The following is a 144,179-nucleotide window of genomic DNA, read 5'->3' on the forward strand; positions in this document are numbered from 1 at the left end:
TATAGAAGTAAAAAGTCATAAAGCTCTCTGCAGTATGATTAATACAAAATACAGTCATTGGTATTTGTGAGTTAAATACTTATGATCATCTGCGGTGGGCTGGCGCCCTGCCCGGGGTTTGTTTCCTGCCTTGCGACCTGTGTTGGCTGGGATTGGCTCCAGCAGACCCCCGTGACCCTGTAGTTAGGATATAGAGGGTTGGATAATGGATGGATGGATACTTAGAATCATTACAGTTAATAATGTTTTCTCTTCCTCACAGGTTTTCATTCTAACCCTTTTCTTAATTAGTGATCAGTTTTTGCTGCTAATTAACTCCTTTTACATTCATTTTAATTGACTTGCTCTTGAAGACTCAGACCCAATAACTGTTTCTTTTTCCTTAATTAGCAGCCAAACAATAACGAGATATAAAATGAGCCAAAAATGTAAAGAATTAGGAGCAGAACTGACAAGGTAATCTTCACTGAAGTTCTGCCTGTGCCACGTGCCAGTCCAGGTAAGGTTGAAGAGATCAGAAGACTTAATGCATGGCTCAGATCTTGGTGCAGAGTAGAAGGGTATACATTTATGGGACATATGAACTGCCACTTTTTAGTTTGATGCCCAACCTCTCATGTGGCACCTTATCAAATGCTTACTGAAAGTCCAGATAAATAATCTCATCTGCTCCACTTTGATCGTATCCTTTCGTTGCCTCCTCATAGAATTCCAGCCTGTTAGTAAAACACAACCTCCCTCTTCTGACCCCATGCTGACTGTTCAGTAAAACTCCTGCACTTACCATGTGCTGGTGGTGTAATTTTCCCATGAATGACAAACTCACTTTTCTGCTGTCAGGTTAACTGGGCCTTGATTGAAGTCCACAAGAATCTGAAGGCATTGGTTGACTGTTTCATGCTGCCCAAAAATTAAGGGAGCTGCCATCACTGCTTTATGCTGGCCAAACAAGTGGTGGAAGCTCCATGCAGTTTCACCCTCCTGGATAAGTTGGGGGCTGCCTATCTGCTTCTAACTGTTTGAGACCTTCTCCTTTGTAGTGGTACTGTATCTACCTAAAGGGGCTGTCTATGTGTCAAGACTGTAGTGGACTAAAAAACCCAGCCAAGATTCCCAGAGTCGATAAGACGGTGATTTATTTATTTTTAAGTGGAGATCCAAGGGACGCACTCATCTGTGGCCCGAATCAGACGCACTACCTCACAGAGACAAAAAAGCAACCGGTAATATAAATTAAAGAATGTATTAAATAATAATGAACGAAATATATGACCACTACAATGATCCTACCCCAGTTTACCTTGCGGTGATATACAATAAACATGAATTCAACAATAACAAACCACTAACACAAACCACACACGGTGACGTTCATGAAAACTGCAACCGATGAAATGAAATGATGGCGGTAGGTAGTCCAAAGGTCAGCACGCTGTATGTGAATGTAAAGTTTGGTCCTACTGGTATTTCCTGATGAGATGATGACATGTCAATGGGATCAGGAGCACTCCTTTCTTCACGGGACGACAACAAATCTGCAGACAGTCCTCATGTAGCAGGAAGACACCAGACAGTCCATACACCCAAAACAGAAGACGATCTCCCAGGACAAAACGAGAAAACACAAGTAGCAAAACGGGAAGGCAGACAGACTGGCAACTCCAAACACAAAAGACTTTTTCACTTTCTGTAGAACTGTCCTCCTTTTAAATCTCACTTTGCCTCCTTGTCCCCAGCAGCCCCTGCACCCTCCGCAGAAGACCACTCAGAGCCAATGCAGGGACTGCTGGGAGTTGAAGTTTCTTTAGCTAGTAGCATCGCTACAACTGCACACGTGTCTCATGCTGACGAGAGCTTTGTCATGTGACCTTTTGTATCACCAGATTCACTGTGTGAGCGACACAAGGCACATGGCACACTTGTAAAAGTTGTACCCAGGTAGACTTTTTGGTGACACAGTCAGTATTCATTGCAAAAACTCTCTTAAATAACGACAGCCAGGGTCACACGAGAGTCAGCAATCAGACGTCTTTTACTTGTAGCCTGCACATTACTTTGAGTGGCAAAAACAGGGCAACGCTTGGTTTATAAAGTCAATTAAGAAGTACATTAGTTTGCACCGGTCAGCATACAGCTAAACAGTACGATCCATAAGACACCCCATATCTTTGCATTACCTCAAAGTCCCAAAATAGTTAGACAAAAAATCTAACATCTTATCATTAAATAGGAACTTCTTATATCTAATACTATAATTAAAAAGTTAAAATGTCACATGATCTTGTCACCTCCATTTTGAATATGCTGGAAACAAATGGTACAGAAATCACAGGAAACGAAAACTCAGAAACACTCAGAACTTCACACAGAAGGTTTTCCCATGTTACCTTGTTCACTTACTCCCTGTGTGGCTAGAAGATTATTCTTCACCTCCTTAACATGGCCAGCTGTGTGTGACTCGAGGAATTTGATACCCTGGCAGACAGGTGGAGAGCTGCTTCTGGTCATCAGTAAAATGACACGTCACTGCTAGGTTGGCCTTCATGTCGCCTGAGGTCCACAAAGCTGATGTCACACTAATGGCTATTGTCTTCATCACTTCTGTGATTGCCTTCTACTTTCTTTCCTCATATTTGGAACTTGCTGTCTTCTTATGGCATTTCTGGATGGACTGTACACTGTAATTAATTTCAAATCTCTGAAGAAAATATTTGGAACCCTCATCGTCCACAATGGAAAACGGTGGCAAGGTCATCGAGCGGCTCACCCAGCTCATTTTACCTTTGTGTCTGAAAAATGAAAAATTAGGACGAACACAAAGTAATTGTGAGTGAAGCGTGTAAACATTTTACCATGCTTGTCATTTTTCAAAATTTTGGATAAATATGTCTAACAATAATAAAAAATGAGCCTTCACGGTTATACCATACATACAGTACATATCATCTATCAAAACATCTTTTAAAATTCAAGTTGCCACAATGGCAGTCAGCAGGGGTACCTGGTGTGCTGTCCGGAGTTTACTCACTAAATAACTTCACTAGAGGGAAAAAATGTTGGCCCAAAAAGAAAACCGACTTTGCCGACTAAACCCACCATGAGGATCAACTTTACATAGCCGTGCCAAGCTCGAAAAATGTCTCCTGAGGGGTGGTCACTAACCTCTGTAATGGGGACAATTTCAGAACAAAACCTGGCCTATGCTATTCTCCAGGACAAATGGGGAATTTGTTTAGTAGATCAAGAGAAAGGCTCAAGGGTGTGGATTTGCACACCACATAAACAGACATTCTGCTTTATGTAATCTAATAAATATGTCTGTATAAAATGTAGTCTCTCTCTCTCTCTCTATGGCGATTCTAAATTGGCCCTAGTGTGTGCTTGGTGTGTGGGTGTGTTTGTGTGTGTCCTGCGGTGGGTTGGCACCCTGCCTGGGATTGGTTCCTGCCTTGTGCCTTGCGTTGGCTGGGATTGGCTCCAGCAGACCCCCGTGACCCTGTGTTCGGATTCAGCGGGTTGGAAAATGGATGGATGGATATATTATATATATATATATTCACGGGATTCATAGTCTGAATCACAATCTGATTGTATGGGTGGTTACCTACCAGGTAACGCTTGTGTTTTGCAGGTCGGCTAACATCTGCCACGGTGCCCTCGGTTTGTGAGAAGCAGATCATAGAATGGTTGAAATAGTTTACTGCCAAATAATGCAAAGAGTACGCGACACGTGTTTCGCCGTAATTGTGGGCTCATCAGGCGTACACACTCCACTGCACTCCCTTACAGGAATCGAACCTCAGACGTCAGCGCTAGAGGCGAAGCCCCTAACGTTGCGCCACGGCGTGTGGTTCGTTTATTTGACAGCATGTAGATCGGGGTAATTACATTCACGGCCGACCTGCTGACCAACCACAAGCGTTACCTGGTAGGTAACCACCCATACAATCAGATTGTGACACAGACTACGAATGCCATGAATGTAATTACCCCGATCTACATGCTGTCAAATAAATGAACCACACGCCGTGGCGCAACGTTAGGGGCATCGCCTCTAGCGCTGACATGCGAGGTTCGATTCCCGAGAGGGAGTGCAGTAGAGTGTGTACGCCTGATGAGCCCAGAATGAGGGCGAAACACGTGTCGTGTACTCTTTGCATTTATGTGACAGTAAAACTATTTTCAACCATTCTAAATGCTCCTCACAAACTGAGGGCACCGTGGCGGATGTTAGCAGATTGCTGGCCAACCACAAGCGTTACCTGGTAGGTAACCACCCATACAATCAGATTGTGACACAGACTTCGAATGCCGTGAATATATTTATATATATATATATATATATATATATATATATATATATATATAAAATCCAATGTCTGTCTGTCCACTTTTCACAAAAGAACTACTTAACGTATTTAGATCGGGCTTTTTTCTAGAATATGCTTGAACATTCTGGTTGATTTTGTGACTTCTCTCATCGCGCTAAGTATCATAATTTACTTGCGGTACCAATTTATTTGCACAAATCCGAGAGACACACGGGGGCCAAGGGTAGGGGGGGTGAGGCCTTCCTCATTCGCACGTCAGCCTTGGAGCATAATCTTAACTTAGGTAGCCAACGAGAGAACTACTTAACAGATTTAAATCTTTTTTTTTTTCTATAATTTGCTTGAACATTCTGGTTGATTTTGTGACTTCTCTCATTGCGCTAAGTATCATAGTTCACTTACAGGAGCGATATATTCGCGTTTATCCGAGACAGAGGCTGTGTGCCAATGGGAGGCTGAAGCGTGATGTCAGGAGTAGGGAGTTGGGCAGGGTCCTCCTCATTGTCCTGTCTCACTACTACGTGTGGGTGGAGCCACGTGGTGGGGGTAGCTAGCATATACAGTGCATCCAGAACATATTCACAGCGCATCACTTTTTCCACCTTTTGTTATGTTACAGCCTTATTCCAAAATGGATTAAATTCATTTTATTCCTAAGAATTCTGCACACAACACTACATAATGGCAACGTGAAAAAAGTTTACTTGAGGTTTTTGCAAATTTATTAAAAATAAAAAAACTGAGAAATCACATGTATATCAAAGGAGTGGCTTCAGGACAACTCTGTGAATGTCCTTGAGTGGCCCAGCCAGAGCCCAGACTTGAATCCGATTGAACTGATGATTTGTTCCACAACCCAAAAACTATTCATATAAAAATGATTAAAACAAAATATAAAGTAAAAATACATCAAACAAATTAACCTGCACTTTACCTTTGAAAAGAATCATGGCTGGTGTGAGTGAGTTTCTAAACTCTTGTGGGATTCCACCCAACGGGACGACACGCTGAAGAGCGTCCCAAAGCAATCGCAGTCTCCCAGCGCTGTAGCAGTTCTCCGTAAAAGCGAATCCAAAAAGATCGCGGACATGCTATAAGCGCCTGCCGTCAATGGGTGATACAAGGAACATTATAAATGTGCAGGGCCCTGCCTGACTGCTGTGTCTGCGTATAGGAGAGCGGCAGATCCCACTACAATAAATAACCGCGCTGTTGTAGTTTCAAGCTGAATAAAACTGGTGTTGCTAAAGTACTGAGACTCAGCTTTGTGTTTTAGGGTGCAAGACGGGGACTCGCATGTTACAGCGCGTGCACGCACACACACACACAGTCACAATGCTAATGCTGCAGTAAATACTATACGCTCGTATACTGATGTTTACTATGAGTGAGGCACGCCGAATCAGACGGAGAATAGGAGATGATTGCCCACAATCCCGCAGTTAGAGAGAGAAGAACCATCAGCTCAGTTGTGATCACAAGACGCTCAGCAGACAAAGCGTATACATACTACTCATACTGCAAGACCTCGCTCGTTTATCAAGTCAAAATTTATTAAAAATTTTTGCTCGTCTCGCAAAACACTCGTAAACCAAGTTACTCGCAAACAGAGGTTCCACTGTACACACATACAAACACGCACACATACAGGTTCAAGTGTGTCCTGCATTTTCTAAAAAATGACACATTCCTAGGGAAGCAGCGGCCCCTGCTGGACACCAATCAGAAATTGAACGTGTAATTTTGCAACTTTCATTTATGACCCTTTGGTTCAAAATGTTCTGATCAACAGAACGTACTTAATTTTACCCATACCGAATCCCGGCAAAATGTTTGCAATACAAATCCATATTTTAGACATTACACCACATATGAAGTGTTCCTTTCAAACGATCAGGGCCTCTTCACTCACCATTATTCCTTATGGCAGGTGGTTCTAATGTCTCTCTAGCAGCGAGTAGGTTGTAATTTCTGGAAGGTTTCCATAGGAGTTTGGAGACTTTGTGGTGCCTTCCAGTGCATAAACCCTCAGATACAGTATCTTGTACCCTGATGATACCCTGCATGAGTGGTTCATAGATTCTACACATGACTATTAAATCATTTGTCTGCAGCATAAGTTCATCCATTATTTCCAGTTTACCTCTTCTCATCTATCAATATGAAAGCAAATTGTCCATATGAAGCTGAAGGACAAAATCAGTCAATTGTTTTCAAAAATTTTGTTGTCCATTAAATAAACTAAAAATACTATAAGAATAAACCTTTTTACTATTCGTGTGAAATTTGTCCAAACTTTAGCAGGGGGGGTGACTAGACACACTGGAGTACTCGTGTGAATTTAGGAGGATGGTCTGCAATGCAACAATTGTTGATCAGGACCAGTTTCTATCAAACCCGTGCCACCTTCTGAGTCAGATGTCTATTCAAGTCCCAACAGCTTTGTACACCAATTCACACACACACACTGTCTATGAAAATAACTGAACTAATTGATTATTCTCAAGCAGTTGGATCAGACGAGGATTGCCAGTTGCTTGATGGTATTCATTTTGGTATACAGTATATTTTTTACAGCTTCTTTGTGTTCACCATAATTTGTAGGCTGTCAGCATGGGCCTGGAAGTTTCTTTTAATTAGTTTCATGGATCAGGACTTCTCTCCAGTGTGTATTTGTGTGTGTTTACGAAGATGGTCAGTTCGTGAGAATTCTTTTCCGCATTCAGAACAGGAATATGGCTTTTCTCCAGTGTGTATTTTTGAGTGTGTTTGAAGATGGGAAATCTGTAAAAATTGTTTTCCACATTCCGAACAGCAATATGGCTTGTGTCCAGTGTGAATTCTTGTATGCCGCTTAAGAGTACCACTGGCGGCAAACTCTTTGCCACATTCAGGACAGCAATACGGCTTCTCTCCAGTATGAGTTCTTGTGTGCCGCTTAAGAGTACCACTGCTGGTGAATTGTTTTCCACATTCAGAACAGCAATATGGTTTCTCCCCAGTGTGAATCCGTGTGTGGTACTTAAGAGAACCACTGGTGGCGAATTCTTTTCCACATTCGGAACAGCAATATGGCTTCTCTCCCGTGTGAATTCTTTTGTGTAACTGAAAATTGCTACGGCTAACAAAGTGTTTACCACACTCAGAACAGCAGAATGGTTTTTCTCCAGTGTGAATTCTTATATGCTGCTTAAGAGAACCTCTGGCGGTGAATTCTTTTCCACATTCAGAACAGCAATATGGCTTCTCTCCAGTGTGAATACTGGTGTGGTACTTAAGAGCAGCACTGGTGGCAAACTCTTTTCCACATTCTGAACAGCGGTATGCTTTCTGACCAGTGTGAATTCTTTTATGTAGCTGAAAATTACTTCGGTTCACAAATTGTTTACCACACTCAGAACAGCAGAATGGTTTTTCTCCAGTGTGAAGTCTCATATGCTTCTTAAGGGAACCATTGGCGGTGAATTCTTTTCCACATTCTAAACAGTGATATGGTTTCTCTCCAGTGTGAATTCTTTTGTGGTACTTAAGCGAATCATTAGTGCTAAATTTCTTTCCACATTCAGAACAGGAATATGGCTTCTCTCCAGTGTGAATCCTTGTGTGTGTGTGGAGGTGGCTAATTTGTAAGAATTCTTTTCCACATTCAGAACAGCAATATGGCTTCTCTCCAGTGTGAATTCTTGTGTGGTACTTAAGAGTTTCTCTAGTGGCAAATTCCTTTCCACATTCAGAACAGCAATATGGCTTCTCTCCAGTGTGAGTTCTTGTGTGCCGGTTAAGTGCACAGTTGGTGGCGAATTTCTTTCCACATTCAGAACAGCAATATGGCTTCTCTCCAGTGTGAAATCTTGTGTGAGTCTTAAGCTGGCTACTATACAAGAATTCTTTGCCACACGCAGAACAGCAATATGTCTTCTTTCTTACATGACTGTCCTGTTTATCATTGTTTTTACATTTATGTTTGCATTTCTGATTTTGAAAAACAGACAAAGTAGAAGAGTTTGAATTGTTCTTCTGTTGTTGACTGCTTGCTTTATCTGTCCTTATTAGTTCCAAAACCGGTGGTGAACTGCACTGGAGAGTGGACGGGGTCAACATCTTTGATTTGTGGATCATTTTCTTCATACTTTCATTGTGCTGTGTTTCTTTTGTTGTACACTGCAGAGATGTCCAAGAAAATGAAGAGGAGATGACGCCAATATCTTTTAAATCTGCAGAAACATACAATTGCATAATATTATGTAAACCAAAATGTTTCAAGATTTGACAAGAGGATACATCATTTAGCATAGAATAGCTTATTCCTGTTCGTAAAAGCTGAACTCACAATAACAAGCCACCATTGGTACTTTAATTTTGAGTTCTATATTAGAAATGGCCACCACCTAAGAACTAAACTAACTTCACATCCACTTAAATACTCAGTGCACTCTACACTAGCCAGCTTCTGTAGCCGAGGATCGGACCGCCAAGGTCCCCTCCTTCGGCCACCACCCAACTCACACTGCACCCGACCTCCTTGGCCCCTCCCATAGGTGGTGAGCCCATGGGAAGGGGGACCCACGTTGCCTCTTCGGGCTATGCCCGGCCGAGCCCCATGGGTGCAGGCCCGGCCACCAGGCGCTCGCCATCGAGCCCCATCTCCAGGCCTGGCTCCAGAGTGGGGCCCCGGTGACCCACGTCCGGGCGAGGGAAAACGCCGTCCAAAATTGTTTTCCATCATAGGAGGTTTGTTTAACCGCTCTTTGTCTCATCCCTCATCTAGGACCAGTTTGCCTTGGGTGGCCCCACCAGGGGCATAAAGCCCCAGACAACAGAGCTCCTAGGATCATTGGGACACGCAAACCCCTCTACCACGAAGGTGTTTTGTGGACTTGGAAAAGACATTCGACCGTGTCCCTCGGGGAATCCTGTGGGGGGTACTCCGAGAGTATGGGGTACCGGCCCCCCTGATAAGGGCTGTTCGGTCCCTGTACGATCGGTGCCAGAGCTTGGTCCGCATTGCCGGCAGTAAGTCGAACCCGTTTCCAGTGAGAGTTGGACTCCGCCAGGGCTGCCCTTTGTCACTGATTCTGTTCATAACTTTTATGGACAGAATTTCTAGGCGCAGCCAGGGTGTTGAGGGGGTCCGGTTTGGTGGGCTCAGGATTGGGTCACTGCTTTTTGCAGATGATGTTGTCCCGTTTGTTTCAGGCCATGATCTTCAGCTCTCTCTGGATCGGTTCGCAGCCAAGTGTGAAGCGGCTGGGATGAGAATCAGCACCTCCAAATCCGAGACCATAGTCCTCAGCCGGAAAAGGGTGGAGTGCCCTCTCAGGGTTGGTAGCGAGATCCTGCCCCAAGTGGAGGAGTTCAAGTATCTCGGGGTCTTGTTCACAAGTGAGGGAAGAATGGAGCGCGAGATCGACAGGCGGATCGGTGCGGCATCCGCAGTAATGCGGGCGCTGCATCGGTCTGTCGTGGTGAAAAAGCCACAAGGCGAAGCTCTCAATTTACCAGTTGATCTATGTTCCTACCCTCACCTATGGTCATGAGCTATGGGTAGTGACCGAAAGAACGAGATCGCGAATACAAGCGGCTGAAATGAGTTTCCTCCGCAGGGTGTCTGGGCTTTCCCTTAAAGATAGGGTGAGAAACTCAGTCATCCGGGAGGGGCTCAGAGTAGAGCCGCTGCTCCTCCGCATCGAGAGGAGTCAGATGAGGTGGCTCGGGCATCTGATCAGGATGCCTCCTGGACGTCTCCCTGGTGAGGTGTTCCGGGCACGTCTAACCGGGAGGAGGCCCCAGGGAAGACCCAGGACACGTTGGAGGGACTGCGTCTCTCGACTGACCTGGGAACGCCTTGGGATTCTCCCGGAAGAGCTAGAAGAAGTGGCCGGGGAGAGGGAAGTCTGGGCATCTCTGCTCAAGCTGCTGCCCCCGCAACCTGACCTCGGATAAGCGGGAGACAATGGATGGATGGATGGACTCTACACTAGCATCAAATAAAGCATAGAAAAATGCATGCCATAAAAACACAAAATATAAATGTTGAAACATTAGGTATAATAAACACAATATTCTATAAACCATTACATTTTCTCATACAATGGTCAACACAGCTGTCATGATATTATATATACTGAAGGAACAGCAAACTAAAGGTGTTCTTATGAACTGGGGTGATGATTTCAAACTTCCAGCTAAATAATCATGTAGGTAGAATTTTATTGTCTGTGCCTTCTATAAATGTTGCTAATAATAGTGGAGCTAATTTAGTGGATTTATTTTATATAAAATTCCACTGGGTAGCCATCAGGGCCTGCTGCTTTCCCAATTGAGTTTATGATATCTAGTAGTTCTGAGAGTGTCAGAGGTTTGTCCAGTTCCTCTGCACTAAGAGTAGCTAGCTGGTTCAAAAAACTCCTTAGGTTGTGTCTTGTCTTCTTTAAACAGAGTAGAATATAAGAACTTATAGTACTCCCTAAATGAACATTATATTTTTATGATCAATGATTTAATCTCTATCTGTGTTGGTAATTTCTGTTATTGTAATACAAACTTCCTGCTTGTAGATTTGTTGAGCTAAGATCTTATTCAGCTTCTCTCTGTTTTCATAGTAACAACAAAATTCTACCTCAGACTTTTCAACAAGCATTAACTATTGTCTTTCCAAAGAAAAATAGGAATAATTACAATATGTATCATACAGACCAAACTCACTTCTGAATAATGATGTTAAGATACTCTCTAAAGCCCTAGCCTAGACTGAGGATGTGCTTCATTCTGTAATATCACAAGACCAAACTGGATTTATTAAAGGCAGACACATACCTTCAAATCTTCGACATCTGTTTAATATAATATACTCACCCATAAAATCGAACACACTGGGGATCTTACTATCTTTGGATGCAGAAAAGGCCTTTGACAGAGTTGAATGGGCCAAACCCAAATGTTTGCAAATATATGTGCATGGATCAAACTACCCTATACCAATCTGGATTGTCACCTCTTTTCATCTTCAGCCTGTCTGGCTTCAACTGTGAAGGCCTGTGTCTCCTGTTCACCCTCACTGTGCCACAAGCTCCAATTCCCCTGCTCTGTAGCGCCATGAACAATTCTGGGCAGGTATAAAAATTGTCCATGTACACAACATGACCCAAATGTTCATAGCCCTGAAGCAGCTCCAGCACAACCTGACTTGTCAAGGGACCGTTCACTCTTTGAAAGAAATACTTTCCTGTATATGTAATTACTTTCAGGCAGAAACCAGTGTTTGCTTCTGCCAGTACAAAATTCTTTATGCCATACTTTGTGGGCTTGTGTGGCATATATTGTCAGAAAAAAAGGTAATGCCACAAAACCCTTCATCTCGTCTTTTGTTGTGGGTTTCCATTTTGACAAACGAGAATGCGGTGCAAGAGCAGCCCGCGATCTCGTCTGACAGTAGCTGAAAAGCAGCATCAGGAGATAGCAGCCTGAAGTAGTCCAGCGGCTGGTAATCTGTCGTGTCCAACAACAAGCCATCCTGTCTTGTGAAATCTGGTAGCCAGTTTGGCTCCCACAGATCAATGTCTGGGTATTCCTCCCACACGAACCTTGCCGTAGGTGCGTGGTTGCGCAAATGCGCTAAGGTGGCAGCTGATCAGCTGATGCCAGTTCCTCACGCTCTTGCTCGATCTCCTGATCACTCTCAACAAAATCAGATTCTGAAAAATCAGAGTCTGACTCAGCGATAATGCGCAAAACATTGTCTGCTGAGTATTTTCTTTTCTGCACTTGCTTCGCTCCCTTGTGAGATGTCGATGCCATCTTGCCTTTGTTTATATTTGTTCACATTTCGTAACTCACGCATGCAAAAGGATTAGATGCCGAGTCAATGTGTCTAACATTCCTCCAAGCACAGAGGGAATGCCTGTGACGTAACAGTGAGTTTTGTCGCTATTACCAGCTGATTGTTGCCTTCTACCCCTGGATGTCGACTTTGTCAACATGCGCCCTCAACCCCTCCTGACAACATCTGCCCTAAAAGAGTTAAAGTCCCTTCCTTTTAAAGATTCAATCATTCAACTTAAAATCTTTCATCGATTGCATTTTATCATGTTTAAAACTGTCCAAAATGTATCCAGGCCAAGATCCAATCTGCTAACATTGCAATCGAGCTCCAGCCTCATTGGGCCACATGTTTTGGGTCTGCACCAAATTAACATCATTCTGAACAAAAATGCTTATGAGACAACCTTGGTGTCACAATCCCTACTAACCCATTAACAGCAGAGTGTAGTGTACTCCCAGATGGGCTTAAGGTGGAGAAGAGCAAATTGACTGTAATCGCCAACATCACACTACTAGCACGTAGACTTATGTTTCTCAACTGGAAGAACCCCAACCCACCTTTTATAAGTTAGTTGGTAACTGACTTGGACAGACTGGAAAAGCCGGTTTTATTAAAACAGTTAGAAAGCAAAATGCCCGCCTTCTTGCTCTTTTGTGAATTAAGCTGGTATATTTAAAACGTCACTGCACAGACATCTCAGCCACATTCACTTTCACCTGAGAAGCTAAAACAGTAAAGGCAGCAGATTGATTCTCCCTGTGAGAAGTTGGATTCTTAAATTAAAATTGGTTAGCATTGGTGGGGTGGGAAATGACAAATTTAACGGGTGGGTGCTCTGCATTCAGACAGACAGACAGACAGACAGATACTTTATTAATCCCCAAGGGGTAATTTACAGTCTGACCAGTCCAAGTGATGGAGATTAAGCTAACTACTTGGCAGCGCTCCCTTGACACAAGTTCTTTCTTGCCTTCTTTACAGCTTCTTTCATCCTGATCCACTAAGTAAACTTAGGCTCCTATCTTGGCTTTGGGAGTGACAGGTGTATTCGACTTATGATGCAAGGGGGTGGATGAGGCCTTTATGAAAGAAACAAAGCTTTTTCAAAATGGCAGAGTTCAGCCTCGACCACTCAAATCTTGCACTGCCATGCTCATGTAATGCAGAAGCATTGCCCTTGAACACAACAGAGCACCACTAATAAAGGAAGACCCCACACCCCATCATTTAGGCCAGAATCCACACAAAGTTTCCAAAACAGTCATTATGTTGCTTGCTAAATAAGCAATTTACCAAAAAAAAAACACTCACGTTCAATACTAAAACATTAAACCTCTCAGCATTGTCATATTAAAACCACAAAACCTCCATGTCAAGCCCATACCCTCAACCCTAAAACCAACATGCATTTTAATTTTACACTTACTTTCTTCAGACTGATGTGTAGGTGATGCTTGATCTTCCTCAGTCCTAGCAGATGAAATTTCCTTGGTCCTCTTTGTGTCAGACTCTAATGATTCAAACTTCAACTTGACATCGACAGGCTTCACGCTTTCATGTTTGTGTGCTTTAAGGCTGACAGACATCTCCTCTGCCTCTTCTTTAATGCCCACTGACCCCACTTCACAATCTTCGTCCTTAATGCAGAGACTGTCCTTGTTAGGGTGGACAGGCTCCCCTTCACAGTCCTCTTCCTTAACACTCACAGTTGTTAGGCCTGTGATACTTATGTCAACTTCACACGTCTCCTCTTTGACATCCATCTTGGCAATACAATAAATAGCAACTGCTTCTTCCTTGATGCTGAAAAAACAGAATTTAATGACATCAGAACGGCACCATTTAGAATTCAAAAATACTTCAATTTCTTTGCATGCCACCTACTCAGTTGTGGTTCACTATTCAATCTTGGCTGTCTGAAAACATGAGCTCCTGATAGGGTCTACAGGGAGTGGCCAAACAAAGAACAATACAGTAATCCCTCCTCCATCGCGGGGGCTGCGTTCCAGAGCCACCCGCGAAATAAGAAAATCCGCGAAGTAGAAACCATATGTTTATATGGTTATTTTTATATTGTCATGCTTGGGTCACAGATTTGCGCAGAAACACAGGAGGTTGTAGAGAGACAGGAACGTTATTCAAACACTGCAAACAAACATTTGTCTCTTTTTCAAAAGTTTAAACTGTGCTCCATGACAAGACAGAGATGACAGTTCCGTCTCACAATTAAAAGAATGCAAACATATCTTCCTCTTCAAAGGAGTGCGTGTCAGGAGCAGAGAATGTCAGAGAGATAGAGAGAAAAGCAAACAAATCAAAAGGGCTGTTTGGCTTTTAAGTACGTGAAGCACCGCGGCACAAAGCTGTTGAAGGCGGCAGCTCACACCCCCTCGTCAGGAGCAGATAGAGAGAGAGAGAGAGAGAGAGAGAGAGAGAGAGAGAGAGAGACAGAGTTTGTTTTTCAATCAAAAATCAATACGTGCCCTTCGAGCTTTTAAGTATGCGAAGCACCATGTAGCATATCGTTTCAGGAAGCAGCTGCACAAAAGATAGCAACGTGAAGATAATCTTTCAGCATTTTTAGACGAGCGTCCGTATTGTCTAGGTGTGCGAACAGCCCCCCTGCTCAATCTCCCTACGGTCAGGATCAGAGAAAGTCCGCGCAAGAGAAAGAGAAAAGTAAGCTGGGTAGCTTCTCAGCCATCTGCCAATAGCGTCCCTTGTATGAAATCAACTGGGCAAACCAACTGAGGAAGCATGCACCAGAAATTAAAAGACCCATTGTCCGCAGAAACCCACGAAGCAGCGAAAAATCCGCGATATATATTTAAATATGCTTACATATAAAATCCGCAATGGAGTGAGGCCGCGAAAGGCAAAGCGCGATATAGCGAGGGATTACTGTACATCATCACTCTCATGAATATTCTAATTAAATCAAAGGGAACCTCATTTGGAATAGAGTTACCAGAATAAATTATAGATGTTAGTGCAGCATTTCACACTGTCCAGAATGGAGAACATTCTGGGTACCTGTGGCACTGCCCTCCAGTGGTTATGTCCTACCTGACTGACAGGCAAGAGTTTGTTAGTCTTGGCAACAGCAGATCCAGTCACACAAGGAGTCCCTCAGAGCTTTCTCAGCTCACAACTTGCCTCAGTAAAATTAAAACCTGGTTGGAATAGAACTCTTTAAAATTAAATTGCAAGAAAATTGAACTCTTGCACAAACGCACAACGTAAGACAATGAGCTCCTTCTCAGTCACTCTGGATGGTGATCTCATCAGGCCTCCTTCTAATGGAATCTTGGTGTTATATTTGATTCCCCCCTTTCTTATTCTAACCACATTAAGACACTTTCTTACTTCCACCTCCGACACATACCCCGTGTTCACTCATTCCTCACCTTTTCTAATGCTGAGAAACTTGTCCATGCTTTTATCATATCCTGTACTGATTATTGTACCTCACTGCTGGCAGGTGCCCCTTCATATTTTCTATCACAGCTCCAGTTGCTTTGAGAGTCCTAACACAAACCAGACACAGCGAGCACATCACAGACATCCTGCTTCACCATTACTGGCTCCCTGTGTCTTACAGGATCAAATATAAAATTCTGTTATTAACCTACAAAGCTTTAAACGTCCTCACAGCAGACTACATCAGTGACCTTCTCCATCACTCTGCTCCTGTTTTGCTCAGTAAGGTCCTCTGATTCTGGCCATCTTGTTGTGCCCTACACTAACCTGCACTCTATGAGTGACAGAAGGGCCTTCAGCTGTATAGCGCCCAGACTTTGGAATGACCTTTCAAAATTAATGACATCAGCTGACTCCATTCATTCTTTTAAAAAACAACTTCAAACTCATCTGTTCAGGACGGCGTCTAACTGAACCTGCCATATGGCCCCTTCCGTCAGTTTACCTCTCTGTCCAGATGCTCGGGATCATTTGTGTGTGTGTGTGTGAGAGATATCATAAATTATATTAGTTGCTAGGCTTTCTTTTAGTACTGAATCTAGTATTTTACTCTGGTTTATTGTCTTTTATTCTATTAATGATTATCTATACATATAAAGGAGAGTTGAGATCCGTGTGGCTGTGTTTGTGTGTTTGTGGAGGGATGGAGAGTTAAGGCGGGTGTTGGAGTCACGTGATCATCTCCCCTCCCATTCACCTCATGTCATTCACTTCATTTCGCTCCGAGCTGAGCTCCACAGCTGACGCGGTCTTGCCGTCCTTTCTCCTTTACTGATTTACTGTTTAGTAGACATGGTGCTTACCGAATAGTATTTTTTCCTTTAGTGTTTCTTAGTGTTCAGTAGACGCAGTGTGCCGGTGTTCCCGTGCAGTGTTGCGGTTTAGTGTTACTTTCTACTTCGTTTTTGTACTTTAGTGTTTAATAATAAATAATAATAATAATTAATTTCATTTATATAGCGCTTTTCTCAGTACTCAAAGTGCTAAAATAGCGAGTGATACTTAGCTGACAGCAGTGTAGAAGCAGCACAGCACAACGGAGCCGGTAGGACAGACGGGTGTGGTAGCGTAGGTGAGCGGCGATAGCAAGCAGCAGAAAGAGGAGGAAGCAGGATTTGGATGTTCCAATACACAGCCATAAACAGTAACGCTTGGTAATTTCAGGCGTGATCGCCCCGAAGCCATAAGCCAGGTTAGTATGAACATCAGATCAGTTCCCGGTCGTACAGTACCGTAAGATGAAACGGGAGCACATCAGCATAGCGAATATAATCACGGAGACAGATCATCCCGAGGTGCTAGATCGCCAGGTACAAAGAAATGTTCGTAGGTCTCGTCTCGTGATCCACAGACTCGGCTGTTCCCAGTAAAGTGGAGTCCATAAAATCTGTAAATATTAAGCCAAATCCAAGCAATTCGAGTCAGCTGTATCCACGAACTATACGTACAATAAACGAAATAAAACAAGCATAAGAAAGTGCAGAATTAAGGCGAATTTTGCGAAACGTGCTGTTAACAGGGAGGAGCGGCGACAACAAGCGCGCGCCAGCGTCCCCTCACCTGCTACAATATAGCAGTTATAATAAAGAAGTTTAGTAGACTTTTACTTTATCTCATTTAGTGTTCTTCCCGGCGGTGTTGACGTTTTTTAGTGTTAGTGTCTACTTAGTGTTTGTGTTTAGTGTTATGGAAGGAGTGATCTTACCACTGTCAGATTTTGTAATGAATCAGTTGGTAAATAATGATTATTTATCAACAGATCACATGAGCAAATTTAATGAAATTTTAGCTGCGCATACAATTTCCAACCTCAAGAGGTTTTGCTAATGTGGACTCCTGACATACCTATAATGCCCATTCCACAAAATGCAAAACATATTCAAATATTACCTTCTGCAGCTACTGAACGAGTGACTCACTGGGTGTGTACCTATTATGGTGGTGCTGTAATTCATGTCTATGACAGTTTAAACGCTGATAAAAAAATTCAACCTCACCGAAGAGCAGCTTCGTTTCCTTCATGCTTTGTTTCCTTACAAACCTCCCATAGTTTATGAAGACGCACTGCAACAATTAAATCATACAGATTCTGGTGTATTCTCAATTGCATTTGCTGTGTGTATTTCTTTAGGTATTGACCCAAGTGATATATATAAAAAATGTAAATGTTCGTTTGTTCAAAACCTTAAATCTCCGAAAGTTCTTCACCGATTGCTTTGAAATTTTGACACAACGTTGCATTCGAATGCGCACGTGTTTTTCTATACATATTATATAGATGTCACACCTGTGACAGGTAAAAACATGCTTTTTTTGAAAACACAGCGTCAACTGTTGGACGTAAAAGCAACACACGCTATACTAAATATTTTACGATTGTTTCAATGTTTCGATCAAACACATTTGTAAGTACGTGAATAAAGGCAGCGACATGGCAGTTTTTGGCATGCAACCAGAAAGAAGTGATAGGAATAGGGTCATACATATCGATGAAATTGCACAGTATTAGGCTGGAAGATACATAAGCAGCAATGAAGCTGTATGGCGAAGTCTTTCATTTCCCATACATGAACGAAGTCCAGATGTTGTTCACTTAGCAGTACATCTAGAAAATGGACAACGCGTTTATTTCACAGCTGCAATTGTGCAACAAATAGCCCTGAATCCACCGACTACAACGTTAACTGCTTTCTTTACGTTATGTCAAAATGACGCGTTTGCGAAAACACTGCAGTATTCGGAAGTGCCTACGTATTACAAATGGAATGAGAGTAGAAAATCATTTGAACAACGCAAGCGAGGAGAGCGAGTCAACGGACAACCTGGCATATTCAAAGAAACTACGATAGGCAGACTGTACACCGTGCATCCCAATCAAGATGAATGCTTCTTTGTTCACATGCTGTTTGTAAATGTGCCCGGTCCAATGTCTTTCCAGCAACTGAGAATTGTCTACAGTGTTACACATGCCACTTTCCGAAGTACATGTCAAGCTCTGAATTTATTGGAGAACGACCGACACTGGGATGTATACATTAATGACGCGTGCAACACGTCATATCCAAATCAAATTCGTGCATTGTTTGCAATCATATTGACCGCCTGCTCTCCTTCATCTCCAACACAGTTATGGGAGAAATATAAATCGCACATGGCTGAAGATATTTTCCGTCGAATACTTAAGTAAAATTCAAATATAAACATGGATTTCACAGCAGACATCTACAAATAAGCGTTGATAACGATTGAAGAATTGTGCTTGGAAATCGCAAACAAAGTTCTCAATCAATTGGGAATGCCATCACCGAATCGATCTGCTGCTGCTTCGTTCGATGTAGAATTGCGTCGTGAACAAAATTACAACACGGGTGATCTTTTGTCGTGTGTGCAATCAAATATTCCTAAGCTAACGGTTCAGCAAAAAGGCATTTACGATCAAATAATGCAAACTGTCAATAACGGGTTGGAGAAATCTGGAAATTGGGAACGGAAAGGTGCCGGTTGATCTGACCTCAAGACGAATTTCATTGCCTCATAACTTCTGCAATTTAGTGACGTCAAAAGAAGAATTGGTGGAAAAAGTATTTCCCAATATTCAAACCAATTATAAGAATCACGATTGGCTGAGTGAACGAGCTATTCTTGCGGCCAAAAACAAAGACGTCTACGAACTTAACAATATTATTCAGTCTAACATTCTGCACAGACAATGGAACAACAAAAAATATTGTATACCCACAAGCATTGTGAAATTAAACATATTAGAAACGTGAGCTTTCTCTTTTCTTTCTTTTCCATTTAACCAGACTGAGCCACAGCAAAGCTATCTATCTATCTATATATATATATATATATATACACACACACACACACATATACATCTATACTAATAAAAGGCAAAGCCCTCACTGACTCACTCATCACTAACTCTCCAGCTTCCCGTGTAGGTAGAAGGCTGACATTTGGCAGGCTCATTCCTTACAGCTTACTTACAAAAGTTAAGCAGGTTGCATTTCGAAATTCTACACGTAACGGTCATAACAGTTGACAACGTCCGCCATGTTAAACTTTCTTATTTATGGCCCCATCTTCACGAAATTTGGTAGGCGGCTTCCCTGCGCTAACCGAAACCGATGTACGTACTTATTTCATTGGTATGACACCACTGTCGGCCACCATATTGAACTTTCCAATGGTCTTTGTTACTTAATGGGCCCATCTTCAAGAAATTTGGTATGCGGGTTCCCAACGATAACTGAATCCTACTTAGGTACATATGTACGTCCATAGCCTGCAGCTCGGTCCACACTCTGAATCTTCCAGGCACTCCTGAGCATAATCTAATTTTGAAGGTTGGGGCTGAGAAACTTACAGCCACCGAAACTTTGTAATGGCATTAGACTTCAGGTCACATGCCTGCAAAAGAACCTAATTGAGGCAACTATTTTTACTGGCGGTGGCTCAGGGGAGAGAGTTTTTATTCCTCACATCCCCGTTATACCCTCTGATCTCACATTTCAATTCAAACGCCTCCAATTTCCAGTAAGGCTCTGCTTCACAATGACAATTAATAAGTCTCAGGGATAGACCCTACAAAAGGTTGTCATTGATTTGAAGCAAGATTGCTTTTCACATGGCCAACTATACGTTGCATGCTCAAGAGTAAACTCAGCGCACAGCTTGGTTATATTACAACCGGAGGGGCGAACTGACAACGTGGTATACAAAGAGATCCTTAACAAATAATTATTGGTACATTTTCCTTCAGTTTATTACTTAAAATTTTAAAGCAGTACTTCGCCGCTGCAAAGCGCGGGTATTTTGCTAGTTACTCTATTAAAATAAATTTGGATAAATCTAAATCATATCTTATTAGCAAGTATTGCAAAGAAAAGAGCATCCTCTGCACTAGATTTACAGTATACAATTCGATCGATCGATAGATCGATAGATAGATACTTTATTAATCCCAAGGGGAAATTCACACTATTAGATTCACATTAAATTAAATTCACATCATTAGATCACCACTCGAAAAGGATTTAATCACATGATCAAAAAATGGTCAACATGATAGGTTACACTCAGTGGCTAATGGGACGTGACAAACATCGATACCTTAAATAACCACAATTAACCCTGACAAAGAGACAGATTAGGAGTGACTTTTCAGATGTATTACGACCCTGAGGTTTCTCTCCTTTTCCTTGTTCTCATGGTTCGATAATCCAGCTGGGTATATCAACAGGAAACTTAGCACTAAGCATTACAACAGAACAATGACTAGGCCTTAAAATATAACATTTTCTCTTAAGATTGATATATTTTTTTGCTATAAAATAACTACAAGGTATTTATTATAGTGAGTAATAAAATAACAGCTTCAGCCCTTAAACATACGAGGTGAGGCACAAAAATAACTGGACTGGGCTTGGGGCTTTCCTGGAAAAACGTCTTGAGGTCGGCCAGACATGAATCATAGAATTCTATCCCGTCCTACACGCCCTCTCAAACCGCCGACCGGCTAGGCATACCCTGTGAAGAGCCCATTCAGTATTTGCACAACAATTGCTGCACGAGTTGCCGCAACAATCTTCTTCTTCTTTCGGTTGCTTAGGGGTTGCCACAGCGGATCATCTTCTTCCATATCTTTCTGCCCTCTGCATTTTTTCTGTTACCCCCATCACCTGCATGTCCTCTCTCACCACATCCATAAACCTTCTCTTACGCCTTCCTCTTTTCTTCTTCCCTGGCAGGTCTATCCTTAACATCCTTCTCCCAATATACTCCGCATCTCTCCTCTGTACATGTCCAAACCAATGCAATCTCGCTTCTCTGACTTTGTCTCCCAAGCGCCCAACTTGAGCTGACCCTCTAATGTCCTCATTTCTAATCCTGTCCATCCTCATCACACCCAATGCAAAATCTTAGCATCTTTAACTCTGCCACCTCCAGCTCTGTCTCCTGCTTTCTGGTCAGTGCCACCGTATCCAACCCATATAACATAGCTGGTCTCACTTCCACCCTGTAGACCTTCCCTTTCACTCTTGCTGATACCCGTCTGTCACAAATCACTCCTGACACTCTTCTCCACCCTGCCTGCACTCTCTTTTTCACAATGATGGGTGAAAGAAAAAAAAAAAGCAGCGAGACAATGCACAATGCTTTTTCCATAAAGCAGTTTTTGACTGACAAAAACATTCCTGTCCTCGACCATTCTCCCCATTTGCCTGATTTAGCTCCCTGTGATTTTTACTTGTTCTCGAAAATCAACAGTGACCTGAAGGGAACACATTTTTCTTCAATGGATGAAGTGAAGACAGAAACAGCAAACATTTTGAAGAGCCTCAAGCACAAAGACTTCCAGCTCTGTTTCAATCAATGGAAGATATGTATGGAGCGGTGTAGAGATCGGAAGGTGGAGTATATAGATCTATCCATCCATCCATTTTCCAACCCGCTGAATCCGAACACAGGGTCACGGGGGTCTGCTGGAGCCAATCCCAGCCAACACAGGGCACAAGGCAGGGAACCAATCCCGGGCAGGGTGCCAACCCACCGCAGGACACACACACAAACACACCCACACACCAAGCACACACTAGGGCCAATTTAGAATCGCCAATCCACCTAACCTGCATGTCTTTGGACTGTGGGAGGAAACCGGAGCACCCGGAGGAAACCCACGCAGACACGGGGAGAACAAGCAAACTCCACGCAGGGAGGACCCGGGAAGCGAACCCAGGTCCCCAGGTCTCCCAACTGCGAGGCAGCAGCGTTACCCACTGTGCCACCGTGCCGCCCTATATAGATCTATAAATATATATTTTTTTTTTTTACCAATCCGGTTATTTTTGTGTCTCACCTCGTAAGTTCAGAAGAATAGGAGACTCGGCACATGCTAGGTGTACATTAGACCAGGCTTCAAATTCAACTCTTACATTACCTATGTTGACTTTATAACAATGTCACTTAGAATTGTCTACAATGGACACACAGTACAGTCTCTAATGTTAAAGTAACTCTTTTAGTGTCCAGTTATTCACAAAATGACCTGCACTGGATTTGAAACGATGCAGTAAAGCTGATCCCTGAGTGACATGTCAGTGCCGAACTCAACAAAAGAAAAAACTGTTGACTCAATGTGGACCTTATCAAAAACAAAATGAGAGAAATGCCATTTAAAATACTGCATGAATACTACCTGGTCAGTTAGACATCAGGTGACTGCCATGATGCCGGTGTGTTCTGTAAAGGGGCTGCAGAATCTGTTGACCACTTGCTTTTTCGTTGCGTATTTGTCAGCTCTTTTCAGAGAGATGTCTTTTTGAACTTGGAGGAAGGAATTGGTCGGGAGACCCCTCTTCAAAGTTGCTACATACAGTTACAGTTTTATAATGCCAGCTCACATCAGCACTATAAACTTATTTATAATAAAATGTTTATAGCCATAAGATGAGGCTTTCCAGATGGATACTCTCATTTATATTGATTGTATGAAATGATTTATTAAAATACTGAACTGAAAGGTTTACAATCCCCCCCCCCCCCCCCCAAAAAAAAATCCAATCTCTTTTCCTTTGTCAAGGCTTTTCAACTTCAATATGAAATTAGCTTAAAATTTTCAATTCTATATGCTTATGCTTCCACCCTCAGATGTACAAAAAAAGCTGTACACCCGATATTGGTTGCATGTTATAAATTCTTGGAATGTGCAAAGCATTTGTGTAAAGTTATGTTGTCACTTAATGATGAAAGCAGAGAAGTAAATGTTCATTATATCAGAATGGGGCTAGAAATATACCTACATTTAGACTTGCCATGTTCATTTCGCTGTTAAGTTGTAATGTGTTAGAAAGTAGTGCTTATAAAGTTAAGTATTCAAGATCGGGGAGGATATGTGTGAGGAAGCAAGACTGTTGGGTTTGGATTTGGCCTGACCATGTGCTAGCAAGTGCAGAGACATACACCGTGATTTTCGAAACCGCAATCTGCCTCCGTCCAGCTGTTTTTGTTCCTGAAAATGATTCCATCCATCTTAGAAGAAAAACGTTGTTACATTTGTAACAATAAAGTATCCTACACTACACAAGTACTCAATTAACTGGAAAAAATCTAAATCCACCTCTCATAACTCGATAAGAAAATGACATTTCTTCGTAAATTTGAAAATGTTTTATTGTCTTTCCGATGAGCTGGTTAAAATATTTTTTTAAACTGGGCCAAAAACAAGTAAGTAAATGCTATCGTAAAACACCTTAATGGACGTTCCCTTGACTTGCGCTGCTGTTCTAAATGAAATTAGTAAACGCAACAATCCCTTTTTTTACCACGTTGCTCTCTGCTCTTCTTTTTATTTGATGGATTTTTAAAACACAAGGACTCTTCATTTACTAGATTGTGTATTACTCTTAAATAAAAAAAAGTAAAAAAAAAAAAGAAAAGAAATCCAGCGATCAAAGCGTTATTTCTGTATGAAATCGGCGCTTCCTCTTAACTCAAAGTGTCCGGCAACACGACCGAAGGAACCGGCAGTAAGGAATGAAGACTAACCGCTGCATGGAACTGGAGAACGTAAAATCAAACAAGTGAGCCACAGACAGAAGTTAAGTCAGGCGGGACATAATGCAATTCAGTCGAGAAGAGTCCTGAAGACTCCCGCTTACTTATCATTCAAGTCGCCTGCTGTAGTAGTCACAAAATCCGAAACCCATAAAGTGTCGGCCCACCCCGAACTCAAACCGCTTACTTCTGTCTCTGGATGCTGTGATTCGTTTAAAAGTCGTTTGATTCAACAGCACGAAGATCCCATCTGTCTCGTAAGTTCGCTGTCTCCAGTTTACTGATTCCAACAACGCTCGAGCCGCACGCAGACTTGAGGTTTTTTTTGTCCCGTCTTGATGACGTCACACAGTATATCGCATTGACCCGCCCTTCGCGGGCACGCGTGTTCGCTAGTAACTAGGTCTCCACCTTCTCCGTGTCTTCCTCTTGAAGTCGGTAATAGCAGGTACATCTCTTTCTGTATTTGCAAAGTCTCGTATCCCTCTGCTATGCGACAGCAAGTAGAAATGTGTTTTTAATCGTTCCCTTTTTTGGCGCGGTCTGCACGCAGGCCTCGCGCGGTAAGCAGAATCTGCGCGGTGATCGGCTTTAGCTGACGGGGTGACGGAGTGCAGGTTTAAGAGAGTGGAGACCCGTCATGAGGAGGAGGGTTGAACCTTAAATTGTGTGGGTTAGATCAGCGGTTCTCAAACTAAGTGCTGGAGACGCCGTGTGCCTGCAGGTATTTGTTTTTTTCATTGGACTGATCAAGCTGTTATTCACCAGTTTGTATGTTTTTTGATGTACCAAGCTCTGCTCCACCAGACAGTCATGGTTCTGTAAAAAGCCACTGAGATGGAGAATGGACTTCAGGTGATGATGAAGAATCATACCGCATTATGACTGTTATTGCTTTTGATCACATAGCCCCTTTCATACTGGGCATTATTACAAAGCATGTTTTCTTCTAAAAATGAGGCATAACTTTATCTTTCCCCTGAAGCTACCAACAATGCAATAACAATACATTAACAAATCTCCTTACTAGATCTCCAAACTGGTTGTCTTTCCTCTTCTAGGAGTTTTGATGATTAATAAGAATCCGTCCCGTAACAATTGATAAGTGCAGTGAAGTGCTCTAACATGGCGATTGCGGAGCTGCTTAATGCCATCTTCTCCAGGTAGTCCTGTCCTCATCAGACAGGTCTTGATCACTTGTAGAACTTGTCCCTCTCAGGTTCAGACCCAAGTGCACTACACTGTCTTTCCCACAACATGACACACCTAGGTAGCTCTCACGGCATGCCACTGTTCCGCAACACACACTGGTCTAGATGACTGCGGCTACTTTCATGCCAGTTGCATTCTTCAGAAAGATGTTTTAGGTCTCATACCCCTGTCATTGTCCATAACACTTTGCTACTGACACTTTGAAAGAGCAAACAAGTAAAGCAAAAAAGGCCTCATTTACACCACACCCCATTAGCCAACTCCATTTGTCTTAACAAGAGCAAGGAATACTCTGTGTGTCAACTCACCTTCTTATTTTTCTTCCAGTCAATGATTTATGAAGGGGTGTTTCATTAAAGAAATAACCAAATTTTCCTTGATTTCTGAAGTTCCACATGAAGTTGCCATCTCCCTAAAATCGCACTTGCTCAGTTGTGGACTGCGATCCATTGACGTGAACCTGAAATAGTGCGTCATTGATCGTCCAATCACATTACTAAATTGCTGTCAATAAATGTGGGAGTGTCCAGAGCAGGAGCCAATGAAAGGGGAGCTTCAGATCACCTGCTTGCCAAAAGTTCAATGACTTACATAGAGTCACATTTGGCTGATGTCCTTTAAACAAATACAAGTCAGAACCAATTTTTATTGGATGTTTACATGCGCTCACACACTAAGCAAATTGATTTCATGACTATTTTGCATTACCTAATTAATTTAAGTAGAGTTTTTAAAATACTTGCAAAGTGGGCAGTGTCCCAGTGCTCCTCATTATAATTTGCCACTGCAGATGACACTTGCTGAAATCTTTTCAAAACATGAACCATCCCTTCAATGTCTGCTTGGTTTATAACCAGCATCATAACTTCATCTGCACAGGTTCAGACGGACAGGGGTACAACATGGAACAGACAATGCTCCCACTACTCTCCATAATTCCTTTAACATGGGATCAATAGCCAGGGGATATAACATCCCCTATAAAGAACAGCCATAATGAATCCCACTACTCACCCTCAACAGAGTGCTTAGATGACCATTGATTTCCAATGCATCTTCATCTTCAAAAATAAATTGAAAATTGAAACCAAAGGCCTCAGGTACTGTGCATAAATAGTCACACTCCACCCTGTACAATGCTTTCTACTAATCCAGAGGAATGAGCCCAGTATTCAGAAGCTCACAGATATGCTTAATATGTCTAATCAGAAAATATTATCTTGGATGAATCACAGAGGCCATCACTTCTCTCGGTCTGATGGTTTTATTGTCCATGTAGAGCAATGCCATGGGTCTCCAGTTCTTTATGGTACAGAAATCTCCAGAACTAGACAAAAGGTTGACCACTGCTCTCCTACTTCCAGCACCTGAGGCCACAGGTCCACCATGCCCTCGACCCTCTGCAGTTTCCATACCAGGAGAAGGTGGGAGTGGAGGATGCCATCATCTACATGCTACACCGATCCCTCTCCCACTTGGACAGAGGCAGTGGTGCTGTAAGAATTATGTTTCTGGACTACTCTAGTGCCTTCAACACCATCCAACCTCTGCTCCTTAGGGACAAGCTGACAGACTTGGGAGTAGATTCGTACCTGGTGGCATGGATCGTGGACTATCTTAAAGACAGACCTCAGTATGTGCGTCTCGGGAACTGCAGGTCTGACATTGTGGACAGCAACACAGGAGCACCACAGGGGACTGTATTTTCTCCGGTCCTGTTCAGCCTATATACATCGGACTTCCAATACAACTTGGAGTCCTGCCACATGCAAAAGTTCGCTGATGACACTGCTATCATGGGCTGCATCAGGTGTGGGCAGGAGGAGGAGTATAGGAACCTAATCAAGGACTTTGTTAAATGGTTAGACTCAAACCACCTACACCTGAACACCAGCAAAACCAAGGAGCTGGTGGTGAATTTTAGAAGGATCAGGCCCCTCATGGACCCTGTGATCATCAGAGGTGACTGTGTGCAGAGGGTGCAGACCTATAAATACCTGGGAGTGCAGCTGGATGATAAATTGGACTGGACTGCCAATACTGATGCTCTGTGTAAGAAAGGACAGAGCTGACTATACTTCCTTAGAAGGCTGGCTTCCTTCAACATCTGCAATAAGTTGCTGCAGATGTTCTATCAGACGGTTGTGGCGAGCGCCCTCTTCTACGTGGTGATGTGCTGGGGAGGCAGCATTAAGAAGAGGGACGCCTCACGCCTGGACAAACTAGTGAGGAAGGCAGGCGCTATTGTAGGCATGGAGCTGGACAGTTTGACATCTGTGGCAGAGCGACGGGCACTGAGCAGGCTCCTGTCAATCATGGAGAATCCACTGCATCCACTGAACAGTATCATCACCAGACAGAGGAGCAGCTTTAGTGACAGACTGCTGTCACTGTCCTGCTCCACTGACAGACTGAGGAGATCGTTCCTCCCCCACACTATGCGACTCTTCAATTCCACCCTGGGGGGGGGGGGGGGGGGGGGGGGGGGGGGTGGGTAAACGTTAACATTATTCAAAGTTATTGTCTGTATACCTGTATTGTTATCACTCTTTAATTTAATATTTTCTTTATCAGTATGCTGCTGCAGAAGTATGTGAATTTCCCCTTGGGATTAATAAAGTATCTATCTATCTATCTATCTATCTATCTATCTATCTATCTATCTATCTATCTATCTATCTATCTATCTATCTATCTATCTATCTATCTATCTATCTATCTATCTATCTATCTATCTATCTATCTATCTATCTTTAAACACAGATAAAACAGAGATGTTAATTGTTGGAGGGGATGATGCTGATTGCAACAATATTTTGTCATCATTTAACTCAGTTGGAATCCCAATTAATTTTACTGAATCAGCCCGCATTCTAGGAGTTATCTTTGACTCTAGCATGTCATTTAAAGTACATATTACAAAGTTGTCCAAAACATGTTTCTTCCATCTTAAAAATGTTGGGAAATTAAGGCCCTTTCTAAATAAACAGGATTCTGAGAAATGAATTCATGCATTTATCTCTAGTAGGATTGACTACTGCAATGTGGTGTTCACTGAATGTTCAAACTGTTCTTTATAAAGCCTCCAGTTAATCCAAATGCGGCTGCAAGAATTATTACAAAAACAAGAAAATACGAACACATAACTCCAGTTCTTAAATCCTTACACTGGCTCCCGGTTAAGTTTAGGGCAGATTTCAAAATCCTCCTTTTTACATATAAAGCATTAAATGGCCAAGGTCCAGCTTACTTGTCTGAACTTATCATGACTGACAAACCTGAGCGCACATTAAGACCTCAAGATGCCGGTCTGCTTATGATTCCAAGGATTAATAATACTGTATAACAGTGAGAGGTCGAGTTTTTAGTTACAGGGCCCCTAAACTGTGCAGTGGTCTGCCTGCTACTATAAGAGATGACCCTTCGGTCTCAGCTTTTAAATCCCGGCTGAAGACTCACTACTTCAGTTTAGCACACCCTGACTAGAGCTGCTGATTAACTGTACAGACTGCATCTCTGTTGGTGGTCATTAGCACTAAACCATAAGTATCGTGATAGTTATAATTGGATACTAACCCTCACCTATTCCATTTCTCTTCTCGGTACTCAAATGTGGCACTTGGTGCCACGGCCCACCTGACAAGTTGTTTTGCCTGCCTAAGGTAAAGTCATCCCTGATGGAGGATCACAGGAATCGAGGGGTCCTTTCATTGGATTAGCACAATTTCAGCCGTGGAATGGCCAAATGGGGGAGGCAGCTTGATGGATGAGGTCTCCAGGACTCTAAACAAATCCAAATCATATTATGTGATATCATCTACTGTTAAATTCTACTCCGTACTTCTAAAATTTTTATTTTAATACTGTACTAGCAAAATACCCACGCTTCGTAGCGGCGAAGTACTGCTTTAAAATTTAAAGTAATAAACTGAGGAAAAATGTACCAATAATTATTTGTTTGTTAAGGATCTCTTTTGTATCGCCCCTCCAGTTGTACTATAACCAAGCTGTGCGCTGAGTTTACTCTTGATCATGCAACATATAGTTGTCCATGTGAAAAGCAATCTTGCCTCAAATTAATGACAACCATTTGTAGGGTCTGTCCCTGAGACTTATTAATTGTCATTGGGAAACAGAGCCTTACTGGAGGCGTTTGAATTGAAATGTGAGATCAGAGGGTATAACGGGGATGCAAGGAATAAAAACTCTCTCCCCTGAGCCACTGCTAGTAAAAATAGTTGCCTCAATTAGGTTCTTTTACAGACATGTCACCTGAAGTCTCGTGCCATTACAAAGTTTCGGTGGCTGATGACGTGACTCCCCCACCCACCTTAACTCTCCGTCTCTCCACAAACACACAAACACAGCCACACGGATCCCAACTCTCCTTTATATGTATAGATTTGATATCTCTGTGTAATGTTTTGCACACAATTCCTTTCCACATCACACTACACAAATAAAGGAATAAAATGGGCAAGAATGTGTATTTGATTCTGTTTGTTTAGTGAGCACTTAAAAATTCCATTAGGTATATTTGCATTAATTAAAGGTAAATATGCAGTTTTAAGGGTAAATATCAGGTCAGGTGAGGATGAGGAGCATGCACTGGTACAACGCGTTGCCGCGCCCACCACACAACAAAACAGCTCGGGATCCTGATGGGACCCCGAGTGCTGCCATGCAGCAGGAGATGCCTCAGCACCACACTTTGTCCTCACAGGTGGCGCAGTGGTAGTGCTGCTGCTTTGCAGTAAGGAGACTGTGGAAGATTGTGGGTTCGCTTCCCGGTTCCTCCCTGTGTGGACAGCGCTTTGAGTACTGAGAAAAGCGCTATATAAATGTAATGAATTATTATTATTATCACACCAGTTCCCAACCCCAGCATGCCTGACCCCATTGGCTCTCCGGCTGTTTTGACTCTTCTGGGGATGAGGTTCCAAAGGGCTTCCCCCATCCCCTTCATAATGCAAGCAGTAGACCAACTCCCACGGAAAACACAAAGGAGTCCTGTCTGCCGTTTCGGAGCTGCGTCAAGTTTTTTTTACGGTGGCTGGAGTGGCTGGTGTGCCACTCCTGCCACCAACCCCCAGGATGGAGATTCGCTTCCAGGGCCGGATGCCCAGGACGCAAAGGAAAATATGTTAGATAGAAAATTAAATGCAAATTAAACTATATTAAATAAATATTTTTATACCACTAAATTAAAATTTTGCATTCTTATATGTTTATTTTTAAACTATACTAAACATTACATGTTCACAAAACACTGTTTTTCTCAATTGAGAAGAGAGCTTATAAAACTACATCTGTTGAATGAATTAACATTCAGCTCGGTGATGACATGTATGATAACAATATACATTTTAAAAACATATCCATCAAGGATACAAATAAAAAAGGAAAGCGTTGATGTCAGCCTTTTTAATATTTTATAGCTTTTTTCATTTTATTAGTGTAATATGTTTCCTGCCACGTGTCGAGTTTGAAAATTAAATGATGGAATGTTTTATTAATTCAGTGGTTTAAGTGTAAATATTTATTTAGTATCCGTAACTCACTTCAACTGCTAACGGGAATCGTCTATTAAAACACGCAGTATTCGCGAACCTACCGCCTGCCTGACAGTAGTGTACTGCTGAGCTGTCGGGGATTTTGATTCTGTGGGGTTTCACGCTGAGCAGAAGTGGGCGTGTCCAATTTCTACCACTTACAGTCGCCGGGCACCTCCACAGTACTAACCCTCACGTGTACCTCTGTTGGCATGCTGTGTGACGTCATCAAAGCGCGATCGAAAAATCAAGCCACACTGCTGTCGGGCACTGGAGTGGACAGTCAGGACAATAGAGGAGAAGCTGCTGTCGAGTGAAGGAGAAAGAGCTTAGAAAGAACAAGCGAGAGACTGACAGAAGGTAAGTGCTTGCGGTTTGTGGACGCCACGTGCAGTTACTGCACGCGACTTCAATGAGAGGCGAGCAGCATGTTTGTGTCCATCAGCCCAACACTGAACTTTGCTCGAATGAATTCACCTTTGGCCGGCGTAGCTTTTCAAGTAGTCGACGTACGTTCACTTAATTTTCTCGACTCCCATTTCTGCTTCATATAGCTCACACACCGCTGCCAGCTTCTGTTCATTTAATTTGTTATCACCATTCAGTCGTGTTTTTTCTCATATCGCAGAACTCGAGGTGTCGGTGATTCCGTACACGCAGCGCTTTGATTTCGGCCTTTCTCCCTCCATTCAACCTTCGACTGTCCAGATTAAAGAGGACAGAGAGGTTGATTACGGGCTGTCTATTAATTAACAGAGTAGCAAGGGTTTTACGCGTCTGTGATTAGTAAAAGAAAAACACGAAATGAACAAACTGGAGTCCTTAACGGTGGGGAAGAATCGGAGTGGATACGAGCCGAGAAATAAATAAAGGGAGAACAAACTGTTGTGCCGTTTCAATTGTGTTACTCAGTTAACCTCCCCTAAATGTATAAATGGAAAATTACTAACTTGAACAGGTGTTGGCCATCATCATCTGTATTTGTAATACCCTGTATATGCAAACCGCTTCATTCACTTTACATAACATACTTTTACATACATTTGGGTGAATATTATTTTTTCCTGAAGTGTGTTTATGTATGTACAGTGTGTGTGTGTGTGTGTGTATATATATATATATATATATATATATATATATATACAGTGGTACCTCTGGTCACGACCATAATTCGTTCCAAAACTCTAGATGCAACCCGATTTGGCCGTGACCCAAATGTAATTTCCCCATAAGATTGTATGTAAATACAATTAATCCATTCCAGACTGTATGAACTGTATGTAAATATATATATTTTTAAGTACAAAAAGTTAATTATACCATAGAATGCACAATGTAATAGTAAACTAAATGTAAAAACATTGAATAACACTGAGAAAACCTTGAACAACAGAGAAAACTTACATTGTAAGAGTTTGCACTAGACCCTTACGAACCGCTTGCTGTAAACACTTTTGTTAATGAGTTTTAAGCACAGGGAATAAAAATTAAATGCCACTTCTCTTACAAAACTTTTCAAAACCATCCTCTACTGGCTTTAAATTCCTCGCCTTCGCCACTCGAAGAAAGCAAATCGCCTTGAATCTTCCTGGCTTTCTCGCATATGATCCCCTCGCTTACGCTTTCCCCTGCAAGGTGCTTCTCATTCAACCACACTAGCAACAGTTTTTCCACCTCTTCCAGCACTTGAGGTCTCTGCTTTGTTAGACCCTGTATACACAAACAAAAGAAAATGGGAAACGGAGAATGGGAATTCGTTGGCACTTAGGGAAACTGGCCACCAGTGTTTTTGTTCGCCACCAGAGAGTGTGGTCATGAACAGATGCAAACCTTTTGATCATAACCCGATTTGTATGTGTTCAGAAACTTATTATATATATATATATATATATATATATATATATATATATATATATATATCCAATGTCTGTCTACTTTTCACAAGAAAACTACTTAACTTTTTTTTTCTATAATTTGTTTGAACATTCCAGTTGAATTTGCGATTTCTCTCGTTGCACATAGTTTTCTTGTGGGAGCGATTTATTTCTGCGAATCCGAGACAGAGGCTGTGGGCCGAGGTTTAGGGGGAAGTGTGACGTGGGGAGTGGGGAACCGGGTACGGCCCTCCTCATTCAAGTGCCAGCCTCCGTTAGTGCCGCTGTACCTCTCGGCACATGTTGAAGTGTACCTCCCTCCACTATCTATCGATACCTGTTTATATCTGCATTTTTTAAAGAATTTTTGGTTGTTAAAAATTGACCTTATTACTTGAGCCCCTTAAGGATATAAAAGTGTTTTAATATGCCATTTTCAATCGGTCTTCTAGCCTTTGCCTTTAACATGCTTACGTATCATTTTCTTGTGATGTCCTCTGACAACTCTCTCCTTTGCTTTCTCTATTCTACATTCAGTGTGGAACACACAATGAGACCAAACAGCAGAGTGATGACTTTTCCCAATTTAAATAGGCTAAATGATTGATTGCACGATTGGAGACATATGGGATACTAATTTAAAGAAAATGGCTAGTTTGAAAAATAACAATCGTTCAATAATTTAGGATCTTTTCTATGGGTACTGTCAAAGTTACACTCATAAATCACAAATCCAGCCCATATCAACGCGTACGTGGAGCCACTCGCTTCATAGAAAAGTACGACTGCTTACAGATGCTGGCAACTTTTCTTAAATACATTTGTAAATTACAGAAGGTGTGATTAGTTTCACACCTCATGTTCTTTCTGGTTACTGATAATCACGACCCTAGGAGTCTGGATTCTGCTGCACTCGGTTGTCCTGGCTTTCTTATCAGTACTTGCCCCTGTGCTAAAGTAGCAGCAGGACAGGGTCACAGATCAAGAGGCTTTAATTAAAGTGTTTTCTAAGAGTGCTAAAGGCAAAAGCTGACAATTAATAAAGACAGCAGTCACGGCATATGATCAATATACAGCGTAATCCATTTGTGAAAATCATATTTATCAGTAAAAATGAAACTTCACAATAGCAACATTGCCAAACATAAGCCTGATGATTAATTAATCAAGTTAAAACTCGCTCAATTCCTACAGTACCACTCATAATAAAAGGTAAGCATCATCATCTACAAGTAGTACACCCGCAGGCTGTGTAGATAAGTTCCTGTTTCTTCTCCCCCTTCCTGATATGTTTCAGTTTCTTAATACAATCCCGATGCCCTACCTGCATAAGACATTCCTCAAAATCGTCCCAAAATTGTGGTGTGGAGAACAACACCACCGCTGTATGTTTGTGAATGCTGCTGCCCCACACCTGTGCAGGGTAGTCTTCATCTTCTTCGGCCAGCCTTTTCCACATTCATTCCACATTTTCCAAGTTTGTTTTACATCTCAAAAATTGATATGATGTGTAATGAGTTACTGTGAAAGTGCCATAAACTGTCTGAGTGGTGTAAATCATAACTTGTAAAATCAAGTTCAGATGTTTTAAGTGGTGTAGTTCTGTTCTTATTAAATCCCATTCTTTCGACAGAATGTAAGGAAAAGTCAACATTTACTGTAACGCCTAGATGGATGTGAAAGAGGAGACCTGTGAGGCTGCTGTGAATATCATGGAGAAAATGATCATAAATGTTAAGGAGGAGGACTGTGAGTGGGAGCCTGTCCACCCTAAACAGGAGAGACTGGACATTAAAGAGGAGGACTGTGAACTGGGGTCAATGGGCATTAAAGAAGAGGCTGAAGAGATGTCTGTCTGGATTGAGACGTACAAACGTAAAAGTAGAGACGGTGTCAAGGAAGAAGACCTTCATGATGGGTGTGAAGAAGGAGTGGTGGCCGAGTTAGTCTCTTCTCAAAGCAGAGTCTGTTCATTTCCAGAGTCTTCTGTTGACATGAAGTCTGAATCATTGCAGTTGGACTCAAAGAGAACTGAGGAAACTTCATTTGTTAGACCGTGGGAAAATCAGCCACCACCTACAAAGAAGTCTTCAGAAAGTAAGTCATTTCAATTTAAAAATTGCTTAAGCTAGACCAGGGTCGCAGGGGGTTCCAGAGTCCCTCCCAGCTATCATAGGATGCAAGGTAGGAACAAACCCTCGAGAGTGTGCCAGTCCATTGCAGGACTTCAGGAAGTGTAAATTAAAAATATGTACATTTTAAGGTAGGGAGTTAAGGGCCTGAAAGAAGGGGGTCTTAAAGATGGAGTGAAATTGCTGTTTTTTATTTTGTGCTTAACATAGTTTAAAAGTTCATCTGTGTTAATGTTGTAAACTTGTTTTCAGCCTATCCTCAAAGTTACAAGAAAACGTTTGTGAACCCTTTGGAATTCTCAGGTTTTCTGCATTGATTCACCTTAGCAATGAGGTCTGCTCTTCATCTGAGCCTCAATAGTAGACCGACACACCGATCTTAAACTAGCAACACAAATGATCAGATTTCTTTTTCTCAGTCCTGAACATGCACAGTCCAGTCTGTCAAAGGTCTTTGTCCCAAATGTTATAGACTGCACTGTATTAATTTTCCACTTAACATAATGTTATAAAGCAAAGAGTTTTTTTATATATTTTAAAAACACCTTGTCTGTCGTTGCAGCTTACATTAGGTCTAATGGATACACAGGTCCATAGGTGAATGGGAAAAGCTGTTGAAACATACCAAATACAGTCGTGGAAAAGGAAGTACACCCTCTTACAGTACTAAAAACTAAACTTGGTGTAACTCTACGCACATTTTCACGGCAGCCACTGACCATGCATACGCACGTTTCTGCTCAGTTTTGTAAATGGGCCATACCCAGTGTCAAAACAGTGCCACTGTTTGTGTTTTTTCTTTTTTAGATTTGCTTCCATGATGCAGGCTTTATCAAGTAAACTGAAATTAATAGTGTATCATTTACAAACTTAAGGCACTTGATTGTAATCATTCTGTAACAATAAAATGGCCAAACTATTTCATCTACCATGGCTGCTTTAGTGTTGTTAGAAGACATCACAAATGGAAGAATTAGAAGAGAGTGCGTATTTAGAGATCATACTTTTCTCATGATGATGACTCGGTTTAGATTTCCAAGAGAGATCCTCTTGGCACTGTGTGCTGAAATGGCGCTGGCTTTACAAAGGCAGACTTTGAGCAATTCTGCTGTACCTGCTCCTTTGCAAGTTCTGTCCCCCCTCGGGTTTTTAGCCACAGGAGCCTTTCAATGTGAACTTTTTTTTACAACTCAGTCCTGATAAAACAGAAATCTTATTAGTTGGTACCAATCTACCCTTCGTGGGCTAAACATTGACATTAATAGGATCCTGGTTCCACCCTCAGCATCAGTCCCTAATTTGGGTGTCATCTTTGATCAGCTTCTTACTTTTCACTCACACATTAGCTCAATAGTACAGACAGCCTTTTTTCATCTTCGCAACATGGCTCATCTGTGAAAGATACTGAAACACTCATTTACGCTTTCATCACTACCTGTCTGGAATATTGCAATGCTTTGTTTTATGGCCTCCCGACTAAATATATCAATAGATTACAATGTGTTCAGAATTCTGCTGCTCGTTTACTTACACACACTAAAAAATCTGCTCACATCACTCCTGTCCTCTGTGATTTACAGTGGTGTGAAAAACTATTTGCCCCCTTCCTGATTTCTTATTCTTTTGCATGTTTGTCACACAAAATGTTTCTGATCATCAAACACATTTAACCATTAGTCAAATATAACACAAGTAAACACAAAATGCAGTTTTTAAATGATGTTTTTTATTATTTAGGGAGAAAAAAAATCCAAACCTACATGGCCCTGTGTGAAAAAGTAATTGCCCCCTTGTTAAAAAATAACCTATCTGTGGTGTATCACACCTGAGTTCAATTTCCGTAGCCACCCCCAGGCCTGATTACTGCCACACCTGTTTCAATCAAGAAATCACTTAAATAGGAGTTGCCTGACACAGAGAAGTAGACCAAAAGCACCTCAAAAGCTAGACATCATGCCAAGATCCAAAGAAATTCAGGAACAAATGAGAACAGAAGTAATTGAGATCTATCAGTCTGGTAAAGGTTATAAAGCCATTTCTAAAGCTTTGGGACTCCAGAGAACCACAGTGAGAGCCATTATCCACAAATGGCAAAAACATGGAACAGTGGTGAACCTTCCCAGGAGTGGCCGGCCGACCAAAATTACCCCAAGAGCGCAGAGACGACTCATCCGAGAGGTCACAAAAGACCCCAGGACAACGTCTAAAGAACTGCAGGCCTCACTTGCCTCAATTAAGGTCAGTGTTCACGACTCCACCATAAGAAAGAGACTGGGCAAAAACGGCCTGCATGGCAGATGTCCAAGACGCAAACCACTGTTAAGCAAAAAGAACATTAGGGCTCGTCTCAATTTTGCTAAGAAACATCTCAATGATTGCCAAGACTTTTGGAAAAATACCTTGTGGACTGATGAGACAAAAGTTGAACTTTTTGGAAGGCAAATGTCCCGTTACATCTGGCGTAAAAGGAACACAGCATTTCAGAAAAAGAACATCATACCAACAGTAAAATATGGTGGTGGTAGTGTGATGGTCTGGGGTTGTTTTGCTGCTTCAGTACCTGGAAGGCTTGCTGTGATAGATGGAACCATGAATTCTACTGTCTACCAAAAAATCCTGAAGGAGAATGTCCGGCCATCTGTTCGTCAACTCAAGCTGAAGCGATCTTGGGTGCTGCAACAGGACAATGACCCAAAACACACCAGCAAATCCACCTCTGAATGGCTGAAGAAAAACAAAATGAAGACTTTGGAGTGGCCTAGTCAAAGTCCTGACCTGAATCCAATTGAGATGCTATGGCATGACCTTAAAAAGGCGGTTCATGCTAGAAAACCCTCAAATAAAGCTGAATTACAACAATTGTGCAAAGATGAGTGGGCCAAAATTCCTCCAGAGCGCTGTAAAAGACTCATTGCAAGTTATCGCAAACGCTTGATTGCAGTTATTGCTGCTAAGAGTGGCTCAACCAGTTATTAGGTTCAGGGGGGCAATTACTTTTTCACACAGGGCCATGTAGGTTTGGATTTTTTTTTCTCCCTAAATAATAAAAACCACCATTTACAAACTGCATTTTGTGTTTACTTGTGTTATATTTGACTAATGGTTAAATGTGTTTGATGATCAGAAACATTTTGTGTGACAAACATGCAAAAGAATAAGAAATCAGGAAGGGGGCAAATAGTTTTTCACACCACTGTACATTGGTTACCAGTTTCTTCAAGAATCAAATATAAAATTATTCTTCTCACCTTTAAAACCCTTCATGGGTTAGCTCCTCATTATCTGTCGGAGCAGCTGCTTCCTTACACTCCTGCCCGTGCAATACTATCATTGGATGCTAAGTTACTCACTCTACTTAAATACAGATTAGGAACTATGGGTGGCAGAGCTTTCAGAGTAATAGTCCCTAAAATTTGGAATTCTCTCCCTCTTAGCCGTCGCGAGGAAAAATCTATTATTAATTTCAAACTTCTGTTAAAAACACATCTTTTCAAGGAGTATTATTCTTTTTCCCGTGTGTAATTTCTACTGTCTTATTAATGTGTGTATTGAATTGTAAAGTGTCCCTGAGTGTTTGAAAGGCGCTACATAAATAAAACATTATTATTATTAACTTGCTGACCGATTGGGTATTTCTCAGTCATCAGTGAGTTGAGGCAGGCCAGCTGTATAGGATGGTATTATTCATTTGTCATCCAGATATACAGTATAAGATTTCCTTACACTGTGGTTGAACTGAAAAATATGAAAGCAAAATTTGCAGCAATGTCCAATATTCCAAATGTAATCAGAGCGGTCGACTGCACACACATTGCTATTGCAAAGGCTCCTTCAGAGAATGAATTTGCTTATGTAAATAGAAAGCATTTCCACTCTGTTAAGGAGTTGCTCTATAGTCCACAGAAAGTGTGTCACATTGTGCAGGCATGTAGCGTGCTGCATAATGTGCCACACAATCATGGCTTGCCCGTATCTGAAGAGATGCGGTATAATGAACCTGAACCTCACCCACTAAACGATCAGCCAAATCGGACAGCGTTAGAACTTCATTTGAATGTAATTAGCAGAATGTAAAAACAAGTAATCAGATGAAGCATTTATTCTAAAATCAGTTCACTTAATTTGTGGTCAGTAGCACATACTACAGCCCTTATATTCCTTAGTTCATTGGCCACATATTTTACAGCATCAACAACTGCATTTTATGACTCAAACAGTCTGTCAGCACACAGCCAGATGGTTGTGTGAGAGTTTACAAGGCAGAGGTGTGTTTGCACAGCCAGTGCCTGAAGGTGGGTTTGCCCCCAACAACACCATCGCTGTGTGGATTTATGTCCTCGGCATGAGGATCACCTTTTGTAATATTGTCTGAAACAGAATAAACAGTAATTAAAACCACATCTGCTGCCTGTTTGTTTGAATTATTACACATGCAGATTATTTACACGAGTATGGATAACCGTAAGTGAAAAATAATTTATACTATCCTGCTGGTAAAATGTTGGTTATAAGTGCCTGGCAAAATAATTACAGCAGCTCACTGCTTAAATAATGTGACCCCAAAAATTCCTCTACCTCCTCCAGTGGTGATGACACTCGGATGGTGGGCTGTAACGCGCCTTTTCACGTTGACTGTGATATCTGACCACTTCTTTTTGCGACTTTGTGAGCTTGAACTTTTGAGTGCTTTTGCCGTACTGTGCCACTCCCATCAGTTTCCTTTTGTTGCTTATACCACTGCTTATGCCACCAAATAGTACATTTCCTCCACTTCACTGAGAAGGACCTTCATTTTGCATTTGCTGAAATTCTTCTTTTTCACGGATGCTTTTACCGTTGTCTTTTAACAAAACACTGAACTGAAGTGGCTACTCCTGTTGATTTACAAATTAAATAGGCATAGTTCTGGGTGGAGTTGGGGTGTTAGCTGTAGGCTCGTGCATGTGCGTTAAAATTCACATTGTTTGATATTTATAAAGAGAAAGTGTGTAGAACTTCGCTTATGCACAGTTTTATACATCTGAATATTTTTGTGTAAATGCACATTTTTAGTTTTGTCCATATGCCATGTTTTAGTGTGAACTAAGTATGCCCCATGACTCAATAGCTTGTAAATGCACCTTTAGCAGCGATGACTTGATAACTCATTTTCTGTAGGACTTTATCAGCCTCTTACATCATTGTGGAGGAATTTTGTCCCTTTTCTTTGTTGCTTCACTTATTATTATTATTTTTATTATTATTATAATAAATTTTATTTATATAGTGCCTTTCCCATGCTCAAGGCACTTCAGAGTTTAAGAAAGAACGTCAGGGTATGCAGTATGTAGCATTGTACTAAACCAGATAAATAAATAAAGAAGAGTAAGATAGCAAATTCAGAGAAAAGCCTAACAGACAACATAATTGATGGTCTCGCACACACACACAGGTTACATGAACATCTTGACATAGAAGTAAATTGAGAGAAGGGTAGTAAAGTCAAGTAGAGCTAAAAGCCTTCCTGAACAGATAAGTTTGGAGTTGTTTTTTAAAAGAATTCATGGAGTCTGCTGATCTGATTAATTTCGGTAGGTCATCGAGGTTTGCTGATATTTGTTTCTGCACAGCTCTCTTAAGGTCCTGCCACATCATTTCAATCAGTTTGAGGTCTGGACTTTGACTGGGCCACTGCAACCCCTTGATGTTTTTCTTTTTCAGCCATTCTGTTGTAGATTTGCTGGTCTGCTTGAGATTATCGTCCTGCTGCAAGACCCAATTTTAGCTGTTGGACAGATGGCCTTACATTTGATTCTCAATTACTTGGGTATAGAGAGGAGTTCTTGGTCAACTCCATAACTGCAAGGTGCCCAGGTCCTGTGGCTGCAAAACATTCAAGATTCAAAATGATTTGTCATATATATGTAGTGTAGCAGTTGAGGCGTGGAGCCACCTCTAACACCCTCAGGTACCACTCTGAACACCAGGTGAAAGTATAATCACTATTATTTTTATTATTATACTGTGCACAAAGCACCCTCCACTCCACACTCATAAACACAATAATCCTCAATAATAAACTCTTTCCTCCTCGCCCAGACACTTGCCACCCTACCTCCCAGCTCAGCTCAAATGTCTGGGCTCACCCAGAGTCCTTTTATAGCCCCTGACCCGGAAGTGGTTCCTGGCACAACCCACAAGTCCGTTTCCTTCCAGGTCAGGGCAAACAGTCTTCTTCATCCCGGGAGCACGTCGTTTTCTCCAGTCACGTGACTGTGACGCACTCCTGGGTTATAGGGCACGTAAGGGCCCACTAGCCCCCCTACAGCGACTCCTGGCGGCCCCCAAGGTATCCAGCAAGGCTGTGTAACGACACTACAAAGTCCATGAGGCCCTGCTGGAACTCGGGGCACGAATATGCTGTCCGGAGGGCTCCTCCTAGCGGTCTGGGGGTGAGGGCCGGACTGGGAAGCCGGCAATCCTCCACAGTAGTTATACAAGTACAACATGTAGGGAAATGTGCCCTCCACCAGTGTTCATGACATTTGCCCAATGTGGCACACCTTGTGTGATTTTGGGCTATACAAAAATAAAATGTATTGTATTTGGTGTGAGGTGTTTGTGCTGATATGCTGTGTTTGGTTTTCACCAGACGTGGTGCTGTGCATTATGGCCAAACATCTCCACTTTGGTCTCCTCAGTCCATAGGATGTTGTTCCAGAAGTCTTGTGGTTTGCTCAGATGCAGCTTTGCAAACCTAAGCCATGCTGCCATTTTCTCTTTAGAGAGAAGAGAGTTTTCTCTTGGGAACCTCTACCAAACAAGCCATACTTATTCGATCTTGTTCTAATTGTCCTGTCACGTACTTTAACATTTAACACTCTAACTGAGGCCTGTAGAGTCGGAGATGGAGCTCTTGGGTTTTTTCCAGTTTCTCTGAGCATTGCACAGTCTGACCTTGGGGTGAATTTTCTGGGACATCCACTCCTTGAGAAGATTGTCAACTGTCTTGAATGTTTTCCACTTGTGAATATTCTTTCTGACTGTAGAAAGATGGACATCAGATTGTTTGGAGATGGCCTTAGAATCCTTCTCAGACTGATGGGCAGCCATAATTGCTTCTCTGAGATCATTGAACATTAGAACACTCTAGACGAGAACAGGCCATTCAGCCCAACAAAGCTCTCTAGTACTATCCACTTATTTCTTCCAAGAAAACATCAAGTCGAGTTTTGAAAGACCCTAACGTCTTACTGTCTACCACACTACTTGGTAGCTTATTCCAAGTTTCTATCGTTCTTTGTGTAAAGAAAAACTTCCTAATGTTTGTACGAAATTTCCCCTTAAGTTTCCAACTATGTCCCCATGTTCTTGATGACCTCACTTTAAAGTCACAGTCTCGATCCACTGCACTAATTCTCTTCATAATTTTAAACACTTCAATCATGTCACCTCTGAATCTTCTTTTGCTTAAACTGTAAAGGCTCAGCTCTTTTAGTCTTTCCTCATAATTCAACCCCTGTAGCCCTGGAATCAGCCTAGTCGCTCTTCTCTGGACCTTTTTTAGTGCTGCTATGTCCTTTTTGTAGCCTGGAGACCAAAACTGCATTGCTGATGTCTTTCCTCATTGGCATGGTCTTAACACACACCCGAATACTCCAGACCAGCAAACCGCTAGACCTTCTGCTTTTATAGAGTGTGACCACCAGGGAGCACACCAGCTCTTCAACACCCAATGCAACAGGCACAGATACAAGTGCAGTAACACTGATGTTTATTTAGACACGGAAGCTCTTCCCAAGTCGTTCCCCTCAGCAGCATGGTATAAAAGCACAAATCCACAGTACAGCACTTGGTCTTCTCTCTGTCTGTCTTTCCACCTCCACTCCTCCTCCAGTGAGTTTTGTCCACCTCCTCCCAAACTCTGGCCCCTCGATTGGTGGCAGGAGGCTCCTTTTATGCTCCACCTGGGAGTGCTCCAGGTGGCTCGTTAGCGAGGTCAGGAATCATTCCCATGTGTGGTGAAAGCCCAAAGTGGGGCTCTGCAGCTTCCACAGCTCCCCCTGGCGGCACCCACAGAACCCAACATGGCTGAGCCGACAAATACCCTTTGGGAATCCGAGGTCCCGATGCAACCCAGGGGAGCTGCCAAGTAGCAGTTTGGGGGAGATAGCACCCTTCAAAAGCAATCTCCACCTGTCCTTCCTTTAAGGAGTTGTCTCGGCCAGGTAAAGATGCCGGTCATGGGGACAAATCACACTTGTAGCAAGGGAATAGTGTAAAAGTGCTTTTATTTAAAACAACAAAACAAAACACTGTCCATAGTGCAGTGCTCCAAACGTTAATAAAAAATCCCATTAAAAACAGTGAAGTGAAGGTTAAAACATCAATAAGTAATTCCTTTAAAAATGAGCTTGAAATAATGATAGGATTGACTAAAATCTTTCATTCCCCGGTGCTTCCCTCTCCAAACCGACACCTCTCTGGTTTGTCCTTCCTAGGCCTTGCAGAACAGAGAATGTACACCAACAGACACTGACATCCCTTATAACTGGCCCGTGTTCCCAACCGCCGATCCACGGCATTCCACTGAACCCTGATACCGCTCCCACTGCTGCGAATCCAGGCTCCTACTGGCGAAAGCGTGACATCCCAGAGCTCAGCGATCACTTTTGCTCAGGGCTACTCAGCAGTCGTGATCCTCGTACCTCCTCCTCCAGCCACTATCCCTGTCTACCTGCTCCTTCCTCAATAAGCGCCCACTTACGCCAACTCCTGCTTTTCCTTCTGTCCATTAACTTCTGCTCTATGGGTCTCTGTACCATTCGTTTTTCCTTCACTTGATCTCCTGTTTCAACCCATACTTTAAGGCTCGGTGGGCGCAGTGGCTCAATCACACACCCCAGGAAGCCAATGAAGCAATTGAGAAAGATTGCACCCTCACGTGAAGGTGTGTCTCACCCCAATTATCCCATCCACTCCTCGCAGCAGCGCGACTGCGTCCATGGAGACTGACTGGAATTATTTAAAAACTGGCCATTCATTCAAAGCCATGGACCCGCTATACCACACTCCTTCTCCACCTATACAGGTTTGCTGCTGTTGGAAAAGTGTCATACACTGATTGGATCAGGAAAGAAAAGTGAAAGGGTTCAAAAGTCCAGGCCATGTGACCTTCCTCTTGTCCATAAAGATGACTTTTAGGGCTGAAAGGTGCCGGGGAAGATGATGAGTGGCGGAGTAACGAGCATAGCCGACCTCCTTTTAAAATGGCTGACTGTCACAACAATATTTTACTCTTTGCGTTTTTCTCTTAAAATGAGATTATCTTGCAAAACAGCGTATCCATATCAAGAACTGGATAAATACTTTATTTTTGCCTTCAAAAACAGACATTTTTGATAAGTTTTAAGGCTTAATAATAGGACTCTGGTTCCCATAAGCCTCATTATAACACACAAGGGCAGGCTAGGAAAATTTTATGTAGCAAATGAATATATATCTTTGTGAAGAATCCGCTTACCATTTAATAAAACTATTAAATAATTAAAAAAAATAGTTTCTCTGAACAAATTAAGATGAAAAAGGAACTCCAGTTTGTTAATTAGATGGGCACACATACAGTACCATTTCTGCAGCAGTATATTCCTGACAATTTAATGGCTGTTATAGATAGATAGATAGATAGATAGATACTTTATTAATCCCAAGGGGAAATTCACATACTCCAGCAGCAGCATACTGAGAAAGAACAATATTAAATTAAAGAGTGATAACAATGCAGGTATACAGACAGACAATAACTTTGTATAATTTTAACGTTTACCCCCCCCCCCCCCCCCCCCCCGGGTGGAATTGAAGAGTCGCATAGTGTGGGGGAGGAACGATCTTCTTAGTCTGTCAGTGGAGCAGGACATATATATTATATATGTTTTGTTATAGGAGAAATGTTAAGATGAAAAAATGAAATGAACTTACAGCAGGATTCTCTTTCTCAAAAAAAGTGGAAATCTAAGTTGGCATGTCAAATATTTGTGAGCAGGCTCCTTGAAACTGTATACCACGACAAAGCTTTGGTTGTGTTACCATCTTCACATGGAGCTATGATGTAAATGCATGAAACAAGTTAATGAATAGTAACAAATCGACTCCAGACAGTCACAAAGGTTTGGGGCAGCCACTCGTATAATATGATCCTGGCTGCAAAAAGGTTTGAAAAGGATGAGTTGTTTACAAGACAGAGTCCAAAACAGAACTGATTAAGTGGAGGTAAGACAGCGGTTTTAAGGACTGGAAGAGGAAATGAGGTCATCCATGCCAGAACCGGAAGTGATGTCATCTGTGGCTCTGGGACCGGAAGTGACATCATCAGTGTCACCAGAGCCGGAAGTGATGTTATCTGTGGCACCGGAACCTGATGGGATTTCCCAGGCATAGTCTGCAAAAGACTGAGAGAGACAGCACACTCTGCCACCCCCTGGTCTGACGTAGTATTACCATTACTTAAGCCCAGTAGCTGCCTCCTGTTCGCACGTGCATGACAAAGTTTAAAAGCAAAAAAGTTAACAGCCCCCACTGAAAGGAAATATTGTGGTATCAGTTTTTATGACATGAAGTGAGAAATGCTTCTACATTTTCATAATTTATTTTTTTGTAGCAGAAGAGGTGGAAAATTTTGCACTGTCCTGCCAACACTAAATTTTAGTTTTTCAGGAAACATTAGGCCAAAAAATTTGTAAAATGGGTTTCTCACATGTAACCTATGTATATTACTATTTTAGTTTTTGGCTACAGTGGTTGTGCTTATTTACTGGGTTGTTGTAATACAGAAATCAGAATGAACAAGGTTATTACCTTTACATGTACAGCTTAAGTTTTGCAATTGCTTTTCCTTTTGGAATGTTTTTCATAATTTCTACCAATTGTGACTTAACATCAATAATTGGCAGTGGATTGAAAATAATGTTTTTCTTCTCCAACCCCCATTCCCCATTTTAAACTTCATACAGGAGGCAGATGTCACTGCTGTTCTGAATGTGGAAAACGATTCTCTCGCTGGAGTCATCTTCAGAGGCACACTAGAATTCACACAGGAGAAAAACCGTTTTACTGTATTGAATGTGGCAAAGGATTTGCTCAGAAGAGTTCTCTGCAGAGCCACAAAGCAATTCACACTGGAGAGAAGCTGTATTGCTGTTTGGAATGTGACAAACAATTCAGTCATGCTAGCAGTCTTCAGAACCACAAAACAATGCACACTGGAGAAAAGCCTTATTGCTGTTTGGAATGTGGCAAAGAGTTTGCGCAAAAGGGCATACTTGAGCAACACAAAAGAATTCACACTCTAAATAAGCCATTTTGTTGTTCTGAATGTGGAAAGCTATTCTCTCGCAGAAGTACTCTTCAGTACCACAAAAGAATTCATACCGGAGAGAAGCCTTATTGGTGTTTGGAATGTGGCAAACAATTCTCTCGCAGCAGTAGTCTTCAGAGCCACAAAAGAATTCACACTGGGGAGAAGCCATACTGCTGTAATGAATGTGGCAAACCCTTCTGTGACAGGCGTAGTCTTCACAGACACAAAAGAACTCACACCGGAGAAAAGCCTTATTGCTGTTTGGAATGTGGCAAACGATTCACTCAAAGCACTAGCCTTCAGTGCCACAAAACAATTCACACCGGAAAAAAGCCTTATTGCTGTAATGAATGTGGCAAACAATTTTTTTTCCAGACTAACCTTCATAACCACAAAAAAATTCATACAGGAGTGAAGTCATTTTGCTGTTCTGAATGTGGCATGCGATATGTGCATATGAAAAGTCTTAAGAGACACATCAGAGTTCACAAAGGAGAGAAGGTGGAAGCCCCAAAGGTGTAAATTGGTAACTCAGAATGCTGAAGAACACAATGAAGAGACTACAGACTACTGCAAGACATGAGCTGGTCTAAGGAGATGATGAAAACAGAAACAGATATATGCTTTTCACAGCAACAGATAACCAATAGAATTTACAAATAACAAGAGAAGGGTAAACAAAAGAAGGTCATATGTCAGACAAAAGACCAACTATTGTTAAATCTATACCAATAAAAGGCAAAGCCCTCACTGACTCACTCATCACAAACTCTCCAACTTCCTGTGTAGGTAGAAGGCTGAAATTTGGCAGGCTCATTCCTTACAGCTTACTTACAAAAGTTAAGCAGGTTTCATTTTGAAATCCTACGCGTAACGGCCATAAACCGATGTATGTACTTATTTCGGTGGTATGACACCACTGTTGGCTGCCATATTGAACTTTCCAATGGTCTTTGTTACTTATGGGCCCATCTTCAAGAAATTTGGTACGCGGGTTCCTAACGCTAACTGAATCCTACTTACGTATATATATATACGTCCATAGCCTGCAGCTCAGTCACCGTGTGAGGCAGCGTTGCGTCCCCCATCCCCACGCCTCCCACGTAGTTGGCTGCCTGCCTATATAAGGCTATCCGTCACTTCAGTCTCTTCATTCCCTTCCTTGGCCACGTTGTTCACGTCTCCCTGCTGATAACTGCAGCCTTTTTATTTAATCCATGGCTTCTTTGCTGTTTTATTGTTCATTTATTACGATTATAGTTATTGTGTAGGTATTTTAGACTTAGTTTACATTGTTCAGGTACCCATTTCCTGTATCGTTCCAACCATACCCCCAATAAACATGTCTATCGAGGTGATCACCATCGATCAAAGAACTGTCACTTACCGAGTGGTTTCCATGCCCGGAGATGGCACCTGCCTTTTCCATTCTCTATGTTACATATTGCACGGCCATATCAGGCTCACTCTTGATATCCGGAGGAACATTGTGTCTTATGTATTGAATGACTGAGACATGGTCAAGGTGTGGACTGATGACGGTACAGGAGATAATTATACTACACAGGAGTACTATAAGAGTGAAATGCTTAAGCCCTTCACCTATGGTTCTGCATGTGAGTTGATGGCTGCCGCTGAATTGTTCGATTGTCGCTTTCAAGTGTACCGAAAAGGCCAAATATTTTACACCTTTGGACAACCACCAATGCCTCTTACAAAGCCTTCTTCAAAATGTTTACCCCAATCCACGAAATCTCCACAAAAATGACATGTCATTGTTGAGGGAGAGAGATATCCTGACACCAAGAAATGACTTGGCTACGACTATAAACCACATTTTACTTCAAAAACTACCTTCACAACCGAAAACATATCAGTCTGTGGATTCAGTTGTAAAAGTGGAAGACGCGGTGCACGATCCAGTAGAGTTTCTCCACACTCTGAATCCTCCAGGCACTCCTGAGCATAATCTAATTTTGAAGGTTGGGGCACCAATAATGTTACTGAGAAACTTACAGCCACCGAAACTTTGCAATGGCATGAGACTTCAGGTCACGTGTCTGCAAAAGAACCTAATTGAGGCAACTATTTCTCCTGGCAGTGGCTCAGGGGAATTTTAATTCCTCGGATCCCCGTTATACCCTCTGATCTCCCATTTCAATGCAAACACCTCCAATTTCCAGTAAGGCTCTGCTTTGCAATGAAAATTAATAAGTCTCATGGAGTGCTGCAAGAAGGGCCAACACCTGACTGTGGCATGGACTAACTGTACAGTCTGTGATCTTCGAAATGCTCAAATGTTTGGAAATGTATAAAATCCACTCAATCAACCTTCACCAATGGCAAACCACCCTTCAGCTTTGTGAAATGATCAGACTCGACACACTTAACAAAAGGTTTGGGGCAGCCATCCGTATAATATCCCAGGCTGCAATGCATTTGAAAGTAAACACAGATGTGCATTTGATGGAGGCCAAACAAGAACTGAGGAATTGTTGTTAAGATGGCGGCTTTACATGCTAAGACCAGAAGTGATGTGACAGAACAGGAAGTGACATTCTTCTGGGCGCCAGAACAGGAAGTGAGGTTCTTCTACATGCCGGAACAGAAAGTGACATTCTTCTGGGTGCCGAAACCGGAAGGGATGTCTTTAGGGATGAGTCAGACAGGTTTTCTCATTTTTGGTCTGCAGAGACAACAGAAGAAGGTTTAGGGCACCCCGCCACCCCCTGGCATGGCATGGAATTTCCCTCACTTGGTCCATACAGCTTCCTGCTACTCGCACATGTGTGACAGCTGATTCACAATCCCTAACGTCAAAAAGAGAAGAACAATATCCCAGTTAGACTCGTTATCACCACTCTGGTAGTGTAGTGAATCAAATCCTCTGAGCTTCTTCCTCAGTAACCTTGGTCACGGGTTCAAGATCAGCATCCAAAATCGGCTGAAATCTCACTTAATCACTCACGTGTTCTTTATGGATGACTTAACAGTCTACAGCTCCAGCGCATAGATGGACAGCTGTGCTTGCTGAAAGAATTTTTGAAGGGCGTCAGATTGACGTTTGAGCTTATCAGATGTGTAAAAGCAACTTTCCATAACTGAAAATATCAACCTTGGTTAAAATTGTGCAAACAGAGGACTGGACCAAAGAAAAACTTGTAAGTACTAGGGAATAAGGAGCAGATCTAAACTATAAGGCACTGTGACAAACTGTGGGCAAAGAGTCCATGTGGAGAGCCGATACAGGGAGAAATATGGCACCCTTCTTTCCCCAGCCTTATGTAGATCAGGAGCTTGACGCTTTGTGCGTGTCATTTGTTGATCTTGTATTTTTGTGGAGACATGTAAGTACTCTTTGTACTGAGAACACATAATAAACTTGATTTAAAACTTGTACACTGTATTGTTGTGGAGTGAATGTGATTCACTTGAGTTGATCTGGGTTTGGCCCGCTCTCGCCCACCCTAAGGTTTGCACCTCCACCCTAACACTCTGAGCAGGACCTTTACAGCCTATCGCACCTCTAGCACTGGAATCCCTGAAGCCTACGAAAAAAGTCGTAATGTTGGGCCACCCTAAATTCCTTCGCACCTCTCCATCAGCATCTTTTGTGTTGTAAATGTGTCGATCAACACAAGCAGGAAGCAGCCTGGTATCTCATCACCCCACCAATGGAGCTGAAGTCAGTTACAAACTTCTCCCAGTACAAGTCTGCTTATCTGGGTGTGAGGTGCCTGGCATTGTAGAGGGTAAGTAATATATCGTTATTTGGAATACATGCATTTCATGTGTGTTCTGTGTCTACAACAATCTGGGTAAGTGTAGGATGACAGGAATGCGACATATGAACACATAACTAAAACAGAAACGTTTTTCATATTCTACTAATAATTGGCAAAATGCTGATGTGAAGTGTATAATGTGTGAACTCTGAAGTCCAAATATCAAATAAACACTTTCACAAAAAGGTACAACAAAACAAGTGCATTTCTATTCAAGAATATAACAGAAGAAAAAGAAATCAGGTTAGGGTATGATGCTGACACAACAGCTTGGCTGGTACAGAGGTAAGAAGTGCGGACTCCTAATCAAGAGGTTGCAGGTTCAACTCCGGGTCCTTCCTGCTTTTTCTGTTTTGAGTAGTCGGCTGCTCTTATTGTTAATATCATAGAATGAAAGCATACATTTGATTTTGAGTCTGTAACAGCTGATGTAAATGTATGGTACTTGTAAAAGTTAGCGTTTTGTTAATCAGTTTTATTCTCTCAGTCACGTTCATGTTCGCCCTGATCTGACACTGCTGTTTTGAAATAAAGACACGCTATAAGAGAGGTCAACTCGGATAAGGACGAGGATTCTAAATCAGAGAAAGAGAACAGAAGCCCTCCCCACAAGAAACGTCCGCTCACATATAAGAAGAACGCAGATACACCGGGTGTGAAGGTGAAAGAAAGATGGCACCGTTTGGATGCAGCAAGAGGTCGGGCGTCATCCTGCCAGTGAATCTACTTCAGTACACGAATGGCTTTAGCTGCAGGTGGAAGCTCCTGTCACACTTTACACAACTGTTGTTACGGTTCTGCCTTTGTCCAGAAACGGGTCCACAAGCTTTTTGACCTTAGTCTCAGAAAGTCTTTCTCCCGTGGGGCGACTGGGGTATTTTCCTGAATAAGGAGTGGCATTGCACATGTAGTTTGTGAGCATGCCCTTGTCGATCAAACAGAGGAAGCGCTGCAGTCTACTTGTGATTTACGCTGTAAGAAAATAATTAAATAAATCGAGGTAAATAACATTCAATCTGACTTTTATATAAGTAACATTTAAATGCTTTCATATGAAGACCATCACAAACTGAGCTTTGCATGATACCTTGGTGAGCTCTGTAAGTCGTGCTGTTCCATTAAAGGACAGGTGGGGGGCAGACTGACTGGCAGGATGACGCCCGACCTCTTGCTTCATACAACCTGTGCCATCTTTCTTTCGCCTTTACGCCTGGTGCAGCTGCATTGTTCTTATATCTGAGTGGACGTTTCTTTCTGGGAGGGCTTCTGTTCTCTTACTCCGATGTAGAAACCTCATCTGAGTTCACCTCTGTTATAGCATGTCTTTATTTGAAAACTAACAGTGTCAGATATGGGGAGTGTAAATGCGACTGAGAGAATTAAACTAAATAAAAAAAAGAAAACCACTAACCTTTACAAGTACCATACATTTACAGCTTCAAATCAAATGTATGTGTTTATTCTATAATAGTAAGAATAAGAGCAGCTCACTACTCTAAACAGAAAAAGCAGGAAGGACCTGGAGTCGAACCTGCAAATTCTTGATTATAAGTCAGCAGTTCTTACCGCTGTACCACCCAGGCGGTCGTGTCTCCATCGTACCCTAACCCGATTTCTTTTTCTTTGGTTATATTCTTGAATAAAAGTACACTTGTTTTGTTATACGTTCACCTTTTGTGAAGGTGTTTATTTGATATTTGGACTTCAGTCTTCACACATTATACACTCCACATGCATTTCACACATGTCCTGTGTCTACAGCGATCTGTGTAAATGTAGCATGACAGGAAATGCAAGGCAAGAAATGTTGAACACATACCTAAAACAGAAACTTTTTCCATGTTAGACTACAAACAACAAAATTTTGACATAAAGTGTGTAATTGAGTTGATCTGGGTTTGACCTGCTATCACCCACCCTAAAGTTCACACATCCACCCTACCACTCTGAGTAGGACTTTTACAGCCTATCACACCTCTAGTACTAGAATCCCTGAAGCCTACGAAAAAAGTCGTAATGTCAGGCCACCTTAAATTCCTTTGCACCTCTACCATCAGCGTCTTTTGTGTTGTAAATGTTTCGATCAGCGCAAGTAGCCTGGTATCTCCTCACCCCATTGATGGAGCTGAAGTCAGTCCTAAACTTCTCCTACCTGTAGTCTGCTTATCTGGGTGTGATGTGCCAGGAGTTGAAGAGGGTAAATAATACTTATCATTATTTGGAACACATACATTTCATGTGTGTTCCGTGTCTGCAACGATCTAAGTAAGTGTAGGATGACAGGAAATGCGACATATGAACACATAACTAAAACAGAAACATTTTTCATGTTCTACTAATAATTGGCAAAATGCTGATGTGAAGTGTATGACGTCTGAAGACTGAAGTCCAAATATCAAAATAAACACTTTTACAAAAAGGTACAACAAAACAAGTCTGCTTCTATTCAAGAATATAACGGAAGAAAAAGAAATCAGGTTAAGGTAAGATGCTGACACGACCACCTGGGTGGTGCAGTGGTAAGAACTGCTGACTCGTAATCAAGAGGCCGCTGGTTCGAGTCTGGCCACTACCCAGAATTATCGTTTTGAGTAGTGAGCTGCTCTTATTCTTACTATTATACAATAAAACCATACATTTGATTTGCGTCTGTAACAGCCTGTGTAAATGTATGGTACTTGTAAAGGTTAGTGGTTTTTATTTATTTTTTTATTCAGTTTTATTCCCTCAGTCCCCCCGATCTGAGACTGCTGTTTTCAAATAAAGACGTGCTATAACAGAGGTGAACTCTGATGATGATGAGGGTTCTAAATCGGAGAAAGAGAACAGAAACGTCCACTCAGATATAAAAACAATGTAGCTGCACCAGGCGTAAAGGCGAAAGAAAGATGGCACGGTTCGGAGGTCAGGCGTTATCCTGCCGGTGAATCTGACACACGCATGTCCTTCAACGAAACAGCAGGGCCTACAGAGCTCGCCAAAGTATCGTATAAAGTTCTGTTTGTGATTTATGTTTTTTGGTGGTCTTTATATGAAAAACATTTATATTTCACTTATATATACTCCAGATCGAATGTTATTTACCTTGATTTATTTACTTATCTTCCTACAGCGTAAATCACAAGTTGTCTGCAGAGCTTCTTCTTGTGTTTGATCGACTCGGGTATTCCCACAAAAAGATCCCAGTCGTCCCACTGGAGAAAGACTTTCAGAGTCTGTGGTGATAAAGCTTATGGAGCCGTTTCCGGACAAAGGCAGAACTGTAACGATAGACAGCTTCTCCCCAGTGCTTTCGCTGACTGAAAGACTTGGTGCACCACAACACAACTCTGCTTGGCACCGTAACTAAAGTGTGATGGGCGCTTCCACCTTCAGGTGCAGACACTTCGGTATTTGAGCAATGGTATCGAGAATGCAGGCAGATTCTTCTTTTTGGGTGCAAACACCGTCAGCATGGCACTGCCGGAGCTAAATACTAGCGTGGAGAATGGCACATGTGCTGAAGTGACTTTAGCTGCAGATGGAAGTTCAGTGAAGCAACATGAAGAAGTTGTCTATTGTTTGTCCAGAAATGGCTCCATAAGTTTAATGACCACACTCTCAGAAAATCTTTCTCCCGTGGGATGACTGGGATCTTTTCCTAAGTAAAGAGTGGCATTGCACGTGTGTTTTGTCTCCAAATCCGCAGCAATCCAAAATCTGTATGCCAAATTTATCCGGCTTGGTTGAGCTATATTGCAAGAAAGGACAATGGACCTTTGGTTGGAAACGGTTGCTCATCAACAGTAATCTGTTTCCCTGTGTTGTTAGCTCAAAACAGCATTGCCAGATGTCCGAGATTGCAGCAAATCTGTCGTTTTTTACATGTTCTGCAAAGGTGTCTTTATTGGTGAAATTGTGAGTAGTAAACTGCCAGAGGTGGAAACTTTAGGCGTTTGTTAGCACAAACTGACACAAGAGAAATTTCAGAATATTACAAACTGACCTTCTTCAGGGAACAGCTAACAGGTCACAACCTACAGATGGTGTGCAACAATTATGTTAAATGAAGCCTTGCAAGTTCAACCAAACAATTTGCACTGGTGTCCCGACTTCTGTTGATTGTGCAGAAGCCATCCATGTGTCTTAAAGCAGAGTTGGAACAGACGGTGTTACTATAACCTCGACTGTCTCTGTAGTTGACTGCTTATATAGCCTACCTGTTCACCAGTCAAGGTCATTTATTGCATTTCAACTGATTAAATTTGTGTTCTAAAACTTCCGATGAGCAGTGTAGACAGTATGGTTGCAAGCTTGCTGATCTCCAAGGCCAAAAACAATGTCACTGGTCTACAAACAAATATTTTTTGTTTGCTTCTGGGAACTTCAGAGTAGGTCTTTATTGAGTTTTTCACACTGATTTCATATAGTAAATCGGAATTAAGCTAGCACGTCAGGTTTTTAAAATACACATCATTGCTGCTTTGACACTTTTGAATATCAATATAATATTTCAACACGATATCTGGTGTTTGGACTCTGTCTCACCAAAATTGTTTTGATGTGTTTATTCTGAAAACAAACCAGAAGACGATACCAGAGACACATTAAAGCATATTTAAGTCAATTTACCTCAATATAAAAGTGAGGTCAGTGTGCCCATAGATGTCGGAGGCACTCGCTTTTGCGCTTGTACTGCACATCCGTCTCCCTTTGCAAGAACCAACAGTAGTCACCCATCATGCTCAGAGTGAATTTTTCCCCGATATCAGTTTTCCATCACCATCTTGATGAAATCTTTCCCCATACTCATCTCTGACATCACTTAGATTTGGTGGAAAAAAAGTCAAGATGAGAATGTAAAAAAAAAATGCGTCTTCAGTGACATTCTGGCTCCCGTAAGCTGATATACTTTCAGCAGGTTCTCCACAAGCTCAACATTATTCTCTGCTCGGTGACTGTCAAGAAAATTCTGGACAACCTGCACGAATGAGGGTGCTGATTCGTTTCCTTTTGAACTCCTCGTCAAGCATCAGTTCACCGATTTCAGCACCAACAAAACCACCTTCCTTAATTTTGGCTTCACTTTTCTCGAGACCAAACTTATTTCTTAAATGCTGAAACGCATCGCCTTTACTGTGCAGTCACCCTAGTTGTCCAAGACCTGGAACATCATAAATAAAAAAAAAACGGAACGTGCTGGACGAAAACGGTTTTCAGATTTGGAGTCAGCAAGTGAAATGTGTTAAAGTACAGATGAAGGAATCCCAGTAGCAAAATGCTTGTTGACCAGTGATCTTCAATGTCATCTCTAAATTGGGGGAGCTTGCGCCCAACAATGCCTAGGATGTGCTGCCTGTTAGAGGTGGTGCTGAACGAATAATGCTGAACTCGCAGGAGCTGTTAACCAATCTCTCACACTAATTTCTTTTTTTTTGCCATTCTGTTATGGTATGTAAAATAGAGGACATCCAACTCAGGAGGCCCTGTTCTGTCGGTGAGGTCCACAGCCTCAGTGTTGCCTGACGGAGCGTTGTGCACAGGGTTCATAGCTGTTGTGCGTTCAGTCCCAGTCTCTGCACTTTTTTCCCCATTTTGTTTCAGTACATAATACATACGACCACAGAAAGATGATCAGTTCTCTTCTGATTGTGAGGTTCAAAACGAGTGTGTTCTTTCTTCCTAATTGCTACATTTTTTGTACTTCTGAATGAGCGTTCATTTGTTGTCATTATAAAAAGTCGCGTAAGGTAATATCAGTTTAAGTAGAGGGTCCTCTTCAATTGCTAATTTTATAAAAATCGACGAGAGCACTGACTTGTTGTTTACAGCGTACCTGGCAGGCAGTGGCGAGCTAGTTAAGGCTTTGGCCTTCTAACCCTGAGATTGTGGGTTTGAATCCTGACACTGGGTGACCCTAAACAAGTCACAAACAAAACAAACGTAACCAATTGTATCTTAAATGTTGTAACTCGCGTCGGAAAAAAGCGTCGGCCAAATAAATAAATTAATATGAATGATATGGTATTATTACTAATTACTAATAGATTGCCTACAAAACAGTCTTTTTTTCTTTCTAAACAGATTTTCAGGACTTCTCTTTTCAATTTCCAGGCTGAAGTTAAGATAATGAAATAAAACTTCTTTGCCGATTTAGTATCCCGTCACTCAAAGAATCCTAGGGTCTTATTTAAATCAATGAATGCGGCCATTCACCCTCACTCTGCGATGGGATTAAATAGCATTGTTCATTCATGTGACCAGTTTCTATCATTCTCCATCCATCCATTATCCAACCCGCTATATCCTAACTACATTGTCACAGGGGTCTGCTGGAGCCAATCCCAGCCAACACAGGGTGCAAGGCAGGAGACAAACCCAGGGCAGGGCGCCAGCCCACCATAGGGCACACACTAGGGACAATTTAGAATCACCAATGCACTTAACCTGCATGTCTTTGGACTGTGGGAGGAAACCCACGCAGACACGGGGAGAACATGCAAACTCCATGCAGGGAGGACCCGGGAGGCAAACCCAGGTCTCCTTACTGTGAGGCAGCAGCGCTGCCACTGTGTCACCACTTCTATCATTCTTTGTCAGCAAAATCGATACTATCCGCCATGGCATTGTTCAAACGGGCTATGAACTTTCTACTGTTAATCATGACATTGTCTTAGAATCCTTTGATCTAGTCTCACTCTCACAGCTAAAAAGAACTATTGACACCCTTAAACCAGCCCCCAGTCCTCTTGATATTGTACCACCACGTCTCTTAGTGGAAGCCTTTGATGTGTTGGGCCCACCCTTATTAGCCATCATCAATGATTCTATTAGTTCGGGAGTTGTGCCCTCATTTTTTAAACATGCTGCAGTACATCCACGTCTAAAAAAAGGCAGAATTAGATCCTGGAGTTTTAGCCAATTTTCATCCAATTTCCCAACTGCCATTTCTGGCTAAAATTCTAGAAAGAATTATTTATAATCAATTGGTTGATCACCTTAACTCCAATAATTTATTTGAGATCTACCAATCTGGCTTTAGGCATTATCATAGTGTTGAAACGGCACTCCTGAAAATGTTCAACGACATCTCTCTTATTACTGACTCAGGTGATGCGGCAGTCCTTCTCCTCCTTGACCTGTCCGCTGCCTTTGACACCATTGACCATGAGATATTGCTGTTGCGGCTTGAACATCTTGTTGGGCTTAAAGGGGCTGCTCTTAACTGGTTCAGGTCATATTTAACTGGTAGACACTTTTCAGTGACTTTTAATTCCTCTTCTTTTTTGACTGCTCCTCTTAAATATGGTGTTCCTCAGGGATCCATTTTGGGTCCTATTTTATTCTCCATATACCTTCACCCTATTGGAGCGATTTTTAGGAAATTTAACATTTCTTTTCACTGCTATGCTGATGATACTCAGGTTTATATTCCTGTCTGCAACTCTACAACAAATCAACTCCACAACTGTCTGTCTGAACTAAGATCCTGGATGGCTAATAATTTTCTTGATCTAAATCAAAATAAAACAGAGGTTCTTATAGTGAGTCCATCAGCTAAAGCCCAAATTGGTCTTGGACTTCTCGATCTTTTTCTGTCTTTTCCAAACCTCAAGTCCTCAATCTTGGTGTTACCTTTGACAGTAACCTCTCTTTTGAGAAACAAATAAATTCTGTAGTCAAGAGTTGCTTTTTTCAACTTCGTCTATTAGGTAAGATAAAGCCTTTTTTATCTTCTAGGGATCTTGAGATAGCTACTCATGCGTTTATTTTTTCTCGCCTCGATTACTGCAACTCGCTGTATTCTGGGATTAGCAAATCTCTGATACACAGGTTACAGTTGGTCCAAAATGCTGCCGCTCGCTTTCTGGTTGGGGCGAGAAAGTATGACTCTGTCTCTCCTACTTTGGCTTCTTTACACTGGCTGCCTGTCAGTTTTCGAATTGATTTTAAAATCTTGTTGCTAGTTTTTAAATCTTTACATGGGCTTGCTCCTGCCTATTTATCTGAACTGTGTGTTTTACATCAGCCATCTAGAGTGCTTAGATCTTCTGGTCAGCTGTCTCTGGTTGTCCCTCGTACCAAGTGTAAAACCAAGGGGGACAGACAGGGCTTTTACAGCTGCTGCTCCTCACCTGTGGACCTCTTTACCTCATCATATAAAGGAGTCGTCTACAACTGAACTGTTTAAAACAAGAATAAAGACTCATTTCTATTCACTTGCATTCAGTGATCTTCAGTAATACTGATGGCTTCCTCTTTGTAATTATATAACATTACTTCTATTTTTTATGTGTATAACATTACTTCTATTTATTATGTATTTTTTTGTTTTATGTTCATATATTTTACTTCTATTTATGTTTTATGTTAATTGTTTTGTTTTTCTTTTATTCTATTATTGTAAAGCACTTTGGCCACAGCATTACTATGTTGTTTTAAATGTGCTATATAAATAAATTGACATTTTCTTTCTTTCTTTCTTTCTTTCTTTCTTTCTTTCTTTCTTTCTTTCTTTCTTTCTTTCTTTCTTTCACTCCCGTCTCTAGTGACATCTCCTGGCCATTTGTATTAACGTTAAACAAACTCATAGAAACTTGAATGTCATTTCATTTTTCGCCGCTAAGGACTGACAACGTCCAGAAGGGTATTCCGCAGCTTCCAGTGTCTCATGACTAAAAAGAGAAATAAATTAAAAAAAAACCTCCGACATGTAGAATGTACCAAACGACAAAGAAGAGTTTTAACACAACAAAATAAGAGTACGTGGAGCCCCGGCTGTTTAATGATTTAATTTCTATATACTTTATTAATCTCCGAGGAGAAACGCCATTGTACAGCATTATTGCTGCTGTTATTAATATTACAATTGGCCCTCTTCTTTTCTCGAGATCGCCTTAACTTGTTAGCCCCAATGTTGTGAAGGTTTAAAAAAGAGAAAATTTTCAAAACAAACGTCGTGATTTCTCCTTAAATGTTTTCTTTGTCCATCCATCCATTATTCAACCCGCTGAATCCGAACACATGGTCACGGGGGTCTGCTGGAGCCAATCCCAGCCAACACAGGGCGCAAGGCAGGAACCAATCCCGGGCAGGGTGCCAACCCACCACAGGTTTTCTTTGTTCTGACTGAAAATAAAGGCTTAATCCTCTACTTTGCCATCATTATAGGTATGCACATTTGAGAAAGAAGATGAAAACCTTAAATTAACAGATGATACCATTCCATCAAGTAATGAAATATTTCGATTATTAATATTTCATATTAGATATATTTTGTGGAGCTCACAATTAACGAGTTCCCTACGAAGAAAAGTCGCCGTCACCGTCAAATCTGTCACAAGTGTTGATCGTGCCGTCCTGTGGTTCGACTGGCTAAGGCTGCGCGTGGTGCACACTCGATCGCGTTTAGATATTAGGATGAGAAAAAGTTTTGAGAGATACTGTGAAAGGGTCACATAAGAGATCTCCGTTCTGTTCTGGAAATATTTCCACTTAGAATCGCCAACAAAAATTCAATAATTTGCGCAAGGAAGCTCGCATATTTACATTAACCCATCTTCTGTTCATTGCCACTTGAGGTCTATGAATCCTGCGTTGTAAAAGATTACTACAAACCCACTGGGGCAGAAAAAGACAATATATGTCAGCCACAGATTTGAACATCACTTAAAACGCTTACTGATGAGTGTCCTGCGCACTGTCGCGATGGCCACGTCGGCTTTGAGAAAGCTAACTTGAAGTGCCTCACTGCCTTTCTGACAGGATCGAGATGAGGTGGAGTAGAATCTGGATCCTTCCGATACGCAGTGCTACCCAAGTAAAATATGATCGTCGCTGATTACACTTTTACCATTTTCGTCACGTTACAAATGTGTTTTGCTACGCATTCATTGTTTTAAAGGGATACAGAGAGAGAAAAGGCAGGCAGAGGCACAGGGGTTCCTATAAACATGAGAGCGCGAACGCGCGTGCACGTAAACAGCCGGCAGGAGACGTGTGTGTGACGTCATCAAGTGCGACGAAAACTGAAGTGAGCGCGCGCCTTATGTCTCTAAACTTGAGAAGTGCCCTGGAGGCAGTGATCGAGATGGTAGCTTTTTTTTGTCGCCGAGGGAGTCGTCTTTAACTTAGTCCCAGGGACAGAGGTAAGCGTTCTGAGGCTAGGGTGGGTCACTGTTTGAAAGTGGGGCTTTGCATCCGTTAGGCGAATTGAATCACAGGCAAGTGGAGTCATAAGGATCCCGCTCGAGTGAGTTTCTCCGTGTCGCGTGTGACTTGCCACTCACTGGCCTCCGTGAGCGGGTCTCATTTCAACCTCCAAGAGGCTGCACACACCGCCGGCGATCCATTCAGTTCAATGTTGTATGTTTCCTTCAGTTAGAAGTTCGGTTTCTTCAGACAGACATAGCGCTTTTTTGAGATTGTAAAGCAGCTGCAGTCACGCGTACAGCAGTTCAGTCAAAGAGCAGCCATTGTGTTAAGGAACATCTGACCTAAATAAATAAATAAATGTGGAGGTTGAAAAGCTTTCACAAAGTAATATATTTTCTTAACTGTTTTAGTCGCATCTCAAGCTTGTTACTGTAGACAAAGTTCTATCTAATATATAGCGCCTTTCACATCTATCTATCTGAACTATTTAATAAATCAGTGCAAGCAAAGGCAGTATATGATGGTATCCATTTGCAGAAAGCCTTATTTTATAAAATTTATTTAGTATCATAATTAATTATATAGTACTTATATGAGCTAAATGATGCATTAAAAATATGGAGCTACTTTAGAACATTTACAGTATGTTAGGCAGAATGCCCTGAGTGGTCTTGACCCCTTGCAGATTTCTTTACCCTCCAAATTTATTTATTTATTGTCATTGAACTCCTCTTTAGAGACTTGACACCTGATTTTGTTTATAAGGACTCTACTTCTCAATTAATTTTATACCTCTTTTATGAGTGTGTATTATGTTTTTTTTGTATGTTATTTTTTCATTATTTTTTATCTCATTTTAATATATTTTTTTTTTTCTTGTACTGTTTTCTTCTTGTAAAGCACTTTGAGGAACATGTTGTGCATGAAAATGTGCTATTGAAATAAATGGAGTTATTTTCTGAATGCAATAGCATGTAGCAGTCTTTGACGAGTAGTCTCCTTACCGATTCTTCTTTTTTTTTTTTTTCATTTTCAAGCCAAAGAAGGGATTTTTCCAAAAAAACTAAACAATACAAATGAAATAGCCAACAGATTCTGTAGTACTTTTGCAGATCACACAAGCATTTCTTGCATCAGAGAATTTGCATTGTGTTTAACTAACCAGGTTGTATCTTTTTTTGATATGATGCGACTGCAGTTAAATGTTAATTCTGGTGCGTCTACTGAATCGCATACACACTGTGGAGATTCATAAGATTTTTTCTTAACGGTTACCCTCATAGGATTCTGACAGGTTAGCTGCCGTGTCAGACCCTTTGTGCATATTGTGGTGTCGTCCAGGACAGAACACAACTGTTGAGCTTCATTTAAGTAGGGAAAATGTTGAGCAAATTAAGCAAAATTTTAAATGGGAAAAACTGGGATAAGATTCGAAGTGTGAAGACAGTCAAGCGGCAATGGAGCTGATGTTAAAGTGTTTTAAATCTCATGCAGGACGCATTCATGCTGAAATTTAGAAGCATTAAGAAATTTAAAGACCAATCCACCATGGGTAATTAAAATGATTAAAAAGAAACTGCAAAGGAATAATAAAAAAAATAAATATCAAGCAAATCACCAGGACCAGATGAAATGCCTAAGGAGTTTAGTGGGTACACATGTAAACCCTTGATGTGCATTTTTCAGAAATCACCATACATTGTGGAAGTAAACAATAAAAGAAGACGGGGAAATAATCTTTTGTTATTTAAAATGGGTGATCAGACTGATCCAAGTCACTGTAGGCCAGAAAGTTTTTAAGTTGTTATTTCTTTACTTAACACTGCAAGATAAATGTCGCCAGGTATACCAGATTAGCCAGTTAACTCCCACCGCTAGGTGGCAGTATTAGAGGGACGTTCACCTTAATGATAAAACCAAAGATTTTCTGAGTTAATGTGGAGCATTTAGTTCTTCAAGATGAAATTCTTCAATTTGAAGCTTTATTTTGCATTATTGGAAACAGAGCTGAAATAATGTTTTGAGATTTTATGGAAAAGTCTGCCAAAATTCTGTCCTCTCATCATTAGGTTCTTTTTCCAGTTTTATTTTTAACCTAATGCCTCAGTTTTACCTGACCATTCCCAGTTTTAAAACAGAGATGTCCACATTGCTATGAACACAAGTCCTTCATATTTAAAAAAATAATAATAATAGTAACTGGATTTAGTGGGAAAGTATTACATTAATAAATTCAAAGTCTACAGTGGCAAATGCCTTATTGTGTATGTTACTTACACATTCACTAAGCGGGATGCTGGATATTTTAGTTCTTAGATTTAGGGAGGACAATATCCATGAAGTCCATTTGTGTGTCATGAAACCACTTTCCCTGTAAAAAGCTGCAGTTGGATGTTCAGGGATGCAGGCTGCAAATCATTTGTGTCGAACATCTCGATAAAAGCATTCAGGAGTAGAGCCCGGTGCTCTGTTACTAATTCACATGTCCCATTATTTGTATCTAATTATCTTGGGCTCCATAACTGGAGCACAATGCAGTGGCAGCAAACCTTCATGTAGCCGGTGAGCAGCCCTGTAAGGTACCAGTTTACTTAATTGATAGGTTTGTACTCTGTATTCAGAATTACCCTCTAATTGTTTGTTACATAAAACGTATTGTATTGCATGCTGTTTACATCTTTAAGGGAGAATGTCTGCTTTTGTTGAATTATTTCCATTTGCTGCTTTGATTTTATTGTACTGGTCAGTTGTGTTACACCCTGCGTTGTACTCTTTACCCTGAAAAGTACCTTAATTATGGTGCCTGCTGTCAGTGTTGCCATCTAAAATAAGATGTGCCGGATTCTCATCTTGAAAACCTGCTTGATATTTACACTGTAAATTTGTCTTACTATATCCAATGCTATTCCTTTATTTCTAACAAGTTGTAGATTCCTTAATCACTTCTTATGTTAAAGTGATATATGAAGCAAATCCACTCGTCTGCCGTTCAGCACTTTTAAAAACAAGACGTGTAGGCCAAGTAGTGAATACCGGTGGGCCACCTCAAGTCTGTTGTCCCTCAAATCCACACTTGATATGAAGAGTTAGGAGTTCCTGTTAATGTGATTTCTCTAAACTGCCTGACTTGAATAGTTAGTACTATAGTAAGAAAGTGCAATGTCTCTTGATTTGGTGCACTTATGAGGGAATTAAATTGTGTTCTTTCAACAGCAAGGAAGACAAGTTGCCATTCACTGTAACATCAAGATGGATGTGAAAGAGGAGACCTGTGAGGCTGACATAAAGACAGCAGAGTTAATGTCTGTAAATATTAAGGAGGAGGATTGTGAGTGGGAGCCTATCCACCCTAACAAGGAGAGTCCCAGCATTAAGGAGGAGGATTATGAACTGGTAACTGTTGACATTAAAGAAGAGGCTAAAGACACGTCTGTCAGCATTGAGACGCACAGACAAAAAAGTATGGAGGGTACTGAGCTCAAGGTGACGTCTGGCAGAAAGAGGACTAAGGGAGAGTCATCTGTTAGAACTCAGGAAGGCCAGCCATCGTCTTCACAGCAATCTGGAGAAAGTAAGTGTGCGTGAAAGAGAAGTCTTGTGTGGTTTATGTGATACTACGGTGAGGTCTTATACTTTATGGTGACAGTGTCTCAAAGATGTTTGGTGTCTGGGGATTTATTGTGAAAGAATTTGAGTCTCCTTTTAGAATGTGCAGCTTGAGGAATGTCTTGGGGGCTAAGCTAGGGGGTGACTTTCTCTGTTAATACTGACTGTGGACCTGCAAGAGTTTTATTTTCTACATTAAAGTTGTCAGATGGAGGTTTTTTGATTTTTTTTTTTTTAATTCTGCCTTTTTCTCTCTTCCTCTGTCAACTAGCCATGTCTCTGTTCTTCTTCTTCTTTCAGGCTGCTCCCGTTAGGGGTTGCCACAGCGGATCGTCTTCTTCCATTTCTTTCTGTCCTCTCCATCTTGCTCTGTTACACCCATCACCTGCATGTCCTCTCTCAACACATCCATAAACCTTCTCTTAGGCCTTCCTCTTTTCCATTTCCCTGGCAGCTCAATCCTTAGCATCCTTCTCCCAATATACCCAGCATCTCTCCTCTGCACATGTCCAAACCAACTCAATCTCGCCTCTCTGACTTTGTCTCCAAACTGTCCAACTTGAGCTGACCCTCTAATGTCATCATTTCTAATCCTATCCATCGTCGTCACACCCAATGAAAATCTTAGCATCTTTAACTCTGCCACCTCCAGCTCTGTCTCCTGCTTTCTGGCCAGTGCCACCTTCTCCAACCCATATAACATAGCTGGTCTCACTACCGTCCTGTAGACCTTCCCTTTCACTCTTGCTGATACCCGTCTGTCACAAATCACTCCTGACACTCTTCTCCACCCATTCCACCTTGGAGCACTCTTTATCACCTCTCTTCCACAATACCCATTACTCTGTACTGTTGATCCCAAATATTTAAATTCATCCACCTTTGCCAACTGTACTCCCTGCATCCTCACTGTTCCACTGACCTCCTTCTCATTTACACACATGTATTCTGTCTTTTTCCTACTGACCTTCATTTCTCTCCTCTCTAGAGCATATCTTCACCTCTCCAGGGTCTCCTCGACCTGCTCCCTACTATCGCTACAGATCACAATGTCATCAGCAAACATCATAGTCCACAGGGACTCCTGTCTAATCTCGTCTGTCAGCCTGTCCATCACCATTGCAAATAAGAAAATGTTCAGAGCCGATCCCTGATGTAATCCCACCTCCACCTTGAATGCAACCGTCACTCCTACCACAGACCTCACCACTGTCACACTTCCCTTGTACATATCCTGTACAACTCTTACGTACTTCTCTGCCACTCCCGACTTCTTCATACAATACCACAGCTCCTCTCGAGGCACCCTGTCATATGCTTTCTCCAGGTCCACAAAGACACAATGTAACTCCTTCTGGCCTTCTCTAAACTTCTCCATCAACACACTCAGAGCAAACATCACATCTGTGGTGCTCTTTCTTGGTATGAAACCATCCTGCTGCTCACTAATCATCACCTCACTTCTTAACCGAGCTTCCGCTACTCTTTCCCATAACTGCATGCTTTGGTTCATCAATTTTATTCTCCTGTAGTTACTGCAGTCCTGCACCTCCCCCTTATTCTTAAATATCAGCACCAGTACACTTCTCCACTCCTCAGGCATCCTCTCACTTTCCATGATTCCATTAAACAATCTGGATAAAAACTCCACTGCCATCTCTCCTGAACACCTCAATGCTTCCACAGATATGTCATCTGGACCAATGGCCTTTCCATTTTTCATCCTCTTCATAGCTGTCCTTACTTCCTCCTTTGTAATCTGTTGCACTTCCTGATTCACTATCTCCACATCATCCAACCTCTTCTCTCTCTCGTTCTCATTCAGGTATTTACATCATGATGTGTTAAACCACATAGAACAGAAGACATGTTGTATCAAACCACCCAGTTTTTCAAGAGAGCAGAAGTATTTAAGCAGAATATTTTCAACTAAATCAAGCTCAAAATTACTTCATATTTGGCTGCATATCCATTGCTCACAATAACTGCATTGAGCCCACAGGACACCAGCTGAGTGCCACAGCAACATTGTCATAAGTAAAAAAAAAAGTAAACAATATTAGTAATGACTTCGAGAAGCACAGTGCCAACACTTGTGGTTCGTAAGAATTTAGGTTTCTTTTCATGGCTGCTCCTATGGCTTGCTGTTCTGACAAGGATTAAGAAGAATACAGGCCAGTTGGTTAGAAAGGTGAGGGTGGCATGAGGGCCCGACTCCTTCTAGTGGGACCTGTGCTCACAGCCCACTACCATACAGCTCGATTGGCATTCGCCAGAGATTACCACAATTGGTAGCTCTGCCATTCTCTTCACAAATGAGAGCAGGTTCATACGGAGTACTTGTAATAGAAATGAAAATGTCTGGAGATGCTGTGGTGAACTTTATGCAGCCTGCAACCTAGTCCAGCATGACCGGTTTGGTGGTGGGTCAGTAATAGTCCTTGGAGGGTCACACAGACCTCCATGTGGCAGGCAATGGTAACCTGACTGCTTTTAGGTACCGGGAGGAAATCCTCAAAGGCATGGTCATACCATATGCTGGTGCATTGAGCCCTGGGTTCCTCCTGGTTCAGGACAACGTCTGGCGTGTGACCAGAATGTGTAAGCATTTCCTGGATGATAATGCATTGATGCATTGACTGGCTTGCACTTCCTCCAGCTCTCCTGGTATCTCCTCCATGCTCTTGAGATCTTCTTGTGACGGCATATATGGATATGCCATCCTGGAGGAGCTGGACTACTCTGTGCAACCTGAATCGGCTTCAGGTACCAACTCACTCTACCAGTAGTGACAAGGACACTAGCAAAACACAAACCTAGAGAAGACTCAGTCTGGGAGGATAAGGAGAAAGCAATTGTGTGTGTCCACCATTTCCTTTTTGGGGAGTGTCTTGATGTTGCCTCTCCAGTGTCCCTGTTGTCTCTTTCATTTGCACCAAAGAAGGTTGATTCTCAATTGCTTGTGCTTCCTAACTGGACAGATTGATATCCCTGAAGGTTCATTGACTTGGTGTTAGACTGGGAGGATTAAGTGTTCTATTCATTTTTAAGTTCCCGTATTTGAAGTATAGGGAAAGTATTGGAATCATCTGAAGATTCGATGTTGAGATTTTAATGAATCTCTGCATTTTAGACCTCCCTGACTTTCCCATACACAAAGTTTAGAGAAAGTATTGTAATTGTCCAAAAATTCCATTTTGAGATTTTGATGAATCTCCACGTTTTACACCTCCCTGAGTCCGGAAATGCCATTTTTGGAATTATGTGTGTGTGTGGAAACACGATAACTTGAGTTCACTTTCACTTCTGCCATCCAAATTTTGCAAACAAGTATTAGCTACAAAATGTAGATTTCTATCAACTTTTGGACTGTTTTTGTTAACTGGAAGTGGTACTTTACCTTTTATTCATGCAGCTGCAGAGTCGGATTTATTCAACTTTACATATAATAATTGTTCAATGTATTATTAATTTGATTTGATTTGTTATTGATGGTTCTTTAATGTACATAATATAAAAATATAATCTCTGTCTTGTGGTTTTCTCCTCAAATTTCCATCCCCGTATAAGAGAAAGTCGAGGGGTGACAACTCCTGATTTTTATTTTAGCAGTGTATTTGTTTTGCAATAAAGTGTTTTTAGTCTAAATGTGGAGTAATATCAGGACAAATTCCGATTATTAAATCTATACATGGTGCTCAGTTTCAAAAATGAAACTCTCTTCAATATTATGATAACTGAGGATTATCACTTTCTTACCTCCATTAATCCGATAAAATAAGATGTGTATTTTTCAATAGTATTTTCAAATTACGATGGCACACTTTTGCAATTTAGTTTTAGGATATGTTTGGTATTTTTGAAGTCAAAGTTAATTCTTCACAGTCATGGTATACTGTATATTAGATTGTAACATGAAATTGCATTCTAAAGTGAAGAATTTTATATACATTTTAAAAAATAACTGGCCTGTTCTTGAACATTATGATGCAGATGAAAGGTACTGGTATGACAATGTGAAAGCAAATTTTAAAATGACTAGACTTATCCTTTAACAAAATGCGACCGATAATCTTGTCAATTGTTTCTTTTACACGCAATCTATTTAGTTTATTGTTTCAACTTCTTTGCATCAGTGATTGTGCTGATGTAGGTGTAATACAGAAGGCAACATTAACAAGCTGTAATTTCAATATTGTGATTTCTTATGGTTTTAAAAGATTGTCCAGAATTTCAATCACCATTTACAGAAATGAATTTTGTGACTCAATATCCGTAATAAGACTGTACATTGAAAATCAAAACTCTTCTGTGTTTATTTTTAACTACAGGAAACAAACCTCACTGCTGTCTTCAGTGTTATAAACAATTCTGGTACAAGAGTGCTCTTCAGAAACACAGAAGAATTCACACGGGAGAAAAGCCACATTGCTCTTCTGACTGTGGCAAACAATTCTCACTTATTGGCCATATCAAGAACCATGAAAGGATTCACTCAGATGAAAAGCCACATTGCTGTCCTGAATGTGGAAAACAATTCTCGATACTTAGTAATCTCCAGAGCCACAGAAGGACTCACACAGGTGAAAAGCCACATTGTTGTTCTGAATGTGGCAAACAATTCTCACATATTAGCAATCTCCAGAGACACAAAAGGATTCACACAGGAGAAAAACCACATTGCTGTTCTGAATGTGGGAAACAATTCTCGCAAATTAGCAATCTCCAGAGCCACAAAAGGATTCATACAGGTGAGAAGCCACATTTTTGTTCTGAATGTGGCAAACAATTCTCACAAATTAGCAATCTCCAGAGCCACCAAAGGATTCACACAGGAGAAAAACCACATTGCTGTTCTGAATGTGGCAAACAGTTCTCTCAAAGGAGTGGTCTACAGAGGCACATTACAATTCACACTGGGGAGAAGCCTTATTGCTGTTCTGAATGCAGCAAGCAATTCTCTCACAGGAGTCATCTTCAGAGCCACACGAGGATTCACACAGGAGAGAAGCCATATGGCTGTAATCAGTGCGGGAAAGAATTCTGTCACAAGAGTAATCTTCAGAGACACCAGAATTCACATCTGAGAGAAGCCGTATTACTGTAATGAAAGTGGCAAACAATTCTGTCACAAGAGTACTCTTCAGAGACACAGCAGAATGGAGAGAAGTTGTGGCTTACTACAGGGACAACTTTCCTGTTCCCAAAATCCAAACAAACAAATTCTCCGTAGAAATTGTGGTCCAATATTCCACCTCTCCACCATCTACAAACTGTTCACAGCAGCAGAAGCACAGTGAATTTACATACACCTGAACCATAGTGTCTTGATGGCAATAAAATAAAAGGTGAACAATACAAAGTTCATATGGAACTAAAAACCAGTTACTGCTGGACAAAGTGATCAAGGAATGCTGTAAAAGGCAGAAACCTTAGTGTGGCATGGATTGATTACCAATAAGCAGCATATGACAGTGTACCTCACTCTTGGATCCTGAAATGTCTATGCATATACAAAATCCACCCCATTCTAGTAAGTTTCATCTCAACCGCCATGCCGCACTGGCAAACAGCCCTGCAAACATCACCAAGACAAAGAATGGATCATATCCCGACGATAAAAATAACGAGTGTGCTTTAAACATTACTCTATTTATCACCCTTATTGTTCTGCCTAGCATTAATCCCATTAAGCACTGTCCTCAAGAACCTCGCCCATGGATTTATTATCAGCTGCTGCAATGAACCAGAACCTCAGATAGTTTATTGATAATTTGAAACTGTTCAGCTCCTGCAGCTACACGTAGCAAAAATGTTTTCAGATGACATTACAGTATCATTTCAGTTTGATAAAATTGCCAAAGCAATCTTCATTAATGGAATGTTAACCTCCACTGCAAATATCAACCTCAATCAGGGGTGTGCTATTAAAAAGTTAAACCCAAAGTAAACATACAAATACCTGGGCATTTATGAAAGAGCAGAGGTGAACCGTAAGATGCTAAGACAGGCTGGCGTCAAGGAATACTTCAGCAGAACAAAATGAATCCTTAGGGACTTCCCTGTAACATGTAACAAAGAACAAGCTGTAAATCAGTTTACAATCCCGGTGCTATTCTACAGTTTTGGGACCATCCACTGGCCACTAAATGAGCTTCATAAACTGGACACCACAACATGAAAACTGCTGGATGTACAGCAACGTACTTACAAAAAACAATGTAGCCCCGAGTCTCCTTCCCAGGATCAGAAGGAAGTATGGGCCTAGTTGGAATTGACTGCACAATGGCAAGTTAAGAGAAGTTCAGGAATTCTCTCAGGACCCAGATGATTCTGGGATTCCTCACTGGGGCACATTCTCCAAAATGACTTTCTAAATTAAAATTTTTTCAGAAACTAACATATTACATAAAATCTACACTTTTTTCTTGATCAGCCTTGGCACATATGTCCGAGGACTATTTCTGGATTTTTCTTCAGCATTCAATACCATACAGCCTCACATACTGATTGGAAATCTGAATAGTATGAATGTTAACCCATTTATCACGTTATGGATTCAGAACTTTCTTTTAAATCATTCACAGTCAGTCAAGGTACAGGGCGCTGTTTCAAAAGTCATTCATTAAAACACAGGAGGCCTGCAGGGCTGTGTCTTCTCACCATTACTATTGACTCTGTGCACAGGTGACCTGCTCCATTATCAAGTGTGCTGATGTCTTTGGAGGATCGAGTGGACTGGATGGTAAGCTGGTAACCTAAAAACTCTCTCACTCAGAATGTAAAAAAAAGACCAAAGAAAGTATACTTGATGTGAGGAGACCAAAATCTATATGCTCTCCCTTTGTTATTTTGGGGGTGGAGGTAGAAATAGTGAATGAATATAAATACTTAGGAACTAACTTAGATAACAATCTTAACTGGAATGCAAATATAAAAAAAATATTCCCTAAATATAACCAGTGTTTATTTCTCCTCCGTAAACTCAAACTATTTAAAGATGACAAGAACCTCATGCTGTCCTTTTATTACAGTTTGATCCAGTCTGTGATCACTTTCAGTTTCATTGCCTGGTTTAGTGATCCAACAAACCAAAATTTGAAAAAGCTCCACCAGATTCCTAGGCAGGCAGCTAAAGGTATTGGGACTGATGGAGATGATCTGGCCAGTGTGTGTGTGTGTCAGAGGACAATGCTAAAGGAACTGGAAATCATCTTGACTGGTGATGACATCCATTACATGGAGAACTTCACTTCAGTAAATCAGGAAGGAGAGTCGCTTTGAAAACACACACTCAAATAGTTCCAGAAATCCCTTTCTTCCTAGTGCCATACAACTTTTGAATATGGAATATCGGAGAAAATGATTAAGGGTTGATATGTGTCCTGTAACCATTTACAGGATACCATCAAACTGCCTTACCTTAACCTGACTTGTCTCTCTTTGTTTTGTTTCATTTCCTGGTCTTGTTATTAGAAGCAACCAAAATGGCAAATTTCATGTTTTCATATGTTAACAGCACTTTAATACAGCAACCTTGAAGGTGTGAGCCACCCTCTCCATGAGGAGCTGGAAACTTTGTGGAGCAGAAGCTAAGACCCAGTCTGTCAAGCCAAAGCTGTGTGCCAGTAGGCTGAGAAGCCATGACTTACGGAAGAGAATTTCAGCATCTAAACTCTTGGGCCAGAATGTGTGATGATTGTCCATCCATCCATTATCCAACCCGCTGAATCCAAACACAGGGTCACGGGGGGTCTGCTGGAGCCAATCCCAGCCAACACAGGGCACAAGGCAGGAACCAATCCCGGGCAGGGTGCTAACCCACCGCAGGACACACACAAACGCACCCACACACCAAGCACACACTAGGGACAATTTAGAATCGCCAATCCACCTAACCTGCACGTCTTTGGACTGTGGGAGGAAACCCATGCAAACACGAGGAGAACATGCAAACTCCACGCAAGGAGGACCCAGGAAGTGAACCCGGGTCTCCTAACTGCGAGGCAGCAGCACTACCACTGCACCACCATGCCGCCCGTGTGATGATTGTGCCAAAATAAATTCATTATTGTAATAACCATAGAGCTGGGCTCTGTGTTGTATGTTTGTCTAGTGTGTCTGCGTCCAGTCTTTTATGTCTATGTATACATGCATTTATTATACTTCTGTAATACTTGCATTTATTAATAAATTGTATTATTCTGTTTCTTAAAATGAGGGTTTCTCAGTTACTTTGATTTACGTATATAAATCTAAAGGCTGGAGAAATGCTTCCTACAACAGTGAAAGATCAGGTAAATAAAGTAGGAGCCTTGCCAAAGTATTTGGTAAATTGCCAGTATTGCCAAACGTAAGCCTGATGATTAATTAGTCAAGTTAAAACTCACTCGATTCCTACAGTACCACTCAAAATTAAAGGTAAGCATCATCATCTACAAGTAGTTCACCCGCAGGCTGTGTAGATAAGTTCATGTTTCTTCTCCCCCTTCCTGACATGTTTCAGTTTCTTAATACAATCCTGATGCCCTACCTGCATAAAATATTCCTCAAAATCCTCCACACCTCAATTTTGGGACTTCTTGTTCTTCTTCGCTGTATATGCAGAAGAATAGCTATCAATGTTATATAAGGTGTATTAAAAATTGATCATTCCTTCCCTCCATGCTGCTAACAATTTTTACAAAAATTAATATAATGTTGGAATTACATATGCTTCCAACAGTCTTCTTCCTCTTCATCTTTTCCCATTTCTGTGTTGGGTCAATGTTCCAGGTGAACCTTCTCTATACAGTTTGGTCCTGCACCTCCTCACCAGTCAGGCCTTTTTCTTTCAGATCTTCTATTTTATTTTATCCATCCATCTCTACGTTGGCCTCCCTCGCTTTCTCCTCCTCATTTCCATCACACCTACCCACATCTTCATTGTCTCTCCTCATCGCATGTCCATAACCACTTCAACCTACCTTCCTGTACTTTCTTAGATGTCTCTAACACTATTGTTGCACCTCTCATTGTCTCATTTCATATTCTGTCCTTTTTCGTAACTCCACACATTCATCTCAACCTTCTCATTTCTGTTTCATCAAACTTCTTCTCCTTTCTTGTCCATGTCTTAGCAGTAAGAACAGCAATGATGTATGGAGCTGTCTTAAAAATCTTACAATTTTCCACTGCTGTCTTCTGTATTATTTTAACTGATCACATTACAATGTTCTTTAAGCATATTTATAACCGTCTCTATCTGTCTTGCTTTGTTCATTGTTAGTTCACACATCTAACTTGCTTGTGGCTGATTATTTACGTTGTGATTTTAAAATCAGCACTCCTGTTCATAAGCTCCTCATTATCCATCCATCCATTATTCAACCCGCTATATCCTAACTACAGGGTTGCGGGAGTCTACTGGAGCCAATCCCAGCCAACACAGGGCACAAGGCAGGAAACCCCAGGCAGGGCGCCAGCCCACCGCAGGGCACACACACGCACACACCAAGCACACACTAGGGACAATTTAGAATCGCCAATGCATCTAACCTGCATGTCTTTGGAAACCCACGTAGACATGAGGAGAACATGCAAACTCCATGCAGGGAGGAACCGGGAAGCAAGCCCGGGTCTCCTAACTGCGAGGCAGCAGTGTCTATCACTGTGCCACCGTGCAGCCCTTTTAGTGAAATTCAATGCAAAAATCTCATTCAAAAAATAAAGAAGAAAGTTAATCATACACACACCAAAAAGAAAAAACAATCTTGTCTATGATATTTGATGTAAGTCTTGTGTGTGTTGTTACATTTCTTAAGGTTTCCATAGGTTAGCATCAGGGCTCGATAGATAGATACAGTGCATCCAGAAAGTATTCACAGCGCATCACTTTTTCCACATTTTCTTATGTTACAGCCTTATTCCAGAATGGATTCAATTCATTTTTTTCCTCAGAATTCTGCAGACAACACCCCATAATGACAACATGAAAAAAGTTTACTTGAGGTTTTTGCAAATTTATTAAAAATAAAAAAACTGAGAAATCCCATGTACATAAGTATTCACAGCCTTTGCTCAATACTTTGTCGATGCACCTTTGGCAGCAATTCCAGCCTCAAGTCTTGTTGAATATGATGCCACAAGCTTGGCACACCTATCCTTGGCCAGTTTCGCCTATTCCTCTTTGCAGCACCTCTCAAGCTCCATCAGGTTGGATGGGAAGCGTCGGTGCACAGCCATTTTAAGATCTCTCCAGAGATGTTCAATCAGATTCAAGTCTGGGCTCTGGCTGGGCCAGTCAAGGACATTCACAGAGTTGTCCTGAAGCTACTCCTTTGATATCTTGGCTGTGTGCTTAGGGTCGTTGTCCTGCTGAAAGATGAACCATCGCCCCAGTCTGAGGTCAAGAGCGCTCTGGAGCAGGTTTTCATCCAGGATGTCTCTGTACATTGCTGCAGTCATCTTTCCCTTTATCCTGACTAGTCTCCCAGTCCCTGCCACTGAAAAACATCCCCACAGCATGATGCTGCCACCACCATGCTTCACTGTAGGGATGGTATTGGCCTGGTGATGAGCGGTGCCTGGTTTCCTCCAAACGTGACGCCTGGCATTCACACCAAAGAGTTCAATCTTTGTCTCATCAGACCAGAGAATTTTCTTTCTCGTGGTCTGAGAGTCCTTCAGGTGTCTTTTGGCAAACTCCAGGCGGGCTGCCATATGCCTTTTACTAAGGAGTGGCTTCCATCTGCCCACCCTACCATACAGGCCTGACTGGTGGATTGCTGCAGAGATGGTTGTCCTTCTGGAAGGTTCTCCTCTCTCCACAGAGAGACTCCAATTAAGCTGCAGAAACATCTCAAGGATGATCAGGTGAAACAGGATGCACCTGAGCTCAATTTCAAGCTTCACGGCAAAGGCTGTGAATACTTATGTACATGTGCTTTCTCAATTTTTAAATTTTCAATAAATTTGCAAAAACCTCAAGTAAACTTTTTTCACTTTGTCATTATGGGGTGTTGTGTGTAGAATTCTGAGGAAAAAATTAATTTAATCCATTTTGCTATAAGGCTGTAACATAACAAAATGTGGCAAAAGTGATCCGCTGTGAATACTTTCCAGATGCACTGTAAGTCTTCAATCTGCCTCACGAATGATTTAAGATATGAAGAGGTAGGGGGAAGTGACGGTGAAGGTGGTAGAGATGAGAACGGTGCCCATGCACAGATGAGCCGTGGAGGCAGCAATAGGCGCGCGGGCCTGAGTGAAGCGTAATGAAGATTGGAGTGCCAAGTGGAGATGTCCACGTGGAATAATTAGGTGATGGAATATGTTGCCCGTGAATTATATATATAAAAAAATTAGTAATAGAGGTTGAAGTGAAGGAGTCTGTTGCCCCATTGGGCCCTCCGCAGCAGCGTTGCATCACAGGAAAAAAAAAACCTTGGGCACAGTGGGCCCCCTCCAGCTGTGGGCCCGAAGCGGTCACTTCGTTCACTTCTCCCTACGGCCAGCTCTGGCCTCGGGACTCTCCCCTGTTCCAGGCTGAGGTTGAAGATGTGCTGTAGAGGACTACCCAGCTCCAACGCACAGGTCTTCAACAGTCGTGGCGATACTCCATCTGGACCTGCTGCTTTGCTGGCGCCAGGTGTAGGCCAAGTAGGGTTAGGCTTAAACATCCTGGTTCTTTATTGGTACTTTATGGGTGGTTCTTCATAAAACTATTGCTTCTCCAAGATCCATTTCATTCTAGGAAAGTTCTCTGCATATGAAGCTTGGTTCTTTGTGCTTTGAAAAACATCCTAATATATAGGAAGGAATAAAAAACCTGAAATCTTTAATGTATAGTACCTAGCAGGACGCCAACAGATCAAAAAAATCTAAACTTAGCCCGTGTTATTGTGTGCAGCATTATTATGTTATTGGTATTTCACTAATCTGTTACCATCTATTCATGATCATTTACTGTATGGAGCCTGTTACAGATCTAAACAAATAAAGGCTCTTTCTGGAACCTTCATGCGGAAGGGTCTTTAGGGAACCAAAAATGGCTCCCCTTTGGCATCTCTCTGTGGAACCGCTCTTATTTTTAAGAGTGTAGGAGTGCCATGATTAAGGGAGGCCGCCAGAATTCATTAGTGTCCCCTCCGCGAGAATGGTACCAAAGTGCTTTGCTATCTCTGCTGTCCGCGAGAGCTTCACATACAGTTGTGAGCTCGCCGATCCTATAAGAGGAAAACCACACTTGCAACCATACTGTATATGAAATTGAAGAGGGGGAGCCAAAACATATAAAAATATATCTCTTACATGTCATCTCCGAATCTTCGGGGGGGGGGGGTGAGGGTTTTGCGCACAGCTGGGCATACAGTCATGGCCGAAATTATCGGCACCCCTGGAATTTACCCAGAAAATGCACCATTTCTCCCAGAAAATTGTTGCAATTACAAACGTTTTGGTATGCACATGTTTATTTCCTTTATGTGCATTGGAACAACACAAAAATACAGAGAAAAAAAGCCAAATCTAACATCAACAAATTTGACTTGTCCCATGACAAAAAGGAATTTGATGTGAAATCGATTCATAAGCTTTAAATGTGACTGGATGCGATTTTCGGTTGTGCTAATTGACACAGTGCAGGTCATAAGGCACTGTTTACTGCTTAATTGGTTTTCTTTCTTTCTTTCTTTCTTTCTTTCTTTCTTTCTTTCTTTCTTTCTTTCTTTCTTTCTTTCTTTCTTTCTTTCTTTCTCCGTTCAATCAGCTTTGATGTTGATCAACGCAAGAACATCAGTGCAGCGGCAATTGTGTCGAGGCTTCGAAGCATTTGACACTTGGCTCTCTAGTGACATCTGCTGGCCATTTGTATTAAGGGTACACAAACTCATTTAAAAAGTTCAATGACGTCTGTTAAAACTTTTATTTTTGGCTACTAAGGATTGGCAACGATGAGAAGAGTTCGTACGCGACTTCCAGTGTCTGACATCTAAATTAATATAACTAACACCGAGAGGCGGAATGTACCAAACGACAAACAAGAGTTTCAATACAACAAAAGGCTCCTCGCTCAAAGAGCCCCGGTTTTCTAATAAATATGCCGATTTTACATTTTAACATTATTATTGATAGAATTTACACTTCATTAATCCCCGAGAGGAAATGCCATTGTACAGTAATATTGCTGCTATTAATAATATTACTATTAGCCCTTGTCTTTTCTTGAGATTGCCTTTACTTGACTGCTGTTTGGGGTCCCACAGCTCCAATGTTGTATGTTTAAAAAAAAATAATAATAAAAATAAAAAAAGTCTTCTTCTTCTTCTTCTTCTTCTTCTTCTTGTTATTATTATTATTATTATTATTATTTCTTCTTCCTCTTCTTCTTCTTCTTCTTATTATTATTTCTTCTTCCTCTTCTTCTTCTTCTTCTTATTATTATTATTATTATTTCTTCTTCCTCTTCTTCTTCTTCTTCTTCTTCTTATTATTATTATTATTATTATTATTTCTTCTTCCTCTTCTTCTTCTTCTTCTTCTTCTTCTTCTTCTTCTTATTATTATTATTATTATTATTATTTCTTCTTCCTCTTCTTCTTTTTCTTCTTCTTATTATTATTATTTCTTCTTCCTCTTCTTCTTCTCCTTCTTCTTCTTATTATTATTATTTCTTCTTCCTCTTCTTCTTCTTCTTCTTCTTCTTATTATTATTATTTCTTCTTCCTCTTCTTCTTCTTCTTCTTCTTCTTCTTCTTCTTCTTCTTCTTATTATTATTATTATTATTATTATTATTTCTTCTTCCTCTTCTTCTTCTTCTTCTTCTTCTTCTTATTATTATTATTATTTCTTCTTCCTCTTCTTCTTCTTCTTCTTCTTATTATTATTATTTCTTCTTCCTCTTCTTCTTCTCCTTCTTCTTCTTATTATTATTATTTCTTCTTCCTCTTCTTCTTCTTCTTCTTCTTCTTCTTATTATTATTATTATTATTATTTCTTCTTCCTCTTCTTCTTCTTCTTCTTCTTCTTCTTCTTCTTCTTCTTCTTCTTCTTCTTATTATTATTATTATTATTATTTCTTCTTCCTCTTCTTCTTTTTCTTCTTCTTCTTCTTCTTATTATTATTATTTCTTCTTCCTCTTCTTCTTCTTCTTCTTCTTCTTCTTCTTCTTCTTATTATTATTATTATTATTATTATTTCTTCTTCCTCTTCTTCTTCTTCTTCTTCTTCTTCTTCTTCTTCTTATTATTATTATTATTATTATTATTTCTTCTTCCTCTTCTTCTTTTCTTCTTCTTCTTCTTCTTCTTCTTATTATTATTATTTCTTCTTCCTCTTCTTCTTCTTCTTCTTCTTATTATTATTATTTCTTCTTCCTCTTCTTCTTCTTATTATTATTATCATTAATAATAATAATAATAATAATAATAATAATAATAATTGAAAACGAGCCTTGTCATTTGTCTTTAAAACACATTTCAGCATAGGCAAGCATCTATGAGAAAGAAGATGAAATCCTTAAATTGCCAAAGGGTATCATTCCAATCAATAATCAATTTTATATTGGTTATTTTTTCTGGAGCTCACAATTAACGAGCTCCCTACAAAGAAAAGTCGTTCTCACAGTCAAATTGATCAGAAGTTCTGATTGTGTGACTGACTGACTGACTGCTTTTCATGTTCTGCACTCTCTCACGTCTGTTCTGTGTAGAGCAGTATGAGGACAATCATTGGCTTTAATTCCAGCTCCCCGGGGACAAAGAAAAGACCCGTGTGGAAAAAGGACCGTTGGTGCCTCATATGCTCAATGTCCCTCTCTCACCCCTCATAACAGGGCAAGAGGTGTATAGAATCTTCACCAAACTTGCTGAACTCCCCCCCCCCCCCCTTCTGTCTACAACTCTGATACAAGCAGATGATCTATCACCTTTACTGAAGAACAAGTCACGAGAGACCAACACAGACTTCATTCTGCCAAGGCTATGTTGGCCTCAGCCCATGGGTGCTCAAGATCTGTGCCTCACAGCTCTGTGGTTTTCTACTAAAGATTTTCAACCGGAGCCTGGGTATTCACAATGTGCCAGTGCTGTAGGAAACATCTTGTTAGGTTCCTGTTCTGAACAAGGCACATCCCAGTACCCCATCTGACTACAGGCCAGTGGCACTCACCACACATATAATGAAAGTCTTTGAAAGTCCTGTCCTGGAAATACTTCACTCCAGGGTAGGCCAGCATTGGACCACCAGGATTGGGGTTGAAGATGCCATCATGTACCTGCTACATGCTGCCTACAGTCACCTAGACAAGCCAGGAGGACCTCTTACGATTATGTTCTTTGATTTCTCATGTGCTTTTAACACCATCCAGCCTCCAGACTAGGGACTAAAGCTATCGGCAATGCTTGTGGATGCCCCCTTAGTCTTGTGGATGATGGACTTCCTGACTGGAAGGCCCCAGTATGTGTAGCACTGGTGTTTTGTAACCATTCCTTTACAACTTGTACACCACAGATTTGAGCTACAACACAGAAGGCTGCCATCTGCAGAAACTCCCAGATGATTTTGCAATAGTGGGAAGCATCAGGCATGGTGACGAGACAGAATTTAGCAAGGTAGTGGACGGTTTTTATGGCTGATGTGAGCTGAAACCGCTGCAGGGCAACACAAATAAAACTAAAGAACTGGTGGCGGATTTGAGAAGATCACAATCTTCAGTTAGGCCCCTGTCTGTTAGGGGTGTGACTGTGGAGATCATTCAGGAATACAGGTATCTGGTGGTGTATATGGACAGTAAGCTGAACTGGTCCAAGAACTCATGTTCCAAATATACGAAGGGTCAAAGTAGGCTGTAGAGAGACTCAGATCTTTTAGGATCTGCAATACTATGCTGCAAATGTTTTATGAGTGTGTGCTTGAAAATGCCATTTTTTCACTGTGTTTTGCTGGGATGGGTAATATGAAAGTGGCAGACATTAAGAGCCTAAACAAACTAACTCAGAAGGCTGGCTCAGTGGTATGAGAGAAACTGGACAGCTTGGAAACTATGGCAGATTGGAGAATTTTGTCTCTTAATAAAAATAATATTCACCGGCTTCATAGTGTTCTGGTCAGGCAGAGGAGCGTTTTCAGCAAAGTGCTCCACGGAACATCCCAGGAAACGCTTCATCGCCAGAGACGCCATCAGACTCTGGAACTTCTCTTTTAGTCAAATAGCCACAATACAAGCTGTGCCCTTTTTCTTTAAGGGATATCCCAGTACATTCTCAACTACTTAGATGTGCAATATTTCACTTAATGTACAATATTATTATGTGGAATACTTTAAGCTCAGCATGCTATTACTGCTTAGTATATTGAGATTTTATAAGATTCTCACACTCATAGTATTTATTTATTGTATTTATTTAATTCACCATGTACCTGCAGAGCTTAGTGAATGAGGATTTCTTGTACTTTATTTTGATATTTGTATTCTATTTTTATTTTACATGCTTCTTTTTTATACTCGCTCTTAGTGTTACTTGTGCCTTTGCCTATTTGTACAGTTGTAGCAAACATCATTTCCCTCGGGGTTCATAACGTTTTTCTGATTCTGATATTTACAATATTCCATCTTCTGCTCATTGCCACCCGAGGTCTATGAATCCCGCATTGTAATGGGCGATTACCATCCCACTGCGGCAGAAATCGACAATACTTATTAGCTATAGATTTGAAAATCGCTGAACACTAACAACTTTTACTGAGGAGTGTCTGGCGCGTATCCTGTCGTGATGGCCACGTCGGCAATGTAAACGTGATAGATAGATAGATAGATAGATAGATAGATAGATAGATAGATAGATAGATAGATAGATAGATAGATAAGGCGTGCTGCCTTTCACGTTTACCAGAGGCATGCGGGTTCATTTAAACTAGAGCGCGGTAACGCGCGTGCACATAAACGGCCGGCAACGCGACGTGCGTGTGACGTCATCAAGTGCGACGAAAACTGAAGTGAGCGCGTGCCTTGTGTCTCTAAACTTGAGAAGTGAACTGGACGTAGTGGTCGAGATCGTGGGCGTTTAACGCTGAAGGTGTTGTCTTTAGCCTAGTTTTGGAGACAGAGGTAAGCGGTCAGAACTTGGGTCTCTGATTCTTTGAATGTGGAGCTTTGTATTCGTTGGCAGGTGGAGTCATAAGGACCCTACTCGAGTGAGTTTCTATGTGTCGCGTGTGGCTCGCAACTCTCCGGCTTCCGTGTGCAGGGACGCACACCTTTGGGGATGCATTTTCATTAAATGTCGTGTATTATATCTTCTGTTAGAAGTTCAGTTTCTACAGACGGAAATAGCGCTTTTCTGAGGTAGTAAAGCAGCAGCAGTAACACATACAGCAGTTCAGTCAAAGAGCAGCCATTCCGGTAAGGAACATCTGTTCTAAATAAAAACATTTATATATTGAAAAGCCTTAACAAGGTATTATTATTACCACGCTTATATTAACTTCACCAGTTTGTTGTCTGCTACAAATCTTGTCATCGATATTTAACCCACTTCCTATTGTCTAAATGACTTGACATTTTGCACACTTACACACTTCCAATGACAATACATGAATCAGTTTCACTAATTGATCAATTAATCCATGTTAATTAAGAAATGAATTTTTCATATGAAGAATAGTTCAAGATTTCATCAATAGATGGCTCTAGTAACGGCTAGAACTAAAACAAACCCAAGACTAAAGTTGAAAATAATAATAATAATAATTTTTATTATATAAAAAAAACACGCTTATATTAAGTTAAAAAGTGTACTAAAAAGTAAAAGTCTTTCATCACTCGTAAAAAAAAAAAATAAAAGCGTTTATGCTTTTGCTAAAATTTTAAGAAGTGTTTTTTGAATGTTGATTGATGAAAGCGCCCACGCTTTTATTTTTTTACGAGTGATGTATGAGAGACTTATTTTTTACTTTTTAGTACACTTTTTTTAACTTAATATAAGCGTGGTTTTAAAAAGTATTTAGGGGTGGGGGTTGATTTGTTTTCAATCCTATTTTTTGTAAAAATTGATCTATTTCTATGGAATGATTACAATAAAATCAATAACATTTTAAAAAGTGATATATTCTTAACTGTTTCAATGGCGTCTCAAACTTGTTTGTGTAGTCTATGTAATTGAGGTATTTAATAAATCGGTGCACACAAAGTATATAAATAGTGGTATCCATTTGTGGAAAGCCTTATTTTATTAGTATAATATTTATTTAGTATTATAATTAATTATAGAGTGCTTATCTGAGCTAAATGTTGCAGTGTGAATTTTTTTTTTACGGTGGTTGCAGTGCCAATCCTGCTACCAACCTCTCCTCTCATCTCTGAGGGGAACTTGTGTGAAGTTTTATTTTCTTTCTGTACTCCCGGTCATCTAAACTTATTGAACTCCTCTTGAGAGACTCAACAAATTCTGTCTATTAATTATTTATCGATCTTTTAAAAGTGTTTATTTTTATATTATTTATTCATTATTATATATATCTAATTTTAATTTTTTTTCTTCTTGTAAAGCACTTTGAGCTACATCCTTTGTATGAAAAAGTGCTATAGAAATAAATATTTTCTAAATGTAATAGCACTTAGCAATCTTTGAAGAGGAGTCTCCTTACCAATTCTTTTTTTTCTCTAGCTCAGGATGGGATCCCTTCAGAAATAGAATGAAAATAAATAAATAAAAGTAAAATTGAGAAATTAAAAAAAAAAAGTAGCCATTCTGTAGCACCTTTGCAGACCACACAAGTAATGCTTTGCAACTGTGTCCCCGTGTTCTTGATAAACTCATTTTAATGTCACTATCTCAATCCACTAGACTAATGCCCTTCATGATTTCAAATACTTCAATCATGTCACCTCTTAATCTTCTTTTGTTTAAACTGTAAAGGCTCAGCTCTTTTAATCTTTCCTCATAATTCATCCTCTGTAGTCCTGGAATCAGCCTAGTCGCTCTTCCCTGGACCTTTTCTAGAGCTGTCCTTTTTGTAGCCTGCATACAGTACTCCAGATGAGGCCTCACCAGTGTGTTATAAAGCTTGAGCAGAACCTCCTGTGACTTGTACTCCACACATCAAGGCACTATATAACCTGACATTCTGTTTGCCTTCTTAATGGCCTATGAACACTGTCAAAAAGTTGATAGTGTCGAGTCCACTACGACTCCTAAATCCTTCTCATAAGGTGTACTCATGATTGTCAGACCTCCCGTTGTGTATTCAAACCTAACATTTTTACCTCCCTATATGTAATACTTTACATTTACTGACATTAAATTTCATCTGCCACAAATTTACTGTATGCTGTCCAAGTCCATCTGTAATAGTTTGTTGGACTCTTGATTATCTGCTAATCCACCCGGCAAACTTAACCAGCCTGTTACTACTGTTCCTGTCCAAATCATTTATAAAATAGCAGCGGCCCCAGCACTGACCTCTGCTGGTCACCATTCTTAATATCAGCCAATTCTGATGAGGTTCCTCATACCATCACCATCTTCTTCCTGTGTCTGAGCCAGTTCTGCACACCACACCCTGAACTCCCACTTCTTTTAGTTTGATGCCCAACTTCTCATGTGTCACCTTATCAAATGCTTTCTGAAAGTCAAGATAAATAATCTCATCTGCTCCACTTTGAGCGTATCCTTTTGTTGCCTCCTCATAGAATTCCAGCATGTTAGTAAAACACGACCTCCCTCTTTTGAACCCATGCTGACTGTTCAGAATAACTCCTGTCCTTGCCAGGTGTTGCTCAATCTTATCCTTAATAATTCCTTTCATTAATTTTCCTGTGATGCACATTACGCTTACTGGCCTATAGTTGCTTGGATCGGCCCTGTCACCCTTTTTATATAATGAGATGATATTTGTCATTTTCCAGTCCTTCAGAATCTCTCCAGTGCACAGTGACTTCCTAAAAAATGTGTCAAGGGTTTATATCTGTACTCTCTAGCCTCCTTAAGAACTCGAGGGTAAATATTATCTGGTCCTGGATATTAGTTTGATTTCATCCTGTTTAATCTCTGCAGTTTTTCTCCCTCTACAATTTCCAAATCCCTCCGAACCTCCTTAGTAGTCCCTGTTACCGCTGTAATTTAGTCTACTTCCACCTATGTGAAGACCTCAGAAAAGTTTAGAGTGTTTGCCATTTCACTGTCTGTGTGTTTTTTAAATTCCCCTTTACTATTCCTGATGGACTTCATCTCCTCCTTTTATATAACTTTATTCTTAACTTGTTTGTTGTCTCATAGAAAAAAATGCCATGATGGGAATTGCCTGTTAAGCAAGTTTTGATGAGATGGCTTTTACTTATGTAAGGCAGACAATTTTATATGTAGCGTACTAATTTTGCAGGGTCTTAATAGCAGAAATGCTAACCCACCGACTTTTCATTAAAAAAAAAATAAATAAATAAAATTAGATAAATCGGTTACTTTTACCAGAAGGCATTTTAAGAAACTTTTTTTATCTAGATAATTTTAATAGTTTGATTGAGTGTAGGGATTTCAAGGGTATTGAGTCCTCCATATAATATTTCTGTATAAACACAGAGTTTTTAACTTTGAAGCCTACTTTTTTATCAAACTAAAAGGAATCTTGACCATATTCACATATTCTTGTTACTTCAACAAATCGTCTCCTGCTGCTGTTATTGACATTCTTGAACATTCTTTCCCAAGTGTGAATTGCTGTCTTTCTACTGCAGACATCGAGAAAATAGTCACTGAAAAAGGGGTACTGTAATAATCACTGACATTGTTTCAGTATGTGCGATACATACAATAACTGACAAATCTGTAGAACGTCCAGTCCTCTTGTTATTTTTATTAGTTTTAAAAACTTTGCCCCCTGCTCGCTTCGCTCGCCCACCCCTTCCCAGCCACTTCGCATCTCTGCCACTCGCATTATCAATGTTGGCTGGCGGGCTGAACGCATGTTGAGGAGATGCGGTCTGATCATCTGTTGTCTTACTGCTACTGCTGCAGAGCTGCGTGTTCTGCTTGTCGCGTTGCGTGTCGATCATTTAAAAGCCAGTACAGCAGCTGTCCTTTTTTCTCACTGCCTTGTTAAAATGTCTCTCGCGGGATGTCAAATTGTCTTCCAAGAAGATCACGTATCGTCTCCTTCCAAGCCTTCCAAAATTTTTTTTATAATAGAAAGACTTGGAATACAAAGTACACAACCAGTATGAATTTGACATGAGAAAAAGAACACGTCGCATGGCACATTGTGGATGGAGTGAGTCGTGAGTCGTGAGTGATGAGCTCAGCACTAGAAGACGACTCACTCACGGCGTTTGCACGGACAAGGCAGACCCGACAATGTATACCAATGCATACAAATGCATGAATAGCCAGCCTGCTCACTTTGCTTGTGCTACATCAGGGGTGTGCAAAGTCATTCCTGGAGGGCCGCAGTGGCTGCAGGTTTTTGTTCCAACCCAATTGCTTAATAAGAAGCACTAATTGCTCTAGAAACACTTCTGCTTCATTTTAGTTACCTCCCTCGTTAAGATTTTGAACCCTTATTGCTTATTTAAGTCTTAAACAGCTGCGTTCTTGGTTTGTAATTGCTCCTTATTAGCAATAAGATGCAAATGACAAAAGAAACCAGCAGTTATCCATTTTGCTTGTTACCCTTTACGCCTGTGTGTATTTATCAGGCATTATTTGGTTTAATTAAATACTTGGAAGGAAAGAGAAGAGAAAAAAGTGAAGGATTGAGAATTACCCATCCGTTTTACACTTCAAAATATTTGGATGATATCTTTAGAATGGAAAAAAAAAATCTAGGATTTGAGAATGACATAGCAGAGTTAAAGCACTAACAAGCCATGAAATGTAATTATTGGTAAGGATTGTTTTCTAATTAAACAACTGGGTTGGAACAAAAACCCGCAGCCACTGCGGCCCTCCAGGAATGACTTTGCACACCCCTGTGCTACATGAAGATAGTGACACACATCCAAGATAGAGATAGATATTATTAATGTAAAGATATACTGTGCTGAAGGTGAAAAGACTGCTGGAATGTAATGATTAGCAATGAGTGTGATGCTGTTTTCGGGGTAAAAGATATAATCTGATTGCAGCTAAATTTTAATGCTGGTGCATGTGCTGAATCACATACACACTGTAGTTTAATGGGATATTTATAAAAATTATTTCCTAACTGTTGCCCTCATAGGACACTGACAGGTATGTTGCTGTGTCAGACCCTTTGTGCATATTGTGGTACAGCCCAGGACGGAACATACCAATTAAGCTTAATGTTAGTTGGGGAAATATTGAGCAAATGACGCAAAATGTTCAAGGGAAAAACGAGGATAAGATTTTAAGTGTGAAGACCACTGAACAACAGTGGAACAGGGAGGGTTGAAAGAGTTTAAAATCTCTTGCAAGACGCATTCTAGAAGTGGTAAGAAAGTTGAAGAAAAATCCACCGTGGTTAAATTAAAAAGAAGCTGCAAAGGAATTAAAAAAGGCACACAAGTTATATAAGAAAGATAACTCTAATACTAACTGTAAAATATATTGGAGCACTAGCACAAATGTTTTAAAGGATATTAAGGAAACTAAAAGGCAGAGAGAGAAAGAGAAATATCTGGAAAACAAATGATTATCAAGGAAATTCTTTTGGCATTTAAGAAAGAAAAAAAAAACTCAAACAAATCTTGGGCCCAGACATTTTATCGTCAAATGCATAAGGATTTTAGTTAGTACGTATAGGAATAGAGTGGCACGGTGGCACAGTGGAAGCGCTGCTGCCTCACAGTAAGGAGTCCTGGGTTTGCTTCCCGGGTCCTCCTTGCATGGAAATTGCATGTTCTCCCCTTTTCTATGTGGGTTTCCTCCCACTGTCCAAAATCATGCAGATTAGGTGCATTGGTGATCCTAAATTGTCCGTAGTATGTGCTTGGTGTCTTGGTGTGTGCCCTACAGTGGCTGGTGCCCTGCCCGGGGTTTGTTTCCTGCCTTGCGCCCTGTGTTGGCTGGGATTGACTCCAGCAGACCCTCGTGACCCTGTATTAGGATATAGTGGGTTGGATAATGGATGGACATAGAGGAACCCTTTATACATTGTCACAAACTCGAGACAGAGTCATATAAAGGTTTGGGGCAGCCACCCGTGTAATTTGGGTTCCTGGCTGCAAAGTTGCTTTCTTTCAATATACACCATTGATGTGCATATAACCGAGTCCAAAACAAGACTAAGGGAAAAGGTGCAGGCTTTTAAAGGGGAAGACAGGAAGTGAGATCATAAGGATCGGGCACATGTTCTTCAGCCATTGGTTCGAGCCCAGACGTGACATCACAGGGGCCGGAGCCGGCAAGGCCGCCTTCCATTGGCTCGGTCCTGGAAGTGATGTCAAGAGAGCCAGGTGGAATCTCCCGTGAATGGTCTACAGGGAAGGGAGAAAAAGAGTCGGTGCACTCTGCCACATCCCAGCATGCCTCAGGACTGCCTTTACTCAAGCCCTTTAGCTGCCTCCCATGCGCACGTGTGTGACAACATATTTGTCAGGAGTCACCGTGCATTGGGGGAATTCCTAAAGAACGGAAGTTCAATATTTTGTTTTAATATAAAATGGGTGATCCAAGTCACTGTAGACCAGTAGATTTAAGTCGTTATTTCTTTACTCAACACTGCAAAAAGATTGTCGCCTGGATTGTACTCTGTACCCTGAGAAGTGCTGTAATTATGGTGCCTGCTGTCCGTGTTACCATCAATAAGATGCGCTGGATTTATTCTTAAAATCTGCTTGATTTTTACAGTGTAAATTTGCCTTAATATATCCAATGCTGCTCCTTTATTTCTGCTAAGTTGTAAGTGACATTCATTATCACTTCATGCGTTAAAGTAATACATGAAACAAATCCACTGGCCTGCCGTTCAGCTCTTTGAAAGACAAGACGTGTAGGCCAAGTAGTGAATACCGGTGGGCCACCTCAAGTCTGTTGTCCCTCAAATCCACACTTGATATGAAGAGTTAGGAGTTCCTGTTAATGTGCTGTAGTGTGATTTCTCTAAACTGTCTGACTTGATGTAAACTATAACTGTGTTAGTGTTATACCAGTAAATTGAAATGTCTTTTGACCTGAATTGGTGCAGTTATGAGGGAGTTAAATTGTGTTCTTTCAACAGCAAGGAAGACGCCATTCCCATTAACTGTAACGTCAAGATGGATGTGAAAGAGGAGACTTGCGAGGCTGACATAAAGACCATGTTGATAACGACTGTAAATATTAAGGAGGAGGAGAACTGTGAGTGGGAGCCTGTCCACCCTAACAAGGAGTGTCCCAACATTAAGGAGGAGGATTATGAACTGGTAACTGTGAATATTAAAGAAGAGGCCAAGGAGATGTCTGTCAGCATTGAGACACACAGACAAAAAAGTATGGAGAGTACTGAGCTCAAGATGACGTCTGGCAGAAGGAGGACTAAGGGAGAGTCATCTGTTAGAACTCAGGAAGGTCAGCTATCGTCTTCACAGCAATATGGACAACGTAAGTGTGTGTGTGTGAAAGAGAAGTCTTGTGTGGTTTATGTGAAACTATGGTGAGGTCTTATACTTTATGGTGGAGAGTGGTGACAGTGTCTCAAAGATGTTTGATGACAGGGATTTAGTTGTTAAAGAATCTGAGTCTCCTATTAGATTGTGCAACTTGAGAAATGTCTGGGGGGCTAAGCTAGGGGGTGACTTTTTGTGTTAATAATGACTGTGGCCCTGAGTTTTATTTACTACATTAAGCTGTCAGCTGGAGGTATTTTTTATTTTTGTCCTTTCCTGTCCTCCTTTGTCATCTACTCATATCTCTGTATTACCAGTTGTAAATGTGTGTAAGCGCTGGGGATGCTCTGATCACAATTTGTTTAGGACTGATCCCAATCATTACATCAATGTTACTAGAACTGACCAATTCAGACTTGATTCATTTAATTTTATTTTATTTTTTTATTTATTCATTCATTCATTCATTCATTCATTCATACATACATACTTTTCTTGTAATTTGAGTATTTACTGCTAAGTTCCTTTTTATCCAGATACGCACTAGCCTTATTTTAGGGTGTTGTGCTAAACTTGCTCTTTTTACATTTGAACTGCAGACCAAAAGTATTAATTGTTTTATTAACAAAATGACATTCTGTAGGCTTATCATTCGATGATCGTAAAATACAAAATAAGTAAAATTCTCATAAAATGCATCTTCTTCTTCTTTCGGCTGCTTCCGTTAGAGGTTGCCACAGCAGTTCATCTTCCTCCATATCTTTCTGTCCTAACAAAATGCATACTTTAACTAATTAAATGTATGCACAACATATTTATCATAAAAATATATATATATGGACTAAAAGGAAATGGTGTTTGTCATGGTTACAAACTGGTGCATGCATGGGAGCTGGCACTGGTACATCATGATGAAACCGGTTGTGGTCCCGGTTGGCAGCCCGCCCAGACAGACACAGTCTGGTTCCACCCTCCAGAAATGTCCATATATCTCCCACAGCCATGTGTTATGTGGGCGTCCCCTTGGCTGAGAAGTGTCCAGCTGCAGTCAGGGCAGTTTTAGCCCTCCGACAGATCCTAGCACTTCAGGCACTGTGAGGCCCAGAACCTCTTTGTATTCATGTGAGAAACACAATGACGTTTATTTTTACCTTTTCTATAACTGTACAATTAAATAATTTACTAACTGGATTCAGTAGACGTTTTTAATATGATGTGTTGTTTTAGCTAGAAAATCAATTCATTTTTTTTTTTTTTTTTTTGCACAAAAAGGTTATGATGACTTATGGGTAAAAATACAGGTGCTGGTCATAAAATTAGAATATCATGACAAAGTTGATTTATTTCAGTAATTCCATTCAAAAAGTGAAACTTGTATATTAGATTCATGCATTAAACACAGACTGATGTATTTCAAATGTTTATTTCTTTTAATGTTGATGATTATAACTGACAACTAATGAAAGTCCCAAATTCAGTATCTCGGAAAATTAAAATATCAATTAAGACCAATGCAAAAAAAAGATTTTTAGAAACGTTGGCCAACCGAAAGGTATGAACATGAAAAGTATGAGCATGTACAGCACTCAATATTTAGTTGGGGCTCCTTTGGCCTGGATTACTGCAGCAATGCGGCGTGGCATGGAGTCGATCAGTCTGTGAGAGCCCATGTTGCTCTGATAGTGGCCTTCAGCTCTTCTGAATTGTTGGGTCTGGCGTATTGCATCTTCCTCTTCACAATACCCCATAAGGTCAGGTGAGTTTGCTGGCCAATCAAGAACAGGGATACCATGGTCCTTAAACCAGGTACTGGTAGCTTTGGCACTGTGTGCAGGTGCCAGGTCCTGTTGGAAAATGAAATCTGCATCTCCATAAAGTTCATCAGCAGCAAGAAGCATGAAGTGCTCTAAAACTTCCTGGTAGACGGCTGCATTGACCTTGGACCTCAGAAAACACAATGGACCAACACCAGCAGATGACATGGCACCCCAAACCATCACTGACTGTGGAAACTTTACACTGGACCTCACGCAACGTGGATTCTGTGCCTCTCCTCTCTTCCTCCACACTCTGGGACCTTGATTTCCAAAGGAAATGCAAAATTTACTTTCATCAGAGAACATAACTTTGGACCACTCAGCAGCAGTCCAAAGGCGAGACGCTTCTGACGCTGTCTCTTGTTCAAGAGTGGCTTGACACAAGGAATGCGACAGCTGAAACCCATGTCTTGCATACGTCTGTGCGTGGTGGTTCTTGAAGCACTGTCTCCAACTGCAGTCCACTCTTTGTGAATCTCCCCCACATTTTTGAATGGGTTTTGTTTCACAATCCTCTCCAGGGTGCGGTTATCCCTATTGCTTGTACACTTTTTTCTACCACATCTTGTCCTTCCTTTCGCCTCTCTATTAATGTGCTTGGACACAGGGCTCTGTGAACAGCCAGCCTCTTTAGCAATGACCTTTTGTGTCTTGCCCTCCTTGTGCAAGGTGTCAGTGGTCGTCTTTTGGACAACTGTCAAGTCAGCAGTCTTCTCCATGATTGTGTAGCCTACAGAACTCAACTGAGAGACCATTTAAAGGCTTTTGCAGGTGTTTTGAGTTAATTAGCTGATTAGAGTGTGGCACCAGGTGTCTTCAATATTGAACCTTTTCACAATATTCTAATTTTCTGAGATACTGAATTTGGGACTTTCATTAGTTGTCAGTTCTAATCATCAACATTAAAAGAAACAAACATTTGAAATACATCAGTCTGTGTGTAATGAATGAATCTAATATACAAGTTTCACTTTTTGAATGGAATTACTGAAATAAATCAACTTTGTCATGATATTCTAATTTTATGACCAGCACCTGTATATATATGTGTGTGTGTGTAGGTATGTATATATATATGTGTGTATGTATGTATATATATATATATATGTATGATACATTATCTGCCAAATCAAAGCGTACAGGACACGTTTACCCCTATTTGGTGCTCGTCAGGTGTACATACTTTTGCTTCCTCTTCTGGAGATCAAACCTCGGCCATCAGTGCCAGAGACAAAGCCTCCGACATTGTGCGGCAGCGGCTCACTTGCTTACTTGACAGCTTAAAAATTGGAGTATTACATTAATAGGTTTAGATGATTACCTACTAGGGAATGCTTGTGGTTGGTCCGTCAGTCGGCAAATATGTGTATAAAACCAGTAACAAAAGATGCATCCATTCTGTGGTTTTGCTTCAGGTGCAGAACTGAGAGACCTCGATAGTTTATAAGTTTAATAAATGCTGATTACACAGGCCTCTAAACTACTGAGTCCACAGGTTTGAGAGCAGGAACTTCAAGAAACTGAATTTGATATGACAGGCATGCTATACAGGCGTCCGTACACTGGCAAAACATGGGGAAATGGCTCATGGAAAGTGGGTGGAGTCAAAGAGATGCCGCCAACAGGGATGTCCTCTTACGGGCCTCAACATGTCTCAGATTGCTGAATTGTGTTGTGAGTCTTCAGACTGTCTCAATTGCCCCGGACTGTCTTGCCTTGGCCTGGTCAGGCCACTAGGATCCTGTGAGTTGTAGACGGCTGTAGTGCCGTAACTGACGCTCCCTCACAATGCAGGTAATGTGCCTCATTAGGGACTCCATGAACAACCGCTCATTTGACGCAAAGTTGTACCAGTGGTGTGGAATTTGGGTCATAAATATAACTTCACCTTGGCACACATTCTGTTAAAATGGGATCAATGATTTAACTTGAAATCACACTTCAATCTGTTCCATCTTGATTTGGCTCCATTGGATATTTCTTCTTTTTTATTTCTTTTAACTTCAAAGTACTTGACACTGTTTCTTGATTGATTTTTGTTAAGGTAACAACAATGGTGGACAACAGCGTTGGCTTTTTCAAAAATACAAGGCTATTCACTGATATACAAAAAAAAAGTGTAACCGGTTTACCTCCGATTTATTGTTACATATGATATATATATTTTTTGTTCTTTATTTCGCCTTATACAATTTATTGTATTAGGAATTTGTTAGTTTACGCAAAACCCTTGGGGTCACAGCGCAGGGTCAGCCATTGTACTGCGCCCCTGGAGCAATTACAGGTTAAGGGTCTTGCTCAAGGGCCTGGCAGAGTAGGGTGTCTTTTGGCAGTGACGGGGATTCGAACCGGCAACCTTCTGGATACCAGCACAGATCCTCAGCCTCATATTCACAGTAAGTGACATGCATGCTTGGCCAACGGCATCATGCCACTTCTGCAGGGCTGTTGCTTCATAGATTATGTCAAATGCCAGTAACCGCACACTGCACGATAACGTGCAGGTGAATACACTTGACTTGAGTATTCCTAGTTTTCATCTTCTCTCTGTCTCTGTACATTTAGCATTCATTTGCTCAGAGGTTGATGCACTTGCTACTTCCTGAGCAGCTCTTCTTTTCTCCACCCTAGCAGCCCACTTCTTCTCTTTCTCCGTCGGCATCTTTTTGTATTAAAACTGATTGTCTGTGTTTGTGTTGCAATTACTTAGTACGTTTTCTTTATCACTTAAGCTGGCACTTACAGTGCATCCGGAAAGTATTCACAGCACATCACTTGTTCCACATTTTGTTATGTTACAGCCTTATTCCAAAATGGATTAAATTAATTTTTTTCCTCAGAATTCTACACACAACACCCCATAATGACAACGTGAAAAAACTTTACTTGAGGTTTTTGCAAATTTATTAAAAATAAAAAAATGGAGAAATCACATGTACATAAGTATTCACAGCCTTTGCTCAATACTTTGTCGATGCACCTTTGGCAGCAATTACAGCCTCAAGTCTTTTTGAATATGATGCCACAAGCTTGGCACACCTATCCTTGGCCAGTTTCGCCCATTTCTCTTTGCAGCACCTCTCAAGCTCCATCAGGTGGTATGGGAAGCGTCGGTGCACAGCCATTTTAAGATCTCTCCAGAGATGTTCAATCGGATTCAAGTCTGGGCTCTGGCTGGGCCACTCAAGGACATTCACAGAGTTGTCCTGAAGCCACTCCTTTGATATCTTGGCTGTGTGCTTAGGGTCGTTGTCCTGCTGAAAGATGAACCGTCGCCCCAGTCTGAGGTCAAGAGCGCTCTGGAGCAGGTTTTCATCCAGGATGTCTCTGTACATTGCTGCAGTCATCTTTCCCTTTATCCTGACTAGTCTCCCAGTCCCTGCCGCTGAAAAATATCCCCACAACATGATGCTGCCACCACCATGCTTCACTGTAGGGATGGTATTGGCCCGGTGATGAGCAGTGCCTGGTGTCCTCCAAACGTGACACCTGGCATTCACACCAAAGAGTTCAATCTTTGTCTCATCAGACCAGGGAATTTTCTTTCTCGTGGTCTGAGAGTCCTTCAGGTGCCTTTTGGCAAACTCCAGGCGGGCTGCCATGTGCCTTTTACTAAGGAGTGGCTTCCATCTGCCCACTCTACCATACAGGCCTGATTGGTGGATTGCTGCAGAGATTGTTGTCCTTCTGGAAGGTTCTCCTATCTCCACAGAGGACCACTGGAGCTCTGACAGAGTGACCATCGGGTTCTTGGTCACCTCCCTGACTAAGGCCCTTCTCCCCCAATCGCTCAGTTTAGATGGCAGGCCAGCTCTAGGAAGAGTCCTGGTGGTTTCGAACTTCCTCCGCTTACAGATGATGGAGGCCACTGTGCTCATTGGGACCTTCAAAGCAGCAGAAATTTTTCTGTAACCTTCCCCAGATTTGTGCTTTGAGACAATTCCTTTGACCTCATGCTTGTTTTGTGCTCTGACATGAACTGTCAACTGTGGGACCTTATATAGACAGGTGTGTGCCTTTCCAAATCATGTCCAATCAACTGAATTTACCACAGGTGGACTCCAATTAAGCTGCAGAAACATCTCAAGGATGATCAGGGGAAACAGGATGCACCTGAGCTCAATTTTGAGCTTAATGGCAAAGGCTTTGAATACTTATGTACATGTACTTTCTCCATTGTTTTATTTTTAATAAACTTGCAAAAACTTCAAGTAAACTTTTTTACGTTGTCATTATGGGGTGTTGTGTGTAGAATTCTGAGGAAAAAAAATGAATTTAATCCATTTTGGAATAAGGCTGTAACATAACAAAATGTGGAAAAAGTGATGCGCTGTGAATACTTTCCGGATGCACTGTAAGTGTTCAATCTGCCTCACGAATGATTTACGATATGAAGAGGTAGGGGGAAGTGACAGTGAAGGTGGTAGAGATGAGAACGGTGCCCGTACACATGTGCTGCATGGCCACCCTGCTGCCGAGAGTTGATTCTACAATAAAATAAAAATAAAAAGGGGAATAACCTTGGAGGTCAATCATCACCCTGAAAGCGGACAGTAGAGGTCATGTAGTATATGTGTACCAAATTTGAGGTCAATTAGTCAAACGGTTTGGGAGCTACAGGTGATTTAAAATCCTGGACAGACCAACGAACAGCCACGGTAGCATATTATATATAAAGAGAACATCACAATAGTTAATGATAAGTAAAACAGTTGAATTTCATTTTTAATATGTTAGTTTTCATGCGTGAATTTACAATAGCTAAACTTATTAGAAATGGGTATTGGGGCTTGGGAGTTTGTTTGTTTGTTTTAATGCTACTTAAGGATTTGGCAACACATTTCTCAGAAAAGAGTTCTGATTATAGTAAGCAGCCCGGGGAGTGTCTTTTGTAAATGCAGCATGTCTAAACACAATCCAAGATAAGACAGACTCTTAAAATAAATGCTGCAGTCCAGTGAGACAATGAATTTGTGATTCCCTAAGTGGCCCGAGATAGACAAATGCAGTACTTGTTAATTTTGATGACCTGCTGTGTTTGTCGGTGCTCGTATGTAAACTTTAATGAGCTGTGATGAAATCGGCTGGAGCCATAGTGTGCACTGGCAGATGGGAATTGTAGTCTGTCCCCTGTCCCCCCATGTTTATTTGCCACAGGGATGCAGATAAAGATGGGGGGTGGGTACATTAAATATGTTTTATACTTGGATCAGTTGAACCAAACTGACTGTACTCACAGCCTCAATGCCTGGCAAGAGTGTATAGTGCTCTTATTTAGTTTTGCCAAACACCTAAATATTAAAATATCAGAATATCTTCCCTTAGTGGATACCTACTGCCTAGATGTATCACTCTGTCAAGTTTTGGCTTTTTAACTAAACGGAAAAATAAGGTTTTTGTTAATGACTAAGCGAGGCAGTCAGCCAGTCAGACAACTTTGCATTTTCAGATATATATATATATATATATATACACATACACACACACACACACACACACACACACACACACAGAGTGGGTATAGTAAAGAACCCCCCCCCCCCTTTGAATTATTCCCATTTTTTTTGCTTTACAGCCTTAAATGAAAACACACAAACCAATATTATATATATTGGCTCAAACATGCCCTGAAATTGGCAGGGGGGTTTGGTTGGGTTCATGTAGAAAAGGTGTTACGTGACCATAATCCCCTTAAATGGAAAGTCATTATCGTGCATGGCTGAATTGTTTGATTTGTAATTTTGAACTGTGGGCGAAATCAAGGAAAATTGTGTCTTTTTCCCAAACTTTATGAAGGACCCTGTATTTGAGTATATTCAAACTTAGGTTAACGATTCTGTGTATCACATGTAAATTTGTGTATGCTTTATTTAAATTTACTTTATTTTACTTTACTATTACTTAGGGCTGCAACTAATGATTATTTTGGTAGTCGACTAATTGTTCAATTTTTTTCCCCGATTAGTCACGATTATTTCATGCCTGACTATTTTGATACCTGCGACCTGTGGTTGCCCATCCTGTTCTGGGCTCCAGTGCATGTCTTATCCCATCTGCTCATGTCTGTCAACCTGTGAATGTCACCCTGATGTCTCTGCATTAACACGATTAAAATTCATAATAATCAAATTAAAATAACAACCAGTGAAACTTATTAATTTGAAAATAATCAGATGTTTTTATATTATTGTGACCATCACAATAAAAAAGAAATACATTGAACAATACAAACTAAAGTGAACATAGTCTTTAAACAAAAAAAGTGCGCTTAACTTAACCAAAAAATACATCATTAAAACAGAAACGTTTTTCATATTTTAGTAATAAATGATAAAATGTAGACCTAAACTATATAATGTGTAAAGCCTGAAGTGCAAAGATCAAATAAACACTTTCACAAAAGGGTCACGGACGATACAACAGCTTCCGTGGTGCAGCGGCAGGAATTGCTGACTTATAATCAAGAGTCCCCAGTTCGATCCTGACTGCCTCGTATATTTACCTTTTTGAGTAGTGAGTTGCTCTTATTGTTAATATTATACAATAAAAACATACATTTGATCTGAGTCTGTAACAGCCACTGTAAATGTATAGGACTTGTAAAAGTTACCTTTTTTTTTTTTCACTTTTATTCTCTCAGTCACGATCACGATACATACTACCACCCCACCCCCCCGGGGATCTGACGCTGTTACTCTTTATCTGAAACTGGGAATAACTGTATGTGACGATGCGGGTTCGGCTCCATGTTCCCATCTTCTGTTAGGGAGCCCTCGAACCCAACACCGTCGGTAATGTCACCGATGAGCTAGACAGTGAGGCAATAACAATTGAGCAAGGGGATGATGTATAAGTGCAAAAGTGCTTTTATTTACAACACTCCAAAACAGTGTTCATAATAAAGTGCTGTGCAGTTCAAATGTCTTCATTAAATAAATAAATAATCCTCAAAAAGCAAGTGAAAAACCAAATGAACAAACGTGGAGGTTAAAATCCATTAGGAAATCTCTTCTAAAAACCACGAGGTAAAAATATGACAGGAAGTAATATGTTAAAACCAAAAGCTCGGTGTCTTCTGTTTCCATGGCGGCTCCCCTGCTACACCCATCTGGACTGCTCTACAGGAGAGTCGCCTACCTGCAGGATCAGCTGCCCTTCAATCAGGTCCGGTAGCCCTCCGACCCTTGGCTTCGTCAGGCTCCCAACCGGACCAAGACTTTGGACCATTCCCCAGCGGCCAAGGTGCTGACACTGAGGCTACACCAGTCCAAAGCCTCATCGACTCCTGCTGCCTTCTACGGTCAGTCGACTTCTCCACGGGTCACTCCAGCTCCTAAATCGCTCAGCTGGAGTGACTACTTTCTCAGCCCCACTGAGTGTCGGCCAAACACTCCCCTCGTGGGCTCTCCTCCCAGCTGCTTGCTTTCTCCCTCGCTCGTTCTCCTTCTTCCTCACACCGGCTCTCTCTGCCTGCTTCCTGTCTTCTCCTACTACCTCCCGTTCTCTCTTTCCTTTTCTTTTTCCCCCTTAACCTGCTCACGCTTCTCTATATATATGCGGAGAGGACATGGCAGCTGCAGCCCATTAGCCACAGGAACGATCACGGATGTGGGCAGTCTCTCACCTGTGCACTTAGGTGAGAAACGCCCACACCGTAGATCGCCCTGCGGCTCGCTATAGTTACCACGCCGCCTCGCTAAGCCGCGAGCGCGGTGATTATTTATTTAAAACAAAAAGGCCTTTGTTGGAAGAGCTGTGGACCCATAACACCACACTGTAGATGTGAGTGGTGTTTTAAGACGATCGAACTGGAAATTCTCTGATCTGGATGGATAAAAGCTGACACACAAACGCTGGCGAATCGGCCTTATTCGTATCTCATTGTCACTTGATTTTATTTATTCAGTTTTACTGAGTGTTCCTGCTTACACTCAGTTAGTATGCACCTTGTGGTCCGTGATGTCAAAGCCGCACTGACAAAAAAACAGAGACATAGTTATATATGATATTTGGAATTATTCATTTTATGACCTTTATAGTACATTTCAGAAAACATTGTGGCACGGATGCAACATTATTCATATTCATTCGCGTACCTTCTTGCGGTTGTAATCGGTGACCACGTTTTGTTTTTTTTTTCCCCCGACCTTGCTAGGTCTGCACAGGACTCCAGAACATGCAGAGGAAAGAATATTCCTGTACAAAGTGAGCCATGAACGCTCTTCTTTTCTCAGTGGACCCCGCACATGCCTTGCACAGTACATGTGCTTTGATCGCCGCCAGGTCAAGCTTGTTATAGCACAAGCAACCGGCCACCTGTGTGCTGCTGCTAGCACTGAATAAGCTCACGCCTTCTGGTGTCGGCGCGCAGCACTGAGGGAAATAAAAACTAAGAGACAAATATATGTAACATTTTGAAGAAATCATTGTATGACATGAATAGTACCAATCAGAAAACATCATCACACTAATGCAATATTATTTGAAAATGAACAGATCGGGTGTAAATTTGTTATTTGTAAAAGTTAGCTTTTTTCACTTTTATTTTCTCAGTCTCGTTCACGCTCTCCCTCCCCTCCTGATCTGACCCTAACTAACTAACTAACAGTGCCAGCATAAATTCTCAAGAGACAGTGGCATCACAGCTCCAGGATGCTTGTGTTTCAGATGCTCATGCATTGCGGTGGTGCTGCCGTTAAAAGAAAGCTTTGCTTTGCATAATCTGCATTCAACTTTTTTATTTTCTTTTCCGGTGAATTAGTCCCACACTTTAGAAAGTTTCTGTCTCAATTTTTTTCCATCTCCTTCCCCCTCCTCTATCCGACTCACAAATGCAACCACGTTTATTTTCATCTACGTTCTTCTTCTACTCAGACGTTGGTTCTTCGTTGGTAGGACCGTGTGCAGTCTTGACAAAGAATAACAAACGATACTGCCCCCAGACGTTCATGTAGTGCATTGCAGTTACAAAAACCAATGTGGTTCTTTGTGACTGGAGCCCATCCATCCATCCATCCATTGTCTCCCGCTTATCCGAGGTTGGGTCGCGGGGGCAGCAGCTTGAGCAGAGATGCCCAGACTTCCCTCTCCCCGGCCACTTCTTCTAGCTCTTCCGGGAGAATCCCAAGGCGTTCCCAGGCCAGTCGAGAGACACAGTCCCTCCAGCGTGTCCTGGGTCTTCCCCGGGGCCTCCTCCCGGTTGGACGTGCCCAGAACACCTCACCAGGGAGGCGTCCAGGAGGCATCCTGATCAGATGCCCGAGCTACTTCATCTGACTCCTCTCGATGCGGAGGAGCAGCGGCTCTACTCTGAGCCACTCCCGGATGACTGAGCTTCTCACCCTATCTTTAAGGGAGAGCCCAGATACCCTGCAGAGGAAACTCATTTCAGCCGCTTGTATTCGCGATCTCGTTCTTTCGGTCACTGCCCATAGTTCATGACCATAGGTGAGGGTAGGAACATAGATCGACTGGTAAATTGAGAGCTTCACATTGCGGCTCAGCTCCTTTTTCACCACGACAGACCGATGCAGCGCCCGCATTACTGCGGATGCCGCACCGCTCCGCCTGTCGATCTCACGCTCCATTCTTCCCTCACTCGTGAACAAGACCCTGAGATACTTGAACTCCTCCACTTGGGGCAGGATCTCGCTACCAACCCTGAGAGGGCACTCCACCCTTTTCCAGCTGAGGACCATGGTCTCGAATTTGGAGGTGCTGATTCTCATCCCAGCCGCTTCACACTCGGCTGCGAACCGATCCAGAGAGAGCTGAAGATCACGGCCTGATGAAGCAAACAGGACAACATCATCTGCAAAAAGCAGTGACCCAATCCTGAGCCCACCAAACTGGACCCCCTCAATGCCCTGGCTGTGCCTAGAAATTCTGTCCATAAAAGTTATGAACAGAATCGGTGACAAAGGGCAGCCCTGGCGGAGTCCAACTCTCACTGGAAACGGGTTCGACTTACTGCCGGCAATGCGGACCAAGCTCTGGCACCGATCGTACAGGGACCGAACAGCCCTTATCAGGGGGTCTGGTACTCCATACTCCCGGAGTACCCCCCACAGGATTCCCCGAGGGACACGGTTGAATGCCTTTTCCAAGTCCACAAAACGCATGTAGACTGGTTGGGCAAACTCCCATGCACCCTCCAGGACCCTGCTAAGGGTATAGAGCTGGTCCACTGTTCCGCGACCAGGACGAAAACCACACTGTTCCTCCTGAATCCGAGGCTTGACTATCCGACGGACCCTCCTCTCCAGGACCCCTGAATAGACTTTTCCACGGAGGCTGAGGAGTGTGATCCCTCTGTAGTTGGAACACACCCTCCGATCCCCTTTCTTAAAGAGGGGGACCACCACCCTGGTCTGCCAATCCAGAGGCACTGTCCCTGATGTCCATGCGATGTTGCAGAGACGTGTCAACCAAGACAATCCTACAACATCCAGAGCCTTGAAGAACTCCGGGCGTATCTCATCCACCCCCGGGGCCCTGCCACCAAGGAGTTTTTTGACCAACTTGGTGACCTCAGTCCCAGAGATGGGGGAGCCCACCTCTGAGTCCCCAGGCTTTGCTTCCTCATTGGAAGGCATGTTAATGGGATTGAGGAGGTCTTCAAAGTACTCCCCCCACCGACCCACAACGTCCCGAGTCGAGGTCAGCAGCGCACCATCACCACCATATACAGTGTTGACACTGCACTGCTTCCCCTTCCTGAGACGCCGGATGGTGGACCAGAATCTCCTCAAAGCCATCCGAAAGTCGTTCTCCATGGCCTCCCCAAACTCCTCCCATGCCCGAGTTTTTGCCTCAGCAATCACCAAAGCCGCATTCCACTTGGCCTGCCGGTACCTATCAGCTGCCTCCAGGGTCCCACAGGACAAAAGGGACCGGTAGGACTCCTTCTTCAGCTTGACGGCATCCTTCACCGCCGGTGTCCACCAACGGGTTCGGGGATTGCCACCACGACAGGCACTGACCACCTTACGGCCACAGCTCTGGTCAGCTGCCTCAACAATAGAGGCACGGAACATGGCCCATTCGGACTCAATGTCCCCCACCTCCCTCGGGATGTGGTCGAAGTTCTGCCGGAGGTGGGAGTTGAAGCTACTTCTGACAGGGGGCTCTGCCAGACGTTCCCAGCAGACCTTCACAACACGTTTGGGCCTACCAGGCCTGACCGGCATCCTCCCCCACCATCGAAGCCAACTCACCACCAGGTGGTGATCAGTTGACAGCTCCGCCCCTCTCTTAACCCGAGTGTCCAAGACATGTGGCCGCAAGTCCGACGACACGACCACAAAGTCGATCATCGAACTGAGGCCTAGGGTGTCCTGGTGCCAAGTGCACATATGAACACCCCTATGCTTGAACATGGTGTTCGTTATGGACAATCCGTGATGAGCACAGAAGTCCAATAACAAAACACCGCTCGGGTTCAGATCGGGGGGGGGCATTCCTCCCAATCACGCCCTTCCAGGTCTCACTGTCATTGCCCATGTGAGCATTGAAGTCTCCCAGCAGTACGAGGGAGTCCCCAGAAGGTATGCCCTCTAGCACCCCCTCCAGGGACTCCAAAAAGGGTGGGTACTCCGAACTGCTGTTCGGTGCATACGCACAAACAACAGTTAGGACCCGTCCCCCCACCCGAAGGCGAAGGGAGGCTACCCTCTCGTCCACTGGGGTAAACCCCAATGTACAGGCTCCAAGTCGGGGGGCAATAAGTATACCCACACCCGCTCGGCGCCTCTCACCGGGGGCAACTCCAGAGTGGTACAGAGTCCAGCCCCTCTCAAGGCGATTGGTTCCAGAGTCCAAGCTGTGCGTCGAGGTGAGTCCGACTATATCTAGCCGGAACCTCTCAACTTCGCGCACTAGCTCAGGCTCCTTCCCCTTCAGAGAGGTGACATTCCACGTCCCAAGAGCCAGCTTCTGTAGCCGAGGATCAGACCGCCAAGGTCCCCGTCTTCGGCCACCACCCAACTCACACTGCACCCGACCTCCTTGGCCCCTCCCATAGGTGGTGAGCCCATGGGAAGGTGACTGGAGCCTCTATTGAAGATTCTGTTTATGATGCATCGACAATAAAAAATCCACATCGACGTTTTTTTGTAGCCGACATCGTCGATTATGTCGACTAATCTTTGCAGCCCTACTATTACTTTAATGGCCACAGCAGCAAGAACAAACTCAAACAGCAAAAAAAAAAATATATACGTAAGTGATGCTAGCAGTACTTGGCCAACTGTTTAAGTATAAGAGCTATCAAAATCCTGAGCATCTGCCCTATAAAAGGGAAACCTCAGCTGTGTCATCTTGTTTTTATTTTAGTTTAGTACTGACAATTTGATGCATAAGTTTAAACCACTCCACTTGTTGGGCATGAGAGCACCATGCATCCCTCACCCCTTCACACAACTCTACCTACTGAGGTGCTCCTTCACTCTCACAAAAAGTGCTTTCCTCTGAGCTCCACCCCAGGTCTTGATTTCCGTTTCTATCAGCCGTCCATCATGCCACCAAAATAAAAAAAAAAAAAAACGAAAGTGTCTTCAGATGCCAAAAGAACCGTTTTATTTCAAGGGCCATTGAAATAACAGAATATGGAGATGCCAGATTCACAGGCCTAAGAGCTGCAGTTGTACCTTTTTAAGAGCCTATAAAACTAAACCTGCAGACCTTAGAGGCGGAGCCCTGACTTCAAGAGTCTATAAAACTAAACCTGCAGACCTTAGAGGCGGAGCTCTGACTTCAAGAGCGTATAAAACTAAACCTGCAGACCTTAGAGGCGGAGCCCTGACTTCAAGAGCCTATAAAACTAAACCTGCAGACCTTAGAGGCGGAGCCCTGACTTCAAGAGCCTATAAAACTAAACCTGCAGACCTTAGAGGCGGAGCTCTGACTTCAAGAGCCAATAAAACCCCTTAACAGAATCCAAGCTAGCAGACACAGAAGACCAAACAAGCAGTGCAGCCATTTTAAAAGCTAATAAGTGTCCACATCAGACAGACCCGTCACAAACATCACCAGCTACTTGAGCTAGATGTAATATACAATATATATGAGTGAAATTACAAGCTGTCTGGATGTCTGTCTGTTCAACTGTTTGTTTGGTAATCACTGAAAAACAGCTGAACTGACTTTCTTTGTTTTCTATGTGTGTAGGCTAAACATCAGGGAGAGGAGTTATAAAGGAATGGAGCAATTGAGAAATCGTCAGCAACGTAGGGACTACAGTTCCCATAAGGTAGCACAGTTGTGCCGAGACTGTTGGAAACCAGCTGCATACAATAACTTTAACGGCCAAAGCACATTCTTATCCAAGGTCACAGGTAGTTCACAATTTTATAATTTTGGCTCTGTACAGCCCCAGAATGAGTTTGAAATAAATCAGTCATATTTTGATTGAAGTGTAGGCTTTCAGCATTAATTCAAAGGGTTTAACAGAGATATTGTATGAGCCATTTAGGAATGACAACCATTTTTCTGCAAAATTCAGCAACTACAAGAAACTGAATTGGAATTGAATTGGAGTTTCAGGAAGTGGAAATTCAATTCCCTACAATCCTTGACAGATTCCATTTGTTGTTTGAGTATTTATTTGGGACATACATGTGAACTTTGTTTATGGTGCCTTACAAATGCCAAGTAATGTATGAAAAATAGTTGATAGATAGATAGATAGATAGATAGATAGATAGATAGATACTTTATTAATCCCAATGGGAAATTCACATTCTTCAGCAGCAGCATACTGATACAATAAATAATATTAAATTAAAGAATGATAACAATGCAGGTGAAAAACAGAAAAAACAGACAATAACTATGTATAATGTTGAATGTTAACGTTTACCCCTCTGGGTGGAATTAAAGAGTCGCATAGTTTGGGGGAGAAACGATCTTCTCAATCTGTCAGTGGAGCAGGACAGTGACAGCAGTCTGTCGCTGAAGCTGCTCTTCTGTCTGGAGATGATACTATTAAGTGGATGCAGTGGATTCTCCATAATTGATAGGAGCCTGCTGAGCGCCCTTCGCTCTGCCACAGATGTTAAACTGTCCAGCTCCATGCCAACAATAGAGCTTGCCTTCCTCACCAGTTTGTCCAGACGTGAGGCGTCTTTCCTCTTAATGCTGCCTCCCCAGCACACCACTGCGTAGAAGAGGGTGCTCGCCACAACTGTCTGATAGAACATCTGCAGCATCTTATTGCAGATGTTGAAGGACGCCAGCCTTCTAAGGTAGTATAACCGGCTCTGTCCTTTCTTGCACAGCGCATCAGTATTGGCAGTCCAGTCTAATTTATCATCCAGCTGCACTCCCAGATATTTATAGGTCTGCACCATCTGCACACAGTCACCTTTGATGATCACTGGGTCTATGAGGGGTCTGGGCCTCCTAAAATCCACCACCAGCTCTTTGGTTTTGCTGGTGTTCAGGTGTAGGTGGTTTGAGTCGCACCATTTAACAAAGTCATTGATTAGGTCCCTATACTCCTCCTCCAGCCCATTCCTGATGCAGCCCACGATAGCAGTGTCATCAGCGAACTTTTGCACATGGCAGGACTCCGAGTTGTATTGGAAGTCCGATGTATATAGGCTGAACAGGACCGGAGAAAGTACAGTCCCCTGTGGCGCTCCTGTGTTGCTGACCACAATGTCAGACGTGCAGTTCCCAAGATGCACATACTGAGGTCTGTCTTTAAGATAGTCCACGATCCATGCCACTAGGTATGAATCTAATCCCATCTCTGTCAGCTTGTCCCTAAGGAGCAGAGGTTGATGAAATGTAAGTAAAACTGAGAACTGTACATTAACAATTGATAAATGAGTAACACTGGCCATAAGTATCTGAATATGCTGTGTGGCATATCCTGCTGACTATGCCACTTGTGGTCACCAGGGGGTGCTTCAGCCACCTAACCCCGACACAGACACACTGTAGGCACAAGTCTTTGCAACACACACATTTTAATTCCAATGGGGGAAACAATTTTCTTTCATTCCCACAGCAGCCTAGTACCATAAAGAGCACTTTACTTTCCTTTTTGTCTTTTTTTCTCTCCTGTCCTCCTCCACTCCTCCAGTGGCATGCTTCATCCATCTCCCTCCCGACTCTGGCTCCCAGCGTGAAGTGAAGCGGCTTCCTTTATTCTGCACTTCTGGTAGCTCATCAGCATTATCTGGAGGTACTCATAGAAACATAAATAGGACTCTACAGTTCCCCCTGGTGGCCCCCCATGGAACCCAACAGGGCTGTAGCAAGCTCCATCTCCCCGTGGGAATCCATGGAGCCACAGCAACCCAGGGGGCAGCCCTGTAGCACTCTGGAGAAAGCATTGTCCTGTGCACATCTGCTCCCCCGGTCCTTCCCATATTTTGGCCTCGTGGCCAACCATCACAATTGTTCATACCGGTATATGATTACGAGTTCAATGTGATAAAATGCTACCAATAAAAAAGGAACAAAATAAGTTAGGTCAGCTGTGATGGACTCGCATGTATATGTGGCTCCAGAAAATGTGTACAGCACATGACTAATGTGACTACAATCAATTATTCAATGAAATAATGGCAACTGGAAAGGCACATTTCTGGGGCGATGTATCAACCTGCAGAGCCACTGCATCACAAGTCACCACAGGTCTATGCCCAGTAGTTTCAGGGCAGAAGTGATATCACCGAATGTCTAGACCAGGGGTCTCCAGTCACAGTCCTGAAGGGCCGCAGTGGCTGCAGGTTTTTGTTCTAACCTGGTTGCTTAATTAGAAAGCAATTCTGCCAGTAATTTAATTTCATGGCTTGTTAGTGCTTTAACTCTGCTATGTCAGGTCATTCTCATATCCTAGACGTTCTTCCCCTATCTAAGGATATCATCCAAATGATTTGAAGGCTAAAATGGATGAGCAATTCTCAATCATTCACTTTTTTCTCTTTACTTTCATTCCAAGTATTTAATTAAACCAAATAATGCAAGATAAATACACACTGGCGTAAATGGTAACAAGCCAAATGGAGAAATGCTGGTCTCTTTTGTCATTCACATGTTATTGCTAATTCTTCATTATGTAAAGCACTTTGAGCTACTTTTTGTATGAAAATGTGCTATATAAATAAATGTTGTTGTTGTTGTTATTGCTAATTAGGATCCATTAAAAACTGAATGAATACAGCTGTTTAAGATGAAAATAAGCAATAAGCATTCAAAATCTTAATGAGCGAGACAACTAAAGTGAAGCAGAAGTGTTACTTGAGCAATTAGTGCTTCTTATTAAGCAATTGGGTTGGAGCAAAAACCTGCAGCCACTGCGGCCCTCCAGGACTGTGATTGGAGACCCCTGGTCTAGAGCACCAGTTTGGTAATAGAAGTTTGTAGGTCATCAAAAATGAAATTGATTGACATGCTAACCCCACCAAACCCTAACTTTAACAAAACGAATCCCCTAACATTAACTAAACCCTAATCTTAACCATTTAGTGTACTGTACATGCTAACCATTCTAACCCCCTAACATTAACTTCTGTCCTAGAACTGCTGGCGTAGACTTGCGGTGACGTATGGTGCTCTGGCTCTCCAGTTAGATATTATTGTTTATGGAGCTGAGCATTGTTACGTGACAAAGATGAGAAAATGGAGTACAAGTGCCAGACCTGGTCGTTAATACAATCAATAAGTAATATTGAGTCGTCTTGTCCCATGCAAAATTTTATATGCGCAACAACATGAACAGAAGCAATTTTTGTTTTTAAACTGGTAAATAACCAAACCTAAAATCCATCCATCCATCCATTATCCAACCTGCTATGTCCTAACTACAGGGTCACGGGGGTCTTCTGGAGCCAATCCCAGCCAACACAGGGCCCTGGGCAGGGCGCCAGCCCACCGCAGGGCACACCCACACACCAAGCACTCACTCGGGACAATTTAGAATCGCCAATGCACCTAAACATGTTTTTGGACTTTGGGAGTAAACCGGAGCACCAGGAGGAACATGCAAACTTCACACAGGGAGGACCCGGGAAGCAAACCCGGGTCTCCTAACTGAAGCAGCAGTGCTACCCACTGTGCCACCATGCCGCCCATGGATAAAATCCTTTGTGTAAAAGTGTTGTTCATATGCAAGTGTTTTTAAAGTGCTTGGTCCACAGCCAGTACAAGTACTCACCTGAAGATGCTGTTTAAAGTTTGATGTAGCTCAGCTGGATCCATGAACAGGTATACCATAATGCTTACAGGCAATTCACCAAAATGATCTTCCCACATTCCCAGATGTCTCGGCCATTTCCAGTTTAATAGGGATCCCAGAACTGTGTGTTAATATAGCAATCCAGAGTTCATACACAAATCAGATCCTCAAAGCAATCCAAGATCAGACACCCACAGCAATCCAAAGTCAATCAAACGTGGGCCCTAATTGGCTTTCATGTGTACTCCCAGGTCATGAAGCTTCACCTTGCATGGAATTCTGGGAAACATTGTTTTAATCTAAATGTTGTTAGGGTCATTAATGAGTGACACATGGCAATGAAACAGTCAATTTTCATATTTTACTTTTTATTTATACTGGAGATTTGTGAAATTAGCATGCATAATGTATAAAACATACAATACTCTTGTATTTCTTTAATCTGATTGTGATTTATGTGATTCATAATATTTAGTGTACTTTAAAATATTTAGCAAATCAACTCAAATCATTTTAGAAAGGGGAATGTATTTGAATTTAATTCTGTTTCCTGACATTCCAATTAATTTCCAGCTCAATTTCCCTTCAGCTGCATGCAATTCTAATTCCGATTCCAGGCAGTGAATTGGAACTCACCATGCATTCTCAATTCAATTCAATTCATGAATGACCCCAACCCTTAATCAAGTAAATTAAAACCAGCATATAACTTGCAATAGTATTTTCAAACTTACAACTATGACGACACAGTTTTGTAATTTGTTTTAGGGTACGTTTGTTGTTTTTCAAGTCAAAGTTATTTCTTCACAGTCACGGTATATATTAGCTCGCCACATGAAACTGCTTTCCAATGTTAAGCGTTTTTTATTCATTTTAAAATATAACTGCCCTGAAGTTGGATGTTATGGTGCAGGTAAAGGCGACTGGTGTACCAATGTGAGCAAATATTTTAAAATACAAGATTCTTTAACAAAATGCAATCAATAATCTTGACAAGTGTTTCTTTTACACATGATCTATTTAGTTTAATGTTTCAACTTCTCTCCAGTGTTTGTGCTGATGTAGTGAGTGGCTGTAATACAGAAGGCAAAATAACAAGCTGTAACTCAAGTATTGTGATTTCTTATGGTTTTAAAGGGTCCAGAATTTCAACCATCATTTTCAGAACTGAAAGTTGTAACTCAGTATCAGTAATAAGACAGTGGAGTGAGAAACAAACTTCTTCTGTTTTTATTTTTAACTACAGGAAAGAAACCTCACTGCTGTTCCGAGTGTGATAAACAATTCTCGCACAAGAGTGCTCTTCAGAAACACAGAAGAATTCACAGTGGAGAAAAGCTGTATTGTTGTAATGAATGTGGCAAACAATTCACAGAAATTGGCAATCTCCAGAGCCACGAACGGATTCACACAGGAGAAAAGCCATATTCCTGTACTGAATGTGGTAAACGATTCTCACAAACTGGCAATCTCCAAAACCACAAAAGGGTTCACACAGGGGAAAAGCCACATTGCTGTTCTGAATGTGGCAAACAATTCTCTCAAAGGAGTGGTCTACAGAGACACATTAGAATTCACACTGGCGAGAAGCCATATTGCTGTTCTGAATGTGGCAAGCAATTCTCGGACAGGAGCCATCTTCGGAGACACACAAGGATTCACACAGGAGAGAAGCCTTTTTGCTGTTCTGAATGTGGCAAACAATTTTTTGTCAAGAGTAGTCTCAAGGGCCATAAAAGAATTCACACTGGGGAGAAGCCATATTACTGTAATGAATGTGGCAAACAATTCAGTTACAAGAGCAATCTTCAGAAACACTGCCGAATTCACACTGGAGAGAAGCTGTATTGCTGTAATCAATGTAGGAAAGAATTCTGTCACAGGAGTAATCTTCAGAAACACATCAGAATTCACACTGGAGAGAAGCCATATAACTGTAATGAATGTGGCAAACAATTCTGTCACAAGAATGCTCTTCAGAAACACAGCAAAATTCACACCGTAGAGATGACAAACCATAGCAAATAAACTGAAATGACTCAAATGTACAAATAATATTCAACCATGAAGTAAGAAAGCCTGGAGCAACATCCAAAATCAAATTAACTTGGCTATTCCAGAACAATGAGGAGGAGACAAACTTCCCCACCTTGTGCTCCAATGAACAGTACAATACACTAAGCAGCAGAAGAAAAAAAATTGAATTGTGGATACTCTGAACTTACCCATATGTTACTCATAAGATGCAAACTACAACCAAAAGATGAATGCCTACTCCTGGCTGTAGAAGACACAGGTTTGCATAGAAGATGGTTCAGGCCATCAAAAGGAAAAAAACAAAAATAATAATGCATTACCAGTAACAGCCACTTCTGCCAAACACCGCAAGAAACTGTCACCCATCTTGTTGCTGGTTGTGTAGTATTGATAGCTGAATGATTATACACTGAAAGAGTCATCAAAATGGCCAGACTCATTCATTGGAGAATCTGAAAGAAATCGGCACTAGAAAAGCACTGGGACCACAATCCACAACGCAATATGGAAAATGAAGAGATGTTGGTCACTTGGGCACACCAACTCGCAGAAAAACAGATCTCAGGAAACCAGATATAGTCATCAAGAAAAAAACAGTCTAAGAAAACTTTGATAATAGATGCATAATTTCTTAGTGACTACTCAGTTCAGACACTTTCGAGTCAAAATGTAATAAAATATTTTGAAGTGTGATCCAAGGTATGCCAAATGTTGGGGCGCTTTTGGGAGGTAAGGGGTTAGTTCTTGTTGCGCTGGGAAAAAAAGGACTAATAAAGTGCAACTTTCTGGCCCATTTTGACAGCCTACCAGTCACCATAACTCCATTTGAATTGCCAAAAGAAGCCTTGTTAGGAACTTCAACAGTGCGAGTGCAAACTTCAGGGAGTGAGAAATAAAGCAGTACAACCAACCAGACCATCTTGACTAAACAGTGAGGTTCAGTCCTGTTTTGAGAGTAAGCACCCCAAGAAAAGTTTGAGAAGTTAAATAAAATTTGTAGACTATCCAAAAGCTGGATACCAAAAAAAAAGAAAACTGCTTCCTTCCCATCAAGCAATAAAGTAGAAATTGTGCATTGCAAGACTTTACATCCTTTACTTTTACAATTCTAATCCAATCAGTTGTCTAAATTACAAACCCTGCTTACAGGACCAACTCTTTAATTGCAGAAGGGTTTTGAGTTTACACACAACTGAAACAATGATACTTGTAATTCCCACACCACAATCCTTTGTTACGCAGACCCTTACATACGTCCTCCACCCCAGCTCATATTTTGTTATCCTTGCACTAACCTGACCTGAAAGGAGACAAAACCCACACCTCAAAGCACTTGCACCAGAACTACGGCCCGTTCTTCACCCAGAATGATCTGCTACTGTGCTTCACTTTCCCTGTTAGAGGACATCTCCTCTTTTCCTACAGAATAGAGCAAATACTAAGGCAAGCAATGAGAGCAGGTACAGTGTGTAACTCACTCGTTACAGACGTAAAATTCTTGATATGCTTAAATGTGCCAAAAGCAGAAGAAGATGCAGATGAACGTGACAAATCCCCACAAAACCTGGAAGTTTCATCAGCTGTCATGGCCAATGCTGGCTTACCCACTGTGTGTTAGCCTTCTGAGCTCAAACGTCTCACGAGATAGACCTTCTGCTGCTCACTCGTCCTTCATTCTGCTTGTCCTTGATGTTTGTGACTGTTTTTAAAGCTTGCCAAGGCCAAGTTGAACACCCCAAGCCCCTCTTTGTCATCTGCCAGGCCATGTCAGCACATGGCAAGGTCAAGCGTCTCGCTGTTATACAGCCATTTTGCTTTATGAAGCTTTGACTTTTCTCAGTTGTCTTTCAAAGGTCCTTCTAACAGAGGGACGGTTTTTGTTATTTTGAATGCCTGTCTTCTACAGCTGCTAACAATTTTCTCTTTCAGGATTTTAAACCACTTGCTGTTGCAGAGGTCAGAAGTTGAAGAAAATGAAAAGATTAACAACTTACAGTTTATACTGCACTTACCATCCAGAAAATTCTTTTAACGATTTTACAACCTTAATTAAAAGAAAGCAAGATAACTAAAACACATTTCAACATTCATGTTCACCAATTCTACTACATTATCCAACAATCATCTAATAATAAAGATATCAAGATCACACCGAATGTGAATAGTAAGCAGACTGCACTTAAAAGCTCAAGCATTAATTCCATTCTCCCTCTGTATTTTTCTTTTTAATTGCTCATATTGTATTTATTATTTGTAAGGTCATATTAAAGCATATTTTTTTTATTTTGTATCTGACAGTAAAACACCTTAAAAAAACTGGCAGTTAAGGTCTGGCACTTGTCCTGATGAATGCAGAACTTATAAAGGTCTGCCTGCTCTCAACAGCCCTGTAGGATCGGCCATGGTGGGCTCAGCCCAGTAAGTGAGGAGCTCAGATTGTACGTTGGGCTTTGACTCCAGCAGTCCCAAGGTTTTTAAAGGGGAGCACTGATGCCTTGGCATTTCTTGATGACTCTCCATCAGAGTTCTGGCTTTGAAAAACCCAACATGACATGAAGTTATCATCGGGTCACCTCACGGCCTCAAACACTTGAGCACCGCGCTGATAGTCTGTGCTTCTTAGTGTCTAATGTCAATGTCAGTTTATTCATATAGCACATTTAAAACAACACAGTAATGCTGTGGCCAAAGTGCTTTACAATAATAGAATAAAAGAAAAACAAAACAACATAAAACAAATAGAAATAAAAGATATGAACTTAAAATACATAATAAATAGAAGTAATGTTATATAATCACAAAGAGGAAACCATTAGTATTACTAAAGGTCACGGAATGCAAGTGAATAGAAACTATTCTTCTGCCTGTTTGTATGGAGAATGAAGACAATTTAGGTGGGCATCGGTATGCCGGCAGGGTCACAGAGTGGGCTTTGGACTTAAGCTGATCCTTAATATTTTGGGAGTTTACTGGCTGTTATGACATCTGTGCAATCAAGGAGATGCCTGGTGAATGTCAGATTTATTTCTCCTGACCTAAGGTGTTGTCAGTGACACTCGATCAAGTTGTTTAGACATCCCAAACATCACAAGTGTAATAGACAGCACTCATACACAAATAACAGGCCCACCCAGAGGTCTGACGCTGTAAACCTGAAGTCACTTCACAGCATCAAGTCAGACCTTTTAAATGGCCCTGATGAGTGTGCCTGGCTGTGTTGTGTCGTCAGTCATTCTGATCAAACTCCTCAGCTCGAGTGAGTGTCGAAATTGGGGGTCTACAGCCAGTGGCAGAAGCTGCGCCTTTCTTTGTGTTCACTGAACATACAATAAATGTTTGTCTACAAATGTATGAGGTCAGCTCTTGTATGTTCTTCATTTACTGCCAGGTGTGTGTCACGTCGCTCACTGGATATTGAATTGCTTTAATTCTCGCATCGATTAACTAATTTACAATCAAAAAGGGCAACTCCAAAGAAGCTTTTAATTTGGATCATTTAAATAATAACATTTCATTATGTAAAGCACAGCTTCAGAACTGCAGTGTCCTATTTGTTGTTCACCAGTGTGCTGTAGATTTCTATGTAACTTCTCATGTTATCCCTTTTGTGTTAATACAGATGTGTGCCATTCATGATCCTCAAGCATTACTTCTGTTTCAGCTCCTTCATTATTTGTCTTCTATTTTATAAAACTCCACAAAATCAGGACGGTCTGTGACTCATGTCTTACCACGTAACACATTATACATCTCTTCAGCTCCACAGTCCAAGTCACTGACTCTCCCTCTGTTGATGTCACATCCTATTCTGTGTCTTCCATCATTGATGTTCTCCTACATCATTTCTCAGGGCATCCATCACGTGATTGCGTCCATCTTGAGTTAACCAGAAACACTCTTGAGTTTGTGGCACCAGCCGAACCTCAACAGTAAGAAGAGACCAAGTCAAGTCAGACTTTTCTCATCTAGATCTCAATTTGATAAATCATGAACTCACCCTTAGGAGAATGGAACCTGAGAAGCCTGAAAAATGAATCTCTGCAGAAGTTATGGAAGCACAGAGACAAAACTGTAGGGGAGAAAAATGTTGAAAAATGAAGAGTTTCAGGTAGGTGCTCTACTTATTTCAAGTCAAAATCAAAGCAAACTTTATTGTCATCTCAACCATATACAAGTATACAAATAGATGAAATTGAGAAGCTCAGGGCCCACAGTGTAACAACATGAAGTACAGAGAAAAATCCATCCATCCATTTTTCCAACCCGCTGAATCCGAACACAGGGTCACAGGGGTCTGCTGGAGCCAATCCCAGCCAACACAGGGCACAAGGCAGGAACCAATCCCGGGCAGAGTGCCAACCCACCGCAGGAAAAGAAAAATTAAAAATTCAACTTAAAACACAAACAAGACAAGACATTGTGCAAAGACAAGACAAAGCAGCAATGTAACGTATAGCAAGCAATATGAACATTGATACAATGTATTGTATTGTGCAATCTGGATACATAAATATATTCAATAAATATCTATTATTTATTGAGTATATTACATAACAGAATAAGTAAATAATAGATAAGTCACCCGAAAGTCTTCCATGTTTTTTGTTGCCCCACTTGCGGGTTACAGGCTCAAGAACAACTGCAGCACACCCTGGCGGCCCACCGGATACCAACAGGGCTGTAGATAACTCCATCTCCCATGAAGTCCAAGGCACCACTACAACCCATGGGGGCTGCCATCTAGCATCCCGGGGGAGGTACAGTTCTGCCCACGCTTGCTCCCCTGGTCCTCTCAGTGAAGAGGCGTCGCAGCCTGACAAGGACCTCGGCCGTCTGTAAGGAAGCTGGTAGTGAGCACTGGCTTCCAGTCTAAGTAGTATTCCATATTAAGACATGCTGTACGAAACGGCGGTAAAATAATGAAAAAAATAAGAGAGAAAATGGAATGTGGAGTTTCGCTCTTCTACCTTATTTTGATCTCATTTTTACAAACTAATTAGGAGCTATGCTCCTGCTGCCACGCGGTCTGCACAGGTTCCTGAATCCTTGCATTGACACATGCGTGTCAATTGCATAAAGTGGAAGATGTACCTATTTTCACAGACTCACGTCACGCCATGTGAGGGTTGAAGACCGGTACTGACACACCAATCCAGTACTATACTTTGCTGAATAATTTGTTTGATGGGATTATGGAACCCATCCAGATTGCTGTAGTGAAGTGCCATATTGCATATATGAATAACTGAGATCTGGTGAACCGTGGGAACACACAAGCAGATTACTGGGCCAAAGAGGTCGCTCGAATGCCCAATGTACCTGTTTAGCCCTTAAAGCTGCACCTGCTGTGCCCGCTGCCCCAGTGAGTGAAGTTTCTCTTTTACAGAGCAGTGCGACACCAGGATAACGGATCACATTTTGTTAACTCAGTGATCCATCATTTCACCAAATGGCTACAGATTGACTTAAAACACTTGTGCTTATTACCCACAGAGCGGTGGAAGGCTGGAAAGGGCCTGCTGCAATGAATGCCACGACCCACCACCAAAAAGGACTGTCACCCTTTGTAGTGTTGTGAAGTCAGCCAATGCAGGTCCTGATGAGTGAGGGTCGAACTGGAAATCATTGATGGGGATCTCTGGTTTCTTTCATGCCTCCAAAGGACACTGAAAGGCATGCACTCCCAAGTAGAAGATTCTTAGAAACTGGTCCTTTCCACTGAGGTCCCTGACGAGATGATCCATCCTAGAGATTAGCTTCTGGTTTGAGACACCCAGTGAAAGCAATGGTCCCAGCCACAATGGTGAGGACCACATTGAGATTTCTTGGTCATCCTGCATGCAGTAAAGATAGAAGACAGTGACTGTTGGACCCACCAAGGGTCAAGGTCCTACTCGCAGTTTGGGCAGTGCTCTTTGCCCTCTGGACTTGTCTGTCCTGGCTACAGACTAAGAACCGTGTATTTAGTGTCGGCAGGAACTCACTTGGAACAGCTATTTGGAAGATAATGCATGGTGGGCCCTGATGAACTTCATTGTTACTCCAAAAGGCACTGAATCTTGTTATGTTGATTCTTAACCTAGGCCCTCTCTGACTCCTGTTTCCCCTCCCTATAATCAATCTGCCTGTTTTCCTTTTTATCATAAATATTGTTGTACTAAAAATGTGATGTCTTGTGTGTTTATTAATCAGATGTTCCTTAATTGTGCCCCCCCTTCCCTCCACTGATCCCTCTGATCCCCTTCTTGATCACCCTGATGAAGATTATTTTGTGTGAGCATTTGGAGTTCTCAAAGAGTGGATTGTGGGCCCACCAAAGCTCAGCCAGTCCCTAAATACTACCAGTTGGGTTCAAGCTCCAAAGATTCTGGCAAAAAAACATGACATATCTATCTAAAAGCCCCAGAAGGGAGAGGATAACCATCAACTCCCAGTCCTGAGCCTTATAATGAGGATTTTGATGGTAAAAAATAAAATAAAAAGAATATAGAAAGAATAAAGTAATAAAAATAATAAAATGAAATAAATTATGTTGTTGTGTCACACTTGGGTCATTGTTTCCTTAATTTTAGCTCTTTATTTAGTTCTTGATTATTTTCTGGTATTTTCTATGTAAACCCTTTTGTTAAGTGTTTTAGTTTTTAGAATCATTTTACAATTATTAAGAATGTTAATTGAATTTCTATTTCTGTTAGATTGTATTTAGTCAGAGTGGACGCTGCTGCTGCTCTGCAGCTCACCCAAGGCCTAATTTGAGGCCCAGCAGGCCTCAGGCACATGCAGTGGCGTCAGCTCCCCGTGACACACATTGTCGCTTATTGTGTTTATTTGTTTGGACTTTTTTGGTTATGAATTCTTATTTATTTTTAGGATATTCCTTAACATTTTACAATACTTTACAAAACTGTGGACCTTTTTTAACTTAATTTAATATAAAACTTCCATCCATCCATCCATTAACCAACCTGCTATATCTTTACTACAGGGGTCTGCTGGAGCCAATCCCAGCCAACACAGAGAGTAAGGCAGGAAATAAACCCCGGGCATGGCGCCAGCCCACTTCAGGGCACACACACCCACACACCAAGCACACACTAAGGACAATTTTAGGACCGCCGATGCACCTAACCTGCATGTCTTTGGACTGTGGGAGGAAACCCACGCAGACATGGGGAGAACATGCAAACTCCACGCAGGGAGGACCCGGGAAGTGAACCCAGGTCTCCTTACTGCAAGGCAGCAGCGCTACCACTGCGCCACCATACCTCCCAATTTAAAACTTTGAATAGATTAAATTTAAAATGTAGTGCTTTGTTATTTTGAGCCAGGTGTTTTATGGTTGTCCTCTCCCTTTCAGTGGTTTTGTAAGCCTCATGCCTTCTTGTAGTATTTAGGCTTTTTATGAAGTGTGTAGGTTTAAAATGAAAACAGGCTATTATTTCGGAGTTTTCCATTTCTGCCTCTGGAATGAGACCATTGATTTTGTTCAAATGATGTAAATGTTTTTCTTAATCTGAACTCTTTCTAAAATATTATGTGTTTTTCTTCTTTTTTTTTTTAGTGTGGTTGCAACTGAGTGACAATATAAAAAACTTCAACCCTAAAACACTGATAAACTTCAGTATGAATATGGGATTTGTTCTAGGAGGTCTTACCCTGTGTGACTGTCATAGAAGACAGACTGGCAACCCGGGTGCACAACAGCATGACTTCTCATCAACATGGAAGTTGCCAGAGGATGGATGAGTAGAAGCAGGAGGTCAGAGGCAATTCCATCTCCCATACGGTAGGTGACAGAGGTCCTCTGGAGGCCACCCAGCTTAGACACTCTGAGTGAGGTTCACAAGGGGGTGCTGTCGGAGGAGGATTGCCCTGATTCTCAAACAATCCGGAAGTGCTACCCACAAGTCGCGCCAAGTCCAATATAAAAGGAACCCATTGTCTTACAAAGTGGAGTTGGGAGGCAATGGGTGACAGTCAATAGGAGATGGAAGGAGAAGAAATAGTTTGATTTTTTTTGTGTGATTAATGGCTAGGCTTCATTATATAATGTCCTTGGTGAATTAAAAATCTTTTGCTTGAACTTGTGACTGTGCTAGGCATTATTTGGTCTGAGGATTGGGGCTCAAGGAGAGATCTTTTAGGTTACGTACTCGATCATTATTTATAAACATACCATTGCTATGTGAGGCTGTGAAACATAGATGATGTCTTTGTTTTGTACAAGTGAGCGTTGAAGGTGATCAGCTCTCCATGAAAAGCATTTCTCCTGGCAGATAAGCCTTGTTGAGGAAGACCCTTCAACAACTGCTTGTCAGTAAATGTGTTACAAAGAAACAAAAACAGAACTGAAGGGATTTTGGAGCAGGCCGGTACAGTGGCTCAAGGTTCGCTTCCCAGGTCCTCCCTGCGTGGAGTTTGCATGTTCTCCCCGTGTCTGCGTGGGTTTCCTCCTGGCGCTCCGGTTTCCTCCCACAGTCCAAAGACATGCAGGTTAGGTGCATTGGTGATCCTAAATTGTCCCTTGTGTGTGTGTGTGTGTATGCGTGCCCTGTGGTGGGTTGGCACCCTGCCCAGGGTTTGTTTCCTGCCTTGTGCCCTGTGTTGGCTGTGATTGGCTCCAGCAGACCCCCGTGACCCTGTAGTTAGGATATAGTGGGTTGGATAATGGATGGATGGATTGATTTTGGAGCAGGCGTTCCCAGCCTGTAAATCCTGCCGACTACTCCAATCCCTTATTATGGATGTAATCAGCCTTGAAGTAATTGTAGAGAGCGGCCTGTGGCATTTGATAGTCTCAGAAAGATGTGCATGACAAGACATAATAAATCAGGTAGATAATCAAAGATGGACAACCAGACAAGTGGACACACAGCAAGTCAGTCTTTTTGCATTGCATTTGGTTTTATTTTTAATTAAAGTACATTCTTTTATTTATCCCCTGTTGGACGTACCACTTCAAGAGCTGAGCTAAAAGAGAAACAGACAATTCATCAGATTAGTAGATATCGACCACAGTCCTTAAAATTCCATAGGTGGCATTTTAGAATCTAATGCAAGTTCTGTGAGCAGGTGAATTAACAGAAAGAGAAGAGAGAGGAGGCCTCGCTGCAGTGTGTGATCAGACAGCTGATGGAGGAAGTTAGATTCCTGTCCTTTAAAAGAGACTCATCTATTGTTGTGTTTATTAAATTTAAACAAAAGTTTAATTGAAATTCAATTAACAGGAACTAAAAAGTAAGGATAAGTTTCTCACAATGGGGCCTTCTCTCCGCTTCACCTCCTGCCACGCCAGTGGGATCCACAAAAAGTGTTTATTTCTGCAAACAAGTCAATCATCACCTCATCCCACCAAACAGTTGCCCCTGTAGCCCACACATGCGTACGAAATGATGAAAGAACTGAAAGATCACACATCTTGTCCTTCAGCTCAATCCCCAGTTTCCATAACACCACTAAAATAGTAAAGTTGAAACATAAATGACAAATGATGAGTGGATTTCCATCCCTGCCATTCTCCATTGTTCCTGGACGAGATGCTTTCTAGATGCAGGACAACTGGCACAGAAAACAATTCAATTTGTTCTCACTTCATAATGAGGCACAACATGCAGGCCAGGAACTTACAAAAGAAAAACAAAATGTAGCAGGAAGCCTAGAGGAGTGCCAGCTGGTGCTCAGTGCACTTCATGTCCCTCTGTGTGTAAACCTCATTTAAACAGCAGGCTGCCATTAAAGCCTCAGGCCAGCAGATCTCACTTACCGGCCTCCTGTTCCCATCACAATATGGAGGCCCAATATGGAGTGTAAAGTCCTGCAGAGGACATTGAAGGTGGCACAGAACATCAATGGCACCCAGCTGAGCTGCCTTATCTTCAGGATGTCCACAACTCTCAACCAGGATCATTAAAGACCTCGGCCATCCAGCACAGCTAGTTTTCCTGCTCATCCCTTTAGAGCCTTTGGCGCTCACACACCTTATCTAGTTTCTCACTTGTAAAGTTTCAGATTTCCATTCTACCTGTGAATTTGTCACAATGCTCTGTGCCTGTGGCCAGTGAAGAGCGCAAAACAAAAATCACTTGAATTGATTTGAACTGCAGTGGTAGATTCAGGGACAGTTATCTACACAGAGGTCGTCACATTGTTAAACAGTCAATCATAAGAACTAAACTTGTATGTCTATACGGTGTGTAAATGTCAGTGTTGCATGTTTGTGTAAAATGACAGCTGACAAAAGTGATGTCACGTGGGTCTTTGTGGCTACAGGGACTTGTAAAGTATAAAGATTCTCTACTATCTTTGTTTCAAGGGAGGACATTTTTAGTTAGTTTTAGTAGTTCATCTCTAGTTTAGGTTAAAGTGGAGATGACAAATAGAAATTGTGATGAGCCTCCCACAAACTGAAGTGATCAGGGAAAGAACTGACAGAAATTCACGAGCGGCACATTCTCCATTCTACTCACTAAGATCCTGGCATATCTGCTTCAGGTGTTAACGTTTCAGCGAAAAGATTTTGAGTCTTGGAATAAACTGTCTTTGAGGTCTCTGAAAAATAAGAACAAAAGCACGATGAGGATTTAGCTACTGGAAAATTGTTATCAGACAGCCTGCTGTTTAAAAGTAAAGACAAGAAATTTATCAACAGGGAACATTAAGAAAAAAAGAAGATAAAGGTTTTATAAAAAAAAATTGCAGTACTAATGTCAAAGATCAGAACTCACAGCCATTGCCACAAAGCTCAGGCACAGCAGAAACAGCAAGGTGAAGAATCTCATGGTGGTGCTGACACCGGGACGTCTGTTGTGATCACCAGCAACACCTCCTTATATAGCAGATCAGGCGGGGTGGGACAGGGTGGGGTGACGTCAATTAGAGTGGAAAGCCAATTCAAATCAGATCTGCTTTGCCTTGGAAGAAGAACAAACAGAAACTGCAGTGAAATCCCAAACCATAAAGGTCAGGGCATCAACTCTGCACAGGCTTTGCATTCAGACAAAAACGTGACATTTTTGCATCAAATTATTAGTTAATTATTGTGTCCCAGAAACATTCTGTTGAAACAGTAACAGCGTTAAACCTAAAAGTCATCATTTGTGTCTGACATGTCACATAAATAGAATGTTTAAAGCAGCATCAGCACATCGTCCTAATCTGACATTAAGAACTTTCAAAGACCCTTGGCATGGATTCTCTGCCCCTCACCTCCTGCCTGTCTATCTGTCCACAGCTTTCAGTGGACTCATCTTGCTGATGTTTGTTACGCTTGTTTCTCACTCAAAGTCATCTGAGATGCTCAATTTACACTCAGATGGAGCAAATATGGTGTGTTATACAAGTTTAAGTCCTCCATTTAGATAACAGCGGCCAATTTTCGAAACTATCTTAACACAAAGAAGCAGTGCGTGTTACGTGACTCTCTTCCTAAACAGATAATTAAGTCCCAGTTAACATCACATGTGAGATTTTCTGTCTTTAATTGATATTTGATACGCTGCACTGTTTGTGAATTTCCTCCATAGGCCGTGATTGTTAAAAATACGCATTTAAAGGTTTGTACACAAATGCCAATCAGCGCCAACATTCAGACCGCTGCCAGGTGAAGTGAGTGACATGGATTATCTCGTTACAATGGCGCCTGTCGAGTGGTGGACATTATTAGGCAGCAAGTGAACAGCCAGTTCTTGTAAGAGGATGAGTTGGAAGCAGGAGAGAGGGGCAAACAGAAGGATCTGAGCGACTTTGACCAGAGCTGAAATATGACAGCAAGACAACTGGGCAGAACATCTCCAAACTGGGACAACTTGTGGGGTGTTCCCAGCATGCAGTGGTTCATACCTACCAAAAGTGGCAAAAGAAAGGAAAACCTGTGAATCAGAGACAGCGTCACAGGCACCCAAGGCTCAATGACACGCATGGGGAGTGAAGGCTCGTCCATCTGGTCTAATCCCACAGAAGAGCTACTGGAACACAAATTACTGAAGAAACCAAATGCTGACCACAAGTGAAAGGTGTCAGAACACACAGGGCTGTGTAGACGCAGACTGGTCAGAGTGCCCATGATGACCCCGTCCACCAATGAAAGTGCATACAGTGGGTATCTAAGTGTCAGAACTGGACCATTGAGCTATGGGAGAATATGGCCTGGTCTGATGAGTCATGTTCTCTTTTAGGTCATGTGGTGGTCAGGTGCAGGTATGTTGTTTACCTAGAGAAAAGATATCAGCAGGATGCACTATGGGAAAAATACAAGCCGGCGGAGACAGTGGGATATTCTGCTAGGTGAAGTTGTGCTCAGAAACCTCAGGTCCTGGCATTCATGTGGATGTTACTTTGACACGTCCTACCTGCCTAAAAATTGTTGCAGACCATGTACCCTCCTTCATTACAATGGTTTTCTCTGATGGCAGCAGTCTCTTTCAGCAAGATAATGCACCCTGCCACACTGCCAGAAATGTTCAGGAATGGTCTGAGGGACATGGGAAAGAATTCAAGGTGTCAACATGGCCTCCAACTTTCCCAGATCTCAATCTGATCGAACATCTGTGGGTTGTGCTGAGAAAACAAATCCAATCCATGGAGGTCCCACCTCGCCACTTACAGGATTTAAAGGATCTGCTGTGATGTCTTGGTGAAGATACCACAGGACACCTTCAGAGGTCATATGGTGTCCACACCTCGATGGTCAGAGCTGTTTTGGTGACATGAGAAGTATCTACACTGTATTAGGCAGGAGGTGTTAATGTTGTGGCTGAATGGAGTACATACAGTATAAATTATGGAATAAACACAAACAATGTGGTCAAGTGATCCAGGGGAACCATGTTCAATGTCCATAGGTGTAACAGAAGAAAATGAGTTTGTTCTTGGTACTTTCTGGCCATGTTTCTCACTGCTGAGCCATTTTTAATGTCTTCTGGTGGAGCTCCGGCCTTCTCAGAAACTCATAAGTTGTCTTGTATTCACTAATTACCTGCTGTTGGTTCTTTAGTTTACTTCTTAGCTTCTTATTCATCCATATATTTCATAAATTCCAGGTGAATTTGTTCTAAATTGTCTTTTTCATACCTTTAAACCAACACCACTGCTCTCCATCCCCATACTTAACATTTGTGCTGCTTGTTTCTGTTGTCATTCTGCCCAAACGTCTGCAGGACTAAAATTGCATGTCACTGTGTTAGTTGCTGTAGTTTTGATCTTCCACAACATCGTAGGTAGGCTCACAGTGTATTTATTTATTTATTTTTCTTTTCTCCTGTTGTGTTCCATGTTGTGAACCGTTTCAGGCTTACTTAGATTTTGGAACAGGCAGATTTAGCTTCTTTTCTTTACTTTTAACACTTTTTCTCAGTCACTTTGGTATATTTCCTCAGATCAGAACTGAAATTCTCAGATCTTCTTTTCCAAATTCCACATTATTTAGTCATAAAAGCAATGCCTCATTGTTTTGAACAAACTACAAACGCTTTGACACGTTCATGCCAGTGATTATGCACAAGTGTCATACACCATCAGTTGCTAGGTTGACCCAATTGTCCTAATCTGTCACGCATATTTACTGTTCATTCCTATTAGACGTTTCAGTAAATGTGCCCTGGATTGGTGAATCTTGAATTTCAACATTGAAGGCAAATGTTTGACGTGTTAAGCTCAGCCAGTCCTCTAAACAGCTCAGAGGTGCATCTCATGACCCTTCAGCTGGCAAACGCATATTGATGGAGCACAACACAGTGTTTCAGTGTTTGACTATGGAAGAACAACAAGGAAATAAACAGCCGGGAAGAAGAAGAGGAGCAAGGTGGTGTGGTGGAAGAGTCAGGAGGCAAACAAAGGAAGTGATAGATGAGTCCAAAGACACAGGCGCATTCCCGATGAAATAAGGGCCACAATTGTGCACCACATTCTCAATCTTGGCCTTGCAATGACTGAGGTTGGTCAAAGTGTGCGGCCAAATGTTGAGAGAACCTCAATCATTGAAACATTTTGAAGAGACAGCAGGTATGTAATCCAACAATGTGCACTGGACTCTAATACTGTATATTTTCTTGAGTGCTTCAAATAACAGTATGACACTGGCATTTTACAGTATACAGTAACTCTGCATACATACTGTATATATACTGTAAGACACAAACACACGGATACTCACATGCATAAGTATATACAGTGTGTTTATACTATAGTGTGCATGCACAGTGATATATCTCACTCCGTATTTTACCCCCATAGGACTGCAAGACCACCTCACAGGGGTGACAGAGGACCCCTCTTCACATCCCAACAAGAGGACGTTATTTGCACCATGGTCATAGCAAATAATGCCATTAGATTACAGAGTGCCATTAGAGAAGACTTCATATCTTTTTATAAACATCCAATCCGTTAGCATCTCAACTATCGACAGGGTGTTGAAAAGACACCAGATGAGCAAGAACCATCTCTATTGTGTGTACCACTCGAAAGAAATGGTGACCCCGTGAAGGAGCTCCAGTACCAGTATGTACAGGGACACCAACTGTGCACATACAGGAACATGAAATATGTACACATTTGATGGAACTGTATCTTGTCCAGAATGAAAATACATGTCATTCGTACAACTCTTTTGTTTTCTTCTGGGTTAAAGTGTATAATGGAAGGAGAATCAAGTGAACCACCTCACAATTTCATATACCTGGACTAGGGTGGCTTCAAACTGGCTAAAGGCAGAAGGCCTTTGACCAAATCTTATCGGCCACAGAGCTACTGACAGGCCAGTATGTGGCAGGCCAACAAGGAGGGGACATCACTGTGTGTGCTGCTGTGTTCAGTGCATGGTGTGCTAACTCATATCATCATCACAGGGCCATACAACACACAGCATCTCCCAACCTTCTCAGACACCCTCTACAAGGATCTCATCTCTGATGTTAGGTGTCTGATTCAAGATGAGTAACCAAAGTATGTGGTAATTTGGGATTATGTGAGTTTCCATCACTCAGGCACAATCAGGTAATGGTTTGTAACCCAAAACAGGATGCTGATGGAATTCCTCCCACCCTGTTCCCTATTCCGTAACCCAATTGAGGAGTTCTGCTCAGCATGCAGGTGGGAGGTTTACGTTCGCCAGTCACATACTCAGATGACCCTGCTGGGTGCCATGGATGCACCATATGAGGACATCCCAGCAGACACATACAGAGGCTGGATTAGACATTCCAGAAGATTCTTTCTGCACTGCAATGCAAAGAAAGATATCCGCTGTGATGTGGATGACAATCTGTGGCCCAACAGACAGGAACATCAAGAGGTGTAGAAGGACTGTGGTGTCATTCTCCAGACAGAGCTGCATGTACAGTTCTGCCTAAGTCAGCGTTTCTCAACCTTTAAGTATTTGCAACCCGAGTTTTCATAACAGTTTTAATCGCATTACTAATACCAATTTGTTCTTTTTTAATTAATGATATATCATAGATGCATATTTTATTATACCTACTTAACTTTTATCGACATTTATCTAATTCTATATTTATTTTTCTATTATCAGAATGTAGTTTAAGTTAATTTGGTTTGGTTTCAATTGATGTATTTTTCATATTTTTGATTCTTGTTTTCTTTTTTTTCACATCTTTGTGGCGCCCTTTTTGTTACTTCACACCCCCCTAGGGGGGCCCGCCCCACAGATTGAGAACCACTGGCCTAAGTAGTGCTTTCTGGCAGGCAGTGAGGTTTAATGGTTAAGGCCTTGGACTTCAAACCCTGAAGTTGTGGTTTCAAATCCCACTGCTGACACCACTGTATGACCCTGAGCGAGTCACTTGACCTGCCTTGGCTTCAATTGAAAACCATAAGAAATGGAGTCAATTGTATCATAAATGTTGCAAGTCACCTTGGATAAAGACGTCAAGCAAATAAATAAATTCTGTGTTTACAGGCTAGTTTTGTATTTTATTGCTTTGTGTATGTAGTGCTGTAAAGCAGTCTTGTCATTTTCTTTTCTGTATCACAGCGATATGCACTGTCAACAAATTAGAGTACAAATAGTAATGTGAATCCTGTCCAATCTCCCACGTATTGTCAAGTGTAACTTTGTACTGTTGAAATTGATAAATGACATACATACGAGAAAGTGCAGCCTTCTGTATTTCCTGTCATTGCCATTAAAACCTCAGCCGCAGTTCGCATTACAGTAGAAAGTACACACTGGTATGTTAACAACATGGCTGAGCACTGTGACTCTCTTGTTTGTAAAGGATGTCACAAGGACTTGTCATTCTGATGGCACTGACATCTTCATTGACATAAATATTTACTTTGAGACATAAACTAAGGATTATGAGCGAGTTAAGGGCCTTTGCAGGTAATGTATTGTGTGGTGCAGTTTGTACGAATTGTTTCGAGAAATGCACTTACTGTTTTGCGATGATTCAAAAAAAGTTTCCAACATGACTGAGAAAAACTGTAACAATAAATAATGAAACCAATTAAAATGAATCAAGCACTCGGCCATCACTACCATCTGTTAAACCTCACACTCGAGTATTGTTGTGTTTTTAACTCTGCAGAGACCAAAAGACCCCACAGTACTGCAGGTGAGGTCTCCTTAGGGTGCTATACATCGCAATTTAACCCTAACCTCTCTTAACTTGTATTCTACAAATTTGGGGTGCTATATAAGACCCCATTTTCCTTCTTCATTGCTTCTATACACTCTGTGGATGTAGACATTGACAATCCCATCACGACTCATTCTCATGTGTGTCTTCCACTGTGTTTTCATATCCAACATTTGATCCTTCCTACATGCCATACAATTCCATTTACGCACATTAAATTTCATCTGCCACATATCTACTCATATCTCAACTTCTCCCAGTTCCCTATCTAGTGAATCTTGACCTTGCAATCTCTTTTGACAACTCGGTTATCGTCCCCTCAAAAACAGCAAGAAGTCTTGGTGTCACTCTAGATGAAGAATTGTCTTTATCTCCACACATCAGCAACCTCTCCAGGTCCTGCAGATATCTTCTTTACAACATCAGGAGAATTCGCCCCTTTCTCACTACAGAGGCTACTCAGCTTCTCGTCCAGACCTTGGTCATCTCTAAGCTGGACTACTGCAACTCTCTGATGTCTGGACTTTCACTAAAGGCAACACGACCACTTCAATTGATCCAAAATGCAGCTGCAAGACTCATTTTTAATGTTCCCAAATTCTCACACACTACACCTCTGCTGCGGAACCTGCACTGGCTCCCTGTGGCTGCCCGCATCAGGTTCAAAACCCTAACACTTGCCTTTAAGGCCAAAACTGGAACTGCACCACCTTACATATCAGCACTGGTTAAGCAGCGTGTCACTTCTCGCTCTCTCAGAACATCAAGCACTGCTCATCTCGAACCACCCTTACTTAAAAGAAGAGGACGACATGCATCAAGAATCTTTGCAGTGTTGGCTCCTCAGTGGTGGAACGAACTTCCTCTTGCTGTACGAACAGCGGAGACCCTCACTGTCTTCAAACGTCGTCTGAAGACACACTTCTTTAAACAGCACTTGGGGGACTAAAGTCCCCATACTTTTTTTTTTTCTACCCTTTTTCTCAAAAAAAAAAATTTTGTACTAACAACTTACTATTTTCTTCTAGCATGGTTTTGTGTACAACTTGGTCAGCGGTAACTTGTTTAATGACAGTAGATTTAATCCTAGCTTTAAAGACTGAAGAACAGTCGTAGACTACTAAGCACTGTTGTAAGTCGCTCTGGATAAGTAAATGTAAACTGTAGTGACCTTAAATAAGTAGAGCCTCTACCTGAAGCTCTTCAGATGCACCACCCCACTACTAAAGTCCATCAACCTGGATATCAGTGAGCCTTAGATAGGATCCTGGCCTTGGATTGACTCACAGAGGAGGAGAAAATGAAGCAAATGGTGTTTCACTGACCCCAGATAGGTAGTTGGAGACTTAATGAATGCACAAACACGGGGAAAAGGTAGACGGGTGTGTTTGTAGCTGCAGAGGATCAGAGCAAGAAAGCAGTTTACAGTTTGACTACAAAGGAATTTAATGGTCTTTTTAAGGGACTACGTAAGTGTTGTCTTGTGTGCAAGGTCCGATTCTCCATCTATTTCATCCCCGGTCATTCCAATATCTTTCCAGTAAACAATTCAGTGGTAAAATGAAAGTAATTGATTGGCATATATATCATACTTGAAATTATATTAATATGAATGCCATGCATATAAAGAAGACATTATTACTAATTATTACAGTGCAGTAAGGAGACCCGGGTTCACACTTTATCTATGTGTCCATGTTGGTTTCTTCCAGATGTTCTGTTTTCCTCCCACAGTCCACAGACATGCAGGTTAGGTGGATTAGTAACACTAAACTGGCCCCTAGTAGGTGTTTGTGAGTCTGTAACTTCACTCTCACGCGATGGACTGCCATTCTGCCCAGGTCTTGTCCCTGCCTTGCACCCTATGCATGCTGGAATAGTATCAAGATTAAGTGGGCTTAGACAATGGTATGGGATTACCAAGGGGTTTACCTTACCTTAAGTATTTAACCATTTATCAACATTTTCCTCCCCTACAGTTTTGTCTGTGTGCTTCCATAACTTCTGCAGAGATTCCGTTTTTCAGACTCGTCACGTTCCATTCTCCTAAGGGTGAGTTCATGACTTATCGAAGTGACATCTAGATGAGTAAGTCTGACTTGATTTGGCCTCTTCTTACTGTTGAGGTTCATCTGGTGCCACAAACTCAGAGTGTTTCTGGTTAACTCAAGATGGATGCAATCAAGTGATGGACGCCCTGAGAAATGATGGAGGAGAACATCAAAGATGACTGAGAAAGACACAGAGGAGGATGTGACATCAACAGAGGGAGAGTCAGTGACTTGGACTGTGGAGCTGAAGAGATGTATAGTGTGTTACGTGGTAAGACATGAGTCACAGACCGTCCTGATTTTGTGGAGTTTAATAAAATAGAAGACAAATAATGAAGGAGCTGAAACAGAAGTAATGCTTGAGGTTTATGAATGGCACACATCTGTATTAACACAAAAGGGATAACATGAGAAGTTGCATGGACAACAACAACAAAAAGGACATTGAGGTTCTGAAGCTGTGCTTTACATAATGAAATGTTATTATTCAAATAACCCAAAATAAAAGCTTCTTTGGAGTTGCCCTATTTGACTGTAAATTAGTTAATCGATGTGAGAATTAAAGCAATTCAGTATCCAGAGAGTGACGTGACACACACCTGGCAGTAAATGAAGAACATACAAGACCTGACCTCATACATTTACAGACAAACATTTATTGTGTCTTCAGTGAACACAAAGAAAGGCGCAGCTTCTGCCACTGGCTGTAGACCCCCAATTTCGACACTCACTCGAGCTGAGGAGTTTGACCAGAATGACTGACGACACAACACAGCCAGGCACACTCATCAGGGCCATTTAAAAGGTCTGACTTGATGCTGTGAAATGACTTCAAGTTTACAGCGTCAGACCTCTGGGTGGGCCTGGTGGGCCTGCTATTTGTAAATGAGTGCCATCTATTGCACTTGTGATTTTTGCAATGTCTAAAGAACTTGATCGAGTGTCACTGAGAACACTTTAGGTCAGGACAAATAAATGTGACATTCACCAGGCATCTCCTTATTCACACAAATGTAATAATAACCAGTAAACTTCCCAAAATATTAAGGATCGACTTAAATCCAAAGCCCACTCTGGCATACCAATGCCCACCTGGATTGTCATCATTGTCTACTCCATACAAACAGGTGGCAGACACCAAGAAGCACAAACGACCAGCATGGTGGTCAAGTATTTCAGGCCATGAGGTCACCCGATGATAACAGAAAAAAGAAAGAGAAAAGCCAGGTGCGGCCCGAACACAGTGGGTTGCCCAACATCATTGTTGGTGAATGGATCGGCTTGCCAAGAGAAGAGGGCATCCAAAGGAATCACACTCCGGGAGAAGGGATCTGGGAGGTAGGTGGTGGACCCATTGACAGTTTGCCAGGTGAATGTTATAATCATGTTCTGTATGCCTACCTCTTAGGTGGAGACCACTCGGACGTGTATTGGTGGCCGGAGCATGCGATCCCTGGGGCGATGGTGGGGTGGACTTGAAAGTGTCGTGCAAGGACTGGAACCTGCTGCTCGCTGATGAATAGCAGCTGAGGGAAAAGCTCCTGGAGTTTATTGGAAGGAGGAGGGGGAGGTGGACAGCTGGGATGCCCTCCTTTATGTAGGTAAAGAGGTGGATGGCATGTGCCGGGGTCCTGCCAATAATCACTTGCAGGATAGGCAAATGTTCACCCCAAATACAGAGGTCACCCGACAGAGCCGGTGGAGAGGCAAAATGGCTCACAGCCAGCGGGCAAGGACGAGCAACGCATGAGTCCACCAACGGCTGAAGCAAAAAGCTTATTGTTGGCTGTACGGGATTTGGAGAGTGTACTCCAAACTGTGCAGACTCTATTGCAGGTAATGCTGGACAGGACGGCCAATGTGCCCCTAGGGATGATGCAGGAGTACCTGAAGAAGCTCGGCATGGGACTCTCCAGCCACATAAAGGCAGTGGTATGGGTGACTATTTCCTGTACTGTAGATAAGAGTGGACATCCGAGTGAATTGCTTCCTGATCCTAAAACTGAGGGAACGCAAGTAGCCAGATGTCTGAAATGGCCGAGGCATGTGAGAGGGGCCAGCTTGTATGTGCTGGACCCCACACAGCCATGCCACAAGCAGTCCCCGCGGTCTCGCACAGGTCTAACGGTGTGCAGACAGCGCCCAGTCTCTCTTCATGCCATAGGGAGACCCAGACTGTTGCTGCACCCCAAAGGAATGGAAAAGGAATACCGGGTCTCCAATCACTGTAAAACATGAGCTGGTGTGCTCACGTGTGCCAAAGGGCCTTTAACCGCAGGAGAGAAGCCTCAGCATCAGCTAAGGGCTAGGCAGAGTTTAACTTACAACCCTGCTTCCATGTCCAGAGGGCACGGGTATGAGGTGGGGAGCAACGGTGGTTTGACTGTCACAGTTTGGGTCACGGGTGGAGGTGCTGTCTGTTTAAGACTTCAATGGACACCAGTGCATTGACTCCCCGCCCTTTTCTTCTTTATGTCTTTTCAGGTCCGAACCGTGGACTGCAGTACGTCGGCTCCCCATCCTGGAGGAAGACAGCCCTTGCAAGATGCTTGACTTTCCCATGTGCTGACAATTATAGGACAAGCAGAATGAAGGACAAGCGAGCAGCAGAAGGTCCATCTCGTGAGATGTTTGAGCTGAGAATGCCAACGCACATTGGGTAGGCCAGCATTGCTCATGAGAGCTGATGAACATTCCAGGTTTTATGGGGATTTGTCATGTTCATTTACATCTTCTTTTGCTTTTGGCACATTTAAGCATATCATGAATGTTACGTCTGTTACACATTGTACCTGCACCCCATGCTTGCATTAGTATTTACTCTGTCCTATAGGAAAAGAGGAGACGTCCTCTAATAGGGCAAGTGAAGCACAGTAGCAGATAATTCTGGGTGAAGAACGGGCTTTAGTCCCATGTGCAAGTGCTTTGAGGTGTGGGTTTTGTCTTATTTAAGGTCAATTTAGTGCAAGGATAAGAAAGCAAGAGCTGGGGGAGGAGGACATATGTAAGGGTCTGCGTAACAAAGGATCGGGGTGTGGGATTTGTACTTTAGAGAGTTGGTCGGATTAGAATTGTAGACACAGTAATGTCCAGGCCCTTAGTGAAACCACCAGCCAAGTGGATGGCACAAGCAAGGGGAGGCTAAGAAGGAAAGTCCTGGTGACTTCTCTTATTGACCTGAAGCAGGGAAGCAGACAGATCTACGGGTGTTAGATTAGGAATTGTAGAGGAACCAAGTGGGAAGTTGAGAGACGAGAACGGAAAAGCAGCAGATGAGATCAGTGCAGTGACAAAGGCACTAACTGAAGTGGAAAGTGACAATGTTTTTGTGTGTGTGAGTGTCGACAGTCAATGTCTGACAGCTGCAACACCTGACAGGAAAATGTAAAGTACTGACATGTGGAAAAGCCACAGCCTAAGGCGAACAGCAGGCAAGGAACAGAAGAAAAATATCACAAGGCGTCTGCACTAAAAGTCTGGACAGTGCTGATTGGGTCAAGTGAGACCCCAACATGTGGACAGGTGACATAATGTGACACAGATGAGCAGCGTCAGAAACTGACCGACGAGCTGTTAGTGGATAGCAAACAAGCTGTAACCTCAGATGCCTTTTGACTGGCCATTGATGGCATCCCTCAGGAACAGCGTTCTGTAAGAGTCCTCATCTTCTACTGTTTTCAGCTAGAAAAGCTGAGTCTTCTCTGGTGAATCATACAGAGGCAGGAAGCCTAAGACTAGAGGCCCTTGAGTTGATGTCTACTTCACAGATAAGCAGGACATTAAAAATTGACAAAAGTACTGTAGTGTGGGATAAGAATGGGCATCCTGGCCCGGGAGGAGCACAGGTTATTACCTGGACAGGAGGCCCGAGAGGAACGTTGTATGGATTGGCTGGCTGGGTGGAAAGATAACTTTGTGCCCAGCTGGTATAAAATAAAGGGTGGACCAGCAAAAGCAGGAACTTGGGAGTGGTTCCATCCCTCATGTGCTAGGTGGCAGTGGTCCTCGTAGGAGAACCCAGCAGGGGTGCTAACGAAATGGAGTTCTAGGGAAGTGCAGCCTTGTAGGGGTCCCTTGGGATCAATAGAGGGCGCTGTCAGAGGAGGACCACTCTGCTTTTTCTGTGCTTTCTAGATGAGACAGAATGGCACCGGAAACATTCCCGGGTAAAAGTAAGCCCACTGCCACATATGGACGAGTCAGAGTCGGGAGGTGGTGGGCAAAACTCAGCGGAGGTGAAGAAGAAGAAGGAAGAATTGTTGGTTATTGAACATTTATTGTGTAATTGTGGCTTCTTATTGGGAGAGGAGTGTGGAAAGTGCCTGGGAGAAGAATAGAAATCCTTTATTTTTTTCTATTAACGTGTGGTGTGTTGCAGGGTCCTGTGGTTCAAGGCTCTCTGGTGCCCTCTTGTGGTCACAGTAGTGAAAGAATATTTAAAGATCAAGTCTGAAGAGAAATGTGAGAAACTAGCAGTATGAATAATGGCAGCGCAGAGAGATGTTAAAGAGTGCATATGGGGAGCTTTATGGTTTGAGTTTTCATAGTGGGTTCTTGGAATCTGTACAGGATATACAAGGCAACCGCAGTCCTTCAATGTCTTCTTTGATCTGACGAGTTCACCGTCGCCAGAATGGCAGAAAGTCGCAGCTCTTATAAGACCCTCAATAGAACGTTGATGTGAAAGAACGAGAGGCTGTGCTGGAAACGTAATCAGAAGGTTGTGAGCTGTCCACTTTAAAAATGTTTTCCTAAGAAAATAAAATGTTCTAAATAAAATATTAATGGGAATAAGTGTGTTAATTATGATGGAACACTTTTAGGTACTTACTTTATGTTGTGTTTCTAGAACTTCTTCTTCTTCCTCCTCCTCTTCATCTTTTCCCACTTCTATGTGGGGTTGATGTGCCTGATCAGCCTTCTCCACACACCTCAGTCCTGCACCTCCTCACCAGTCAGGTCATTTTCTGTCAGATGTTCTTTCATTTTATCCATCCACCTCTGCATTGGCCTCCCTCAGTTTCTCTTCCCCTGGACTTCCATTCCCATCATTCTTTTGCCCACATTTTCATTGCCTCCCATCATCACACGTCCATTGCATTTCAGTGTACTTTCCTGTCCTTTCTCAGATTTCTCTTCTTTTGTTGTTCCTCTGATTCTCTCATTTCTTATTCTGTTGTATTCTGTAATTCCACACATCCATCTCAACTTTCTCATTTCGGTCAATTTAACCTTCTTCTCCTTTACCATCCATGTCTCAGCTGTATACGTCATTGCAGGTCTTTCCACTTTCTTAGAAACCTCACCTTTAACCTTCACCTTATTCTTTGATCACACAATACTCCTCACACCTTCCACATTACACTCAATGGGTCGTCTCTGCACCCAGTGCTCCATCTCGGGCTACCACTGATCCAACATGTTTAAACTTCTCCACTCTTTTCAATGGCTTTCCCTGCATGCTAACTTCTGAATTCTGACCATCATTAAACCTCACATATTCTGTCCTCATCTTCCTATATATCTTCAACTTTCTATCTTCCAAATAAAATATTTATAGAACACAATGGTTATTTATTTTGCAGTACCACAACGTTATTTAGTTTTGAATATGGACGCCAGCATGTTGTGATTCCTCTTACCATGACATTGCTCCCAGTTGCCATAGAAAGCGTTGTCTCACATCGCCATGTCTTAAATCTTAAATGCCGGTGTGATGGTTCACTCAGTATCCGTGATTTGGATATAAACACAACAGGGAGCCCCAGAGTTCTTAAGTCCCCAAAAACACTTCCACAATTGCCCACTAGGGGGGTTTAACTGTCAAACCCTCTCTAGTAATGAGGGCAAACACAGGGCCTTCATAAAATTGAAACTTTATTTTCACAAATATACTCCAAAGTCGGCAGTGTGAATGGCCTGCAGTAATTGGCAGAGGAGTCGAATTCAAAGAGACATGAAGTCCCTGCTGCATCTTCGAGTGATCTTGTCTAGAGGATTGTGATGCCTCAACACTACAATATGGTGGGGAAACAACCAGGACAGGGGAGCTGACCAGTGCAATGTGTTACCTTCACGTGTTAAACACTGGCTATAGACGAGGGTTGTATGGCAAGGGTGCAATGTGTTCCCTCTGTGGACCTGAAGGACACTTGGTGCCTCATGAATGTGATGCCAGTCTATACTAGTATGGGCCGGTTGAAGTCAGAGTTACACCATGGGTGGAAAAAACAGGAAAGGTGACCTAGTTGACCATCAGACATGTGAGGAGTGGATCCAAAGGGTGGTTTGTGAGGACAGCTCCACACAGGGACACACTTGTACTCACACAGCGAGAGGAGACTGTCATTGGCACCTGTAGAATGTCACCTTCCAGATTGTGGAAGTAAACAGTCGAGCTTCATGTGTTTTGATGAATGGTTTGGTGCAGCGGTCAGGTGAACTGATAAACAGTGAACCAGGGGTATGTCACAGAAATCATACAGTCCAGGGAAAAACACATCAGTATTGAGAGTAGCTCTGGACAGACTTAGTGGGTCGGGTGGACTGGCCTCACTTTAAACCTCCAGACATGATAAAGAGTCTAGAAACGTTACAAGACAAAGAAGCTGAGCAGAGTAGTGCTTTACTTTAAGTTTTTTAGTCTGTGGGACACAGTAAGTATTGCTCATCAGCCTCTTTTTTGATATCGTTTGGACTTACAGGAGGGCGGCACGGTGGCACAGTGGGTAGCGCTGCTGCCTCGCAGTTGGGAGATCTGGGGACCTGGGTTCGCTTCCCGGGTCCTCCCTGCGTGGAGTTTGCATGTTCTCCCCGTGTCTGCGTGGGTTTCCTCCGGGCGCTCCGGTTTCCTCCCACAGTCCAAAGACATGCAGGTTAAGTGGATTGGCGATTCTAAATTGGCCCTAGTGTGTGCTTGGTGTGTGGGTGTGTTTGTGTGTGTCCTGCGGTGGGTTGGCACCCTGCCCGGGATTGGTTCCTGCCTTGTGCCCTGTGTTGGCTGGGATTGGCTCCGGCAGACCCCCGTGACCCTGTGTTCGGGTTCAGCGGGTTGGAAAATGGATGGATGGATGGATGGATGGATGGATGGACTTACAGGAAAAGTAAATGTGAAGCAGGGGTGAAGTGTTTTATTTGAGGGGCTGAAAGAAACAAACATCATTGAAGTAAAACACCTGCCACCAGGCCAAACACGACATAAAACCTCAGTGAGTCGCTCGCTTTCTTCTCAAAGTTTGCCCCTCTGTCTGCCCTTTTTTTCTCTCTGCCTTGATTTTCAACATGTGGCGCACACTTTGCCTCACTTTTTAATTATGGTCACGCTCAGGCCACAGCAATTGTATCACCCACCCGGCAACAAGGTGGTATCTGAAAAGGAAGGTCAACTGATTTAAAATGAAAATAACTAGTGATGGGAAAATGAAGCTTTGTGAAGCTTTGAGGCTTTATTTCTATTTGTGCCAAAAAAGATGCATTTTATATAGGCTACCTGCTCATTTAGCGCCAAAGCTGTCAGACCTACGAAACAGCGTCAAACCAATAAAGTGTGCTGTGAAGCACTGATGACGTTCAAAGCTTCAAACGTCACGGGTCACGTGACAGCGGTGTTTTGACACAAGTTCTGACACGGTGATTCGACTCACTACACTTCAGATTGACTGACACAAACTTCGACGCTTCTGTATCTTATTCCCATCTGTAAAAATAACCAACTAACGTAAACTTAAAATTCACAAGATGTTCCCAAAGTACATCAGCACTCTAAACTAGGGTATCCAGAAGGTTGCTGCTTTGAATCCCCATTACTGCCAAAGAAGATCCTACTCTGCTGGGCCCTTGAGGAAGGTCCTTAACCTGCAACTGCCCCAGGGGTGATGCACAATGGCTGACCCCAAGGGTAGGCGAAAACTAACAAATTCCTAATAAAAGAAATTATATAAGGTGATAATGAAGAACAAAAATCAAGATATCGGGGAAAGCACACAGTAAATGGTTTAAAAAAATCAACAAATCATCCCAGCAAAGTATGAATGGAAATCTGACAGGGTTTCAGATGCAGTACCTTTAAATAAATTGAAGGTAACATCAAACATTTTTTGCTAAAGGCACTGAATACTTTTCAAACTTAAATGTCTTATCTCTTACCTCACTTATAAAAATTGTGCTTTCAACTTCTATACTGCAAAACATTCTGATTATTGTATGTACCACTTACAGTGTGTCAGCCTCAGCTTGTTAGATTAAATATGCTGGTATTGATAGTGGGAACCACCAGGGGGAGCCAGAAACAACCACACAGATACAAGTCTGAGTGAAATAAAAACGTTCATCCCAGACCTGGCATCAAACAGAAGTCCCAAAAAGCAGGGGAGAGGAATCCCTTATTGCAACCCTGGCAGCCCCCACTGAACCCGACAAGGCTGTTCTTGAGGACTCAATTCTTCAGTGTGCCTTGTGGGTATCTGCAGAGGTACAACTGCCTAAGGAAGCTGCTTACTATTGTGTTAAGTGATCCCATAGTCCTGCTGGGTTGTCTCCCTCTGTCCTTCCATTATGATTGTTCCCCTGGCAGGATATTGTCCCCGTTTCTTGTGGTGGCATAGGGCTGATCTCCCATTCACTTAAGGAACCATGGTCCATCCTGGCCTGAATGCCCGCCCATGCGTGACATCCATCACGATGGCCAGTAGTAAACTCCAATCAGTTAACTCTCTAGTCACATTCCTTAGTAAAGTGACCTACAGTGACTCTGACATGTCCCCTTTCTTTGATGTCACTCATTTGTGTTTGAATGTCATTTGTCACATCTCCTCTTCTCTTTCCACTGGTTTGTCACCAGTTATGTGATGTTCCTCTTCATCCCTCATATTTAGCTGTAACTCCATCATTTCTACAATATCCTCATCTCAAGACAATTCAGTTGTCTTTGGTTCATTCATTTCCTTTCTAATGCTCCTCATATTAAGACGTGGGGACTGTGATGTAAGCAATGTGATCTTTTAGATAGCTGTGTGGTCTTCACAGTTTACATGTCCAGCTCCTACTATGTTTTGTCCATTTTTTATTGATGTGGAGCATCTCATTGATGAAGGAATTGGCTTAGAAAATGAAAACTTCTTGTTCAGAGTGGACTTTCATCCACATCTTGTTAAATTCTTATTCTGCGGATTTTGTTTATTTTATTTGGCTTGGTGCTGAAAGACTCCCACAAGCCACTCATTTGGTTTTTGCATTTTGTTTATTTAAAAGTTCCTCAAATTGTTTTCCTGTTAGCCAAACGCCCTGGTGTTTAGTCACACAAGTTGAGAAATTTGGTTAAATGGTGTGTTTAACTTAATTGGAAGCTTTATTGCCATCCATCATGTGATTTGCATTATAGCCAGGGGCTTCTTTCAGCTCTGTGAGTCAACATGCAATGAAGAGCAAAGCTCAAAAGTAAACTCATCTGAAGTAAACTGAATTATTTCCTTCATTAGCTGGGGTCTTCACCTGCCCTCAGTAACCACCGGTCAGCTGTTTGGGTGATGTGGGAAACTCTTACTCCTGCTAGGCCACACACTGCTGTCTGCTACATTTGTGAGGCCTGAGAAACAAGTGGTTTAGGCTTCAATTAGTTTCAGTTTTAATCGACTTAAAGGGTTTACTAGAGGGGAGTTTCAGAAACATGATGCCCTGAGTGAGATGAGTCCATGGTGATCCTCTTGACATGGTTAGTGACACTGGAGGTCAGCAACAGATGGAAAATTATTTCTCTCAGCAGACTTCACAACCCTCTGTCATTTATTTTTGGATTGGGCCATCACTGACCCAAAAACAGAAAACAGGAGAATGTGATTACATGTTCAATTTTGGCTTTTGTTGTGGGTGACTAGGACCCTTGCCCAGCTGGGACGCAATTATAGTGGAAGGTCTGGGGGAAGAGCAGGCTTAGGATGTCGAACGGAGTCGCTAGGTGATGACTCCCCTGGATGGCTGTGGTACCACAGATTCCCACAGGGGTTCAGGGGAGTTGGAGTTCAGGATAGTACTGTTGGTTTCTGAGGATGCCACCAGGGGGTGCTTCAGAGGTTGCAGAGTCCTGCTTTGTTAGGTTTCCACCTTGTGCTTCCTGAAAATGCTGTTGAGATGCCAGATGTACTCCCAGGTACCTGAACTATCTATCTATCTATCTATCTAAAAGGAAAGAAAGAAAGAAAGAAAGAAAGAAAGAAAGAAAGAAAGAAAGAAAGAAAGAAAGAAAGAAAGAAAGAAAGAAAGAAAGAAAGAAAGAAAGAAAGAAAGAAAGAAATCTAAATCTGCCTGTTCCAAAACACTAATATAAGCCTGATATGATTCACCAGAACACAACAGGAGAAAACAAAAATAAATAAATGCATTATCAGCATATCTAATATGAGTGTTGTGGAAGATCACAACTACAACAACTAACAGTTGTTAGTCCGGTAGACGTTTGGGCAGAATGACAACAGAAACCAGCAGGACAAATGTTAAGTGAGGGAATGGAGAGCAGTGGTGTTGGTTTAAAGGTATGATAAAGAAAATTTAGAACAAATTCACATAGAATTGATTAAATGTAACAAGTATGGATGAATAAGAAGTAAACTAAAGAAGCAACAGGAGGTAACTAGTGAATACAAGACAATTTCTGATAATTTTGGATTGAGCTTCTGAGAAGGCCAGAGCTCCTGCAGAAAAAGCTAAAAATGGCTCAGCAGTGAGAAACACGGCCAGATAGTACCAGGAACTGACGTGTTTTGTCCTTTAACACCTTTGGACATTAAACGTGGTTCCCCTGGATCCCCAACACTTGATCAGTTTGTTTGTGTTTATTCCATAATTTAAACTGTATATACTCCTCTCAGCCACAACATTAACACCTCCTGCCTAATATAGTGTAGATACTCCTCATGCCACCAAAACTGCTCTGACCACCTCTGACAGAGAGCCGCGCGCACACACACAGGAGCACGCGCGAGAGAGGCGTGTGCGCGCACACACACACAGGAGCGCTCTAGAGAGACACACTGTGAGCTGCGAAGCTGATCGCACCCCCAGAGAATACAGACGCCCCTGGGAATACCCCTAAAAAGACATGGACAGACCACCTTCACATTCCTCCTTTCCCTTCTTGCCGGCTCTGTCGCGTAATATGCCTCTCGTGCGGTGCTCCGCCTTCTTAAAAAGCCTGCACGGGCTTCTTTCAGTTTGTTAAATTGGTTGCTTGCAAATCCTTCTTTCTCTCTCAGACAATCTGTGCTCCTGGCGGAGCTGTCATCTCTGACTTGTCATGGAGCACGTTTAAACTGTTGAAAAGAGACAAATGTTTGTTTGCAGTGCTTTGAATAAATTTCCTTTTTTTCTACAACCTCCTGTGTCTCTGTGCAAATCTGTGACCCAAGCGTGACAATACACACAGGCGCTCCAGGCTCGCAAAAGAGAGACGCACGCACACACAGGCGGGGGAGAGAGAGAGGCACGCGCTAGAGAGACACACACAGGTGCTCCAGGCTCGCAAAAGAGAGACGCACGCACACACACACACACACACACACATTGGCTTGTTTGGATTGAGAGAGAGGCGCGCGCACACACACAGGAGCGCTACAGAGACACACACAGGCGGGGGAGAGAGCGAGCGAGCGAGCGAGAGAGAGAGAGAGAGAGAGAGAGAGAGCGAGCGAGAGAGGGACGCATAAGTTAGAGAAGGCTTGTTTTTGTTTTCACTTCTGTTTACAGTGATCAGTTCATAGCCCGCATTGTTGCAATGTTACTTTTCTTGGTGGTTTATTAAATTACGGATTTTTCAGATGTTCATTTTTTCCCCTGTACTTAAAACTCATTAAAAAAAGTGTTTTTAGCGAGTGGTTCCTAGCACTATAGCGCGAATTATTGCAGTGTTAGTTTTCTCTGTTGTTCAAGGTTTTCTCAGTGTTATTCAATGTTTTTACATTTAGCTTACCATTACGCTGTGCATTCTATGGTATAATTAACTATATTTGTGCTTAAAAACTAAAAAAATGTATATATTTACATACAGTTTCTACGGTCTGGAACGGATTAATCGTATTTACATACAATCCTATGGGAGAAATTGCTTCGGTTCGCCACCAACTCGATTTACAACCAGAGTTTTGGAACGAATTATGGTCGTGAACCGAGGTTCCACTGTACGTGGTCTGCAACACTTTTTAGGCAGGTAGGACGTGTCCAAGTAACATCCACATGAATGCCAGGACCAGAGGTTTGTGAGCAGAACATTACCCAGCAGAGTATCACATTGCCTCCGCTGGCTTGTCTTTTTCCCATAGTGCATCCTGCTGCCATCTTTTCTCCAGGTAAACAACAGCACCTGACCACCATATGATCTAAAAGAGAACATGACTCATCAGACCAGGCCATCTTCTTTCGTAGCTCAATGGTCCAGTTCTGACACTTAGGTACCCACTGTAGGCACTTTCATTGGTGGACGTGGGTCATCATGGGCACTCTGACCAGTCTACCCAGCCCTGTGTGTTCTGACACCTTTCACTTGAGGCCAGCATTTGATTTCTTCAGTAATTTGTGTTCCAGTAGCTCTTCTGTGGGATCAGACCAGATGGACAAGCCATCACTCCCCATGCGTGTCATTGAGCCTTGGGCGCCCGTGATCCTGTCGCTGGTTCACTGGTTGTCCTTCCTTTTGCCACTATTGGTAGGTACAAAGCACTGCATGCTGGGAACACCCCACAAGTTGTCCCATTTTGGAGATGTTCTGCCCAGTTGTCTTGCTGTCACATTTCAGCTCTGGTCAAAGTTGTTCAGATCCTTCTGCTTGCCTGTCTTTCTGCTTCCAACTCATCCCCTTACAAGAACTGGCTGTTCACTTGTTGCCTAATAATGTCCACCACTCGACAGGCGCCATTGTAACGAGATAATCCATGTCACTCACTTCACCTGGCAGTGTTCTGAATGTTGGGACTGATTGGTATTTGTGTACAAACATTTAAATGCATATTTTTAACAATCACTGCCTATGGAGGAAATTCACAAACAGTGCAGCATATCAAATATCAATAAAAGACGGAATATCTCACATGTGATGTTAACTGGGACTTAATTATCTGTTTAGGAAGTGATTCACGTAACATGCACTGCTTCTTTGTTTTAAGAGAGGACAATCTTGAAAATTGGCCGCTGTTTTTTTAAAGAAGGCCTTTCTGTTTCAAATTCTTGTAGAACCAACCGTGTTTGCTCCATCTGAGTGTAAATTGAACATTTCAGACAACTTTGTGTGACAAACAAGCAAAACAAACATCAGCAAGATGAGTCCACTGGCAGAGAGGCAGGCAGGAGGTGAGGGTCAGAGAATCGATGCCAAGAGTCTTTGAAAATTCTTAATGTCAGATTAGGACGATGTGCTGATGCTGCTTGAAACATTCTATTTATGTGACATGTCAGACACAAATGATGACTTTTAAGTTTAACGCTGTTACTTTTTCAACAAAATGTTTCTGGGACACAATAATTACTTGATAATCTGATGCACAAATTTAGTTTTTTTCTGAATGCAAAACCTGTGCAGAGTTGATGACCTTACCTTTACGGTTTGGGATTTCACTGCAGTTTCTGTTTGTTCAAATTCCAGGCAAAGCAGATCTGATTTGAATTGGCTATCCATTCTAATTGACGTCACCCCATCTGGGGCCTCATGTATAACGTCGTGCGTAGAACTCACACTATAACATGGCGTAAGCACAAAAGCGGGAATGTGCGTACACACAGAAAAATCCAGATGCAGAAATCTGTACGTACACAATCTTCCACGTTCTTCCACTACATAAATCCCGATCAGCGTGAAAAGTAACGCACGTGCACGCGCCTTCTGTCCCGCCCCAAATCCTCCCAGAATTACGCCTCTTTGGTTATGCAAATCAATATAAATAGCCTTCTGTGAAAAGACAATGGGAAAAGCACAGGGGAAAATATAAGAATTTCAGCGAATACCAAGTGGAGGCAAAGGAAAAACATACTATTTGTTGGTTTAAACAGTGGTATAATCAACAAAAGAAAGTTGATCGAGTGACAGAGTGTCGGAGAAACTCGAAAGCTCAAATTCACAAAGTCGCACAGTGCCCAAAATAAAAAAGAAGTCACATATCAAAGTCGGTGTGAAAAGGCGAGTCGTAGCCCACCGTCTGAGTGTCATATGAAAGCTTATTAGGGTACAGACAAAAAAAATAGGCACACAGTGGGAAAAAAAGCACGAAATGTCAACTTTAATCTAGAAATTTCCACTTTAATCACGTAGTTTATTTTGCCATTAAAGTAGAACATCATAAACTTCATCTTAAAATCGTTTAATTTACTAGTTTCTCAAATCCCATTGTAACTAAAGTAGCACGTTAAATGCTTTGTTCTATATTTGTTCGTCTATGTGCTCTGTGTGTGAATCACTACCTGCTTCTTAAACGGGCTTTCTCTTTCTCCGACAGGACACATAATCCATTACATTTGTGATATTACAGCTCTCTGAATAATTAAAATACTGAGATGTATACGTGATATCTTTTTCACGATAATAGGAATGAAAGCATGTTATTAAACATGGGAACACGGTGGCGCAGTGCTTGTTCATGTCTCACGCAAGAGGGTTGCTATGCCATGCGCGACCTTCGAAGAAATAATTTATTACAGCAGTACTGTCTCTTTCAAATGTACTAACCTCCAATTCCTGTCCTTACTTTCTTTCTGCAAATACCCAATCGCCACACAATCAGCTCTGTAATAGACGTGAAGCCATTTGTAAGCTTAGAATGCCGATTCTTCAAAACTTTTAAGGAACATTGAAATATCTTCATAGTACATGTTTAATTATTCTATCCGTCTATCCTTCCAGTGTCACGTCAGCACCAGCAAGAATACAACGCAATGCAGGAACAATCCCTGAACTAGGTAGCGCTGTGGTACCGTGTCCTCACATGTTTAATTATTAACAATACAGATTATTTAAATGAAGTTAAAGTTTTATCTGTATAATATAATCAACATATTTTGCTGCATTTCATCTTAAAAATGATATTGTCATCATATGTAAATAAGCGCTTTATAAAGTGGTGCAGGTTGTGCAATATTATAACTGTAGTGCAAGTTTACAGTGAGGTAATTGTACTTATAAGTACAAACAGTTCTACAAGGAGCACTTGATGGACTGATTGAGTGCGTTTATAGTTCTTGGGATGAAACGTTTTCTAAATCGCAAAGTCCGTACAGGAAAGTCTCTGAAGGATTTTGCCGTGGCTGAGTCAGCGTCTGTTTCATGCTGTATACCGATAATTCTCTTTCCGATCAGCAGCTGCTGTGATTCCTCACTCAGATACAGTGATATAAATACTCCGAGTGGTGCAGTGAGAGTAATATGGAAAAAGATGATCTGCTGTGGCAACCCTTAACGGGAGCTGCTGACAGAAGAAGAAGATGCAGTGAGAGTAACAACGCTAAAGCAGTTATGGTATTTAGAATACTATGGCTATTCCCTGGACCATTATATTGCTGCAGGTTAATTATAATCAGATGCATTACACTAATAAACAATATGCAGTTAGTTTCAGTGTATTTATAAAGCCGCGTCAGGAATGTGGATCTAAGAAAGAAAGGATGACCACACAGGAACAGAAGCACTGCTTTGACTCTGGATGCCACCAGTCTGCAAAACCAAGCGGAGAAATTGCATACGCCAAGGTATGAGGTACCATGGAAATGTGCGTGGCTTTACGCCAAGTTTAGGTTTTATACATCGTGATTTGAGCGTGGAAAAGTTCGTACGCAACATTTCTGTGCATATGCACCATTTATACATGAGACCCCAGGCCCTGTAGAACAATACTGTGGACAGAGGAATCAAAGATAAAGCTGTTTGGACACAGTAACAGTAGACACATTTGGCACAAACCAAAGACAGCACTTCAGGAGAAGAACCTCATACTACCTGTGAAGCCTGGTGGCAGAAATGTTCTGGTTTGCTGCTTTAGGGCTTGGGCAGCTTGAATTCACTGAAGCAACTCTGAATTCTGTGTCCTATCAAACAGTGCTAGAGATGAACATGAGGCCATCTGTCCAAAAGCTGGAGTTGAACCAGAAATGGACCTTTCAACACAATAATGACTCAAAG

General features: G+C 41.9%; 3 protein-coding genes across 4 annotated transcripts; 2 read left to right on the top strand and 1 right to left on the bottom strand.

Annotated features, from left to right (window-relative positions):
• Window positions 1–6,039: 6,039 nt before the first annotated feature.
• Window positions 6,040–24,530, bottom strand: LOC114668549 (gastrula zinc finger protein XlCGF57.1-like). 2 transcript variants are annotated; one of them, XM_028824347.2, is made up of 3 exons: window positions 24,383–24,530; window positions 13,580–13,956; window positions 6,040–8,545 (listed from the first exon to the last, which is right to left on the bottom strand). In XM_028824347.2, exons 2-3 carry the CDS (start codon window positions 13,914–13,916, stop codon window positions 6,981–6,983), a joined length of 1,902 nt encoding a protein of 633 aa, XP_028680180.2. In that variant the 5' UTR covers window positions 13,917–13,956; window positions 24,383–24,530; the 3' UTR covers window positions 6,040–6,980. The 2 variants fall into 2 exon arrangements, with proteins under 2 accessions (XP_028680180.2, XP_051781523.1); XM_051925563.1 differs by lacking the exon at window positions 24,383–24,530 and having other exon boundaries at window positions 13,580–14,121.
• Window positions 24,531–31,205: 6,675 nt separating this feature from the next.
• LOC127527585 (gastrula zinc finger protein XlCGF52.1-like) lies at window positions 31,206–49,820 on the top strand. Its single transcript, XM_051926693.1, has 3 exons — window positions 31,206–31,319; window positions 34,467–34,930; window positions 45,954–49,820. Exons 2-3 carry the CDS (start codon window positions 34,504–34,506, stop codon window positions 46,820–46,822), a joined length of 1,296 nt encoding a protein of 431 aa, XP_051782653.1. The 5' UTR covers window positions 31,206–31,319; window positions 34,467–34,503; the 3' UTR covers window positions 46,823–49,820.
• Window positions 49,821–59,743: 9,923 nt separating this feature from the next.
• On the top strand, window positions 59,744–110,773 carry LOC114642222 (gastrula zinc finger protein XlCGF57.1-like). Its single transcript, XM_051927941.1, has 4 exons — window positions 59,744–60,212; window positions 63,433–63,790; window positions 68,157–68,917; window positions 108,601–110,773. Exons 2-4 carry the CDS (start codon window positions 63,469–63,471, stop codon window positions 109,375–109,377), a joined length of 1,860 nt encoding a protein of 619 aa, XP_051783901.1. The 5' UTR covers window positions 59,744–60,212; window positions 63,433–63,468; the 3' UTR covers window positions 109,378–110,773.
• Window positions 110,774–144,179: the final 33,406 nt, after the last annotated feature.

This window comes from Erpetoichthys calabaricus, chromosome 1 (genome assembly GCF_900747795.2).
Source record: "Erpetoichthys calabaricus chromosome 1, fErpCal1.3, whole genome shotgun sequence".
In the NCBI taxonomy this organism is placed as follows: domain Eukaryota; kingdom Metazoa; phylum Chordata; class Cladistia; order Polypteriformes; family Polypteridae; genus Erpetoichthys; species Erpetoichthys calabaricus.

What these genes read in the sequence shown, in the direction of transcription:
- LOC114668549 (XM_028824347.2), bottom strand. Translation starts at nt 13,916, where the DNA reads ATGGATGTCAAAGAGGAGACGTGTGAAGTTGACATAAGTATCACAGGC. An exon ending in TACACATCAGTCTGAAGAAA is followed by an intron (nt 8,546 to 13,579) that starts GTAAGTGTAAAA and finishes ATGTTTCTGCAG; the next exon opens with ATTTAAAAGATATTGGCGTC.
- LOC127527585 (XM_051926693.1), top strand. Translation starts at nt 34,504, where the DNA reads ATGGATGTGAAAGAGGAGACCTGTGAGGCTGCTGTGAATATCATGGAG. An exon ending in TACAAAGAAGTCTTCAGAAA is followed by an intron (nt 34,931 to 45,953) that starts GTAAGTCATTTC and finishes AACTTCATACAG; the next exon opens with GAGGCAGATGTCACTGCTGT.
- LOC114642222 (XM_051927941.1), top strand. Translation starts at nt 63,469, where the DNA reads ATGGATGTGAAAGAGGAGACCTGTGAGGCTGACATAAAGACAGCAGAG. An exon ending in TTCACAGCAATCTGGAGAAA is followed by an intron (nt 63,791 to 68,156) that starts GTAAGTGTGCGT and finishes TTTTAACTACAG; the next exon opens with GAAACAAACCTCACTGCTGT. An exon ending in AGAATTCACATCTGAGAGAA is followed by an intron (nt 68,918 to 108,600) that starts GCCGTATTACTG and finishes ACTACAGGAAAG; the next exon opens with AAACCTCACTGCTGTTCCGA.